Source organism: Excalfactoria chinensis, chromosome 3, assembly GCF_039878825.1.
Source record: "Excalfactoria chinensis isolate bCotChi1 chromosome 3, bCotChi1.hap2, whole genome shotgun sequence".
NCBI classification, from domain to species: Eukaryota; Metazoa; Chordata; class Aves; order Galliformes; family Phasianidae; genus Excalfactoria; species Excalfactoria chinensis.
This window is the reverse complement of record NC_092827.1, coordinates 104,355,095-104,499,273: the sequence shown is the minus strand read 5'-3', so window position 1 is coordinate 104,499,273 and position 144,179 is coordinate 104,355,095. Positions and strand designations below refer to the sequence as shown.

General features: G+C 40.6%; 2 protein-coding genes across 8 annotated transcripts; one reads left to right on the top strand and one right to left on the bottom strand.

The window, feature by feature from the left end:
* Window positions 1–49,988: 49,988 nt before the first annotated feature.
* Window positions 49,989–91,983, top strand: VRK2 (VRK serine/threonine kinase 2). Of its 7 annotated transcripts, none has more exons than XM_072332558.1 (14): window positions 49,989–50,126; window positions 50,363–50,503; window positions 59,512–59,567; window positions 60,083–60,152; window positions 60,971–61,058; window positions 61,182–61,290; window positions 62,495–62,587; window positions 71,275–71,407; window positions 80,818–80,938; window positions 83,619–83,677; window positions 85,877–86,019; window positions 89,051–89,215; window positions 89,530–89,700; window positions 91,756–91,983. In XM_072332558.1, exons 2-14 carry the CDS (start codon window positions 50,368–50,370, stop codon window positions 91,981–91,983), a joined length of 1,572 nt encoding a protein of 523 aa, XP_072188659.1. In that variant the 5' UTR covers window positions 49,989–50,126; window positions 50,363–50,367. The 7 variants fall into 7 exon arrangements, with proteins under 7 accessions (XP_072188659.1, XP_072188658.1, XP_072188657.1 ...); XM_072332557.1 differs by having other exon boundaries at window positions 89,048–89,215; XM_072332556.1 differs by having other exon boundaries at window positions 85,838–86,019.
* On the bottom strand, window positions 91,943–115,928 carry FANCL (FA complementation group L). The gene is made up of 14 exons (XM_072332561.1): window positions 115,645–115,928; window positions 113,465–113,523; window positions 112,527–112,587; window positions 111,356–111,412; window positions 110,271–110,368; window positions 104,945–105,041; window positions 101,199–101,267; window positions 95,789–95,939; window positions 94,859–94,942; window positions 94,212–94,257; window positions 94,042–94,123; window positions 92,908–93,024; window positions 92,523–92,594; window positions 91,943–92,078 (listed from the first exon to the last, which is right to left on the bottom strand). Exons 1-14 carry the CDS (start codon window positions 115,894–115,896, stop codon window positions 92,043–92,045), a joined length of 1,281 nt encoding a protein of 426 aa, XP_072188662.1. The 5' UTR covers window positions 115,897–115,928; the 3' UTR covers window positions 91,943–92,042.
* Between the last annotated feature and the right edge of the window lie 28,251 nt (window positions 115,929–144,179).

Here is a 144,179-nt window from a genome sequence, read left to right as displayed (position 1 = left end):
CTTGGCTTTCTGCTGATTTATTAAAAAATAAATAACAAAAAATCTTATATTTTACTGCTCAAATGTTCTCTCCAGAGCACGGTCACATGACCAGTATAATGACAATCTGTCTCTCTGCTAACATTTCTCTACTTTGGTTATTTGTTTGATAAAGTGAGGAGCTTCCCTTTTGTTGCCCTTCATCAGAGCTTAATGTCTTTACTTTGGGATCAATATACTTTATGAATAATTTTATTTCCTTCTATTTTTATGGTCTTTTCTCCTCATTATCATACTGAGTTTATTAGCTGGTGCTGTCAGTATCTTTACCCCGTCATATGTTCCTGAGGTACAGTAAATATCACTTGTGTTGTAATTAATATGCACACCCTCTGCAGTAATTAAAGCACAGACCCCTTCAACCAGCTGAGCTTCCTACACTAATTCCACCTTATCTTCATAATGAACTTATTGTAATCTGAAACTACTGCTGAATATTGTTCGGTAAGGATAGAAGAATGAAATCTAACGAGATGCAATAATATTTGTGAACATGTTAATATGAAAAAAATGAATTTAATTAGCCTTAAATCTAATTAAATTTCCAGTACAATCAAAATTCCCCCCCATTTATCCCACAAAAATACTGATGGTGCAACACTAGTGCCCCTGTGGAGATAGACTGACACAGAGATGGAGAGCAGACACCTCATCCTCAACCCACGGCATCCTCACAGGTAGCTTACCCAGAGGGTGTTCTGCCCACGGGTAATTACAGAAAGGGCTCAGACTCTGCTCAGGGATGCGGTTTGCAAGCAAGAACAGGAAGGTGAAGATGGAGAGGCAACTTCAAGCCCCCTGAAATGAAATAGTTGAGCGAATGTTTCCACGAGGGGATGGGGAAGGGACACTGAGTATATAAGTGTGATAGTAAAGCACATGGTGGTTAGAGGGAGACTGGGTACAAGAAGTTCAGCTCTTATTTGCTGAAAACATTTCCATATGGAAGACTAGCACCTAAGGTGCAGACTCACACAATAGGAAGAAAACTGGCAGGCTACACAGACTGAAAATTGGCTGAAGGGCAAGAAACAAACAGTGGAAGTAAATGGGATTATTTCAAGGTGGAAAGAGGTTACCAGTAGGGTACGGCCCAGCTTTCTAATTATTCACAGTAATGACTTGGATGGTAGCATAGAAAGGATCATTTCCAAGATTCTAGTGACTGGGAAGTGCAGAGGTAATAAATAAATACAGAAATGATCCAATAGCCTTTTTGTTAACAGTTAATTTCAGAGCTGGAGAAGTTGCATAAGGAAGTGTCTGCAGGTTATCATAAGGCAGGATTGAGACATCCAGTGGCACAAAAATTGAATGACCTTCCCTTGTAAATGGTCATTCTAGAAAAGGCTTAAGCAACAGCCGTTGAGCAGCTCCTTGTGCTTTATTGATTGATGTCAATCTGTCCAGTTCCAGAGCGTTAACTTCACTTTAAAAAGTGCCCTTTTCTGTCATTCTTTTCCTGTAACCCCTTAAGCATGCCTCATTGCCTTCACCAAAAAAATTATGTGGTCAGATATTGATTTGTGACTTGCTGGTTGACATCTGAATAATAAGAAAATGAACTGACTTAAAGACATATCTGGATAAATAAGGAAGGAAAAACACAGAAAAACCCACATCTAAATTTCTGCTAAATTAGCCTGACAGAATCTAGTGATTGAGGAGGGCAGTTTGGTTGCTCTCTGACACGAAACTATGGAGAACTGTCCTAAAAGGACGAGATAGTTCTTAGATTCCCCAGAAGAGGAGAGGAAGTCCTGTTCTGTAAGACGTGGTTCTGAAAAAAACTGGCATCATCTTTGTGATTTTCTTTCCTACTCAGGAAAGAATTCACACACAGCTGATTTCACTGACCTTTCAGAACCGTACGGTACCTTTCAGAACCTGTAAGGTACACTCAGGCAAGTAAAGGAGAAGGAAAAAAAATGCAACAGTGCCTCGTTTGTTCTGGGTAACCACCAGAGCTCAAAACACACCACCACAGAGAACAAAAACTACCTTGTCTGTGATCAAGAAACCAGCATTCTATGCCCGAGTACAGAAATTTATCCCAAATCTCCCTGCCCAACAAACTGAGCATTACAAATACCCACTTCAAGCCCCTCTCACTGCCTTCTTTCCGAGCCTCTCTTCCGAGGGTAGCAGCAAAGACCGTCTCTGCATCTTTGCTGAAGTTTATGGACTCGGCAGCAAGCAAATCAGAGCATTTTTAATTCTTCTCTCCAACTCTACTCAGGAACTGGTGGCCTAGCTTTAACCTTTCACTAATATGAAGTATTTCTGTTATTACTACTCAAAGCCTTCAGAATTTTAAGCTTGGCAGTTCAAAAGAGTGCCAAGATTTTAAGCTACAGTGTATCATATCCTGCCAGGGAAAGAGCTGGAGAGGAGAAAGATACAGAAGGGGCAAGAAAAAAGAATGTGCAAAACTAGGAGTGGTAAGACAGCAGAAATAAAGATAGAAGGGCAGAAAATATGACGGTGTTTTTTCTTCTATGTCTCCTTCGTGAACCCCGACGTCCTTACATTACTTTCTACATTTTTACATGCTTTCTTTTCTCCTCTGGCTGCCTCTTTATTTCTAGACATGATCATAGAATTCTTCGGTTTAGAAGAGTAGACTCTTACCCTCTTAAACTGTATGCCTGGGGACGCCTTCCAGGAGTCTGTGTCCCACAGACTGGAGTGGAGGCAGGCTTGTGCTTTTTAGTCTTCAACACAAGTGCCTCCTGCTCTACCTGCTGCAGATGAGTTGCTCTTCTGATTCAGCAAGGCATATTCGTGGGAACTTATTAGTACATAGCTCTTCTACTGCAGCAGGTGGTTGTAAAAGAGACCTGTTACCACAGGTAAGGATTCCTGGCTCCAAAGGTTTTAAGTGCCAAGGAGCAGCGGCAGTGGGATGCTCCTCCCAGGAGATGAGCCAGGAGCTGAGGGAAAGCAGGAAAGGAAGAGACCTGCCAGGAGCGAGCACAGTCTGAGTGCTCAGAAAAGATTCAATGATGGCAGCCAGCACCAGCCAAGAGTGCACTGACCGCAGGACAAGCTGGAGGCAGAAAGGCAGGGTGAAGCCAAAAGCTAAGTCAGCAGGCCAGCAGGAAATGTGGCCAAGCACAGGCTCACCTGCAGATCCCAAGGAGCCAGGGCAAGCATCTGAGTTTAAAAGCAGCTCTTGAGCAAAGCGGAGGAAGCCCCCAACACTTTTGCATAGCTCTTCTCACAGCATCCTGGTCCAAGGTTGCAGCTATGCCACACTGGCGCCAGCACTGAGCACAGAGAGCTATATTTTGACAAGGCTCCCGACACTAAAAGGAAGCATAAGCTTGATTAAAAAGATTACTAAAGCCTTAACAACATTGTTGCCTTCCATTCAAATATCTCTTATAATCCAGTCACAGGCCAGTCCTGGCAATAGCAAACAGCAAAACACCTGGCCTTGTGGTCCTTTTGCCCTTTCATTCCTTCACCTTCTTTCTCCCCTTGTAATTCAGTAAGTGCTGTTGTTTTTTTCTGAGTTATCTTTCATCAGTGTTTTTAAGCAAAGAATACTATATTGATGTATTTATATTTGATCATGTAAGGATGTGACTCCTTCTAGCTTACAAGAAATCTTTATCATAAATCTGTGTTCTGCAAGCAACACTTGGAGTCTATATCCTAAAGCAGCAGATTGTTTAAAATAAAATTAGGAGAAAAGATCTCTCTCAAACTTCCTGTGATATTTTAATAGCAAGGAGAGGAGGGAGCAGGGGCTGGCCCCTTTTGTCATGCGTGGCTTTCTGACAGTTCAAGAGAGGTATCTAGGCCAGCACTGTGTCCCTGGACTGGCAGAAACGCTGGGCAGACATCGGCTAATGAGGATCTTCTGCCACAGTAGACAGCTTGCCGGAGAGAACCATCATTGTGAGCCACCTGGGAGCCGCTCCGGACATCTCCTTTTCTGGGGAATCTGGGCTGTGTGATGTGTGCCCTGTTAGCTTGCAGCCACACAGAGCTTTCAGCACGCAGCTTGCAGAGCAGTATTGGTTGGACAGTCCTGGAGTAAAGTCACTACTGGTAGGATTCAGTAAAAACCCTGCAGACTTGTGAGGGGACCTGGGTTTTAAAGGCTCTGTTTTCCTTGCATGTATAGATTTTCCTCAGGATTAACTGCAGACACAATGAGCTGTTTGGGTGTAGACTAAACACAGAGGCCAGAACTGAAAGTCTGACCTTTCAGCTTGGAAAGGCTGAGACCAAAGCTTAGGCAGGATGACTTACATTCTGTAAGTGCGTGCTTTCACCAGTGCTTTCAGAGCAACTGCATGCAAAGTTAGTAAAATTCTTCCTAATCTATCTATCTGATCCTTGTCTAACACAAACACAGATGATCATCGTTTGAGTAAAGCACTCCAGTTCTACTCCCAGTAGCAGGAAAAAAAATATATCCATAATGAAAGCAAAAGGCATTTAGTACTCAGCCCACTCAGCTACCTGCTACGCTTGCTTTTCTGCAGCCAGACACAGGGAGACTGTCTGCATCCTCTACCTGTCCAAGTCCAGGTCCCTCTTCACTGCCCTACAACTGCTGCTTCATTCCTCCAACTGAGAGTCATCACCATATTGCCTTCACATGCTTTGAGCCCCTCTTGCCAGTGTTGTTGCTCTACTCAAAGCAGGACGTGTTTTTCTAATGGCTAGGTGAAATTATTCTGAAGTCCAGAGGTGGATCAACCTTACAGGCTTTGCACTGTCTAATTTAACTAACGAACAACAGAGAAGTCCAGCAGATTTACTTAAAATCTGTCCCATGTCTCTCAAGTTGCTCTTTTTCAATGCTGGGATTTTTCATTGTTTTGCAGCACATTTTACATTCACGCTGTATGTGACTGTGTGCGTAAGGTGGACGGGAACAGGCAATCAGGATGCCTAGCCCACAACAAAAAGCTGGTCACTTTTAGCATCCTACATGTAGTCTTGTTCTACTTCCAGGAGAAATCTGGCACACTGTGCTAAGGATAAGGAAGGTCTCTCGCTAAAGCTCCTGGGGACAAATGAAATTCTTTCACTGAGCAAACCTCTCTGAAATCAGTGCAAGTTTTGCTTTGTTGAAGAACTTGTTCCTGGGCAAATGTTACTTGAAAATAAAATCCACCAAATGAAACACAGTTGAATTAAAGATGGCTAACTGGCGTCAGCATTCTGAGCACAAAGGGAGGCAGCCAGTTCCATCAACAACAGGCAAGTGCTCTTTCTGTTCTGTCTGCTCATCCGGTGGGCTTGGGGGTGCTGACAAACCGAACTGAATTCACACACATAGAGAAATAAATGGAGGTAGGTGACAACAAATCGAATTAAAAAAAAAAGATATTTACTTTCTGCACGCCAGCTCTCAGACTACACAACAGGACAACCATGGTAACTTCGCACTGTAAAAAGGCAGGAATTCCCCATTTGCTTTTCTTCACGTGAGTTTCTGCAGGTGCTACTTTGTCAGCTACTTCACTAGCTGAGAGACTTTGTTCAGCTTGCCTAATCAACAGCGAGCAGCTGTGGATAACTTAGGCAGTTGTCATTTACACTGGTATCCTATGGAACCCCGAAGGAGAGGTGTAATGGGCCGTTACAGGTTACTGGGTTGATGCTGAAGCCTGAAAGAGGACCCTGCCTGGAAGACAATCCCTTGCCAGGCTCCCTGGCTACAATCTTTCCTCTTGCCACTAGTCCATGCTGTTGTATAAAGTTGAGAGCAGGCCTGCCGAAGCTCAGCACAAACGTTTGAGATGATCGTTTTTGTCTTGGGATCGCCTGAATTCAATTGAAGGATGGTATGCTCTATTGTTCTGTTCTGTAAAGTGTATTTAGCTTGCATAATTAACCTATATTTCAGACAAGTCATGCAGGCCTTCACCTACCTCTCTGTATGCCTTTGTGATTAAAGTTTAATGAAAGGGAGTCTAAAGTAAATTCCTCAATGCTATGGCTCAGAAAGTGACAAGAAAATAACAATAAAAAATATAGTAATAAAAACAATCAAAATATAATATTTCTATCTGCTGAATTATTACTATCAGGAAGTTTATCCGAGAAAGGGAAAAGTACAGATCGGAATGAACGCAGGGTTGAGAGAAGAGGGTGCTTCTGATTGCTCTTAATAAAGGCTGCTTGAATTGGAGGTGGGTACAGGGATATAAAACAGTTCGATGTGAAATCTGGATGGGGCACAGGGCAAAGGAGATGGTAAATAGCTGCCGCAAGGAAGTTTTCACTTCTTTGTAATGCGTGTGAAAAATCACACAATTCTTTGTGTACGTATTTTCTCCAAAACAAAAACACAGTGGTGCTACTCCTAAATAAGAAACAAAAAAGAATCAATGCGAGGCAGACTAGCACTGATAAGCAACCTTACAATAGCGAAGCAGTATGTGTCCACGAAGGAAGAAAAAGAGATTAGATACAAAACCAGATTTCACTTTCAGGAGCCTAGTGGATTCATAAAAGGAACAGAGCAAAACTTGATTTTATCCAGTAGTGGGAGAAAAATGCCTTGCCCGGTGTCCTTTAACCTTTCAATTAGAGCAGCCTGAGAACCACAGAAATATACATTTGTTTGCTCCTCTGCTTTATATCAAAAGAAGATTTGTGAAAGATATTCATTACTGGATCGAGATGAAGGTTGGTCTGATGAAACACTGGCTTTATTATAATCTTAGTACATATTAATGAACTTCTAAAATGCAAATCATTGACCCACTAGGTGGTCTCATGGTCTCATAAATAGCAATCTTTTGCATTCCAGCATCCAAATACCTAGTTAGGAGCTGTACAGAATGCACATTATAGGTGATACAGACCATAACAAGTACTTTGGCAAGGGGAAAAAAAGCCATTCCAGCCTATTGCGTCAATTAAAACGAAGGGATTTTTATGTTATGAACCATATGTTCAAAGAACATTACATGTAGAATTACATACAATGATTCTGACTATGGAGAACACAATAATCCTGGTGCATTAGTGTATGGCTGTGATACTGGTGTTGGTTTTTTTTTTCACTTAGCTCGTGTCAAATAACAATTTGGATTGCAGCCATTCCCTGCTTTGTGCTGTCACTCCACCAAAAGTCAACGAGAAAAAGATTATGGCGATGAGGTGGGAAAGTAAAGCACCAGTGAGATCTTTCAGAAGAGATGCTGGTGACGGTGTCACTGCTCCCTCCTAGCCAGTGAAAATCCAATTACTCACACTGGTGGTTCAGAGGAGATGTGGTATAATGACAGTAAAGGGACTCTGATGTGTTGTTGGCACACGCACGCATCCCTCTCTCTCCACTCCTAAATTTTGCCATCTAAATAGATAAACAACTACAGGCGTCAAGACCTAGAGCGATGGGACCAGTACATTAGTATCAAAATGCCTTTACCTGCTACCACATTAAGAATGTGTCTTGAGAGATACCATCTTCTGTATGCTTTAAAGCCAGAACAAAACACATAGGTAGAAACAAATCCTGATGAGCAGCTCGTACGAAGTGCAGCGGCCTGCAAAAGAATACTGTAGCATCCCAGCTGCTGATCACAAACACACACACACACACACTCACATGGTGCCTTTGGTGGCTCATGGCCAGTGGTGATCCCAACCCATCACCAAGGTCTGAAGCAGGTGCCTGGCTTTGCAGCTAACAGAGGGTGCTCAGGAAACCCACTCCGGTGTAGCTGCTACTATGAGAGCAGCCCATGGTTTTAAAGAAACATTCAGGTACAATTAATATTCAACCACGGAAAATGTTTACCAGTTTGTGAAGCTGTTAATTCTATTTTTTACTGACCTGTCTATTTACTAAATTAAGCCAATATATCAAAAGTAATGTCTTCCTTCTCTAATTATTATTAATAAATGCTGCTTATTTTCCCTTAACAGGAATTCGTTTTCTCTTTTCAAATTAATAACAGTGTAAAGGAACTCAGACACCACAGGTCCTGATTCAGGCTATTCCACAGTGAAGCTAACCTGGAGTGGCTCCAGAGCTTTCACACAGTGAGATGTACAGAAGTGCATGTGGAAATATTAGCTGTCCCCCGACCTGTAGGATCTCTCTGCAAAGATTTCCAGGTATAAACTCCAAATCAAATTCTCCCACAGCACTGAGGCAATGAAAAACGGCGGCACTATTGTAACAAATGGTTCTGCAGCTACTGGAGCTACCTATAATAATCTTCACCGTGTACACCTCTGGTTTATCCACAGCCATTAGAAAAGTCATTCTGCACAGTTAAAAGGAGGTGAAGAAATACTCAAAGAGAAAAACTCTTACTGAAACGATATGGAAATAGGGCCACCTCGGGAACCTTGGTTACATCTCTGTGTCTCTTGGGATATTCATCCAGGAGTTCTACTCCCATGCACATGCCTGGACCATCCTTCCAGGGCCATCGGGCTGAGGAGGAAACAGCACGGCCCCTGTGGGCTTGCACTGAAAGGAGCAGTCACAAACCTCAGGGGAGTGAGGAGGGGAGCGTGTGTTGGGTTTGTTTGTTTGTTTGCTTTCCTTTCCAAAGCTCTCATCGTTTTATAAGTGCCCTCCTGACACATATCCATGTTTGAAGAGGTTAAGGAACTTTTGTCTCCTGAAACAATGGCTGCAGTTTATCCCCAACTCTGTACTGCAAAGGCAACTGCAATCAAACACCCTCATGTTACCTAGTGTTTAGCACAGCCCTGACCTGGCAGTGCCATCCTCTCTGGGGAGGAGAGGTAATTTAAACTCCCCTACAGCTTTCTTGGGTTCGACTCTATCATGCTGGATTTTGCTTAATTGTATGTGGGCTGCATCTTGCTTTGTGCCTTTTTCCTAAATTAAATCTTCCTTTGTCACTTTAGCGCGGCTTTTTTACTCCTTGCCTTAGCTTCAGAAAGCTGCATTTGTACAGCATCTTCACCCGAGCATCATAAAAAATGCTAAATGCCTTACGTAGGTCTTCTCACTTAAGGTCATTTCAATTATGGCAACATCAACAGATGTATATGTTCATTAATAAAAGTGTGATATGTGTTTGTGTCCCTCTGAAAGTTCAGTCAGAAAATTATAGATTATACCGAGACACCGCAGGAATTGCTACTCTGTAAGTCAAATGCTCTATTATTAAAAATGTCATCCCATATGAATTTCATAAATAGCAAAGCCAAGAACAGAGTAACCATTTTAAAAAGTCTAGAGGGGATTCCATAACAACATTTAAATGCATTGCTACTCAAACAATTTGATTGGATTATAAAATATTTAAAACTGCAGCTGTACTTGTGTTTAATGTTGACTATTTTGATTTCTGGAACATCTTACCTAAGAAGTAGAAGTCAACTAAACTAGTTATGTAATTAGTACATAAATATATATTTAAAAAAGCCATAACCCAGCAAAAATCCATAGCTTATAAGGCGTTGTATAAAACCAGCTTATTGCACATACACACATATATTGAAACTGCAAACAAGTGCTGGGCATTAGGGTTTGTTTAAGACTTGTCTCCAACGTGAAACAGGGCCTTACTAATCCAAAGCTGTTCTAAAGTCTGAAAACGAATTTCACGAGAGATGCAGGACGATGTGTGCTAAATAGATATTACTGGCCATATTCTCAGGTGGTGTAAGCTGGCATCGTTCCATTGTCGTTAATTGTTAGACAAATTTTGGCTTTATTTTCATTCTGTGTCCTCTAATTTTATTTATTTATTTATTTGTTTATGTTCCAGGATCTCTCTTACATATGCATTAGGTATGTTAAGGTTTATAATTAAACCTTCATCGACTGTTTAAGCAGAAAGGACAATTTTAAAACCCATTTTTCAGAAGAATAGCTATGTATTAATCCACAGTTTACTGACGTCCATATGTTATAGATACCCTTTCATATGCTAACTGCACTACTTCTGCCAAACTATCCGTCATCTCTGCTGCTTTACCTGGACGGGTGTCAAGCCATAATGCATCCGACGAGCTCGCGTTACTGGTCACTGCACTTCCACAGAAAGTGACCTCATTTCAGAAGCACACTGAATATCACAAGTGCCTTCTGTAATAACTGACGTGTCGGCTGAGACTTTATGCCTTAGACTGAGGCTGAAAGCGTAAAGCTTTGCGGCAGCTTCACTTACTGGATCAGTGCTGTAGGCAAATGTTTTTTCACATCCTTTGTGCACAGTGCGAGTTTCCTTATTCATGAGACCACGGTTCCGGGAATGCTTAAGGTCAGTGTTGTCACTGGGACCCAGAGCTGGTGTCTACCTGCCTCCTGTAGATAGTCTGACCTGATAATGAACTCAGGCAGCATGCAGCTCCTGTCCGTCCTTGCAGCAGGGGACAATATGCAAGGTCTTCTCTGCTTGACATTGCTCCTGCAAAGCCAGACAGAACAGCTGGACAGGAAAGCATGTCCACAACACGTTTGAGAGTGTGCTACAGGGGAATTCAAAGCCTTGGATACAGGTGAAGAATCAGCCAGCAGTGTTGTCCCAAAACACATTTCTACCAGCACAGCTTAAATAACAGCCCATTTTTGGCCCTAAAAGCACATCTATGATATTTCACTTCAACTTGAAGAAATACAAGGACATCCACACTTCTTTTCTATGACTCTTCAACATCTTTTGTTTGGGGCTATCTGATCTGCACATTTGCAAATATAAAACATCTTTCTAAAACATCTCCAGTCCTGCCCAACATTTAGTGCCTAAAACAACATCCACAAGTCTTAGCAAGCCAAGTCGCCTTTCAGACCCTGTTTTCCCGAGGGAGAGTCACCTGTATTTATTTCTATTAAACAGAAATTAACTTGGACCTCCATATGCCACCTCATTTGGCAAAGTTAATTTTAGATTCCAGAGTCATTATTAAAACAAAAAGCACGGCTCACACATTGAAATCAGTGGGAATTAGACTTCAGCAAGGCACGCAAGGCAGTAACAAAGATAATCAAACAGCATAAGGATAATCCACTAATTGTTGAAATGAGGCGGAACACTGCCATTGCTTGTCTCCACAGCTAGCCCTAGGCTGAGTTGTGTTTGGAGTTCAGGAAGTTTTTATCATTTTAAAGTATGTCAAGCCTGTGCACTTCAGGGCACAGCAGGAAGCAAAAGGAATGTTATGCTTGCCCTGAGGTGGGCAGTTCAAGTCATCGAAACGAAGATCTCCCAGTTCCAGTTGAGCAAGTGAGCTCTCCCAGTTCCAGCTGAGAGCACACGTGTCTACCAGGCCTTCAAAACTAGGCCAGTGCCTATCTGGTACACATTCTGCTTCCTCAGACAGTCTTTGAAAAATCATCACACAAAACTGAAGATTCTGTAATTTCCTGGGTTTCTGTATGATGAAGAGTCTGCTAAAGCAAACTGGGATCATGCTCTCAGTATATCTTTAGAATTATTTTGTTCTCAGCCTGCGAGCAGAATTTGACATTCAATAACCTTTGTAAGTCCAAAGAAGTGCTATTGACTTCACTGCAACTACTATAAATTTACACTCCATGTAAATGACAATAGAACTATGCCTCAGTTTGGTCATTATTCTATGAGTTTATGTGATACGGAACAAGTCCAGCAATTATTTGTGGTATTTTTTTAAATGCCCAGCTTACTGGCACAGTGTAAATTTCACGAGTGGTCCCTGCCTTTGATCATTTCAAGCAGTGTTTGAAGTGTTTGGATCTTAAAAATCTCATTGTCTTCAAGGAATAGAGTCTTTCCTATGACTGGGTACGAACTTAGGGCTGTGCCATTTAAGGGGGAATTTCAGAAGGAATTCTGGAAATAGGAGTACAAGCCTATGTACATAGTGGAGAGGTGAAAACATCACAAAATTAAGGGAACTAGAATGCCAGCAGAGCTCTTAACATTTGGCTGCCTTTACTCTTCTTATTCTACCTATGTGTGGTCTCCTTGAAAAAATAACCAGGTCTATAGAAAATAAATGAAGGTATATAGAAAATAAATGAATAAAAAAAGCATCTGTATTCAAGTGTGGCACGGAGACAATTGTATTAAATTTCCCTTTCACCACAACTTGTTGGCAAGACATTTGCCAGCTTGTGGTTACATGGACTGCAGCTCACACCTTGAAAAAAAACAGTGCCCTGATGCAGCCATGTAATATCTTGGATATACTGCACGTTCAGCTCATATCGTTATATTCCTAAAGGCAAACTATGCTCTGCAGGTGATTGTAGAGGTCTAAATAGTCCAAAGAAAATTCAAGAGGCAAAGCACTTCCGAGAGAGGGCCAAACATGAATGGACATTTAGCTTCAAGCATCCCCATTAAAGCAGAGTTTAGGACTTTACAATGGAGTTTTGCAGTGAAGGGGTTCTATTTGCCTCAGTGGAGTTATTCTTGAGTTACACTAGATTAAAATTAGTCCTCACAACAGGAGAAATGTATTCTACCAGGATGGTGATGGAAGCATTGATCCTAAACAAATAAAATGACCTTCTCCTTCAATTACTTTGGGCTTCACTAATTAAAATAATTTTGCTAATGAAAGCTGCAAAAATATTCACACAATTCTCATGCAGTCAGTCTGACCTTCTGCTGACGTTTCCGATGATGGCAAATTCTTTACTCACCAGAAAGTGAGGAGCTGTTCACACTGCGGAGCCTTTTCTACAATGCAGGAAACCAGAAACCCTGAAAATAATAGTTCATTAGAGTACCTTCAGTATCAGTGGCAGGCACCGAGTTCTGTGCAAACATGCACGGCGACTAAAGGGTGCTAACACATCTCCTGATCTTATGGCTTCATTATTTTTACTGACCTATTGACCAAATCCATTGGTATCATTTACAAACCACCCCTGTGTACCCTCTTCAAGCAGAGGTTGTTTTTGTTGAAACTATGTTCCTAAGGATGAAATTTCTGACCTGGGCAGTCAAAACTTGGGCAGAACTCCTTTTGAAAGCAATCAGAGTCTTGAAGAAAGACTTTTGGAGCTGGGCCAGATCGTTTTTGAGAGATATGTTAATATAAACACCAGAAAAAGCATTGCTTAATGTTAGAAAAAGAGTAGTTGTGAGTCATTTCCCTGACTCTTTCATCAGGGATAGCAGAGATTGCAGTGATGTTATAAACAACAGGAAACAATTTAGGGGTTGACTTGGATGCACAGGTGCTCAGCTAGTAGGCGAAGTATATTGATCATTACTGAATTCTCCTATTGTAAATTTCAAAACTGATTTTACACAGATATTTCACCCCAAGCCCTAAAACAATACTGTCATACAAAAGAAGATAAGTTATTTAACCAGCTTCTTCTGATACTCAGTTCCCGACTTTTCTTTTTTTTCTTCTTAGACGTGCCAACATGCCACTTTCAATTGTGGTACAGTCAGAATTCCCAGGTTATCCCTGTAGTTCTCCCAGAACAAAAACAACCAGTGCTTAGCAATGCACATGGTAGTTGTTCCTAGAAGTAAAAATAAGGAAGTGGACAATGCAGAGGAATGGAAATGAGCAAGTCTTTGTCAATACAAAAATGGATTCTGATATCTGAAACATTTTATGTGCTTGAGATAACATTTGAAGTGCTTCAAAAATACAGGAGAAGGTGGGGAAAGGATTGTAGGAAGGATCAGAAATGAATTCAAACCTTTCACATTAATCTGTATGTTCCAAACCTTTAGGTAGACTTAGCTGTATGCTTATCATTACCAAGAATGAGAAATGCATGCTAAATACCATGATCCATTTTGAAAGTCTCTTATTTTGTGCAGACTCAGTGGTCACAACATCATATTTTCAGGAACTGCATCTCGAGAAGTTCAGATTCTTTATCAGGAGTTAGGATCATAAAACACAACAAACAAACAAACAAACAAAGCCCTGAACAGTGTTAGGATTTTTTAAAGGATGTGTATAAATGTTCCATTTACCAAAATGAAGAAAAAATTTCCAAAACTATCTGTGAGTTACTGGCCAAACTGCAGGACTGGCCAGCTTAGTATCCATTAAACTGTTATAGCCATAGTCCATTACCAGTTGCTGCAGGAAGACACTTCACTGTGAGCAGTCAAATGTCTTCTATAATGTGCATTCCTAGTTACTTCCCAGATCATATTAGATGATGTCTGGCATATGCTTAGAAACAGACAGTTTATTTCCCTGCAATGATTTTCACTCCTGTCTTTAAATACTCGCCATCAGAAAATCTGGATAGTCTTGTTAAATTTAAGATATGTCACTCTTTAAGCTTCACTGATATCTTCTGGCAATTAATTATTTATTCTAAGAGTGCGCTGTATGCTCATTCTTAATGTACAACCTTTCAATTTCATTGTAAGTTCTTTTTGCTCATATTATAAGCATTGTACATTGCAAGTCGGAAGGGGGGAATCCTTGAAGCTGAAGGGTTGCAATATTGACTCTTCATTCCTGAACAAGCGTTTGCTTTGTGCAGTGCTGTGTGCATTTTAGCCTTATTTGCTACTTGTATGGCTGCAGAACGTGGACAGCCATGCAACTGTGTATGAGGACTGCAGTGTTTGAGGCACTCTGCAGAGGCTGATTCCTCCATAAAGGCACTGGACCATTAAGGGAGTTTAGATCTACCGTCACTTACTGTTTCCAACTGGTGATGATCTTGTCCTCTCACTGCTGTATGAATTTATGTTTTGAGACTCATATCTCCCACTGCAGATGCAGAGCTGCCTTGAGCCAGTGAAGCAGTGGTAACTCGGTTAATGTTCCTGTAGGCTGGTGTATGAGGACCAGGGTACAAGGAAGCCTGAGGGCAAAGCACTGTGGGATCAGTGAAGAAAAAGGCTCTTTTTGTCCTTCCCCTTTCACAGGAGCCCACCGAAAGCACAAAGGCTGGTATCCCTGCTAGGGTGCAACTGCCAGGCAAAGCAGTGCTGTTGCCTTTTCCTTCATCCTGCATCTCCCACAGGCAGGGCTCTCCTCTCCTGCAGTTAGGTGTGAGTGCTGAGCAGAAAAAGGGGGTTGTACCAGTGTAACCTACCCGTGTTCCATCCAGTGAAGCCTGCACATTGCTACCCACTTGGAAGCAGCTCTGGATAACTGCACATTTCTGGCTTTCTGGCAGTTACAAAGCATTGTGCCAGGCTGTATACTCCCTAAGCAAAGCCTTAATCTGTTTTCAGTCAGTTACTTCTTTCCTGGCAGCAGATATAAGGCCGCACAGTCAAATAATGAACTTGTCTTTCATTTGGATATAGTTTATTAATGACAAAAACACTAATCCATTAATCAATTTAAAACAAGTTGGTAAATGAAAAAAATTCTCAGTCTCCTTTAGTAGCGGGACCACATGCATCTTAAAAGGGGGCCATTATCTCCATGGGTTTCTCAGCTGAAGTTAAAAATCTAAAAATGATTTTCATTCATTTCTCATTAATATGCAAAAATATTCAAATTAGATAGTAATTAACCATCTACTCAGTAGAAAACCTTTTCATGATAATTTATGATAAACTCAGAAGCAGCTTTGATTGAGATTGATTTTCGGTGTTGAGAAGCTATCATGAATACAAAAAAGCACCTGAAAAAATATTTTTCAACACCTAACTTACCGCTCAGCTAATTATATGGCAACCATGTTCTCAGATTATTTCAAAGGAAGGCCTATAGGCAAGACACTAATGCTGAATGAAACAGGCACAACATCCTTTTGAGTTTGTCCTACATTTCATCTTAAAGCTCGGCTTCCTTTACATCTTGCAGCCTAATTCATTTAGAATGTTAAATGTTTAGCACTGCTTAATTCAGCAAACGGGTATATTGGAGCTGAGGCTTTGCTTGATAAGGCTTGTGGGATCGCTTTCAAGATAAAGCTGTTTTGAAAAATCAAAACGCATTCAAGACAAACTGTTGTTCTACAATGCGATGTTCCTGGGAAAATCGCTCTGATTTGTAAACAAACTCCAGACTTATTTTTGTAGATGTCGAAGGGGGCTCAGAGGGTTGCAGGGTTAATATCATGGGCACGCTGTACTATGGAGAATCCGGTTTTGTTCTTAGCAGTGAAGGCGAGCTTCAGGATTGGGGGAGATTGCAGCCCTAGCCACTTGGGACTGATGTTCAGAAACACTACTCTCTGGAGGTGGGAAAACCAGAGGGAAAGAAGCATCGACCTTGTGCTGCCAAAATAGCTTTAAGGGGAGAAAAAACCCTGCTTGGTACCTCTTGCTGCTAGTGGGAATTGCTGCAAGCACCCATGCCAAGGAGGCAGGACCATGGAGGAAAGAAAAAAAAACTAATATTCTTAAGGGCTTTTTCTCTGAACTGAACACAGGACTAATGCAATCAACAGCTGATGATCTGGCAAGAAATAAGGTATATGGTGCTCATTCTGGGGATTTTGTGTTACATAAACTATTACCAGCAGTAAGCGGGAGAATAGGAATTTGGAAGCTGAACCTCTCAAACTATGTCATCAGTGGGACTGCGTGAAAAAGAATTGGGGGGAGAGCAGCTGTGGCATTGAACTCTGTGACTGCCCCTAGGGTACAGCTCCAGCTCCAGTCCAGAGCTGAAAGGCCAGTTCACCAGGGTGCAGTCAGGGCTGGGCTTAGGCTGTACCTCACTGCAGGTAAAACTCTTTCAGTCCTTAAGCCAAGAATTAAAACAGGCATGCCAACCCGTGGGTCACATACAGCCCAGCACAGCGTGCACGGCAGCCATTCCCTGCCCTGGCCTCTCAGTGCCAACAGAACATCAGTGCATTATAAACCCCATCCGGGCTGCAACCAGAGCATGGGCACAATCTGCCTCAATCAGACATTGCTTTTTGGCAGTAGGTACATCTGTGAACAACAGTTTTCAAGGAGGAAGAACAGGAAGAGTAAAATGTCATCGAAAATCCCTGACAAACACCTTGAGGACTTACTAAGAATTGCAGCCACTTCCATTGAAACAGATTGATGTGTTTGTTTCTCAAAAGCAAGGTCACATATCCCCCTAGTTTTGTGTCCTTTTTTTTCTCTCTTTTGTGTATGTTTTAAAGAGAAAAACAAAAGGATTAAAAACCAAAGTAAGGTTTGTTTCTTTATATACATTAACTATTTTATATACTTAATGAGAGCTGCTCCAAAAGGAATGCATGCTGTTCTATTACGTTGACCCACAGAATCAGAGGCTGATGTTGACCATATGGTTAAACCTTCCCACAAATGTTTCATTACATTTTGTTGCCCTGTGATAGGTGGCAGCAGGACTGCGTGACAAACTGGCATCTGACATGAAAGTGCATGTGAAACAAAGGTGTGTCACTGAATTCCTCCATACAGAAAAAAGATGGCACCCGCTGACATTCACTGATGTTTGCTACATGTCTGTAGAGACCAAACAGTGGATGGGAGCACAGTGAGGTGATGAGTGGTGCATTTCAGCAGTGCAACAACAGAAACAGTGGGTCACCTCTGCTGGTACAGATTTTTACAAGCACAGCATGCAGGCTCTTGTTCATATCTGGCTAAAGTGCATAGTTGGTGATGGTGACTATATTGAAAAACAGCATTCTGCAGCTGAAAATTTGCTCAATCAAACAGTTCCATCGTGCTCTTTGTATCTGCTGTCATTTCCTTGGAAATAAATAGTATGCCTTACTTTTGGAGCTATGTATGTGCAGCCCAAGACAATTCCTCTTCCCTCAGTGTGGCCCAAGCAAACAAAACATTGGACACCCATGACTGCTGTGATCTCCACAGAAAAATCTGGTTTCCTCAGAAATTTTGCAGCAGAACTATTAATGACTCAGGCAAAGCTAGGATCATTCTACCAGATTTTAGCCTAGAAATCAATAGAAGCCCCATGCACATAGCACATATTATTAATGCCTGGTATTAGAATTCATTTATCATTAAGTCATCCTCAAAAAAGGAACGCAGTTCAGTCATAAACACGTACTTGGTGGCATAAGGGAAGAGTGTGACAGCTTTGAACAAATCCCCATTCATACTAACACAATGGCATCAACATTCACATACATTAACTCTTGGCTGAGCTTTATTTACTGCCCCTCTGCAACTCACAATTTTTTTTTTCTTCATCACTGTGCTAAATAAATGTTTCAGTTAGTAAACAGTCTCCAACTGTACTCCTTGGCTCTGTGTTAGGTTTTACACTGAAATGTAATTACCATCTATTGCCCTAGTACCTATACAAACCAAGGCCTATTGAATCCGGTTTCATTGTTCCTCATTATTTACCCTGCTCCAATTGCTTCCAGATGATATAGCAATACAACGACTCTATTCATTCTTCCCTGGAAGTCCCAGAGGGTGGCAGTGGACAACCTTCCTCAGGAGTGCTCCCTTCTGCAGTCCAAGAAGGGACCTCATTCATCCTGACAACATTCATCCACAGCCATGACATGAAAACGTTCTCAAAGGGCAATAAAAAACTTCACCAAGACATTTCTGATGATACCCAAGTTTGTGTTTCTTCATCAAGGAACATGTTGAAAAACATCTCAGATGTGATACAGTGCATTCAGGATGGCCAAAGTGAGTTCAGTCCGCCCAGGTGTCATGTCATGGTTGCTTCAGAAAGAAAGGCCATTTTAGGGAAGAAAACATCATATATTGGGTGACACAGTTAACTATTGCATCAAAGAGAGGGGAGTCACACAGAAGACAGAGAAGGATTTCAAATGGACTGATGCAATTAACAGTGTTCTCTGAGACTGCAGAGAATAAAACAAACAAGAAGTTCGTTCCAAACTTCCACAGCCATTGCTTTTCAGTCTATTCCTTTTTTGAGATTCAAATACACTGAAGCTAGTCTTGTCTTTGACAAAAGCAGAAACAACAACGATGCCCTACATACTTAAACATCCTCTATTTTATTCCTTCCATTGGAATATCTCAGAGGAGTTCATAAGTAAAGCTCCTCGAGCAGCAAAGTACCATTCTACTTATTGCACCCGTGGGAAAATTACAGAGAAGGACAGGTCTGGTTGTGTGGCCAACACACAAGTAGGAAGGTTTTGTCAGAATTAGAAGCAGTTACTTACTGTTAACCCGGAGCCCTAAGCATTAGCCACTGGGTTTTCTTCGTGGTTGGGAAGAATAGACTCCAGTGAGAAGTTCGGGTGAGCGAGTCGAGAATTCAGCAGGCTGTGCTAAGCATGTGCTGTTCAGGCAGCTGGTAGGTTACCGTGAACTGCAAGAGCAAATAACATCATGCTTTAATGTAGCGCACTTTTTAATCTGACAGACAAAAGCGTAACAATATCCAATGGCTGGCAGTCGACTCCTGAAGAAGTCCAGCTGGAAATCAAGTGTCATCTCTCTGACCACTTTGCACCACTTGAATGAGAACAAAGCAGCTGGAAAGCTACCTAAGCCATCAAGTTAAAGCCATCACAGCTCTTTTGTTGCAAAAAAGAATCCAGCTCAGAAAGGTTTTGCCTCCTCAGGAGTGCCAGAGCAACCCTTTTCAACAAAATGCTACACAGATTCCCGTGCTAAGTTTGCAGCTTCAAAGAGGATTCAAAACGAGGTGGGATAACGCATGGCCCAGCTGTGAAATTGGACAGCAGGGACACCACACTAGCTATGCTGGGCACAATTCACCGGTTGTCAGCCTATTTACTTGTTTTCAGTGGGGGGAAAACCATTGCTTTTCTCTTGAGTTTTGTAGCATAATTTCTTCGTGCTGTTTGTGGAAATGTGAAACTGTTAGCGACCTTGCCTCGATAAATATATAATTCTGAGGAAGGAAAAACTGGGGACGTAAGGAACCTGGCTTTTTTTTTCTTCTTCTTCTTTTTTTCCCTCCCTTATTATAAAGTCATTTTTCAAATCACCTTTCTGACACATTTGTCCATATTGATTAGCTGCTTTTAGAATGACATTGTCTGACCTGTCTAAATCCATCAATTGCTCTCCTGCTGATGTTTAATTCCCAGTCTACTTTAGCTTCTAATGGTACGGTATGAATATTATTCATAAAGCCTTTTTGCTGAAAAGATCAATAATCATGTGCATCAGAAGTTTGCATTCTGCATGTCGTTCAAGTAGCCCCTTAACTGGCCACAGACTCTTCCATTTTCCCTTTATCACTGTGGACTGTAAATGTTTCATTAGTAGCATTTAGAGAGTACATACTTGATACTATATCCCCAGGAGTTTCAAGTGAGTTATTAGGAACTTGTTCAGCAGAAGGATTAATGCATATTCCCAGTAGTTTTCATTGCATTTCCATTCTGTGCGCCACAAACTCTACTGTTAAATATGTTTTGTCCACTTAAAAACTGTTTGGTAGGGAAGGCATGCCTTAATTGTTCCCAAGACATTGGGTAATGCTCTACTGATGGGCCTAAGGTTGAACTAATAGGCAAGTAAGATGCAGTTTAGCTTCAGCAGGTTTTAAAGTACTAATGAGGCACAATATACTGAAGTTAAGAACTTGTCAAGATGGGCACTTCAGATAAAAAGTTGAAAGAACCCTTTTTTTTTCCATTAAGAAAAAAAACAAATCACCACACATACGCCCTAAAACAAGCAATGAATTACCCCAGTGCTGAGAGGGCGATATATTAGTTAAATATTTTCTCAATTAATAGACATTTCCCTCCCCAAACCTGAAGAATTCAAATGCAATTTCAGTGAAAGAATTCACTGCATTTTAGATAAGGATGATGTTACTAAAAGAAATGCTAAGAAACGCTTTTCAGAACCAGAGCCCTGAACAAAGCACAAATGTATGTCTGAACACCTGTAGACGACTGTGGTTGTACAACTCAGCTTTCAGCCTGTAGATTGGGTGAGTTGGATAACCTGTATTCCAAGCTGCTCTTCATACAGCTGCTTGCCTAAATTTAGTGGGCATTGCAAGATGGGAAATGTTAGAGCCTTAAAAGTACTGATACTGACTAGTCGCCATTTTAATTTCACAAACAGTTTCCTGGAAACCCTCTCAAGAGCAAGAAATGCAAGACTCCAGGTATTTAGTAACTGCAGGATTGATTGGAACTTCATTGAATTTTAACTACTGCATGCCAGGCTGCTGTGCTCAGTGACATAAAGTACTTCATTTTCACTTTATGACATAAAAGTCTAAGTGCCCTGCTGCTGAGATGTATCAATCAAATCAGAGGTTCAAGTATAATATTATTTTGATGCTGGTATGAGAGTGAAAACGATGCTCTAATTCACAGGCATTTGGTACCGAATGTCTTTGCAGTCAGTAACAGACTTCAGCATATACTTTTGCAGAGCCATTACTTCAGGGTTCACAAAGTATAAGACAGCATGTCAGACAATGCTGTAGGATTTACTTATTTTGCATCATTTGAGACCATAGAAATGTTTCTTGCATTGAAAAGTCAAACTCGTTTTTAGAAAGATCATCTCAAGACAGATGTTTCAAACAATTAAAACTCAAGAGTTCTGTAGATAGTGCTATTTCACAGGTGTGTGAAGAATGGTTATAAACTGCCCAAAGCCTTTTTTTATGAAGACCACCGGAGAGCTGCTGCATTAGGTAGGGCTGCTGTAGGCTACACAGTGAGACTCTGTCTTAACGTGACTGCCTCTCAGGCCATGGAGCACATGATAACTGTGGACAAATGGAGTGAAATCCTCTGTGTTTGAAAAAGCTCAAACTATTCTGATGCCGAGGGATGAACAAAATTAAACTGATTAATAAGCACCTTGGCTTATCTCATGTTTACGTCTTAAGTGGACTTTTTCTTACACAGCTAACTTAGCTCACCACACATCCTCAGGTCATGGGGTTTTTTTAGCTGAATGCTTTCCAGACTTTACACAAGCCTCTACCAAGTGGATCGTATGTGCCAGAAGAACCACTTCTCTTGATTCAGAGGAACTGTGGAGTACGGCTACTTTTCTTCCATGAGAGTTGCTCAGTACTGTGTTAAATTACCTCAGCCAGGCACTACACGGATATATTCATGAAGAAATTCTGTAATTGTAGAAAACAGAAGCATATGTACTTCTGGTCTTTTTTTATTTTTTCAGTAAAAGAATTAAAATATGACTGAGCTGCTTGAATGTTAAAGAGAGAATAACTCAAGTAAATGCTCAATTTCAGAGGAATGCAGGATCCTTCTGAATCTGCTGCTCTCCCATCACAAGAAAGATGGACTCAGCCTCAGAAGGAAAATGTTGACTTCTTTACTCACTGTACAGGGGCACTAAAGGGGACAGTTAGTCTTTTGCAACTGAAAACCACAGAAAGCATTTCTGCACATGTTTTTGATGCCTTTCCTGGCACTCTGTCACTCTTCCCTTGGACCATGTGAGAGTGGCTGGGTTTTTGTGAGTGAGGTAGCTGAGACTGGTGGAGAGGCATCAGGAGACAAAACCTAACAAGGGAAAAATTGCAGAATGTTGGGGTTATGAACTGGTTTTTGCCTTCCTCAAAGGAAAACCTGAATCAGAAGCCTGAAGAAGCACAAATGAAGTTCCAGGATTGGATGCTGAATGTTATGTCTAGAAAGACTTCACTTGGTCTCTTATACGTACCACCAACACATCAAACATTTCCCTTCCAAACACAGATACACCTTGTTATTTTGCTTTTGTTGCCCCTTCACAAGATGACCTCTTCTACGGCTTCTCATACTCTTAAGGCAGTTTGAAAGCACTGCTGTACTGTGCTTAACCCTGACCCAAAGGACAAAAATCACTACACTGCAAGGAATGCTGCAGCATTTGTCATGGTAAATGCTTACACCTTACTTCTAACTTTCTGTTTTCTGCCTATCACATCATGGAGTTTTCTTGGATTCAGTATGAAGTAGCAAGGAGAAGGGGCAAGGGTGGAAGAAAAAACAAACAAAAATTGTTATGAGGGCTTGCTACAATATAATTCATGATGCTTCCTTACCAATTGACCAAGTAAGGATTCACTTAATATTGAGATTTATTTATTTATTTATTCATTTCCCTAAACTAAGAAAGGTACATCATGTTGCCAAGTAATTACATCAGCAAAGCAAATGTATGGCATTGTGCCCCTACAGTTTCTCTTCTGGCTGCCCAGCATGCAGCTCAGCATGCAAGGATACAGGCCACTGACTGCAGAAGATGTGGTTTTATTTATTAATTGCAAAGCCCCGGGTTATAGAAATGCCACTCAGACTTGCTATGCTTCCCATATAAATAATTGATCATTTTATAGCTCAGCACAGCTACTGTGAGAACATGTAACACACGGAAGATCAGCCATTTGTTGATACTTAGTGTAGTATGTAGCAAGCCCAGTAGAAGCCTGAAAAACTCTTCCAATTATTCCTTTCTTCACCCCGATTGGTTAGATCATAGGCTGAATGGGAACTACAGATCGTGATGAACGATGCCTATGGAGCATATCATCTCCCATCTCACCCCTTGCAGGATTATCTGCTATTATTTGCTGCACTTTGCTCTATCACTGCCAGCAGATTTCTTGGAAATCTTTGAAAATCACTGAGTCCCCTTGAACGTGAAGCATTTCTTTGTCCTGAAGGCTAATCAGGCACATTTGCAAATTGTAATGCTCCAGGTTTTATGTGATGTCATTTGGTCAACACAACCCAGGAATTTCCAATATATGGTCCAGGCTTTGTATCTTCACTACAGAATCTTGGAGTCAGGGAACCTGGCAGAGGAGTCACTGCAACACCCCTTGCTGTGATGGATGGCTCTGTTGCTACAAATATGTCCAATTGAGCCTTAGTCAGAGTGAGATGTGATCTCTTCATGAGAATGCTCCATCTAAACCAAGCAGACTGCTGTCAAACATGCCAAAAATCCTTCTCGCACCTACAAAGCAAGCAGATGCTATGGAAGAGAATGACAATGTAATGACCCTGAGCATGCTAAACAGAGCTTCAAAGACTGCAAGCATCATCAGCATCATAGATGTTTGCCCTGTGTTATATGGGGAATTTCAGCAGCTCCTGCAGTGAATTTCTCTCTTATTATCTCTTCAATGTTCTACTGCATCTGAACACATCCAGTCCAAGAGATAAGGCAAGATCCCAAAGCTGAAGAGAAGGTGCTAACAAAAGCACTTAAAAAGCATAAAAAACATATTATGTTTTCTTCTACGCTGATGTCTGTGATTTAATAGCACGGAATAACAAAAGTTGACTCTGGAAGTGTGAGCCATTTACTGCTCATCTTCATGCTTTAGGGAAAGGCACAGAAACTTTCACAAAGCCTTCACCAGTACATTGGATGCGTAAGCTTTGTTTTGCGCATACAGGCAGTTGGGGGATTTTTTTCCAACTATGGCTGTATGTATTCCCAGTTTTCCCACAAAGACTGCACGAGTAGAATGAAACTCTGGGAAAAATAAATGAATGTGACTCTTATCTGCACAGTGGATCAAATTTTAGTTTTTTCTCTTACATGCAAAAACTACTAGCTTGACAACACTAAACTTCGCACCCGCCTTTGGATCCCTGCAAGACACACCTGTACAGTACACAGAACAATGTATTATGTCTCCCCACTGCTCCACTGTAGCATTTCAAGCCTCCTTTGGAAAAACAGCTTTGAAGCATTAGAATACTAATCTATTCTTATGCCCACTCCATACCTGGTCTGTTTGTTCACACTACTAACCAATGTGCCAATTAGTGGCAGTTGCAGTGGTGGATTCTGTACTACAAGCATTCTTTAGCTGGGGATTGGGCTAAAAGACAGTTGTCTCATTTCACACTGGAAATCAAAACAGTCATCATGCAGTAATAACTTTTGGTCACTGCTAACCCAGACCTCATCAAACCACTGACCTTGAAACAAAAAAGTCTGCATACTACTTCCCTTCCTCCCATTTCTCTAGACCAGCAGTGCCAAGAGTTTTTAGGACTGGAAGGAATCCAAATGTAATGGCTTTGTCATTGACCCCCGAGCCCTAAACTGGAAGCCAATGAGATCTATTATAAAAAAAAAAAAAAAAAAATCATAAAAAAAAAGAAAAAAAAATTAAAAGCATTCAATTATCAGCAACAGGCTATGAGCAGTGCAATACCTACAGAACCCAGAATCGCTGACCCTGGGACATCTCTTGCCACTGGCTGAAAGCCATCCAAAGTTTTCTTATGGCAGCAGTCTTCGATGCAGTTCAATTTATATGCAGAGCACTGCATATTTGGACTCGGTCCACCCTAACTGACCACTTAAGTTATTGGGTCCTTATTTATTTGAATTATTAGTTCAGATTAATTGAAGAGGTTTTATTAGCAAGCCTGTGCTGCTCTACTACTCCCTTCATGATCTGAATCAAGTAGTGAGATTATTTGGAATAACAGAGATCAAATTTAGTTATGCTGTCTTTTGTTCCTATTTTTAAATAGTTACACATACTACATTAAGTGGGTGATAATTTACCTGCTGATCTCTAGTTTCCACTCTTATGTGATTTTTTTTTTTTTTGGAACAGCAGTTGTTCTCTCTTCATTTTCAGGAAACAAAGACTCAGAATTTAAAGTGAGATCTGTGTATGACTATATATACATATAAGTATGTGCTATAAAAACTACAGCACAAATATCTGCATATGCTGTCAGTTTTAAACAAATGAATCCAAGGCTCTGAAGATGCCTAACACGTGAGCATTCTACATTTGGCCTGAGATATTTAAAATTACTAAGGCTGGCTTTTGCGTTACGCAGGGAATGTTTCTCTGCTAAAAAATAATAGCTGTAAATCTCTTTTCTCATGCCCAAGAAGTCCTTTATGAGACTTTAAGGAAATGCAGTGTGGATTACCATGAACAGAGTAATAATCATAAAATCAGAAACAAAAGAAGGAGACAAAACAAAGCCTCTTTTTTTTTCTTTCTTCCTTTTTTTTTTTTTTTTTTTTTTTTTTTTAAGATTCTAAATCACACACAAAACATTTGTTCTGCTCCAGCTCTTTGTGAACTAATTGGCTCTCCTGGAGGGACAGGTAATTGTACTTGACTACACAAGCTGTCCTGAAGCTCCCTTGGAAAGCTCCAGTAAGCTTCCAGTGTTAGCAGCCATCAAGGATTTCACAGGTCAGGCATCGGATCGATACAGCTAAAAGCAGCAGGGACTGTAATGTCGACAGCAGGTTTCAGAAAACGCTGCAAGTGCCAGTTTGTTCCCCTTCATGCAGAAGCTCAAGACAGCTTAATTAACCCTTGGAAAATACAATTTATCCAGAGGCTCTGCGGGTCTGTGCTAGGCCTTATTGGTGAACTGATAGCAGAGATACCGTAGCTGGCAGCTCTGAATTCCCATTTCCCCCCTTAATGCCGTTTCACTTAGGATGCAAACAAAACATGGTTTTAGGTGGATGTGTTCTCCTTGTCCTAAAGAGCATGCTACGGGAGGCCAGGGAGCGGCTGTTCTGTTAGAACTCACTTGCTATTTCAGCAGGAGCCGGGCCCAGCAGGTGCATTGATCACTCACGTCTCTGGCTGTGAGTGTGTGCGTGCCCGAGAGTGTGCGACGGAAAGAAAGAAACAGAGAGAGGGAGAGTCAGCTCCCACAGGTCTAAATGCTTCTTTGCCCTCTTGTAAAGATGTTCCCTTGTTAGTTGTCTATTTTTACTATCTTTTAATACCGCGTGGCCATGAAAAGTACAGACAAGGTAATTTTCCACCTCCCAAAACATCCACATCTTAGAAGACAAAGAACTTGCCAGGGGTGACAGACCAGGAAGAAGTTGGCTTGTCTGACGTGATATTCAAATGTGCGTCTCTGGTGTCAGGCCAACGGGCTGAAGGGTTTTTCCTTCCACAGCTCTTTTCAAGCTCAGGAAATCTTCCAAGTAGACACACATCAAGCAACCAAGGAAAAAATATATCTAAGTTACTGAGGCTTTACAACTCTACCACACAAATACGCCTGGCAATTCAGTATTTTAAATGTTAACTCCACTTATACTTCCATTAGTTATGTTTTTAATTTGTGTAATTCCAATTAATTCACGTAAAGTTGTGTTCTTCACTTTATATTTACTTTCTTTAGTGAATGAAAACACATAGCGTTTGTTCCAAAACAGTGAGCCTCACTGGAGTAAGCAAGATAAGCACTGCTTTCTTTCTACATGTTTACTACTTCTTCTGATGGTGAAAGGCCATAGAGCAACCAGTGGAATGAAGTAGAGGAAATCAGATTAGAAGGACTTCTATACACACGCACACACAAACCATAACAAACACTTACTTCCACACATGTACAAAGATCTATGACATTTACACAACTTTGAATCCACTTTTTTAACTCCAGTAACTGTTAAAGGCTTAGGAACTTAGGATGGAATAGAAAGAAAATGCTGAACAAAATGCAACCAGTAACCCAAATAAAAAGAAACAAACAAAAGAGACAAACCCACAGAATAGGCAGGACGATAGGTGTGATTCTGGATTTAACCAGCTCATAAAAACAGCGCACAAAAAGTTCTTGATAGAATTATTTAGTACATCTGTGTCGTAAACCTCCTACCCAAGCAGCTAGATATTAATTTGTCAAAAGAGCTTGCAGGAGACAGTCTGCCAGTGGTAGAGAAAGGATGCTGTGAAAGGCGTGCAAGCAAAGGATAATGCTAGATACTTGACACGTTTCAACCTGGTATATTGGTACCTAGTGGGGAGCCTGTGCTCATTTGACATTTGTATTAATGATGGGCAAGAAAAAATAAAACACTGCTTGAATGGCAAATGCAGAAGTGTGAAAGGGCTGGATTGTGCTCAACACACCTGTGCAAATACAGAAGAGACATAGCAAGGAGGAAACTGTACTTACTGTACATGAACAGGCTAGTTTTATGCCAGCAAAACCACCAGTAGTATTGGATACACTGCTGCACTCTGCCAGGAGAAGACTTTGATGATGAATGAAGACTCAGTAAGGCAATAACAACAAGTTAAGTTTTATGACTGCTTATACCGGCTCTAAGTCAGCCTCCCGAATGTGAGAAAGGGATAAGAAAAGAACTGCTTCTTTCATGGTTTGTGAGCAGTTAGAAGGTAGGAATGCTACACACAGCACCACTGTACATCAGATTTATATTATTAAATACCTTCCTACCTTACATAAACTTTTGCTTAACAGTTCAGACTACAACCAAAACGTGCTTAAGAAGATGATAGAACTCCATTAGTCATCCAGGATTTGTGCGATCGAGAGCAAGAAAAAAAGCACTGCTAAGCACATTGTCCCTGTTCTTAGGAAAGGCCAGTGCAGAACTGAAGAATGGGCACGATACCAGATGATGCCAAGGGCAAGATTTATTATTAGTGCTAGAATATCAATTACGTAAATGAGCATTTTTGACATGAGAGTGTACGTGCATGTCCACAGACAGGCAATGAGGTATGCAGGTATGAAAAAAGAGCTGAATTTTCCTCATATCTGCCACGGGACTCATTGCTCTCTTTTCCCTGTTACTGTCTTTTTCTGTACCTTTTGTTGCATTTATTCCGTACTTTTCCCCCTCTCTCCATTATTTAGCCCCATAAGGACCCAAATTCTGTCAGAACCAACCATAACACACAACACATGACCAGCTGGTGCGCGTGTGGGAGCAACTGTAAAATTTGTAGCTAAAGCCAGAACACGCTCTTGTGCTTAACAAATTAAGTATTGCAACACACCATGCTCCAGAGATGTTGGGCGGCATGGCAGCATCCATGTGGCTGGATTGCCTCCTTTCCTCTGGCACCATTTGCAATGAACATTAGAAAAAACATACACACTGAGACCGTTTTCTTCAGGAAAAGCAAATGGTTTTGGAGGACATGCAGTGAAGTGCAGTTTATAACAGGTTCAGAATATAATGGGTAAAGATCCTTTAGGAGAGCTTGCTCTGACACATTCTAAGTAACATTATACCACTGTAAGAGAAAAATGTAATTCTGATGTAGCTTGATAATTCCATTTTAATAATATCAGCAAAGAGCATTTACATGTCTCCAATACAGTTCAAGTATCAGACCATCCGCTTAATTATCAGGTAGTGCAGGCTCACCATTTGTGTACCTATTTCTGTTTAAAGGTTGACACTTTAAGTGCTTTAAAATCCACATGCTGGCTAAAATGGCCTCCCTATTTGGTGTGCCCTGTGAGGATCAGAGGTAAGGTTACTGTCATAAGCTTAGGTTTATTTCTGCCTGTGCTTTTCAAGATATGGCGTGGAAAAAACAAACTTTTTCTAAGTGAACAAATTCTGATAAATGGTTTGTTTTTCTATTCTTGCATACCCACAGCAGAAGAAACTATAGATTTTACAGCGCACAAGGTTGTTAGCATTCAACATTTGGCACACCAAATAGGTAAATGCTTCAGTTTCTGATCCTAAGAGACATACTAGGAATCTGAAAGAAAAAATGTCTTCCCACTTACTAGCCAACTTTGCTATGAGCTTGGCAGTTCCAGAGGATGCATAATAATAACTTCCTCTACCTTATGCCCAGTGGAGTTTTCATTTGACCCTCAAAAAAATAAACAAAAAAAAAACCACCCCATGATCTGAATACCAAATAGCTTTCGTTAAATCTCCCCTAGAAGTGCTGCAGTAGAGTTTGCTGGCCACCCCTCCTGGCACTGTACCTAACTGTTAGACTCAAAGGCAGCACACTAAGGTTTTCTGGGGGTCTTGAGCCAGAACCTTTTCAGCCAAGATGCAAGCCTTGAGAAGCAGAAGGCAGAAACATAGTTATAGCAATGGAAGTTTCCAATAAAGGACTCCAAGCTCTTACCTCTGTTCAGAATGTGCCTAATATATTCTGAAGTGTGTATTACCCCCTTTTGATCACATTGCAAGGAAAGTGGCTGTTATTTTCCCTAGAGTCCTCGATGTAGTTTAGCATACATATGCTTGCTACAGTGTCCAGGATTTGAGTTTGCGGATCTCTACAACTCACTATATGCAAGAGCAACGCAAAAGTCTATGGAAACTTAAGACGCTACACTGCAGATACCTGTCTTGCAAACACAAGCAGAAGTCATGCCCCTGTAACAGCAGACAGCTGAAACTGCAGATGTCCAGACGATGCTGCTGAGAGTAAGCTGGAGGTCACAACTGTTGCTCTGGGCTGATGCAGAGGGAGAGAGAAGGGGAAGCAGGTGGTGTAAAGGCAGTCACTACAAACCCAAGGAAGTGACAGAGGCAGAAATATACTTGACACTAAAGAATTAACCATGCTTCCTGGCACTAAGAAATCCTTAGTTTCCTGCACTTGTATATGCTTAATGCAGCATTTACTTTACTATCAGAACCAATAGATACGTTTTCTCCAAGCCCAAACAGATCAAGATAGAATCAGATTCAACAAGCTTGCCCAATGACCAGGGTAAAAATTGGAATAGCAGGTGTTGTTGCTCAGCCACATTCCTGAAAGTGAAATGGCTATTGGTTTTTAAAGATAGCAAAGTGATTTTCACACAGTAAACATAGCAGAATGCAGTAACACAGTGGAAGAGGGCTGGATGCAGGGACTTTAAAAACTACACTGCTTAAATGCACAAGATTGGTACAGTAAAACAAAAGAACTCTGCCTTTCTCCTAGCAACGATGCTCATAAAAGCAAGATGTAAATGGTGAGAATGCAGAAAAGGCGTGTTACTGGTGTTCCACCGTACTGATATTCCGCACCTTTCTATCACCATGGATGTGACAGATAAACATTACTTAAATATTAAAAAGTACTGAACGCTACCTTCTGTTAAGGTAAAGAAGCTCTCAGCAAGCACCACTTCAATGCAACTGAGTGGCTCAGGGAATCTCTATCAGAAGGGTGAAGGAATGAAGAATGATGACAATGGGATGATTGATGGTCAACACCTACGTGATGACTAGAGAATCAAGGGACACAGAGACATTACTAGATAGATACAATAGCTCACAAAGGCAGTAGCTACCTTTAGAATCATGCTGTTCTGTGTAGCTGTAGGTGAAGTTAGTCCCAGTGGTACAGTTACTCCATTTTCTGAGATTTTTGTGGGCCACCCCTCAGAAAGCAGTGCTGGGAAACAAGCACATATATATCCAAGAGGCTTTTGCTTTGATAGGAAGAACATAAGCACCATAGAGTTAAAAGTGGACAGGCTTCAGTTTCTCCATCAGCATGAGGACTGTGCTCACTACAGTACTGAATAAAACTTCTTAGAACTGTGGGAGAAAAGGTTTAATGTGAGCTATTCACTGTGACTTTCTACATGTGCTGGGTGAGTATCCTGTGAAATAGCACGATTCCCCCTGCAGTTACAAAAACCATAAAGCAACCCTCAACAACTGTTTAGATGAACCTGCTTTACATCCTGAAAGCCTGGAATCACTTTATTTAGTCAGCAGTGGGGCAAAAGATGAATTAGAAATCACTTCCTGGTGTGTCTGGAAATACATCTGTATTTCATCACATAATGGAATAAACATGGCATAGTTCAAATTCAGGGATCTGCTATATAGATGATGTGTTCATTATAGGTACAAATTAGGAAGCTCTTTAGGGAAGACCAGCCTACTCTGAAGGTCACTGTCAGGTTAGATTTTACTCCAAAGCAGTTTCTTTTTACAGAGCCTGTAACTAACACACCTCTACTTCATGCTCAGTTTTTCTTCAGCTGAGTTTTTATTAATGTTTTGCCTTTCAATTCCAGAGAAGCCCCAAACTTAGGCATACTCGTTGCTGTCCTTAGTCTTTACAGCACTTAAAGCCTTCACGTTGTAACGTCATACCCAGCGAGAGCTGACACTTGCCCAAGCTGTCACTGCTTCTGCTGCAGAGGTGAGGCTCCTGTGTTGTGCACGGTGAGTCCCACTTCCCCTGCTGCTCTGCTTCGGCAACAGGCAGCTGCACTTTGCATTTCTGAGCAGAGAAACACCACAGCTGTCTTTAGTTGGATCTCACATCGCAATAAATCGGCATTGCGGCTGCACAGAACTAACGCTCAGCATGAGAAGGATCTGAGAACTTGTTCTGTTAAGAAGTGGAAGAGAAAGGAGTGTGGAGTGGACTAGAAAGGAAGAACTGAGGGGTAAGGTGCAGCTTTTTCCAAGAAGAGGGGAGCGCAATGGGAAAGGAAAAGCAAGGGAAAAGCAAAGGGATCAGTAGAAAGACCAGTAAAAATGCCAGCAGAAAGACTGAGATGAGCAGAAGAAAATGAGATAGTGCTGAACAGATAAAATGGATTAATGAAAATGTTGAGAAAGGTGATTTGGTTTGGTACACTGTGACACCTCACACTTCTGCCAAGTATATCTTTATTATTACATGAGACCAATTGCTGCACTCCACCAAAGCAGACTGGAGATGTGTTTGGATTCCAGTTAAACCCTAGAAGTAACTTTGGTGCTGTGATCACATCAGTAAAAGCATCTGCTTGTACCCTCCTTTTAACTGCTTCCATTTTCAAAGCAGTAGAAGTTCTTAAACAGTTTTTTTTTGTTTCTTTGCTTTTTATGATATTCCATAGTCTTAAGCTTGATACACACAAAAGACTTGCTCCTGTAAGTTAGCATTTGATGAATAAACTACAAAGAACTTGCTCTCTTTAGAAAACAGCAAAATCCTCAAATGACCTCATATGTGAGCACTGTGATGTCACTTGGGACAGTCCACCACACGCTAACTCATCGTGTATGATAAGATGGTATGGTTTTGTTGTTGCTGTTATTGCCTTTTTGTTTGTTTTTAGAAAAAAACTTGAAAGCACATTGCACGCCAAAATGGTAACAACTGGTAGAACAGAAGAACAGAGCACTGAACACTGGGACTTTTCAACACTGTGTTTCTTTTATCTGTTTGTGTTTCATGGCTCATTCAAATGTCAGCAGGAAAATCACACATATAAACAAACCCCTCTAAGCATTTACGTTTTTTAATGCGCATTTTGAACAAGGTTTTTGATATTTTCACTTTACAACCAATTAATGAAAAACCACTCTGAGCCATAAAGAGAAGATAATGTCAGGTTGTGACAGATGTTTTGTATGCATGGTGCATTTATTGCAGTGCTTTCACTGGAAACCTGGAAAGAGAAACTGCAAATAATATTATTCTGTTTGTCCACCGTGCCTTAAAAATACACCTGAGAGAAAAAAAACCCTTAGGAAAACCAAAGAAAAGTCATTTCAGTGGTTACAAATCAAAGTTCTCTGAAGTAACACACACCTCCAACTTTCTTGTCCAGAAGAATAAAAAGCTAGGCTCTTTTCTTATTTCTCTTCTAGTTCTCTTTTACGTTCTCCCCAAATCTGGAATGCAAAATACCCATTGCCATCTTTTCCACTTACTATACTTGGACCTTTTTGTCACCTGCTTCTGGATTTCATGGCACATATAGGCTTTGCTGCAGTAAAAATGTCATCATCTCAAACCCGGCAAAAGGCCTCATCTTTTTCACCATCTGATCTGCTTTCTGGTGAGAGGATATGTAGGTGGTTGTGTTTGGATGCATCTGCTTCTGTATCATAGCTTGGATGTTTAAAGGCATTATTTACTTGGATACAGAAGAACATAAGATGCTTGTAGTGAACTGAACCCAAGGTGACAACAGAGTCAGGAAAAGTAAATTCTAAAAATGATGTCTTTATTAATGGGCACTGTGACAGCGGTCAGGCCAGCTAGGTGACAGGCTGCATGACTATTTGCATCAGAACATCTTCTGCATGTGATGGAACTAGAAAAGGGATTGAAACTTGATACTAGGCATTGTTGCTAAACAGGTGTAGTTATACTTGGATGTATGTGGGAACACCGAATCAGCTTCTGGGTCCATATAAAATGAAGAAACTCAACTTGGAACTAGTTGCATTCTCCAGCGACCACTTCAACTCCAACATCAGGCTTAAATATGAGAAGTCCCATAAAACTGTTTTATCCTTGACTACAGGGTTTAATAGGGAGATGGATTTTGTACTTCTTCTTGTTAGAAATGACATCTGCCTAGTCCATAATGTTCCTTCTTCCTTCCTTAAATAGATTTTTAAAAGCTGAATTATGCCAGCAAGTTTTTCTAACAGGATACTCATGCTTCTCTTGCTATGAGAAGAAAAAATTCAAAATCAGGTTACCCTTGAACTTTACCAAATGGCCCTATACGAAGCATCTCAGACCAGCTGATGAAAAGAATGTAAATCTTTTAACATTTAGACACCTGCTTGAGTTCTGCCTTTTCTAACTGAAAATTATAATGACTTTTTCATCAGCCTGCCTCACACTTGCATTACAGCAACATTCAGTGTCAGCAACACAGCGTCACCTAGGGCAGCATGGCTCTGAGAAGCAGAGAGATCAACTGAAAAATCGAATTCCTCATGAAACCCATCAGGAATCACAAACACAGCTGCATGAAGGCTCTCTGCACTAAGCAGTAGGCTCTTCCTGACAGCAAGTGCTCACTAAGAAAGAAGAGTTGTTTTCACTCAGGTGAAAACAGGGAGCAGGAGAGTTTCAACAGGGCAAGGTAACTCTTCAGCCATGGACTCAAACTGAAACTGAGCTTATGCAGTCTTCCTTAGGCGTTCTACAGAGGCCATTATCAAAGCACATTAAAGGTGATCTGGGCAGTTACCAACCGTGCACTCCTGTTTCGATCGGCAAACTTGCATAAGAACATAAATGAAATAAAAGGCTTGCAAAAGATAAATACGAAAGTATCAGAGTGCCAGGGAATACTGCCCTGAGAGTGTGTCTGGAATTGTCTTAGCCTTCCTTGTGCCATAATATAGGCCTGTAATAATGCAGAACCGGAGATGAGAAGTGGCTCCCAATAAGCAAAACTGAACTTCACTCCCTTCTTCATTTAGCTAACAAAAAAGAAAAAAATAGAAAAAAAAGGAAAAAAAAAAAAAAAGAAAAAAAAAGTCTATACTCACAGTCTATACTCCAGGTAAGCCAAAAATATTTACAGACATTTTCAAGTAAACCTTGTTTTGGAAAGCTGAGATACAAGTTTTGCCTCTCTATCAGTCCTGTGACTTGACCATTCACTTTACAGTTATTGGCTGGGAGCTGTTGGGTTTGTGTTATTAAGACTCTTTAAAACAGTCTTGCTGATTTCCATGGATAAAAATAGATTTGTAACATCAACGTGTATTGTGCATAACTGTATGCCTGAAAACATCCTCGCTTGGTGTCTAGCCATCCTTCTCTCCTGAACAAGGAAGGATAGCCTGTGGCATGTAGGCATTATATGACTGATTCAGTGGGAAGCCATTTGTCTCATTTTGCCTTAAAATCAATGGTTCCAGAGTTTGAAGGAGGCTTAGAAGCACTGCAAAGATTCTGACACCCAGACATGCGTTGGATTTAAGCTGGTAGCAAAAACTGCCTGAAGGCCATCATCTTTGGGTTGTGGTGCCCCTTACATACGTTCTGTGTTGCTCATTACATTCAGCCCTTCTATACCTTTATTACAGGGTAGACTCATCTTCTGTATGGGTAACATTCACCTTGAATGCATTACTGCTTTTTCACACATCTTGTGACAAATTTACAAAGAGCTTCTTTATAGATTTTCTGCCACATATTAGAATAGGGAATGTAACTCTATTTTCTTTATGCATATTGTCTCTCATTTGGATTCAGATGCCCTTCACTCCCTAAGTGGAGGGTCAACTCTTTCACAGTGAAGAAGTGTAAGACTGTTCTTCTCAATCTGAATGGGATGTTATTTATATGGTGATACTGCTGCCAGTTGGCTCTTCTAGCATTTACAGTGCTTTCATAAAAGTACAAATATAGTTCACTATGACTTTATAAAGCCATGTTGCATACAATTGTCACATAGTGAAAGATATTACCTTTTCCCTATAATGCTCCATGCCCACTCATTCCTAGGATGTCAGCTTCAGTTTCTAGCACCCTTCCTCTAAGTGTTAACTCCATGACGTGCTGAACTGATCCACACTGATGAAAAGGATAAATAGAATATTTACTGATTCACCATGTGTGCACACCAGAAGTGGTGAAATGGGGAGGAAGGGAAAATATTTTTTCCCTGCTCCAGCCCCATGGAGGAAGCATGAGGAAAGACTGAGACAGACCACTAGAGCTTAACGACCTCTTGATTAACTTATTTGTTGTCATTTAGTCATAGGTGCCCTTCAATGGTCATGTGAAACAGTTGTTTCATTATTTTTGTCAAAAGAGTAGCATATGAAGACTAGCATCCTTTGAAATAATTCTTCTTTTGCTTTTCTTTTCCTGAAGACATGTCTGAATTTCTCCAAGTGATTGCCTGATCAGAATAGTGGCCTTCTATTGATGGAGTGGCAGCATCAGTGGACAAACAGAAGGCAACTGATCCACCCATTACTCTGCACGGTTTTCCCTGAGAGGGCAGTGAGGTGACGAAACAAGCTGCTCAAAGTGGCTGTGGATGTCCCATCCCTGGAGGTGTTCAAGGCCAGGTTGAAAGGGCTCTGGGCAACCTAATACAGGGCTTGATCTAGCAGTTGGCAGGCAGCAGGGGGGTTGGAACTTGTTGATCCTCGAGTCACTTCCTACCCAAGCCATTCTATTATTCTATGATCTCTTAAGGGAGTCAAATCAAATGCTCTCCCATTTCAATTTCATTTTCAGAAGACCTAAATCTGATAAATCTCTCAATGAGAGTAGGCCACTATAGTAACACAGACACTTCTACATGGCAGTATGGAAGTTTTATCTCAAAGAAACAGAAAAACTGTAGTGATCTCAACAAATTTCTAGCTATTTCAGTTCCAGTACTTTGTTCTGGTGTTGTTTTGATCCTCTCGGTACAATTTTCCTAGTCAAGTTGGACACAGCAAACACTACAGACAAAGGATGCAATCTGCACCACTGGTAGTTCTGCTGGAAAGCTCTCTACATAACTAAAGAATCAAAAAATGGTTTGAACTACCACTGCTTCCCAAACCTGCCCCAGATTTCAGCAGCAGTCTCTATACTTCCTAAGCTACATCAACCACAGGCTGCTTCTAAATGTTGGCTGTGAACTGGGCAAAAAAGCCTTGATTATTTGCTCTCCTGATCTCATGCCTCAGCCAGTAAGAGATTTGTGTATTCTATATACTACTTAATCTCTTGTGATTAGCAATTGTACTTCTCACAGTATTATGTCTTTCCTTTCTGCCAGCCTTTCCTCCATTCTCAAGCCAGTCCTGCCTTCAGGTTTTTGCCACTTGGACTTTAGTTCAGCAGTATCCTCACTTTTGAATACTCGTTGCTCTAGTCCCCTTGGACATCTGTAGCCTCACATATGCAACAATTCTGTTCTGTTTCAGCATTGCAGAAGATACAGGAAACAAAGGACTGTCCAGAGCTTCTATAATTGTGGCCAGAGAGCATATGAACAGTTACTGAATGGTTGCTTACTGCAAAATGATATTGATTCTTTAAATATGTGACAAAATCTAAGGAAACATTCAGCTAAGCTTTCCACTACTAAGCATTTCAGTGACAAAGTGGCTTCAGAGTTAAGAACTACTTTACCTTTCTATGTGAGCAAAATTCATAAGCTCACACACACACACACAAAGAAAAGGTTGTCAGATAAACAGACCCTCACACACTTATTGCCTCTGGCATAGAATTCTGTAGTCCATTTATCAGCTGTCTCTGGGTCACTGTAACTGCAAAGAGCTTTTAATGCCCTGGGCCCATCTTCTTCAATAATGCTAAAATGCAGACGTTGTAGATGTAGGTTAAAAGATATTTTTAGAAGCTGTATGTATCTCAGTATCAAGTTATATGAACTACTACTGAAATGTAAATAATTTTCACATTAATTAAATCTTAACATACATCAAATTGATGCATACCAAATATACAGTAATGTATGCAATGTTAGGCTACCATGTACAGATAGAATAAGTTTTTGCACAAATTTTTTTGAATGTAGCTAGCAAGAGTCTGTTGGTTTTGAAGGGGTGATACGCCAAGTGTTCCAGTGTAGAGATTTGGTTAGGACTGGGGATGTTTATCCCATATATTCTTATTATACATATAACTCACAGGTGAGCCCAAGACACAAATCCAGATCAATGTGCTGTACAGAAAGCAAAAAAAACCCTTGTTTCTACCACCAGAAAATGTCTTTATCTTGTTATCAGAAGCTACATTTCAGAATAGCCAGTTCTCTATTTTTAACCATGTTCAGTATGGGAAAGTTCCAGTCCTAACACAGGCCTGTGGGTGTCACAGTAATGTATGCCTATTATCACTGTAGATGAAAGCCATCAGAAAAAAATGTAAACTGTTAATAAAATTGCCAGATATTAAAAAACCAACTGCTACAGCTTCAAATGACTTGGAAGTTCTGGACCAGAGCAATTTGATGTAGCTTCATTGTTGGTCTTGATCTGCGTACTAGCATTGAAACAGATGACCTCGAGAAGTCCATTTTGACCTCAATTTTATTATTTCAAAAAATAATAATTACAAAAATGAAATATAAACCGTCTTGAAAGTTTATGGAATATTAATTTATACCTTCAAATTTCAACATATATACACGAGGAGGCAGGTTCTTTAAACTAGAAGTGAGAACTTCAAAGAGCTGGGCAATCACAAACCACATGAAGTCTAACAAGAGCAAGTGCCAGATTCTGTACCTAGGAAGGGGCGATCCTGACTATACATACTGGAGGTTGAAATGATGGAGAGCAGCCCTGCTGAAAGGAATTGGAGGGTCTTGGTTTACAGCATGCCCCAGGCAGCTACAAAGGGTAACCACATCCTTGGGCACATCAATCACAGCTCTGTTAGCTGGTCAAGGAAAGGGACTGTCCCATTCTACACTGCTCTGGTGCAGCCTCACCTCAAATTCTGTGTGCGGTGTAAAAAAAGGACATAAAACTATTAGAGAGTTTCCAAAGGAGGGACAATGAGGATGGTGAAAGATGTAGGGGAGAAGACATATGGCTGATGTCCTTAGGTGTGTTCAACCCATAGAAGAGAAGACTGAGGGGAGATCTCATCTTGGCCTATGGCTTCCTCACAAGGGGGAGCAAAGGGGAAGGCACTGGTCTAATCTCACTGATGACAGCAACAGGATTTGAGGGAATAGTATGAAGATGCAACAGAAGAGGGTTCTGGTGGATATCTGGAAAAGGCTCTTAACCAAGAAGGTGCTTGGGGCAGGCTCCCCTAGTGGTCATGGCACCGAGCTTGCCACAGTTCAAGAAACATCTGGGCGATGCTCTAATTTTTGGGTGGACTTAGGTGGAGCTGGGAGTTGGACTTGATAGTCTTTATGGGTCCCTTCAACTCTTTGATTCTAGAATGGAAGTAAATTGCAAAGTTTCCATTCAGAGGAAACACACTGTCATTCTGAGAGGTCTTCCACCACATGAATATATGGTGGTAAAAATACTGCATGTGAATATATCTAGAAAGACGTGTCTGAGCAACCTCTAGGCTACTGATGCTGCTCAAACGAAGTTGTCTTTTTCAACCCTGAACAATGAGCATTAATAAAAACTAACCCCTTGATATACCTAATGGGTGGGTAAATACAATCTATCTATTACTGATGATAGGAAGAGAAGCTGGACGTAATGATTTACCCAGTTAAAAACACAGCACTAGTGGAATTACTGAAAGACGGCAGTCCTGATACACATTCCCTTCCCTTCTTCAGCACTGGGATGAAGGTGGTCAGTAAATGAGAACTACTGCAAGCTACTGCTCAGCAGGCCAGCCACTGCTCAGCAGGCCAGAAGTCCTCTTAATGCCCCAGCATGGAAAGAAAGTTTATGGCTTTCATACAACCTTTGACGCCCTATTTGCAACTTTGAGAGATGGCTGCTGTAATTTGTCCTAATGCCTGTTCCCTGGCTTGCTCACGAATTCACAGTTTCACTGCAGTGTCTATATAATACCTTAAATGTTGGCAATATAGTCTCCATTCAGCAGTTAAAGCAAGTATGGAGTGTACTGTAGTAAAACAAACAGCTGTACCCTACACAGAATAGTTCAAACCTCCAAATGAAATACTGAAATGAATCTCTACAGTGCATCTAGCTTTACTGCACAGGGAGATGAGCCAATGAAGACCATATACACAGAAGCATTATTTTTTGATGGAAGTATAGTACTTTGCTGTTAGAAAAGCAGTTTTGACTGGTTTTCCTGTGCTCTTCTTGTAAGCACCATGTACCCAGCTGTCCCTTTTATACAGCTTTATGTATCATTCTATGTATTATTTATACTTCGATAAGACAGAGGCACACAGGAGTCAGAACTCGTTTACATATCAGTTATGGAGTAAGTTACTGCTGCTATAGTGTGAAAGGTACTTGTGTTTACTCAGCAGTCCTATAACCCACTGATGATTAAAAAAAAAAAGCCTCAATTAGGAGACAGTTGTAATATTTTCCCCCAACTATATTATAGCACCATATTGATTTAATGGCCTGATAATTTTAAAGGGATGGTTTTGAAAACAGTTGCATGTAGTTGCCTTTATTATGAGAAAAAGTGCAGGAGTATGGAATTGGAGTATTTATGTTGAAGGAAATTAAGGCAGAATGTCCATCTTCTTAACTCTAATAGACACTCATTCTTCATCTTTTTCTTTTCAAATGTAGGAAGGCTCAAAATTCTTTAACCAGGTTTAGCCAAATAAGAGAAAATAAGAGGATTGCCACACGGAAAATGACTAATTTATGCTCAGTTTAGGGGTTCCACTTTTCTCTTTTGCCTCAGGCTTTTGGGACATTAAGACCACGTTATAAATCCTGGTCAGTGCTTTCTTCTAAAGAGCAGAAATGAGAGTTTATTAGCATCACAGCAGTTGCCTCAATAATGACAAAACAGTTGCTCATTACTGCTCATTAGATTCATATTAGATTCATTTGCAATAGCAATACATCTTCTATTCATACTCAATTGCAAAACAACAGATATGATTTGACACCTGCTGTAGTACAGAATTCATTAGGAAGTAATAATACAAATAGGAATTCAACGGATGGACTGATGGGTCTAAAATTTGTCATTTAATGTAGAATTTATATAGGATAAATACCACAGCAGGCAACCAGCTTTTTCAAATCATATGTGCTGCAATAAAATAATTACACACACAGAAGTATATATGCAAAGAGCAGACATGCATACAGACATACATACAGGAAGAAAATTAGCAGTACCATATGCAATATGTTATGTACACGATAAAGTAAATGAACTGTTTCTAGTGAAATCCCTAAGATACAGATTAATGTAGTTATTAATTTCCAGAACTAGGGAAATGTTAGAAGTTACAATTTCCTCAAAGCATTAAGTAAATAAGTAAACAGGCCATACGTTCCCTTGAAAATATCTGGGACAAACTGAGCACAGGAACTTACTGAAACGGTGCTTAAATGCCTGAATTTACTTGACTCCTGCCTAGTGCACAACCATCACTGTATCAATGTACATAATAGTGCTTAACTCCTTTCTCTAGCAAATCTTGTCAGACAAAACAAAATTATCTCAGAACTCAGACGTTCTTGCCTTCTTTCCTGTGCATGGGATGGGAGCATGCCCAAGTAACAGGCCTTCACGTCATGGACAAGTAGAAGGATATGTTGATTTTAAAACCTAACCTGCCTCCCCTAAAATAACTCATATTACCCTGGGCCTGATAACCACCTTTCATGATATTTTTGATGTTATTATAATATTGTATATATTTGTATATACAAAACAAGCATCTCCTTGCTATTCTCTTCTCAGTTCCTAACGAATTAATTAATCCCCTATAGCCTATTGCTCAAGCAAAGGATTCTCTGCTTGTTCTTACCCTACAACACTCCTATTGTCTGAAAAAAACCCAACACCTTTCTCTGGATCATTTTAGAGATACTGATCACAATTAAGCACTCAAATGTAGAAGACAACAAGGATGAATTCTCAATGAAGACTGCCAAATACACGCTCTAATTTTCACAGTGAAACTACAGCTAACGGTAGAGAGACCTGCAGAGATTCTAAACTGGTAAACTGTGCTGTATGGGAACAGCTGAGTCACAGCCTGAACCACTGATTGCACACCAGGAGAAAAGCCCCAGCCAGCCCTGGAAGCACAGGCAAAGATAACTCACTGGTGCTACTGAAGGGGGTGGAGCCAGGCTCTACTCCACTTAGACCTCATTTAAGGGCTGACTGCCACTGAGAAAGGATCTCTTGCTGGAGATTCTCCCTTTGCGGTGTTTTTTCCTGTGAGCCTAGATCTTTGGAGATGGGTGCATATTCTTTTGTAACATCTTCTCCTTGCACTGGTCCTGATGCTATTATGCATGCTACAATGCTATCAGCCTTAGTAAAGCTACTGCCCTTTAGACTAACTGAAAGGCAGTGCATCACATTATTGACTTTCTTTCCTCTTGCCAGAAGAACACTTACTGTAAAGACCAAATACTGCAGGATAGCCTCCAGTCTGGGGACTGCTATATGCGATTCAGTTCAGTTTCAGTCCTCCACATTAGATCTAAATGCCAGCAGCCCAAGATGTGAAGCCAGATTTGGTCTTAAACACTGTGGCAGCTTTTCAGTCAAAATACTTTTTTCATCATAGTCTGCCTTGAAGCCCTTCTGCTTTACTTCCCCCTGAGGAAAGACACCTTCTGGAAGACTGTGCAGATCTACATTTGTCTGGTATCAGAAACCTTACACAAACATGGCCAGCATGCATTCATTCGGTGAAAGTCAGATAAGGTGGGAGGGCAATAATTATTTATCTTCCTGATGAACTTTCGTATCTTTCTCTCTATGTGAAGTTTCTATATATTCCCTAGAGGGCAATCATACTTGCTGATAGTCTAGCTTATTTAGCCTCATCAACTTCAGTTTCTGTGCAACATACAGTGTTTTGAATTGTTCTGTAGAACAGCTTTGCACTTAGGCAAAAGTCAGGAAATGTTGTTCACGTTGTCATATCGAGACTCTAATGCCTCCCAACTCCACACTCACTCGTAAATGGTAGAAGGGGATTTCTGCTTTGTTGCTGCTGCTTGGGAAATTAGGATCAAGAAGGACCACGAGTAGACAGCTTTCCACCAGTAGGAAACGTTAGGGGTTAGAAACTAAAAACAGTATATTTTTCATAATCCCCACAGTCTCCCTTTTCCTGCCCATTTCTCCACCCTTTTACTCTTCCTGTGCTTATCTGCACATTCTCCAGGTTAATTAATCATTTTCCAGGTGGTTCTCTGCTAAATGCCTTGCTGAAGTCCTGTGGAATCAGAAATCCATATGAATTGGATCTACCGTACTTGTCTAGCACATTTGTCGTCTTAGCAAAGAAAGATATCAAGGTAGCTGCAATTTTTCCTGTTCTCCATTTATCCTCACAAACCTTTGTTATCCTTTCTTACAAAGTTTTCCTCAAAGCTGCAAGCTGTTTAAGTCAAGCTGCCAAATTTTCAGTTGCTCAAACCGCTTTCTCTCCTTTCTTAACTTATTTTCTGTATAGCAATATGTCATTCTAGACGTTTATTTTCTTTGCTGCCTGTGAACTGTGGAATGGAAGTTGTAATCTTCCCTCTTGACTTATATCACCTGACACAAAATATTCAAAACACGCATTAAGCAGAAAGACTGCTCATAAAAGTAGTGTTTATAGAAGACGTACAAGTATTCCTTCTCTATCTAAGTGGGCGCCATTTTCTCAGGACCTCTGGAAACCATGCAGCGTTATTTAAAGGCTGTTTCAACCTATGATCTCCTATTCCTCCTTGTCATAAAATCATATACACTTACTCTGCGGGAAACCTTTAAAAACAACAGGTCTTTTCTGGTTCAGCCAACCATTAGAACAGCATTTCCGGCCCTCTGCCTACAAGAGTTGCTGTAAGCACAAATAAACAGATAAATGTAGCACACACTCTCTAAGACTAAATAGAATAAGCTAACTGCTTTCAAAATCAGCTGCGAAGGAAATCATTGCAGAAAGCAGGGGACAATACTGCGTCTATTAACCAAAACTGCCAAATTAACCTGTATCCTTTCCCAGCTATGATTCTCTGCATGGAACTGACTGCGTGGCAGTGGATGATGGAGCGTTATCAGGTAAAGACTGACCATTCCAGCATCCTGGGCATGCTGGAAAAGTGATGCATCACCGTGTTATTAGATTTATTATCCAGTCTGTTTGCCACTTCACCACCACTGATTTTTTACATTTTTTATTTTTTTAACCAAATTGAAAGCAGTCAGAACAGTCATTAAAATGCAACAGCTTCCTAATTTCTCCTGGGAAAGAAGGTATTGGCACCCTGCCTTTTTCGTTCAGGATGTGCTCTGAGAAATAACAATGCAAATATATTAATATTGCATGGTCAGGGCTATTTTCTATTAATATGCCATTAATATAATGACCTTTGCACTACATTTACAGATTATGGGGATCAATATTTATTCTTAGGTCAGGAAAAAATAATAAAAAAAATAAAAATCAATTCTGCAGTAAAATGAGTCATATTTAATGTATCACATCATAATAATTAAGTTTATATATATAAAGTAGCACTGATAGGTGAATAATGGGTGCTGTGATAGATGAGTTTCCTTTCCCAAACAGCTTTATGTAGATAAAGCTCAGAAACTGAAAGACTAAATGAGTGCATGCAGCTTTCTTCCCGAGTGCATTGCCAAGCTCCTAGGATGGCAGTGGATAAGAACACACTTATTTTCTTTGAAAGGCTGTGATCACCGGATTCATGCGATTTTTTGTGTGTTCCATCTTCACTTGTTTTTGGAGGGGAAACAAGGAGAGAAAGAAGCACATATATTTGAGCTGCCCATACAGGAAAACTGGTTCTAATACATCATGCATTTCATGATAACGTAGGGAAATGTTTCCCATCATAACAGCAATAGCAATAATCTGTACACGGTAACTCTTAAAACGAGTCAACCGGACTGCTTCATGTGGGTAAAGTGAGGCAGGTATGAAATTATTCCTTTAAGATCATTTAGCAGCAGAGCCAGGATTAGGATTACTAGAATTACCCCAAAAAGAAGATCATTCCTGATCTCCTGTACTATAATCACTTGACATTTTGCTCTCTCTGAAAATACGATCCACCCCCACAACAATAATAAGCAATAATAAACATTAACTCCAAGCATATTTTTGAATTAAGTAAGTGTGGGTAAAAACCATTTCTTTTCAGTGCTTGTAAATGATTTCCTTCTAAAGGCATGAGGTATGAGAAGTAAAATCCCTGACAAAAAGAGACATGTAGAACATGGGTGATATCTTATCTTTTTAGTTAAAGCAGTAGGAATTGGTAGATAAGTTACAGAGGCCAAAACAACCCCTCTAGGACTATCTTTGCTGGCCTGGCAAAGGGCAGTGTGGGAATCATTCATTCATTCATTTAGGCTACTTGGCATTAAAGCAAATGTCACATATTGCTATTGCCGTTGACATCTCCTGTATTTTAATAGAGCATTTCAAATAATTTGTTTGTAGATTTATGTTTAAGATGAGTGTTTTAAGATCTCCTTTTTTTTTTTTTTTTTTTTTTTTTTTTTTTTTTTTTTTTTGGATTTTCTTTAGAGAGAAACCTAATTTCTTGCCTGTCTCCTAAAGGTCTCAGCTGTTTCTTCTGCTCTGTTTAACACACAAAAGCTTTAATACTTTGAACTTATCGCAAGACACAAAATGCAAGAATTGTCTACATAGAAAACCTTAATCAGTCAGGAAGTTGGTAAATTATGTCTTCATGCCATCCACACTGAGTGTCCATTACCCCTGGACATAGCACATTAACTGACTCATTAGCTATTTCAAACCATATGGACTTAGGTTTTGGGTGGGCTGCTCTGATAATATCCTGAGGTGAGCTTCCTAATTATTGTAATTATGTGATCTCAATCATGGGGCCAGTCACACAAAATAGTGTCAAGAGTCTTTAAAATGGGAGTCAGTGCACCTAGACAGTGACTGAGTTGAGCAACATGCCCCCTAGATGTTGGAGATCCCTTGATACCGCAGAAAGTAATTACTTTAAAAGTTCTAAGAAACAGGAAGCGAGGACAATAACAACTGAATTAGTGCAGGTGCACAGAACTCTGTACTGATGCACAAACATATGGATTTCTCTGTAGAAACTGGGAAAAGTGATTTCTATGGTTTTAATACAATGATACCTTAAACTGTAGACATCTGGACTGGGGGTACGCACACACACACACACAATTAACAGTGGAAATACTAAAATGATAGTGTTAAGTATTACAGAAGTGTCACAATGCAACAGTGAGAACATGTGAGGCTGCAAGATCCTGTACAACTGAAGTTTTGAATATTGAGGTTTAGATATGAGAAAATAGAAGAAAAAATAAAACAGAATGTATTGGATGCTAAAACACAGGTATACTTCAAAACGAAGATATAAACAGCCTCCAAACATGGCTAAAACGTTTGTTATACTGTTAAATACCTGAAGAAAGGTCTTGCTCTCTGATAATTTCACTGCTTTATTAAAACTTAACCCATATCAACACCACAGTTCTGTTTGTCAACCTCCAAAACTTATTCTGTCAATAGGATTAGGAGTAGAGCAACACTTCTGAGACAAAGACCAGGATAAAACATTTTGTGGCTTAACCAGGCATGTGCTTGAGCACCACACAACTGTTTGCTCATTCCCCTCTTCCCAGAGGGATGGGGGAGATAACAGAGGAAAATAAATAAATAAAATAAATAAATAAAATAGTAGAACTTCTGGATGGGTTGAGATAAAAACATGTCCTAAGATAGTGAAAAGGATAATAATTATAACAAATATACATAAATGAATGCATGTAACAAGTGGAATAGCTCACCACCCTCTGACCGATGCTCAGCTAGCCCCCCCAAGCAGCCAAAGAGATCCAGATCAACTTTCACCCCCTTCAAAGCTCCCTCCACTTGGTGTCACATTAAATGGAATATCAATTTGTCCAGGTTGAATCAGCTGTTCTAATTCTGTTCCCTCCCAGCTCTTTGGGCTCTTCACTCCAAATGGCCTTGGCTCTGTACAGTGCTGCTTAGGAGAAACTATAAACATAGCTGTGTTATCAACTTCATTTTTCTCCTAGAACCAAAACGTAGCATCCTACCAGACACTTTGAAGAAAACAATTCAATTCCAGCTGAAACTAAGACAAAACTCAAGTTTGTACCTTCCATTTTTCAGAGTACCTCAGGCACCTACGAATTCAAGAAGTCAGATACTTAACAGCACAGTGCATCTGAATATACAGCTAGATAGTGAAATCAGGTATTCAAGAGTTACTTAGGAAACTATCTTTGTTTCACAGACTGAAAGGACTTTTCTGCTAACTAGATAGCCGCAGTCCCCTTATGGAAGAGCCATCTTGGGCAACATAGCACCACTATCTTCTTTTTCAGGAGAGCAACGATAATCATAACTGCACTGATTCTGCAGGGAAGCTAGGATTTGCTCATACTTCACATAGCAACATACATATTGTAAGGAATATGAAATAAAAGAAAGGCCTGTCAATTTTGGAGCCATTAATACCAACATGCAAATAGCCTGTTGCACCCCTTGCAAAATATTGCTTGGAGTTTGCACACCCGATCTGCATGAAGGATTGATTCCTCATGAGGAGGGGCTGTGGCTCTCAGCTGTTTGAGCCATGTGCCATTAATAAGTAAAATAACAGTGATTTGATTTTCAGTGCCTATGTCTTGAGCCTCTGAGGCTGACATCTTTAGGGAGCGTGTGTTTATTAGAACAATAGTATAATAAACACTATTTGCAGTAGTAAAATACACACTAATAGAAGAAAAGGAATGATCCCTTATCCCTTACCTTTAATGCAGACTAGATACATTACTATAACTTGATCAGTAGGCATTATAATTCTCCTTTCACCCAGCTAAAAAAAAAATGGAACAAATAAAAACCCCAAACTACTCGGTGGAAAAAAACCTGTTTCTACCTAGGCATAAGGTATGTGACTGAGGTCAGACTCAGTTGTGTGCTGGCAGGATTTGTATATTTTTATTCTTATTAGTGTACATATTTTTATTCTTATTAGTGTACATATTTTTCTCCTGTAAGGATTCTTGAACTGAGCAATAATGCTGTCTGTCTTACCTTGAAGGGAAACAGCTTCCTTCATAATTGGTGTTTCTGCAACAAACAAACAAAAATGAACAATTGACAGCAAAAAAAACAAAACCAAACCAAACCAAACGAAAAACCCCACACCAGAGAGAACACATGCATTGTTTTAGGCATTCATACTCCCCTCCATCACAGTCTCAAGCAGCTAATTTGAAGCTACCGTGAAAGGGAAACTGAGGCTTTAACCTGACTAATGAAGCTCATGTTTCTTGGGAGGTTGTTTTCTCAGTCCTTCCCACAAAACGCACCAATGCTCTGCTTATAGGGTGAAGATGATCTACTGTTGCTTCCTAATCTGTTCTTTTTTTTTTTTTCCCGTAAGGTAAATCTAGTGAAGCTTGTTGCTTTCTAATTGGTTATATACATGCATGCTTATTTCTGGAGCAGGAAATTTGCTGGCAAATTTGGTGTTGGCTTATTGTATTTTCTATTTGCTGTGTTTTTTTTATTAATGAGCACTTTGATTTAGATGGCAAACATTCTTCAGCAGTAGTTTGGTATGCTCAAGGACTTAGTTTTTGCAGTAAATCTTTGTGATAACCCTAATTTCTATTGTATTTCTGTGCATTTATTTCTGAAGGCTTTTAACTCTCCAAATAATGATGAAAGCTTAAATGTTTAAGTCTTGGGTGTTTTTTGTTTTGTTTTGTTGTTGTCTCTATAGCCTTGTCTAGGATGAATAAGCCCATCTCCTTCAACCTTTCCTTATCTCCACCCTCTGATCTCCAGCCTCCAGCCCTCTGATCATCCACGTCCTTCCTGTGTTGGGAGCCTCGGGCGTGGACACAGTACAGCAGGTGGAGCCTTACAAGAGCAAAGTTGATGAAAAAACAAACGCTTTTTGTTTCTGGGACCTCTCTTCTCTGACTTTCAGAGTACATAATTTATACATACCATGTTAAATTTCACAACTTAGTAAAGGTGGGAAAGATTTTAGACAGTCTGGATGGAAACCTAGATGGTTGTGTACCTAGAATTTCTTTTAAGTAATAAAAAAGTTGTCTTGCACGGCTGTGTGGGACCCAAGTCTACCATCTGTGCTGTATTTCTGATGTATGAGTTGCTTGGAAGTTACATATGTAGCCTGACTAAGTTTTAAAAAACAATTATGTGGTATATACTACCAGCAATGGAAAAAGCCTACTACAAGGTCCTTACTACATTTTATTACAGAAGGCCTTACTTTTTCCTTCTTCTCTACTGATGCTGATATGTGCTTTGCAGTCATAATCTGTTACTTGCAAATTGTGGACACTGAGGATGTTCTGGATTTTGCTTATTCTCTTGGAATCACCCCTCAGCAGGGCCTTGATCTGTTGGTGAAACGTTTCCAGTATTTGCCTGGGAGATGTGAAGGTCCAGCCAGAAATACGAGCGGCAGAACAGTACCTAGTGCCCCTTTTGCTTCTAAAACAGTCTGAAGGTGAGACCCGAGGTATGCCTGGTCGTGGAGCTTGGTGATAAAATGCAAAGACCTTCACAGATGAAGCCACGGGGAAGGTTGGTGCCTTAGCCATAAAGGTGTATGTTCCCGCCTACTGCGGTCACGAATCCAGAAAGCTTGTCCCGGATTGTTGCCACGGGTCTGTTTTCAGACAAATACTCTGAACGTTTTTAGCAGTGGCACAAACGAGAGCATCGAATGCACCCTCACCGAGTCTGCTGATGGCACTGTGGCCGGATGGCACCAGATCACCTCCGAGGTCCCTTCCAACCTCAGCCGTCCTGTGAAAGCCGAACAGCGACAGCCCTGTGCGGGTAACGGGAGTTTGGAAAGTAAGCGTGGCGCTCCAAACTTCGGTCAGATGAAAGCTTCCTTCCTCGGGCAGGGCTCGGTCCGAACAACTTTCATACGGGCGGGCACTGAGAGGAGAACCCAGAGCGGGAACCGCGCGCACAGGGCGGGCGGCAGGAACGGAAGGAGCGGGCGGGCAGTTGGCGCGGCCCGGCCGGGGTTGTCCCGCCCCGATCCCCGCCCCGGGGTTTCCCTCTGGAAGGCGGCGGGCCGCCTGAGCGCGGCCTGGGGGCGTTCATTGACGGGAAGTTGGTGAGCAGAGGCGGGGGATGATGTGGGCGCTCAGGGGACGGGAGGTTCGGCGGCGAGAACGTTAGCGGCCCGGCTGAGGGTGGGATCGCGGCTGAGGGTGGGATCGCGGCTGACGGGGTTCGGCGCCTCCCCAGCGGGCCGCGGAATGCTGGGCCCCTTCCTCGGGCCCCGCCGGCAGCGGATCTCGCTTTTTCGGAGGAAAGTCAACTTTTTTTCTTTCCTTTCGTTCCTTCAAGGTGCGATGCCGCCCAAGGAGCGCGGCAGGGCCAAGCTGCCTGCCCCTCTCCCGAGGGACATGATCCTGAAGGACACCGAGGGAAAAACGTGGAGGCTGGGCAGCCAGATCGGCCAGGGCGGGTTTGGCCTGATCTACTTAGGTAAAACGCGATGTATTTGGGTAAAACCCACAGGAATTGTAAGGGCGATGTGTGAGGTTCCTCTGGACTTTCACACGTGAATCAGAGGTATAAACCACTGGAGGTATAATTGCCATTCTTTATTTGTTTCTGTATTTATTGTGTGTATGTTTCTGTACTTTATTCAGAAGAAACTTTCGCTTGGTGTGGGTGTGACAAGGGATGAGTCATCAGGCGTTTTGTAAAGCATTCTGGGTCACTGGGAAATACACTGCGTATGCAGGCAGCTATTGCTGATCTTTAGGAAAGAACAAATCCTGTTTTCAAGGCAGCATTATAAGTTCGGGGTTTTTTCTTCTTTCCACGGCATGTGTGCAGTTCCTCTTCTGAATTCCGTTGTCTTTAGTAAGGCAGATATTCTGCGCTGAGGCTCTTCTTCACCTCTGTGAAACCACGCTCAGTGGAGCAGTGCCCTGCAAACCTGAAAGGAGTTGTCCGTCAGTGTCAGACTGCAGGACCAGGCACCTTCTGTGTAAAGAGATGCAGTTTCGTTATAAGGATTAGTGTGTTGTCTCTTGTGTGTGTTAGCTCTTGTCATATTTGCAGTCTTAAATGAGGAACTTGCATACCACCACTCTTTCAGTAGCAGACTTATTATGATCTTTGTTATGACTGGTTAGCTCATCGTTCTCTGTTTTCAGCTGTCTGGAACACTTTATGTCACACCATACTGTTCTTCCTTTCCTTTTTATTCCTCCTCTTGTCTGTTATGGCTAATCACAACTGAATGTCAACTAAAGACCCATCTTTTGTTCCATGATATGATGATCCCATGCGTGGTCAGGTGTTGTTTGCCTAAAGAGTTGTACTTCCAGCTAGTAAAGTGGCTGTAAGTTGAAGGGGAGTGGACAGTTTTACTTGCACATCTGGACTTCAGATTAGAGTGGAACATTTGTTTTTTCTCCATGTATTTATTTGTTTATTGGAGAGGGGGTGGGACTGGAGACATGTACAGGCACTGAGATTTCGGTGAAAAAAGGAAAAAAGCCAGTGCTTCTGCTGTCCTACGAAGTAAACACAGTCCATGAAAAACTTGGATAAAATTAGAGAATTAAGGCTGAGTTTGTTAGTTGGTAGTTCGTTGTAACAACTGTATGAGTAACTGGCAGTAGCTGGTGCCCTATGTTTAAGTTGGGGTTTTTTTGTTCTTTTTTTTCCACTCTGGACTAGATTTGGTGTGCCCTGCTGTGCAGAATTTCCTGAGTGTGTGATTTCAGGCTTCTGGAAGAAACTGCTTTGAATCCTTATGTTTGTGTTAAGAGTTGGAGTGTATCTGGTGGGCTCCAATAGTTTCATTTCTGCTGGAATTGATGTAGTTCACACATACCTAATGGCTCTGCAGACTGAACCAGTGGGGATGATAAGAATTTCAGCTAACTGTGGTTACAGGAGTCAAAGGCTAGCTTGCTAAGAATATTTACATTCCTTTTCTTTTGATGTGTATGATAGCTTTTTATGACCTTCTTTATAATGTTGGTTGTTCACATTTGAGAGATGTTGTGCCTAGAGAAAATATGAAAAATGTTACCATAAGAAAGCAGAACTTGGCAGGAGCTAAGAAGTGAAATTAAGTTACTTCTGGATATTGCCATTCAAGGATGAATCGTGGGAGAGGGTACAGGGGTGTCAAGTGGGGGTCGGGATCCAAAGGAATGGCAGACAGAAGCTTTTAGAAGTCTCTCACAGAGGCGGGTCTGCAGATGCAGTGCAGAAAGTAAGGCTGTAGCTGGGGGCATAATTCAGGTCAGACAGAAAACGTTCCTGAGTTGAAATGTAGCTCTGCCATTTACAGTCAAATTGCAGTGGACCTTGTAGGTGGTATAGCACATGGAGTTCACCTGCATAGTATACATGAATACAAGGTATCTTGTAGATGTTATTAGTTATTTGCCTGATTGTACAGACTGCTGAGATGATTTCATGTGTTGTGGTGTTCCTGGTGCAGGAAGCTGTCAGTAGATTTGCTGAGAATGAGAATACAGCCTGGAAGCTTTGGTATTGCAATTAGATGTTTTGTCAGAAGTGACACCATAGCTGAAGAATTACAGCTGCCATTTATAATGATGTCTGTGTTCATTTAATTTTTTCTTTTAGATTGGCAGTGAATGTTACATGTAGGACTGAACTGAAGGCTTTGTCCGCCTCATGCCTTATCTTACAGTTAAAAGAGGTAATGGGCAAAACTTATCCTTATATTGACACTGAGTGAAAATGTATTGTTTTGTCCACATCCTTATCTTAGACACGTGTTCATATTAAGTAACATATACTGCATCCCTACAAAGGAGAGTCTGAGTGGCAAGGAGAGTGGAGTAGATGATACACAGGCGCTTGCTGCTGAGCCAGATTCTTTCTCTGTGCTTTTCATCCTGGTATTTAATATGTATGCAGCAAAAATGTGAGAGTGGCCACTAACATTTAAGTGAGAAGCTACTGCAGAAAGAGCTGTAGAGAGGTGGGTAAGACAGGAAAGTGGAGGCAGATTCGATCCCCTGCCAGATATGAGCAGCACAGCCCTGTTATAAAAGCAACGGGTAACTTTTCTGCCTGTGTCTTTTAACAACTTTTTTTTTTTTTTTTTTTTTTTTTTACTCTAATGGTGCAAGATTGTGATGTGTGCTGTTATAGCTCAATTTGCCATTAAGGATACTCCATACTCCATTAATCTATAACAATGTACTTGAGATATTTTACATGATCTCTGCAAAATATGTTTACTAGAGATGCATTCCTTGGAAGGTTCACTGAATCAGAGCTGCTGAAAGCCATTTACTACCCCGTAGCCCTAAAACACCGGTTGTCTCTAGGTGCAGGGTTTCTAATTAAGTAGGTGACAGTTACTGGTAGCTCCAAGTTTTGTTCTGCAATGTGAACATTTCCCCTGTTTTTTTCTAGTTGCTCTTTCCTGTCTGTGTGCCATCTTGTCTGTTTCTCTGTTGGCTTGTTCCTTCCCTTCGATTTCTTTTGCATTTATATTTTAACCGGGGTAAATAGGAGAAGGCTGACAAATACTGATTCCTCCTAATAATCCCAAAGAGCAGAGTTTCCTCTGCTGCCAGAAGCACTAGGAGCTGCCTAGTGCTGCCTAGTTCTTTCAGATGTTGCTTTTGTCCCAGCTAAAGCAATATGGATCATACTTTGGGCCTATCTATGTTCTGACCTGCTGGGTTTTGTTACTTGTGCTGATTTGCCATCAGATTCCTCAGATGGAACCGTTACCCCTTTGATAAGGCAGGAACAGAATGGAGAGCAACCAGGGGAGGACATGACATATTGTTGGTCTCACAAATAGGTTGTAGCCCTGTGGAGAATAGTGGCAGTACATACGAAAATTAAGCTAGAGTTGAGGAGGGTGCTACTGAGAGCCTTATATTCTCCCATTTATCTTACTGATTGCAGTCAGTAATTAACAGCCATCTTTATATAAATCATTCCGTAGTCCTGCTGCAAGGACTCTATTAATGCACAATTTGGACGGAAAATTTAAATTCAAAAAGGTCACACAGTGTTTTGCTTAGATTCCATTGTTGCAGTACAGCCTGGTGTACACAGTATTACCTGCTTTCAGTCTTCTTGCTAACAAAAGCAGATAGTTCTTCCTATTAATTAATTAATTAATGCTTGCATTTATATTTTGTTAGATTGTGTATTTTACTATTTTGCAGATGTGATCTAACAATATTGTACCTGTATATTGCAATAGAACTTTTAAAGTGATAGATGAAAAGAGTTTTGAAACCATTTTTCATAGCTTGGCTTTGCAGCAGGTGTTTGTATCTTGCTGTTTGACTGCTATATTTGCAGGTGTAACAATGTAGTGACAATAATATCTAACTGTATATGTTCAGGGTTATTTTTATGAGTTCAATGGAAAGAATATTGATAGCAAAAAAAGCTGGAATTAAAAGCACTAGCAGGTGACCGGTTAGGGGTGGAGCTTTATCAAAGTTCAGATGTACTTTTCAGCAAAGCTCTCATTGTACCTGTAGGTGTGAACTGAACCTTAGTGTGGAAAAGTCATTGCCAGACTAATGCCACCTCAGGAAAGTATTTCTATCTAGTCACAAATATTAAACTTTATGCAGTGTACTTGCAGTATCTGTATTTATAGTTTTTCACCCTATAGGCAATCTAGAACATCCGTTTGCCCTCTTTTTGTTACTCAGCAGTTACCTAGGGCTGGTATTTGTTACAAGCACAGATGGCTCCATCTGTTAGAGGAAAATGTCCTGCTTCTCCAAGCTCTTGCTGGTGCCCCGAGATCTCATTACTGCTACGCTTTAATGTTCTGATGCTTTTGTTTCCTTGTTTTTTCCATATGTATGGACTTGTGGCTTGGGAGCTGTTGTTTTCCTCTGTATTTGTCCAGTATGCAGGAATTCTGGTCAGAGACCGGGACCCTGACATGCTAAGTGAAACTGAAAGAGAAGAGGACAGGTTTGTTTCTCTATTATTTTCCAGTGAAGAAGGTATTTCAGAATAGTGTTACATGTAAAGAAGAAAAACCATGGTTGAAACATGTGGCACTTGTTGCCTTATGGAGGGCACTCTCTGCAGCTGTTGTTGGCACCTATAACCTACTGAAACTGGCATCATACCTTCTTAGTGGGCTCTGCGTCAAAATGGCAGATGGACCAGAGCAGAATCTTGCCAGAAAACAGTCTGTGCACCACGTTTTAAATATTAGAGGCCTGAGCTCCTGTTTGAGAGTGCTGTAAGAGCAGACCATGTATAGCTTTTCTGCCTACGGTTAAAGGATGTATCATACCCCTTCCAGCTTAGAGTAATTAACTTTGAAAGACAAACAGTGGCTTCTGTTGCTGTGGACTGCAAAACTTTAGCTTCAGTGAATCACAAAGGTTTCACAGAGAGATGTGTAAGCAATACAGTGATATTTCCTACCAGTACTATCCGTCTTTAAGCTGGAGGCATCTACAGGTATCAGCAAAACACTTGGGCAGTTAAGCACCATTTTCTTCCAAAAGCAGTTTACTTGTGTCTTGTGGAAGATGGTTTCACAGGCAAGGTAGATGGACATGTATGATAAAAATGTGATAAAACTACATTTGTAAGTGTACTTAGGAGAAGAATGTAGGAAAAAATATTCACAAACACTGCTCAGAAAAGAGTCTGTTTAGGAAATGATGATGCATCATCAGACACTTAAAGCACCAAACGTTTCATTTCTTGGGGAAACACTGAATATAGGGGAGTGCAGGGGAGGGAAGCTGAGAAGCCCAGTTCTTCGCTTGCCCTTAAATATTTGCATTAGTATTCTCCATATGTAGGATATATGTGTAACTGTGTACTAAATAGCAGATGCTACCTCTTATTTATTTGTTTACATTCTGTTTTTAGTAACTATAAAGCTGCAACTTGGATTATTTGTTGTTGTTAGATGCTCTGAGCAATGCTTTCACCAGCCATTGGATTTAACAGCTCTTGGCTGACCTCAGTGGGGTCAGAGTTTTTTCAGCTTTTTTTTTATTGGTAGCCCGTAACATCGGATTGTGATATTTTGAGGTTAGGCCTTAGGTTTTTCAGAAATAGGCTGACAGTATCGTGCTTCAGGATTAGTCACCCAGTGAAACAAAGCAAAAGCGTAATGCTAGCAAGCCAAGAACTTCTGAGATACTTTTTTTCACGTTTCCAAAACAAATACAGCCTCATAATATGCAGCAGTGGCAAAGACACCAGCTGTGGACAAGAGCAGGGATATTTTTTCTAACTGCCAAATCAGTGCTGTTTTCTTTTCCACTGTGTAAACTTTGTCAACAAAACTGGTTCTGTGAGAGCTATTGAAAACATTTCACTGTATTCCATATGTGACTGCCACAAATTAACTGCTAAGTCTGTAACGAGCACATTTGAACTGGCAAATAGAATCGATGTGTTTCTTTGTCAGACTGCATACAATAGTGCTGAGTGGTTGTAGGAAATCGCAGTTCATCCAGAAACACTCTTTCTGTTACCATGTCGTATTAGCATTTATAAAGCTACGTTAATTAAGGTTGTGGCACTCAGCAACAAAGTGGATGAAATTTACGATTGAGGTGGATGATAAGACTGTAAGTGCTGTGCCTAGATGAAACTAGGAAATTCCGGACAACGTGAGGTAAGTTATTTGTGGTGTTCTGTAGGCACTACAGTAGGAAGTAATGGCAAAGAATGTGTATCCTACCATGCTGCTTTGTTTCAGTGGCACAAGAGCTGTGATTGTAAAATGAAGGAGAAGAAAGAAAAATAGAGCTGTGCCCTTTGCAGATGTTTTGTGAAACTCTTCTTGGCTTGAGATGGAAATAGCCATAGGCCCCTGCACAGATTCATCTTGTGCCAGTGTTCCCAATTAGGCAGACAATGGTTTTGATTGTGTGTGTACACGGACACTCTTTCCTCCCAAACGTAAGGAAACTGTGCATCTCTACTTCATATGAGCAACACAGACAGTAAAGTGGGAGCTCTCACATTTGTTATGCTATTTTAAGATACCCTTTGCAAACATAATCTCACCGTATAGTGCTTCTGGTACTCTGTGCCTGCTTATACGCCATCAGAGACCTCCTGCATATCAGCATTGCTCTCCTGCAGGGTCTCTGCTTACTGTCCTGCAGTCTAGTATTTAACTGATTGTAATATTATAAATAGCCATGTGCTGCCACACAGAACGAGGCTAGCACATGGCTAATTACGAGTATACAGTAATTAACTATGAGCTAAACTCGCAGGAGAGTATGTGGTGGTGGTCTATGAGGTATGTAATCAGACTGTTTGTTAAACCTTGGGAGCCTTTCCAGTCTGTTAAGTAACTATACATAGTAATGAGACCATTTTTTAAAAACCATTTATGTATATTTATGGACAAAAAAATAGTCGGTTTTATTTCTAAGCCGTGGGTAAATGCTGCTGCCTGATATTTGAATGGTTAATTAAAACATATGACAGAAGGTACATATGCAACTTGTACCTATCTGTAAGTATGCGATTATCTGAGCTTTGTGTGCATAAGAAGTGTAGAATATCATGCATTCTGTATGTTCTGCCTTGTTTCATGTAGATGAGGCAAGGATGATCGTTCCATTTTTCCTTTTGTCTATTTTAAAGTCATGTTTCTAATTTTCCCGAGCATCTCTTCCTCTGTCTTCTTGAGCTTTGTCTAAATTTCTCTTCCTTTTCACATTGTGATAGATTGCAGGTAGGTTTGGTTTTATTTTTCTTCAGGATATTCTTTTAGTATTACTCCAATAGGCATCTGCACAGTTACAGTGTGAGAACCGCGAGGGTTAGGCCCTTTTGCTGGGCTATCTCCTGTTAATTGCTCTTCTTCGTTACCCTGACAGCTGCTACTGTCTGTTCCAGATTACATGAATGAGGCCTCTCTTTATAAAATGTCAAGATGTCTACAGGGAAGTTAGATCAGACTCTTTGAAATACATTTGATACTCCTCTGTACCTATCAAGCCTCAGTTAAGTAATTTGGTATTAAAATAATTTTTTTTATACACGAGTTATTTTCTGATCTATGTCAGTAAGAGAGCACATCTAATTCTGTTTGAGTAATGTGACATTATTGAGTACAGTGAAGACACATGGGATGTGTTCCTCTAAACTAGAATCTTCAGCTGTTCACACCTAGCCTACATGTGGCAAAGAAGGATAAAGACCTCAGCACCTGTCCCTTAATTCCTAGTTTAGCACAAGAAAATGGTAAGAATAGAGTTTACCAAAATTTCCTTCCTGTTCGTAAGAATAGTTTTGAATTGTGTATTGAATAGGACTGTTGCCCACCTGAGTCTGTAGATAGTTCATGCATTCCAGAGATACTATTTTGGAATACGTTCATTTTGTCTTAATGTGCTGTTAACAGAAACATTCATGTCTGGGTGGTCAAGCAGACAACAGCGTGAAGGACAGCCTGTGGGGGTTTGGGGTGGAATGCTGCCGAACTGAACCCAGAGGCTGAGTAAAGTTGAAGGAAGATGACATCTGAAGAAATCTGTTTGCGTTCTCTGACCATAACAAAGTATAAGCGTGGCTGGTTTGGTCAAGTTTACTTATTTTTATTATGTGGATAAAAGTGGTTATTTTTTGCGTGTGCTGACAGTTGAAGTGTTTCACACCTGGACTGTTGTTGGTATTTGATCATTGCAAGAAGTTTGAAAGGAGCACTTATTTCCTAGGAACTGTATTCTTTTTATTTTATTTTTTTTCAATGATGATTCTAAAAGATGATTTAGTCTCATTAAATTTTAATCCCAGTATAGCTCTCTTTAGCTTCAGCTCTATCAGAGAGAGCTGATAGTTCTCGCAGGGTCAAAATTAAATAGAATCACATTGTCTGCGCAGAGAGGTTTTGTCTCCTGGGCTGTAATTGGCACATGTGGTCAATTATTGTTTTGAAATTTCTGATTGTACTGAAGCACAATCCCTCATCTCCGCTTTCAGACAGGTGATGGCTGTGCTATCCCTAACTTAGGCCAGTGTCTAAATAATGTCAGAATAGAAATCAAGGTTCTGAGGCCAGAGTAATTTGTAATAGAGGAAAACTGACAATCTTGTCTAGAGGCATAATGTAGGTCATAACTTTTAAGTGGTGTCTTTGTCACGACAGTGGATTGACAGGAGCCAAATACAGAGGTTATCCAATTGACTGGTAGTCTATTATAATGGAATACCTCATTGTGGTGAAAACGTGCAATGGGGACATCCTTCTTACTCCTTAGTTAGCACTGAAGGAGAGCGTTCTGAAAATGTGGGTTAAAATTGCTTCCATACTTGTTGATTAAACTTTTACAGGACTTTGTGGATTTGATGTTTTTAAAATTTGCAAGTCTTTGACCTTTAGAAGTAGGAATTCACATAGAATATCAGATCTCTCTGTCATGTATTTTTCTGATCACCTTAGTTAATATTAGCTTGCTCTTTGCCACTGTATTTCTCACAGCTTGATCCATCTCCTTCTTGTTTTGCAGCTTCCCCTCATACTCACGTTCCAGTAGAAGATGATGCAGTGCATGTAATCAAAGTGGTAATGTATAGATCTCTTTTCTAAGTTTTTAGCTTGTATGCGGTGCTTTCTCTTAATTATCTCTCCTTATTGTCAGCATTGAGTATGTGTCGCATGCTTATGGTGATTTCTTTTTATTTTATATTTAAAATTTGCTATCTATTTTTTTAACATCTCGGTATACTTTCCCTGTGAAAGGACGAACTTGGTGTTTCCTCAACACAGAGTATTTCCTTGACTTGATTCTTTCCTTAATTACTGCCCTGAATAGCTAGGCAAGGAAAATCAAGCTGTGAATTTAAACATGTTCGATCTGTAGAATTTCTTAAAATATATCTTAATTCCTGAAAGAATCTGTGTTATATGAAAGGACATGGCTAAACAACTATTTATTAAAAAACTGCATTTCAGGTGGCGTAGTGTGTGGGAGGTGGAAAAAGTGATACTAAATCTCTTTGAATTTCTCTAGTATCTTTGATTAAAAACGGTTGTCTTTCTGAGGTATTTTATTATCCTGTTTGTTTATTTCTAAATAGGAGTATCTTGAAAACGGCCCCTTATTTTCTGAACTGAAATTTTACCAACGGGCTGCAAAACAAGAGCAAAGTAAGTAATATATCAACAAATTAAGAAAGCAAAACACATTGAATTCTGATTCAGTTAGGTTTAAGGACTAATTTTGTTTTCATTTCTCTGCTAAGAACTGATGCTTTAGAGCATGACAGTCAGTTCACATACGTTCAATTGATTCTTCCTGGTGCTTTGATAATTTTATTTTACTGTAAGTTTCTTTATTTGAATGTTATCTTAGTTCTTTCTGATTGGAAGAGAAAACAGAAGTATGACAAACGTGTTAGAAAGTGCACAGCAATGTGTGGACCCCAGGGAGCTGTCAGCCTTAGAACTGAAATGCGCTGACCGATTTGCAACTGTAATTCTGCTAGTTACTGTTCTCATGTACGAAGTTGGAAATGTGTGTAATTGCCACCGGATTTAGTAGTCATCAAGGCATTTGATTCCGCAGACACTTTGGCATGGATTTGATTTATTTGTGGGAGCTGTCCTAAAGACTTCAAATGACTGAAACCATTGATAGGCATAAGCACTTGTGATAACTTGAAGCGCTCTGTATGAAATGGAGTAGAGCTTCCGAAAGACTTATTTTGACAGTGCTGATAATTGTTTGTCTGCCTTTGAAGGGAACAAATTGCCATGTTGCTAGAAAAACAAGTACTTCCTATTTGGGAGAACATAGAGAATTTCAGGGTAAAGCTACGACGTCTTGTTTGCTACACTAAAATAAGTCACGCTTGTTTCATTGTTTTGTTCTTGGTTTTGGCTCAATAGCTAAAAAAGAAATGAAACCCTGAAAATTCTCTAGTTGCCTTTAACCCAATATCATATTTTCCTTATTACTATTTCAGTAAGAAAATGGATGAATCTCAAAAAAATAAGATGCTTAGGAATCCCAGTGTTTTGGGGATCAGGCTTGGCTGAGCACAAGGGAAAAAGGTAATACGATGACTTGTAATTGAGCTTGAAATTGACCGAAGATCCCTTTTCAACAAAATGGTGCTGCCACAAACATGCAGCCTTGTCTCTGAGGTGTTCTCACTTTTGTGTATATCTGCATAGCTATAGATTCATGGTCATGGAGAGACTGGGGGAAGACCTTCAAAGAATCTTTCAAGACTGTGGAAGCAGATTTAAGAAGGAGACTGTTCTGCAACTTGGGGCACGAATGGTACGTATACAGAGAAGGGAAATTGCTGTGCCTGGAAATCGCTGAATCCAGCTAATAAAATCATCTTCCTGAAGTGATGAAGTTCAATTGGGTAGCTGTTGAGTTTAGAAATTAAATGTATGTAACTGGTGTGCATTTCCTCTTTTATTTTTTTCATTTAAAAATACAGTTAGCATGGAGTGTAAAATCTGTGGACTGAATGTTTGGGAGGCTCAAACCGAACTTCTGTTAGGTGGAAACATAGAGCATAAGCTTCAAAAAGTGCGTCCAGACTGAGCTGTGTAAGCCCATTCTCATGCTTTAGCATGTATTGATTTTTTTTTTCTTTCAGTCTTTGAAGGGTATTGTATTAGACATCCATATTTGTCAGTGTTCACAATTGCATGCTTGAATGCAAAAATGTGTGTGTTTGCTGAGCTGTGCTACTCCACTGGTAGTACAGACAGGGTGAGGCTGCTCCAGTTCAACTGGCTCTAGAACGTGTATCCCAGAGGTCAGAGAATGTCCATCATAAGTGACTTCTAATTCATGAGAGTTCAGTACAACCTGGTGTAACTTATGTTACCCCTGCTTGAAGCAGGGTTTTAGACTGGAGGCCTGCAAAAGTTTACTCTTAACCTAAAGAAATAGTAACATAAGGTGAAAGGCTTTTGTGGTCATATCATTGATAAACTTTGAACACCCTTTGAATGTTTTTATTTATACTCTTCAACAGCCAAGAGTGCCTTTTTTGTAAGTTGTTAAGTGTACACATTTGTTTTTTAAGTATCAGAGCTGTTGTACCTCAGCAAAGAGCTGAAGAAAGATGATAATGAGGAGGGGATAGTGATAAGAGATGCAGGCCATGTAATAATTGGCAGGATCAAACATGTTACAAACCTTCAGGGCTGATTGTGCCCTTCTGAAGTTCCTCCAGAGTTTTTTAAGTGCTTGTTTTGCTTTTTGACCTTAGAAGCTGATACTCTTATGGCAGTTAGACAGGGATACTCATGGCAAAGTGAAGCTTATTCATGATTTGTCACCAACTGTATGCATGGCAACAGCAGACCCTGTGGAGAGCGAGCAGTCCTTGTGCTCTAACTCAAAACAGTCACCTCAGTCTGTGTAGCCCTTGGCTTCACTGTGTACATGTGAAATGCTTGCTGGTAGAATTAAGGGTGGAGTGGAGATGATGCTTTCTTTTTTGTTTTAAATCCCTTTTTAGCTGGATACTCTGGAATATATACATGAAAACGAATATGTTCATGGTGACATTAAAGCAGCAAATCTGCTTTTGGGTTACGCCAATTCACATGAGGTAAGAATGTTTACTTATCTACACTGGTATTCTGAAGTTAAAGTGTTCAATAGCTTGCTGTGTTTATTCTTTGTTAACAGCCCACATATTAAGAGAAGTTGGGGAGTGAATATTCACATCCTCTCATGACAAATCCAATAATGACTCTAGAGCTTTAGGACTGAGAACAGTAAGCTTTGTTCAGATTCTTAGTGTTCTGCTGACTGGGGTAGTGGTAAGGGGCAGGCAGACTAATCAACAAAGTATGCTAGAGGAGCTAATTGTGGTTCTAGGTTATGCTGGTTTAAGTACAGTAGTCGGATATAGGAGTGTGACTCGTATTTTCACTCTTGGGATGTCCTTGCTTCCTAATATTGTTCTGAATTGTGATTCTGTGCTTCTGAGTTTTGCTCCTCTTGTTGTAGTAGATATGGCAGGTGAGCAGGATTAAGGTTACAGCTCTTTAATGCCCTGGTGTTAGCCTTGAAACTGAAGTGCTTTGATAAAACGTTGTGAAACAAAACTCTGGATCCTGTCACACTCTTTATGATTGTACCATGTCTTTTTTCAATTTGACTATTTATTTTTTATTGAAGGGCGTGGGGGGACGGGGAAATCTCTAACTTCACTTAAGTATACTTAACTGTAAGCAGTAGTTCTCCTTTTTTTTTTGTCCTTTCCCTAACACACTGATGAAGAAACAGATATTATGAAACAGCTCATTGCCATTAAAGGTTGAACCATTAAGCTGTATCAGCTTTCTTAAAAGTTTCAAGTTAAATGGTTGATTCAAAATTATCTGTTAGCTTTCCAAAATACATAGTTTAAGAAGTATCATGACTTATAAAGCTGCCACGTTTTTAGACACTGGTAGCAGCCAGTGCATAATCTCTGTTTATGATGTTTACCAGCCTGCTAAATCTGGGAAGAAGGCTATTTAGAAGCAGAACGATCTGCTACCCAATTCCATTAACATAACTCAAATGACTTTTTTTTTGTCTTGACTATTGTGTATTTTTATGGCAACAAAATACGCTGCTGTTTTTCACATTGAAATCATTTTGGAAGTGTCCATTGACAGTAATCATAAAATTTTAAGGCGTGTGGCTGACTGTGATCAGGTGCTGTTGACTTAGGAGATCACCCCTCAGTAAAGCTTTATTTTTCATGTTGTCTGCATGAAGATTACGTTACTAGTATTGAATTTTTCTGAGTGGTGTAGTCACTGACATTGAAAATACAACTTATTAAAAGCAGAAAATAGATGTTTCAGCTGAAACATAATAGACAAAAAAAAAACAACACAAAAACAAAATAGATGTTTCCTAGCTCAAACTGTACAAAATGTAAACCACTGCAGAGATTTTGTTTCAAATTGTATGTTGGTAAAATGTGTTTGCCACTGAAATGGTTCTGTTAAACAAATGAAATCACAAAGTCGGGGGAAAGGATTTCTAATACTCGTTTGCCTTGGTAAGATGTGAATTAAACCTGCATTTCTGTTTGATTAAGGAAACAGAGCTGTTCAGGTTTTGCTAAATAAGAGTGTACTGTTGACAGGTAAACAGAGGTTAAACCAGATATTTCATACAAAAGATCATCTTGATAGAAATATAAAGGGAAAATGCTCACTGATGTTGAAGGTTCACAGCAAACTTCACCAAGAAGCAATCTCCAGAAAGAGATCCTGCCTTAGTGGTGGTCAGCCCTTACATGAGATCTTGGAGAGGTGGAGCCAAGCTCCACTCCTTCTGGGAGCACAACTGAATTACCTTCATCTGTGCTCCTGCAGCTGACTCATTGCTTGCCTCAGATGGTTAATCAGAGGTTCAGGCTGTGATCAGCAGTTTCCCATGCAAAGAATGAGGCTGAACTTAAACTCCCCATGGCTTGCCTGAATCTTAAAACATGTAAAGTCTGTGGCTTTTGGAATAATCTTAGCAACATTGCAGCTAAACTTTTAAAATTGGAAGGTGTCATGGAATTCCGTAAACCTTCCCCTGAAATTGATGATTTTGGTGTGCTGTCTGCCTTCTATACTTCATTATTTATTCTTGTCACCTTACACTGTAGATACGCTCAGTACTGTGCAGTATCGTGCATGTATACTTGCACACGTGATATTGCATTTAATACCTCTTGGCTATGTTCACATGCCTGTAATTCAGATTTAATTTCAATACAAAAGTTGCTTCTTCCTGTGTTCAAATGTCCTGTTCCTATTGTACGACTTCATGGACAATCTTTACAGCGTGCTGGTGAGCTGATGAATATCTTATGGTTTTATTGCAGAAGTATTTTGGAAGCTCTGTGAGGCCCACCACTGACTCACTCAGTGTGATAGCAATGTGGAATCACCTGTCCCATGTCCTCCAAATGGTTGTCAGAGATGCTGTATTTTAATTTGGCAATCTTTTATCAACCTTACACACTTCAGTTAAAACCTCAAACACTATTATTGCCACAAAATGTCTATGGAACATGTTTTGCTCAATCTGCTTTTGCTGTTAAAATGGTGGGTAGCTAGATTGCCTTGTCGTGTTCTTAAAAGCAAGGGAATGGAGACATAAAGTGATCAAGATAGTTTCACACTTAGGAAGCAGGTGCATCTAGCCAGTGGCAGAATCAAACTCAGGAACAGATAAGCTGGGAGGACTCTAGCTCCATGGAGTCAAATAATAAAACTGACTGGCTTAACAGTTTATGCAGTGAGTTTTTGCTGTGTATTTTATGTTAGTTATTACTCTCCAGGATTTAGGATTTTAATAGAAAATAAAATGGAAGCGTAATTTTAATTATAGAAGTTCTGGTTTCTAAATGGAATCCATAAATAATCTCTTCATAGAAATACTTTTCAGATTTTTGTTGTATTGTTTTGGTGAAGAGACGGATCTCTTTGTAAAAGAATGTGTGTATGTTTATACTGAGCTTTGCATTTGTTTGCTGTTTAGTGGCTGTTGATGTGTGCTGTTGTGTCCAAATTTGCCACTGATGTCCTGCAGTTCCAGAAAAGATCATTTCTCTGTGTTCAACTTTGTGTTGTCTCATCTATAAATTAACCTAGTACGTTCACACCGCTGCCAATAAATATCAGTTCCCTTCTTGAAATAACATGTGAAATCCATACTGCTATCCTTTACCTTCTGTGGCAAGAGAGAGAAACAAATAAAGTAAAGGTCCTGTCACTCTGTGACCTCCAAATGATGTTTAGATATGGTTAGAAGATCAGAAATCAACTGACCTCAAAGAGCAGCTAGCTGCAGATCTATTCAATAAAAGGGAGCGAGGCCATTCAGTGAGTTACAGGTCAAAAGATCAATTCTCTAGTCAATATGTTTCTGAACATGGACCCAGCACAGTGACTGACAGAACAGCAGTGATGTACTGAGGGAAGTACACAGCCCATGAATCCGGGAGAAGTCTGAAAGCAAACTTGAAGTGATCAGACCTGTAAATTACAGAAGTGAAGCGCTGTCTCAGTGTTGTGGGGAGTGTCACGATTGTCCTGAATGGTAGTAACTGTCTGTATGATAAACCAGTGTTACTGATGGAGACTCTAAAAGAGGAATCCACTAAGCTCATTTAAATGGTAATACTGTTAAAACAGACAAATGGGCTCTAGAGGAAAGCTTAACGTTGGAGTTTGTAATAAATGATATGAGGTTTGGTAGACTGTCTCCTGTAAAGGTTTCCTGTAGCATTTTTTTTCCATGCAGTGTATGGGCAGACATGCTGCAGTGTTGCAGACTCTCAAGACTGTACCAGAGGCCATGTGTTTGGATTTGTAAGCTGCAGGCTTTAAAATTGGATTTGCATCTGTTTTGGCTTAGGTTTTAAGTTTTTCGTAGGCATCATAGTTAAAGAACAAAATTTGGACATAAATCATAAATGGTCTGAATTGGAAATGAAAAAGGAGAATGAGGAAACATTTGAGAATATTAACTTTCAGACCAGCTTTCAGTGGAAAAGTGCAAAGATATAAAGTACATGCATCGGTCATACGGGAAAACATGCATGAAAATAATTCCAGCTTTAAGCTATTTTTCATTGTGCCGTGAATCGCTGTAACTTCTGCTCTTTAGACCTGCGTGACAGATTTGCTTAGGAGCAGGTGAAGTGAGAAAAATGAAATTCTTCTCTGTTCTCCTTCATGTGTTTTAGGAAGGATGCGGTATACAGAGATATACAGTCTTTAACACGTGGATGCTGGCTGAGATGTGTGCTCACATTGGTTCAATTTATTTTTGTAGTTATGGCCCAAATGTCTTGGACTTCAATTGATTCCAGCACTGGGATTTGTTCCTGTTCTTCCTCTTGGCTATAAAACAAACAAACACCAAAGAAGGATAAACAAACAAGCCAACAAAGGACAAAAGCACACTGTTAAATAAAGAAAGGAGAGCAAAGAAGCTAGAGTAGGATCCCAGAAATGGCTGGAGATTTGGCCTGCAAAGGATGTCATTGATTCTTTCTGTAGCTGAATGTGTTTCTTCAGTAGGGTTTGAGAAGTGAAGTAAGGGTTGGTTTTAGCACAATTTTAGCTTTGTGGTGAGCCTGATGTTGTCTTTATGTGAGATATATTTCAAAAGTTGAGAAAGACAGAGGTACTGACAGGTACTGACACTTGTTCTCTCTGTTCAGATGGGGTACAGTCAAGTAGCATTTTGTCTTAGAGTTGTTTGTGCTTTAGCTTCTACAAATCTTCTGATATAACTGTTCTTTTATATGGGCTTTCTACTCTGGTCTTAGTCCAGCCTGTGAGACGGGAGCCACTGCATGTATTTCCCTCTAACTAGGCTCAGTCCTCTTAGTCTACTTGATGCTTGCTTTTTTCTTTCTTGTGTATAAAGCTTGTAGTAAATACAGTTCCAATCAAAATGTTCTTCCATCTTTACCTGCTGCAGCTTGGCAAAATTCACACATTTTCACACATTAAAACTGCGCAATGCAGCACTCCATTTGTGTTGTAGCAGTAGTGTTCTTACTTTGCCAATATTGTTACTCCTCATTTCTGAAGTGTACATTTCTCTAGCATCCCATCTCTTCCTTTATTTTTTTTTCTGGAGCCTCATTCCATACTGTATATGTGAGCAAATGAGGCTGTCTCTCACTGCAAACTGTCCTCTTCAAGTGGATGAGCCTTCCAGACCCTGAATGTAGAAATTCAATGCTGAAAAGTGTTGTGAGTGGCCTGAAATCCCTCCTGCAGATGATTTCTTTCCTTTTTTTATTCTGTTTGCCTTTATTGGCTTTTGTTTTGTAAAATATGCTGTTTCTGTACTAATCACTATACTTAAAACTTTTCATTCCAAGATGGGCTCTGATCCCAAGATCTATTTTAGTCTGTCTTTTGTAGTATGATGTCCGAAGGAAGCTGACAGCTCTATCACTATTGGCAACCTGCCTCATATTAGTAGATGTTTGCTTAATTATTTACAGTACCTTACATAAACTTAGTGGAACCACTGAAAATGAATTGGAAAGGGAGAATCTCTGTGTTGTGATCTGTTCAATGATGAAGCTCCTGTACTTCAAAAGAAAGAATGTACCCCAAGAATCCAAAGTGTCAGCTTCCCCAGCCAGTGCAGCTGTATGATATAACATGCACGAGTTGTAAGAATGTTATGTTTAGTAGATATTTAGCACTTTACATGTAAAAGCCGTTGTGAAGGAGTCATGAGCAGAAAGGGAAAGAGGAGCAATGAATCTACAGCTGGTTGCTTGTGCATGTAAATAATTATTTGTGGGAATGCTTGCTTGGATGAGACAGCATATGCGTGTTTGCATGAAATTAAGTGCAAAGACTTTAAAAATCTGGCTTCTAATCTGTAACAAAATCTATTAGTAGCAGACCGTGCTAAGCACTCCCGAGTCTAGTGCAGACTGGGATGCATTTCAAAAACAAACAAGAACCCTGAGATGAATCAACAGAGTTGATTTGTGCGGGGGAAGGAGGAATATGTAGCATAACACAGCTCAAAGCTGCTGGTCTAGGCTTACATCACTTGCATCTTCATCATCCTTGATACTTCTTGTTTGCAGCGTCTTACGCATCTTATTCTGTGCATTTTCTTTCTGTTCTTTTGCTTTGCAGTCCGTATAGTTTGCAGTTGAAAAGATATTGGATTTTGGAATACATGCTAACACTGACTTCATACTTCTCAATATTCTCTAATAATCATCTTCCTTTCCCCCTTCCTATATTCTTTTTAAAATAATAAAACAAAGCAAAACAAAACCAAAACCAAAAAGCACCCTACAAATTACGTAGCTATCCTTACCCACCATGTTCTGAGCAAATTGAGAAGGGCGTGCTGTGGTACATTATCAAAAAGTGAAAAGCAGCTATAAAGAGCTATATATCTTTTTAATGATGAAGGGGCTATAATGAGAATTGATGAAATGAAATTAATGGTAATTTAAAATAATGTAGACATTCTAATAATAGTTGTGACAAGGTTGTAACGGTGCATTGCTGGTTTTGTACAAGCTGAAGGGGACTCATTCTGCAGGTGGCCGAAAGGCTTTCTGTTGAGAGGCTGCCATCAGCTCTGTGATTATGGAAAAGATGTGGTGTGAGAGTTGCAGGTGTGGTAAATGGCTGGGCCAGAAGAAATGGGCTGAGCAGTGACAGATGCGGCCAACTTTGGGAACTAAGTGGTGTGCTCAGAAACGTTGCATGTGAGTGGCTTTAAGGAGTCATTGCTTCTGGGTTTATGTATGCTGCCTCCTTCAGTCAGGATAGGGCAACCTAAAGCTGCTCCTAGGGCGTTGTGGTTTTTTTTTGCTATAACTTTAAAATTCCTTTACTGATAGTAATACTGACGATATTTTAAGCAACTTAAAATGTTGGGAGCAGTACATAAAACTAGATTAAAGAATATGTGGTTGTCGTGGATGAGAGGCAGTAACAAAGTAAAAGTTTGACCGGCAGGTATTGGTGGCTGCCCTTATAGATGGCCTGCTGTTAAGATACTCTAAAAGTCCAAGGCTGGGCTGCCATCTGGAAAAGGTCTGGTGTGCTGTCTAGCAGTACCAGCTCAGATAGAAGCAGAGAGCCGTTGGCGATGCTTTTCCTTGATTGTTTTCTTCCATTTGAATTTAAGATACAGTCTGATTTGTTTTTAAAGGTTCAAGTCCCCTTTGGATTTCTTCTTTCTGTTCCTGATCCAGCTGTATAGGCAGTCTGTAATCAAACCAAATCCAAACCCTACCACTTAGCTGGGGAAGCGTACACCTTCTAGCCTACTTTCCTTCCCAGCCCACCAAGGATGCAGAAGACTCTCAAAGCGTGGTATTACAGAACTTTGAATTAGTTCTCTCATATGGACTGTGAGCTCAATTAGGACAAGTACCAGAGCATCAGGAATACGCTGGAGAACGAATGTAGGAGAAAATCAAATCAGTGAACCCAACAAACTTTATGCCCTGTCCCAGATTTTCTGGACGTGCCTACAGTCTTTAATCTTGTATCACAGTTTGTATAGTCTGTCAGGTGAAAAACATAGTTGGTAATCTTGAAAGCCATCACCCCGCAGGAAGCGAGTGCTGCATCCCAGCTTACACGCTCCAAATAAGCACAGATCCTGCAGCAGAAACACTAAAACCAAGAGACCAGCCATCCCAGGATTTGAAGCTGCCTGGAGCACAAACAGGAATCAGTAATTCAACAGCATGCGCTGCAAAATGATGCACTAAGTTTTCTTGAGGGTTTTTTTGTTTGTTTTTCCTTTTCCAGAAGTGATATAATTAAATTAAAAGAGAGTTCTGGAAGAGTTTATTTTAGGCTGCTACAGGGTAAACATTTTTTTTTAGCTGAAGAGGAAACAAAAACTAAGGTTAGAGTAAGAAGGTTTCTTTGTAATGGAGTTCAGCGAGAATGCTTTCAGATGATTGAGCTTCGGCACCGTGGATTAGTTCCACTGGCAGTATAATAGCAACCTGTAGCTTTATTTGATTTTATTTTTTGTGAAAGGACTGTCCTTAGACATTCATGTATTAAATTCTCCCCTGTATTAAATTCTCCCCATGTATTAAATTCTCCCCTGTTGAAGGGTAGAATGTGTTAATCTGAACTTCATGCACTGAACTTGTCCTCAGTGTACGTGGCAAAACTGACATGGATGCAGTTCTTCATGCACTGTGCTTAGAGAAATGGGTACCAGGTGGTGTGTTGGGGGCCGTCTCGACAGGCAGCACAGGAGCACTGATTTAACTCCATGGATTTACTTCAGAGTAACTTAGAATGAAGTTTATCTCTGTGTCTTTTCAAAGGTTAGTTTGAACTCGGGGATGATTTACAAAGTTTGCTTTCTGGGTTGTGGGGGATACTGGTTTGTTTTGCTACGTGTTCTAAGTGAGGGAAAGAAGGGGTCTCACAAGCAACATGAGAATGCATAAAAGATGTATTGCCATTTATGATGTCCGGATGCCCAGCTGGAGAGGAGAGAGCTTAGAAACAGGATAAAATGACTGAAATTCTGCTCGACTCTGGTATAAGATAAAGATTGTAGTAGTAGAAGGATTTAAATGGGGAGGGCAGCTGTTATAGCCCCCAGTTGTACATATTTTATCCTGAGGCACCATTTGGTTTAATAAAATTTAGATCTAAGGCTGTCCTTAATCTATCAGTTTCTTAAGACTTAATTATAAAGGTTATACTTTCAAAGGACAAAAGCATTATTCATTTGTCTGTTCATGTCTTCCAGGTTTATCTTGCAGATTATGGACTTTCCTACAGATATTGTCCCAATGGGAACCACAAACAGTATCAGGAAAATCCTAGGAAGGGCCATAATGGGACAATAGAGTTTACCAGCATAGATGCCCACAAGGGAGTAGGTAGGTTTCTTTTTTGCGTTTCGGAGAAGTGATTACAGAATGAGTAATCAGGCTGTGAGAGCCAATGTATACAATAGAAGTAGTCATGGGGATTGCTTGGGGTTGATCAGACCCATGTGTGGTGACCTCTTCTTGTACCTGCAGGCACTTCTTCTGTGCTGGTGAGGAGGGGGGCCGCACAGTTTAAACTGAAAGGCTGCTGCATGTGTGGTACAGGAAGGGGGACTGAGATGCCCTAAGAAAAGCTCGCTGTTACGTGTAATTAATTCACGTTGGGAGTGCTGGTTTGTATTGCTGTACTCTGTAGAGACAGAGGCAGTGTTTGTTAATGTTGCGTTGTCAAGGAAAAATGTTTCAGGTTTGCACTGTCCTTTAGGGAGGGCTGTGTCTGAGTGCCACCATCTGTGTTGTACGAAGATATTTCAAGACATTTCTCCTTCTGCAAGGAGAAAAACCTTTTCTGAAGCCATAAAGTGTTAACTTTCTGAAATCTTTTTCCAGTAGCCTTTCATATATCTTACTTATTTAAACTCACTTTGATGGTATTGGAAACACATTTGCAGGTAAATTACATACATAGTCCTTTTATTGGATATTGATTGTACTGCCTTGCATTCCAAGGCAGACTTAATTCAACAATTCCCTAATTAGTTAAAGTCATAACCTATGTCTTGTATTCATTTACCATTAATTAAACCTTAGCTGTTTATTACACCGCAGTCCAAATCCAATAGCAGACCCATAGAGCCATGGAAAAGGGAATGGGAGGTCAATATTGAAAATATATGGTGCAGAGTCCCACTGATGGCTGCATTGTTCACAATCAATATGGTCAATGCAACACAACTTTCTTAGTTGCTATGTCAGCAAGACAAAAAGTCAATTCTAATGTTATGCTAGTGAAAAAATGGTGATTATTGAAAAACTTTGACTCTTGCTACACAACAGTGTTTTTGTTAACTTTTCTTCCCTTTACTCCCCCCCTCCCTCCCCAGGATCTTCTGAAACAAAAGGAATGGTTTTCTGTTGTCAGTTTTGCTAGAATCGGAGTGTGGCAAATGATAACTGTTGAAATCTGTGCTTGTTAATAGCTGCTGGAGTGTTACCTTAAACTAATACTTTCTAACGAGTCTTAGTTGGCACAAACAACTGTGTATTATTGCTTTTTCTATTAAAAGGGCCATTGACCATGTAATGTAGAGGGTCTTGATAATTTGCCGGCACTGTTAAAACCTGCAATCGTTTAACTCTGGTCATTAGGAAAAATGAAATCAGACTGTCAAGTATTTGCTGCTTAAAGAATTGCACAACTTCACCATCTAAAAAATGTTTGGTGATGAAAAGGGCATCAGTTTCAGCCTCTTCTAACCTGCCCAGTGTGTTTCCTGGAGGTTTGACTCTGACTTGTGTTCCTGATACTGAGAGGTGTGTCAGTGCGCTCGTATTTTATGTGGGCACTGTGAGTGTGTGTGGCTCAGCAGCTGGGTGGTTATAGCAGCTACCTGGTCTAGGAGACTGCTATCTGTTGTTGAATGCTTGATTAGGTGACTGGTAATTGCTTTTATTTGAAAGGAAAAGGAAATTTTAATGGAAATGTGTGGCAAAGCATGTGTGTATTCAACCATACATTCTTGTATTTAGCCAGCTTGTGTGTTAGATTGCTTTCTCAAGTAGCTAAAGCCATGCTGGAGCTGGTGGGAGCTGGCAGACTCTAGAATAAACAAAATATTCCGAAGGGTGGATTGAAGGGGTGTTTCCCCTATCCTACACTTGAAAAATTTATACTTCATAATAGATTATATTAATATTAATTAATATTAATTAATATTATAATAATTATAATATATTCTGTGAACAGAAAGTCTTTTTAGGTGCTTCCATCAAAAAAGCCTGCAGAAAGTGGTATCTGGTACGTTGCAAAGAATTCAAACTGTTTGCACTGAATGTCCCAGCTCTGACTTTGTAACAGCCTGAATCCATTAAGGTCAAGTTACCAGTTTCTTGTATGCAGCAGCTCTCTCAGCATCCCAGGGAAAATAGGCATCTGCAGTGACTTCTGCCAGAGAGACCACAGATCCAGACGGCAGAACACAATGGCTGGTATTGCTCATCTCATATCTTGTTGTGAGCTTCAGATCTGCAGAGATCTTTTGAGAAGCTAAAGGCCTCCAACAGCTTTGCAAAGGGCTTTTCTCAGCAATCTCCTTTTTTACTCCTGACATACGATCGAGTCTCTCAAGCACCAAGTGAGAGGGGGTGCTCTTCTGGATAGTGTTTAAAGACTGCATTAGTGTGGCCAAATTGCAGCTGCTCAGGCAGCCTTAGTGCTGGTGTTACCCAAGTTTTCAGCGTGGAATGCTTTTTACTTGAATGCTCTTGGAACGTAGTTCATTTTTAAAACGTTGTTTTATAAATGAGATCCTTTCCAGAGGGTGTTTTCTGAGTGCGTGTAGCAACATAAATGTATTTCAAACCCTAAATCCTCTAAGTCAGTACCAGTAGTGCTGTATTGAGGTACACAGATGAGAACATTTTGACTTGCTCTGGTTTTATTCATAAAGTAGCTACCTGAATATATGCAATGATTTGAGATGCAGGCTGAAACTTAAAACAAAACTGTGAATTTGTTGCTTTCAAAAGTGCCTCTTGGCAATGCTTGAAGCTGATAACCTTCTTGCATAAAGTCAATCAAATGCATCCACTTCCTACTCATATAAATCAAAACTGGTGTTTCCCTGGCTGGATTGAGAGATTAACCCAGCTGCATGCCTATTTATTCCCCGAGCTTGTTGAGGAGCTCATCGCTTGTAGAAGTTATGCAGTCCATCAAGATCCAGAAAGTTTCCCTTTTGAGCTGCACAATTAGTCCATGTTTGTCTGATATCCTTTGGTAAGGATTGAGTTGGATGTGCCATTCAAAGAGCAGGTGTGAATTGCATCTTCAAGCAAGCTGACTCAGTGTGTGCCAGTGTGACCTGTTGGTGGCTCTGTGAACACAAGGGGAATTCCCATGAACTGGGAATGGCAGGCAGAAGCTGCCCTGCTTGTTTCTTGTCTCTTCATGCTGGTTTTGCTTTTTGCAAGAACTGCACAGTTCACATGCTCGCTATCCATCGTGTGGGTGCCTGCCTGTGCAGCCTGGTCTAGGGAGCCTCCTTTGGTTGGGCTAGAGGATGTCTAGAGGTCCCCTCCAGCCCCTACAACTCTATGACTCTGTGTGCAGGCCCTGCAGACTGGCTCCCCTGTTCTCTCTGGGGTTTCTGAACTTGTTGGAAGTTTGCAGGGATTCACCAAAACTGCAGCTGCGTCCTTCCCATACCTGGAGTTCATCCTCAGCCAAACCAAGGCCACCGCTGGGGCTTTCTGCCACAGAGTCCTACCCACGAGACTGGCTCTGCAGTTGGTGGCTGGATCTCTTTGCAAATGGTGTATGGCCAAAAAGCGATGCTGAATGTGGCCCTGTTCTACCGGGTTCATTAAATCAACCTCCTTTTTATTGTGATGCAGATTCCACATTGCACAACTGCGCTGTTAATTTTAGCACAGCACTTGAGTATGCATTGTATTCACTTTTAATGACCATTCTATATAAACTGTGTTACGTTGGCTGTTGATTGATAATTAGAGAGAATTGTATCTGTGCCCAACATACGTTTAAAAAATGGTTATATAGTGTTAAAATGTAATATTTGGATCAATGCCTCCTATGGATTTTTGTAGATTTTCTACTCACTGAGGCATGCAGTCAATACCTAATTTCTCTGGAGATATACTGCGCTTAACATATTGAGTTTTTTTAAATACTCCAGTCCTGTGCATTGAGTGCCTAACACCAGTTTTAATTTGCTGTCGTTGATGAGCGTAAGACCATCTATGCTGAATTCCCTCCAGCATGTGTTTTTTGCCATAGGTTTCCAGGTAACTCACCTCTTCCTTGTAACAAACGTTGCACAGTAAGGCAGTGGTTTTGCCATCTCTTGCATTGAGCAGGGTGACTATCAGAATCCTTGCAGGACTGATATCTGCACCTGGAAGGCAGCAGTGTGACTTGGGACAGGCGTACGGCTAAGCGGAGCATCTGATGAAGTTTGCCTCAGTAAGGGCTGCTTTATCATTCCCGTGCTGGGGGAAGATGCCACATTGTAGCCAGATCTTTCCACCCTTCCCACTGGGTTACTGCAGCCTGCGCTCCTCGCAGCCCACCCTGATGTTTGTGTTGGGCTGATTGTAGAGACAGATCTGCAGTTCTTGTTTGTGTTTTCCCCGCGGATCTGACAGAGCTGTTGCTGTTTGATATTAAAAACATAGCTTGGTGCTTGTCCATTTTCCCTTTCCTGTTACATACAGGGGTTGGCTTGAATATCTGCAGGGTTCATTTTGTGAGGAGGGATGTTCAGGAATATAAACACCTGTGCCTGGAAAAAAATTCTTTCTGGGCCTGCATGGCTTCTTAAGAACTTCAGCTCTAAATGGCTCTGGATCAAGAGGTTTGTTTGGCGTCTGTCTGTGTGTAGTAAGGAGTCAGAGGGAGCCCGCTGCACTTTTTGTCGCTCACATGAATTATTGATTAGCTGCACTCTGTGCCTCCCAGCGACCTTGTTCAGGACAGACTGTAAATCTAAAAATGAAAGGAAAATATAACTGATAAAAAACGGGTGGAACTTTGCAGTGTGAGATAAATAAAATGATGTTTTGGTTTCTGAATATTGGATTGGAAATGTGTCCGCAGTAGAAGGAGGGAGCAGAAGGTCATGGTAAGCAAAGGCAGAGTCAGGCTTTGGAAAGAAAAGAAGGAAGATTGAATAGGTTCTTAAAACCTCCTCCGTAAGCTTATCCTGCCCTGCCAGAACAGTCAGAAGTAGCGAAAACAAGATGTTGAGCATCACCATTTTCGAGCACAGCTGATGAGCGTGGCTTGGAATTAGCTGTTTTCTTTCATTTTGGTTTCTCGTGCTTTACACCAGGAATTTAAACAGATAGTGACCTTCACAGCTGCTTGTCAGCCCCTTATCTACGTGGTTTTTACATTTACTTTGAAAGAGGAGTAAAACTTGTTGTTTCCATGTGTTCTGCTAACTGCAGCTCCAGGACCTTTCGCTTCCAACCCAGTACCTGTATCTCTTGCCACCACCATTTTACCTCCCACTCAGATCTCATTGTGAACTTCCCTTGCTTTATCTCCTACTCCCTCTTCTGCTGCAGACATGTTTCCAATCCAGTCTCCCTACCTTCCCATTACTTAAACTTCTCCCCACCTTATCAGGACATTTCAGCACATCCCATCTCACCAATCCTGGCTTTTATTCCCTCCCTGTCTATGAGGACCGCAGTTTGGGAATATCTGGCCTGCAGGGCCTGCTAGCTCTCAGGCACGGCAGGACAGAATAGCAGTATCACTACTTTTGTGGCTCTCGAGGTGAGTGATGTGGCTGCTGTGCAGAGACTGCATCTGGTGGCTGATGTTGCGGTGGGGGCAGCTGGCCAGCTGTGGCCTTGCTCTGGGAGGATGTGAGCCCTCAGCACTGAGGCTGATGTTGCCACTTTACCCAGCAGTGGTAAGCTGAGTGCTGGAGAGTCCCCGCTGCATCTCTGCCAGCTCCTCCTGTGTTCTGTGCCTCTCAGCCCTACAACTGCTTTGCTGAGGGATTCGAGTTTGGGACGCAGACCGGAGCTGGCATGAGTTGCTCACTGGCATAACCCCAGGTTGAGCTATCTAGAAGAGGTGTAGTCAGCACAGCGTTTGCACTGGATTTGTTTTTCTTTGTGGTTATTATCAGTGACTGTTTCTGCAAAGTGCCCAGTAAACCGTGCAGAGCCACACATGGGGGAAGGAGAGACTGCCTGCCCCAGCCCCTGCTGGCAGCTGACCTGCCCGAGGCTGGGTAACTGTGTAGATGGCCTGCAAGCACCGCAGTTCATTTCACTTTTTGCTTAGCTGCATTTACCTCACCTGCTTCCTGTAGCCATCCATTTCATTTTTTGCTCAACTTTGAGGTAAATAAATAAATAAATATATACATACATATATATATAAAAGCGAGCCTCTTTGATTTCATTTATTAAAATACAGTAATGATATATTTTTACCATGCTAATATTTCTCCGTAGCCATGTTAACACCCCTTTTCTTTATGGGCTTTTGGATTAATGGCTGTGGTATAAGTTATATTTGTTTGTGATTTAATATGGATTTGTGTGCTGTAATGCCAAGGAGAATCGGAGGTTCCAGTTCGTGCAGATACACGATGAGCAGCTAAAATGATCTTTTTTTATGAAAAACTTCCAATTTAAAGAAATGCTAGTGGCAAAATCGTAATGCAACAGTGCTAATTAAAAATAATAGAAAAACATTTCATGTATTGCTCATTAGCCTCCCAGCTCCTTACAGATGGCCTGAGAAAGTTAGCTGAATGAGGGCCGTAGAGGAAAACCCCCATTTTGACGTGGTTTTCAGATGAGTTTCTCGGGAGCAGTGTAGCATCGAGGGCGTAGTGTGGTATCATTTCTGTTCTGTTTTGAAACAGTAATCTGAATTTATATTAGGGCTCAGATAGCTGCCAAATCCAGTATACAAAGATGCATAGTATATTTTCTTCTCAGGGTGAATTGCTTCAGTTACTTTACTCTGAGTTATTGTTCAACCCTATGGCTGCAAGTTGAGTATATGTTTGTAGTGCATATAAAACTTCTTGTGGCCTGACTCTGATTTCACTGACACTGCTGTTAATTCACTAACTTCAGTGGAGTTAAGCCTGATTTATTAGGCAGAAGTGAGGACAGAATCGGGCCTTAAATCTTCCAGTAAAAAAGCTAAACGATAAAAATACAGTGAAATAAAATATTGCAGAAAAATAAGAGAATTCAGTGTAAGCGCTGCTTTGGATACATACATTTATAACAGTGACGACTTAGCAAGCAGAATTGTTGTGTCTCTGCCTGGCCATCACATTGGAAATGAAGCCGGGTTGACTTCTGTGTTGATGCTCACCAAGAATTCATGTACTCCCCTGTTCTGTTCTTTTGCAAGTGAACTTATAGTTGATATTTATTTATTAGTGCTTTATTTGGGTGAAAATCTAATTTTCCCATTGATCTTAGGTCATATTAACTCATTTAAGATTAGTTATTATGTTTTTTTACTAGGATCGAAATGATACAGAATTTGAGGAAATTGGCATCTGTGGTACTGAGCTGAGAAGGGAGCAGAGAGAAGGAATAAGTGAGAGCAGTCATGGAATTGCACGTTGACATTTTCACGTGGATCTATGCAAAACACATGCAGAAATCTTTTAGCAGTAATGCTTGCAGTGACCTGGGAGATAAAGTGATGTGGGAATTTACCATCTCTCCGTAAAACATTTCCCCTTTTAGTGATGTATGGCTTACTTACATGGGCCTCTTTTCCTTACTGTGGCTGTAGGAACGCATTGAGGTCTTCCTTGCACCCGTCTGCTGTCTGTGGTAGCTTTGCTGTAGTGCCAGTCTGGGAAGGGCTGAATGATCCAAATATGAGCAGGCCGGTAACTGACAGCGGCCAAACCATAACTGTGGTGCCAAACCACGTTCTGCAGGGACTGTTTTGTCAGCAGACCACTAATCTTAGGTTAGCTCCTGGAATCTCATTGCCTTGGCGTTACTTACGGATCAGTATCCAGTAGTTCTGCGTCACATGGTAATTTTGACAGTTTTTCCTCTAAAGGCCACTTCATGTCGCCCGTCTTGCACAAGCAGGTGCCAGAGAAGCGTTGTGTGAAGAGCAGAGGATCTGCAGTCGGAGCGCTGGTTTATATGGTTATAATCTGGAATTGCCATAATGGCAAAAGGAGTTGTGAACACGTGTATGAATGGAATCGTTCCACTGTTAACAGGAGATTTATGGCAGAAGAAATCACTACAGAACAGCAAGTGGTAGAGATTGTGTTTTTATTTTAATACGAGAGCCAAGTCTTGCATTAGGACATTGTTGAATTTAGTGTAGAAAATAAACGACCCCCGGGGGACAGTGTAGTGTTGTGTTAGATTGAAGAGCCTTTAATAGCCCCATAGTCTAATAGCAGTTAAGATAGAGAACGCATAAGAAGTTATCTTCTGCTTTTACAATAATGTGAGCACGGTAACAAGAAACAGTGATGATGTGTTGGCATCGTAGCTTTTAGCAGATGACTTTTTTAAATTAAAAGATAAGTTTGCTGAGCGACTTTCTGGAATTTAACGAAGGCCCATAAAATATGACATCTGTTTACAACAGGATTAGCAGCACTGTGCTCAACTACCAGGCTTCAGACAAGATGCATCGAACAAAGCTGAAGTCTTCTTTCGCTCACGCTAAGTTCAAACTCGTTTTGGAAAAGCATAAATTTAACTTCTACATCTGCCTTCATCTTGATTAGCAGTTTCTGGTTTTGCAGGTTCCACGCCGTCTTGGCAAACTATAGGCTGTAAACGTGCACAGATACATACTGCAACCATTCCTGCTTGTTCTGGTTTTTTGCACTTAGTTCTCTTTGACTAGCAGTAAGCAACAGCAAATGGGTTAGCACTGCAGTTTCCCCTTGGAAAAGTCAATCTATTGACTAACTGCAGGTACCTGTTTTTCTTTGTGGGAAGTACCTGGGGATGGGTTTAGTTTTGGACTGAATTACATCTAGGTGTTTACATTCTGTCGTTAATACATCTGTTCAGGTTGTGCAGGATGAGAGTGAAGTTCTTCCTGAAATAATTTCCTTAGTGGAAACAGTAGTGGTAAATTTACACAGGGCTTGGTAAGCAGCAAGTGCGTTTTATCCCGTGCCGTGTCCCTCCTCTACACAAACCATTCATGGTTCTTGCAGGCAGGCAACTTGGGCGTGCGAATGTACACTAGATGGCAGTTTTGTCATATCCAAGCTCCCATAGCTCTGTAGTAGAACAGGAAAGGCCATCAGTGTTTAGTCTGCACTCGCAGGGTCCCCGCATGACCACTGTGGACCCCATGGACTTCCTGCAACATGTGTTAGCAATTTAGCAGCAGACATTTATTTCTTTGTTTTACTGCTTGGCTCTTTGAGAAAGTGTTGGTACTCAGTTATGGGCTGTCTGGATCATGTCAGAGGCCATGGGGATCAAGTCCATGTGACAGGCCAGACTGAGGAAGGATGAAGTTGAAGGAGGTGAGGAAAGTGACCCTTACTTCAACAGTAACAAGTCACTGCCTGTCTGTGGACTGTGGCCAAAAGCCCGGGTGTTTTAGGTCTAATGCAGCTGAACAAACAAAACACTTTGCCCATTTGGCTTTTTCATATTTCATCTACAGTAGTTCAGTCAAAGTCTTTTCTATTTCCTAAGAAGAGCTTCTTATTCTTCATCTTTTTTTTTTCTCCTTCATCTTTTTTCTCTCTCTCTCCACCCCCCACCCCCCCATTCTGTTTTAGCTCCGTCCAGACGAGGTGACCTTGAAATCCTTGGCTACTGCATGCTGCAATGGTTATGTGGGAAACTTCCGTGGGAGCACAACCTGAAGGACCCCGTAGCTGTCCAGACTGCAAAAACAAAGTAAAACCAAAACAATACACACATACACACGTACATGTCAACATCCTCGTCACTTAACAAAGTGAGCCTGGGAAGGACAGCCTGTAGGGTGTCACCTTACGAGAAAGCAAGAACGATTTTCCTTAATTGAGAGGTGCTAGAAGCTGTTAATGACGGGAACTTTCCCCAGTTTCTGTATGGCCGTGGCGATGTGATGAACTCAGCTGCACAGTCTGGTCTTCTTGTCTGCTATGTATTTTTTTAGTACCCCTTTCAGAGCAAACACTTGTGAACGAGCACGTGCCTTACTGCACACATAGAAGGATGCTATAGATTTCCACTGCATTTTGTAGGGGGGGCTTTGTAGAGACAATGGTACTAAAGTCTCTTGGAAGTCTTCTTTCACATTTGCATCCAAGGTGTTTAACTTTCCATTTGGTACCTGTTTTCTTTTTAGCTGTGAGATGTAGGTTTTTAAATTTACCCACGCCCACTGCTGTTACATTTAAACACCAGCATACTAAATAACTTGTGTAAAATCTTTTTCCCGGCATGACTCATTAGAGCTTACTAAAGCAACAGAGTCTATTAGTGTTTTCTTTCACTGTTTTCACAGTTGGGACTTTAGAGAGTTAATTGCATGTGGTACGGAAGAGCGTTTATCCATAAATGTAACATCACAATTGGAGGAGGCAGCAAACTTTTAAGTAGGGCAAGTCACAACAGAGGTACACAATGGGGATAGCTGATCCACAGAAATCAATCTGCAAATTCAGTGTGGCATCGGCTCTCAACAGAGAAGAAGGTTAGCCTGCAGACTGTGGATAATACAGATTGCATCTGTAAATGTTGACATCGTACGTTATGTTTAATATTTCTCCTTTAGAACCTCTGATCATTACACAGCCCCCTGCAAGCTAACACTTACACAATTCAATGTTAAATCAATTTAATCAATCGCCTTGCTTCACTAATTCTTCCCTTGCGATTAACCCTTAATTCTTCCCTTGCAATTGCTGGGATTTTTAGGATGCCAAGCAAACAGATGCTTAGGAGGAAATGCACAGAAAATGATAGATTAGATTAGCAGTGATATCCTCCTAGTCTAATTAATTAAGTACCTTGGTTTCAAGTAATGTTCCCCTTTAACGCACCTTGTTTTTCAGTGCCTGAACTATTTGCAAGGGTCGGAAATAGTCATCAGGATACATGTGGGCACCCAGTTGCTTATCTGTCACTAAGTACATCACCAGCCCAGGCAGATGGCTTCTGGGCACACCAGTCTCTTGCTGTGAGAGCATGACTGTGAGGAAGAAGGGCCAGGCCTGGAAGGTGGGGTGCAGCTGAGAAGCGGGAGTCAGAGCAGGACTCAAATTCTGTTCTTCATGGATGGGATCAGACTTCCCTTACAGGTTCTTAAGCCTCTTCTATCAGTAACGCTGGGATAGTGAGGTCACTGTGCCAAACCCATGGGCTTCGTTAAGGGCTGCTGGTATCCGCGGGTTCAGAAATTTTCATGCTATAATTGGAGCGGGGTCCCTGTCTGAACTGGAATTTAAGCTAAACTAAAACAAAATAGACACATTCATTTCTCCAAAACAGACAGTCCAACTTTTTGATATTAGAGAACAGCTCCTGGTGGGACCAAGGGTCCTTCTGGCCTTGTGACCTCTTTAGGAGGATGGTCAGGAGAAAGAAGTATTAAGAAGAATGAAAAAGGGACTAAATTACTCTTTCAGCGGACTGCATTTTTTGAACATTACCCATTACTTTTATTTATTAAATAGGGAAATGAGGCGACCGTAGCATGGAGATGTGCATTGCAGGTAGCTAGATGTTAAATAATCCTCCTCCACTTTCTGTTACAGAATTCAAGGCCTGCATAGACAGCTTTGCAGGGCAAGATTCCCAGGCCTGAACTTGGAGGTGCCTGTATTACCACAGAAGTGGGGGCTTAAAGCAGGGCATGCCTGGACATCACATTTGTCTTGCTGGCAGCACGTGGCTGAAGTTAGGGTCTCAGTGAAGCCGTTGCATACCAAACAAACTAATTTTAAGTGACTGGGTAACTGGATCATGGCATTGAAATACATTATTTTCTATGGACCCCAGTTCTGCGCATTTGGGAACATATCTTGTTCCCGGTCAGCGGACCTTTGTGACTCCTTTAAACAAAACAAAGGATCCTTTGACAGCGTTAACAACGCAACTAAAGGAACAGATTTCACTCAGGAAAAGGGGGCTGGTGCATTTGCAGACTCCTGCAGGTGCTAAGAAATGCTCAGAGATGAGAGCTGGTGATGCTTCGCCCAGTTCTAAGGTATGATTTATTCTGAGCTCCGTTTTCTTTCTTTCCTTCTCATTTTTCAGACCACAAATACGAATCACTATGCTGAAATCAGAACAAGTTCAAAGGATTTTTTCTTTTTTCTCTGTCTAGAAAGCTTAAAATATCTGCAGAGAAGACCGTGGAGGTGCAGTCTTAGCTGTAAACCCGGTCCTGCTGAAATCAGCAGCCCCCAAAGAGTTAAAAACACAGCTGGAGAGGGGAGTCTTGTTTTAAAAGCAATGCTGTGAATCATAAGCTATCCTGGAGGTCCACTCCCTTTGGAACTGAGACTTGCTGTCTACCTAAAATCCCAAATGAAGAATCACCTGCTCCAAAACCGCATTAAATTGTTGTATTCTCCTGTTGTTTCAGACTTATGGATGAGCTCCCAAATTCGGTGATGGAATGGAATTCTTCTGGAAGCAGCTGCAGTAAGTGTGCTGACAGTGTGGACCACGTAGCTCTTCAGTCTGCTACTAAAAGTACTGGGATGTCTTACTTTATTTGGGGAAGCAATGATACAGATGTAACCAACTCTTCAATTTAAAATATTAAGTTTAATTGCCAAACTTTGACACCTGAAAGGCGTTTGTGAGACCTGAGTCCATGCAGTCTTATTGATCATAGGACAAACCAAGAATATCCAAGTCCTGAACTTTCCTGACGTGCCTCACAACTGCATCAGATCTAGAAATCAAACCTGGCTCTCAGCTTCTTTTTCTGTCTTCATACTTCTTTGATATCCTGTCCATGTCCTTATTGTCCTCCCTAAACTCCCCTTGCTTTTCTGCCCGCCTGTTTACTTAGTGAGTCAAATTCTGAGAAGATGACTGTGACTTCTTTACTGCACGTGGAACGATTGGGGGTGAGGAGGTGTTTGCATTGTCGGCAGCTTTTTATAAGGTTTGGCTCTTTCTCTTGCCAGATCCAGGAGTACAGGTTTGATGATGGTAATGTGCAGTAAAATCGGAGGGACGAGGGAATTAGTAAAGAAATCTCCACAGTGCTCAGAGATATGCTGTGTACTAAATAGGGTATTAAGATAGCAAGTAGTACGAAATATGTGTAATTCAGGAATGGATGCATTCAGGGCAGTTTTCCTTTATCCCATTTGTGTAAAATTTGGCACTAGTGGAACCGCTCTGAATGCGTATCTGTCCGGCATAATAATTCACCCTGCAATATCTGCGTTTAGCTGATAACAGGGTGGTTACATAATACTCATTGCGAGATTACATGTCAGACTCATTAGTTTTAGGGTGTAATTTAATTTAACTAATATTTCTGACTTCAGTGGAGTTGGATCATGCCCCTCATGTACAAGCTTAAGCTTAAAGCGTTTTTATCTTGAAGGCTTGTTTACTGCAAGGGCAGAAACTAATTTTGGGATGCTGTTGGATGCTGGTCACTCTGCAGTGCACGATTCTCAATGCTTAATGGTACTTGGTAATGAAGGACACTTAGTGCTTTCATTGCAGGAACTTCTAGTGCTGCTTTTCTGCCTTATCCCATAAGCAAGCACTAAGTAGGCAACGCAGGCAAGGAGGGCTACATTTTCAACCCCCAGGAGTGGCAGCACAAAAATCTTAATCTCATCTGTGATGCCTGAGGTAGTGATGTAAGGGACTTCAGCCATAGGTAACCCAGGCTGGTTAGGAAGGAGTGACTATTATAGGAATAGAACAACTGCCCACAAAAGGTCCGTAGTCTGAAAAAGCAGCTGAGCGCATAATTCATCTTGTCATCTACCTTCACTGAAATGCAGAAGTAGAGTGCGGGGAAAACATCGCACGTCCCACAAAAGCCAGCATCTATTCTTTATTTATTCCCTTATTTTCATAATTTCTGCATCTGAGCGATTGGAATGCAGGACGTGTTACATAAAATGTATTCACAATCTACATCCATATTTAGTAAGCCTTTGCTTCTGGGATTTCACTGGGAGCTGATGTCTGGTATGGCACTGCAGTTTGAGGATACGCTTGGGTTGTCAGCTGAAAGAGAAGTTTGATCCCCCCCTGTATGTTTTCCCCGGGAGCATTATTTTTGCTTTTCTTGTTTTTAGAACCATTGAAAAGCAAACTAATGCTGCTGTTGGGCTGTATTAGTATGTAACCTCAAACTGATGCTGTCATTAGGCTGTATTAGTATGTAACCTTAGAACCAGTGTTTGTCCAGCTGTTAGAAGACAGAATTTTGTCATTCACCAAAGCATTCTGAGGATATCTGTGCAGATCACAACGGAGTCGTTGAGAATAGTTAATACTTAAAGTCGTGTTATGATTCTGCAAATATGAAATACTTCAACGTTTGTCAGTAGAGTTTTGATTAATGGCTGTATTTGGGTAACTCCCGTTGCCACACAAATTACTGCATGTGCAGAACAAGACGCAGTGCTTAAGGGTTAGCTTGTGTATCCAAGTCGGTCTTTTCCTTTCTCATCTCCAAAGGACAAGATGTTGTCAGCTCCATTTTCAGCGTTGTCTTCATCTGGGGTTGGTTTGGCGGGGTAGGGTTGGCACCCATTTTGGAGTTAAAGGAAGATCTCGGTCTACACCAAGTGAAACTTACATTTGAAATGTGTTCCACAGGTGAACTGTCCAGGTTTTTGAAGCGTGTTTCTGTCTTAGCTTATGATGAAAAGCCAAAGTACCAAGAGCTTAAGAAAATCTTGCTGGATGGACTAGAGATGAGCGGAATTCCCTATGATGGCCCTCTGGAATTTTCCACTGCAGGATGCACACAGAACCACCGTGCTGCTAAAGCTTCAAAAGTAAGTAAGGGAGCTTTGGAATTATTTCTCAGATCTCCCTCTTCGTTGTTGCCTTTGATTTTGTAAAAGAGGAAATAGTTTAAGATGGCAAAACGGGACTGACACAGCAGTTCTTTTTGCCTTAAATGCACCACGTTTGTTAATTCCTGTTTCCCCCGGCTTTGCTAAAAAGTGGGATGTCAGCCCTTAAGGAGGAAGAACTGTCGTGAGTCCTTTTGACCTGCAGCCCTTCGCTTCAAAGCAGCAGGTCTGTAGAGAACGATTTACTTGCAGGATAATGGGAAGTCGAGGACTTTGTTCGCCAGCATCTCGAAGGCAAGCCTGGATGCCAGCTTTTTCCTCCCTTCCAGATTAAAAGCAAAGCTACCTTTATTAGCGAAAGCATTTAATTCATTTTCTTGCTTTCAGACTGTTCTTTGTCATTTGCCTTTATGCTCCTGCAGCCACTAATGTGGAGGAGGTATTATTCTGGGATTTAACTCCGTTCTTGGTATGCAGTGATGCACTAACGCGGGATTTAAAGACTGACAGCTAATAGCGTTACGTTTTCCTTTTGTACTTCTAAGCCCGAAACGATACGGTTAATAAAACCTTATTTTAATGAGTGGAAATTGAGGTAATTAGCGGTCTGACTGGACTTGCTGTGAAATGTCAGTCCCGGCATAGCTCTGCCTTGAAACTGCCCGTATGCAAAAGCCGTGTTTCTGCCTGTGATGTGTGCGCAATAAGGACGGGGTCAGGGTACCATTCATTTTTAATATTTCTGGTGAACTTTGGACCAGCACAAGTGTATGTGAGCCAAGAATGCAGGATGCAAACTAATGTGACTGATAGGCTGCTGGATGAACGGTGATTCAAGTATCAGCGCACAGATGGTTCTGATTTGCTGAGTTTTGTAGCTGCTGCAACTGAAGACATAAAATATCCTTCTAGTCATAAATTAGCTCTTTGGAAGCAAAACCTTGGCACCAGAGCTTTACAACCTTCAATTAGTAGGGAAAGAAGTATTTGAATGACTGTGGTATTGACATCTGTAGGCCTGCATAGTAATCATTCCTAATAGAAGAGAATATCTGTTTGAGGGGGTTTTGCATGGCTAATTAACCACCAGTGAGAATATGTAATTTTTTCATGATCTCCTGATTGTCACCTTTCTCTCATGATACAATTAGGTTTTATTGTAGCCAGTGCCTCACAAACCAATTGTCAGCACTATTTACGTGTTGCGGAAGGCAGGACCAAGGTTCACATTTAATAAAAAGGCACTGAGTTTTGATCCTTGTAATTGCAGATACTTAGTTTAGCAGTTTTATTGACTTTTCTGGTTTTAGCTAATTTGAGACCATTTGTTTTTTCCCCTCTCCAGTTTGTGCCATTTTCTGAACTTAACCTGGTAGTGCAATTAATGTGTCTCCATCTGATCCAGTTGGGTCTCTGGGTCGCACGTCTGAGATTCCTTGGAGCGGGATTCCAGACAGCTCCTCTGTTCTTCTCACTGCCTGGCCTGGGACTTGTGCATACAGTGTCTGAGTACTGCAGTACGAGTAAAACTTCTGGACTGTAAAAGTCACTGCAGCACTTTGCTGTTGGCGAGTGCGTGACCCTCCTACAACTGACTCTAGCTGCCCTGTCTGCAGCTACCTGTAGTAGTTTTGTACAGGAAGGAGGTGAACTTGGGCTAATTCCCATCTGAAGGCCAGTAAACACCCAGTGCTGCCCCTGAGGAGATCTTGTAACAAGAGCTGTCCTCAAAGGTGATGTGAAAAGGAATCTCTATAGGGTTTGAACGTTAAGGTCCAGCTCCCTGTATTGCACGTTAACTTAATCTTCAGATGACATTAAAAGTGAAACAGTAGTTACATCTGTGTTCCTTGTTTCAATTGTGCATTGAACAGATGATATAACATTAATTAGGTTAATTCTCCAATTTGTTTACAACAGTTTTTGGCACTGGATAAATATTCTCAGCTTTCTCACCTTCGCTGAAAATGCTGGAATTAGGGCCAAACGAAGTATGCAAGGCCAGCTGACTGCTTGTTAGATGTTGTGAGTTTCATATTGGAAACTGAGTACATTAATACCCACTTGCCATGTTAGCAGCATGGAATACTGTCATTTTTAGGCATATGACAAATATTTTCCCGAGTGCTGTAAGCCCTGCACCGAAAGCCATTTAGTCATTTAAGGCACGCGTGCCTTGTGAGGATAGCAGGCGTGGCTGTCAGCAGGATCAGCAGCTCCTGTATGATGCACCACGGTGCTGCGATGCAGGGAAAACAGCTCGGACCTCCAAACTGTCAGGGTGGCACCGAGCCTTGCTTGTGTCTTGGGGTTTCTCGAGGCTACTGACAGCGTTATGTCCTGAGGTAGGGCATTCAGAACAAATACGCCTTTATGTTATGTTTCTAAGCAATAATGTTCACAGATCCACAGATGTGTTCTTAAAAGGTGCTTAGGGTTAAACTGTAGGAAGTGCTCTTACTGGCACTTTCAACAGTATTTAGCTTGTGCAGTTTCTCTCTCCTATATGTATTTAGTTTGCAGTATGCATAAGAAGCATATTACTTCTTTTCTAGCTTCTATATTGAGACACAGCTGCTGCACATAGGGCCATATGCAAACATTGCAGTTACAGAGTTATTAGGGTGCCAGAAGTACCAAAGGCATGTGGCATACAGCCTGTGTTTTGGCTACGTTTGTCTTCCAAGTTAAAAAAGCCAAAAGCAGACATCATAGGATACGTAGTGCTTAGAGCAGCACTAGGAGGAACTTGTATTACCTCAGTGATCGATGAAGATTCCGAGGGGTGTAACTCAGGTTTAGTCTGTAGTCTACCTCCCTAACACAGCACAGCTCTACTTCGTACTGCTTGAAGATGGCATCTATTGGCAATTGAAATGCTGAAAAGAATTCTTTAGAAAGACTAAAGCTGACTCTCATTCTGTGCTCTCAACAGTGAAGCCAAAAAGCTTTTCTTTTTAAAGTACTGCGGCCTTATTTTTGCTGTACAAAACTGACTGTTCATCAGCAGGTTCGCCTACCAAAGCCTGTGCCAAAACCAGCTCAACGGAACCAAAAAAAGATGGAAAGTGAGGAAAACATCTGTCAAAACAAGGCCTGGACTGGAGCAACGGGCAGGCAGCTTCAGGATGAAGAACAGCCGAGTAACTCAAACTGGACACTTCCCCAAACAGAGGTGAGGGCTTTGGCACTGCAGTAGTGCATGGTTATCTCCTGGGTTATCTCACTCTCTTACCTTGCTGGCCGCCTTTTGGGAAGGGCCAGGAGGAGAGAAGTGCTTGAAAAAAGTCAAGCACCGAGTCACCAACACCAGAAGCACACATACGCTTTATTGGCTTCTATTGTTGGAAACCTGCAACTGCGTGTGTTGTACCCAGGTAAGAAGAGCGAAATAGGCACACTACCAGGTCAAATACTGGAATAGTACCTGTAATAATTGTGACGCCTGCTGGTTTTCCTTCAGCATACAGAATTACTGTGCACCAACAGGTTCACTTTCCAAAGCCTTCACCAAACCCAGTGAAACAGAAGCAAAAGATGCAAGAGGACGCCTTGAAGTACCCAAGCTGGCCCCAAGCTCAGATAACGCACAGAAAATCCCACGCTGAAGAGAAGCCAATGAAACTGAACGGCATCATTCAGAAGACTGACCCACAAAAGGTGAGGGCTGTGAGTTAAACATTAATGCAAACTTAATGTTTAACACAAACACTGAAAGGTTCGCGTGCGGTTTCTTCTCGGTAATGCAGCTCCAAAGTAACATCTGTTGTATACAGTTGGGTAGTAAAGCACTGCCCACTGTGTTCCCAAATAGATAAAACTTGAGGGCTGGAGAAATTAACCTGCCTTAGTCTTCAGCCATCCATTTCTATGGAAAGAAAAAAGCAGATCAAGGTCATACTAACATTCCAACTTAACTTAGTAAACATCCTCCGTCCTTTAGCAAATTCGGCCCTGTTTATCTCCTTCACATAGAAAAACAAGAGGAAGACAATTGCTAACAAGCACAGAAATGCAGCTTTAAAGATAGCTTTATTATTAATCCAAAATCATATGCTTCAGGCAGGCTGCCGATCGCTGCCTGGAGACTCCAGTGCAAGCTAGGAGAACGAAGCAGAAAACGCAGAGCTGTACCTGAGAGCATCAGGCAGTAGAGTGGTGAGCAAATGGCCGGAGGTGTCTTGGCTGAGAACAAGATAGTCAGACTCTGAAAGGTCTCTTTTTTCTCTGAAGACATCAAGTGCTGCTTCATAATCCTCACATGTACCATTGTAAAAACACTGGCAAATAAAAACAAGGTAGTGCCCACCCCACCTCTGTTCCTCTCCTGTATTTTTGTGTGAAGGCGACTTCCTAAAAAAAGAAGCAGGAATGGAAAGAGACGCGTTTGGTTTTCCAGAGTGACACAGTCAGACAGCTGCTGGAGGAGCTGACTGCAGGCACCTTGCTCCAACTTCAGTGCTTACAGAGGACGGTCGTGCTGCTGCTGCTCATAGTAACTGATGATGCAGTTAAAGGTCTGAATGCAGAGCTTGGAGGAGAAGTTCTGTCTCCATGGTTTATCTTCTAAGGGAAGTACATTCAGAAAAACATCACATGGCTGGGACAGTGGCAAAAAGAGAAGAAAGAGAAGTGGGGCTGCTTTGTGTGATACTGCCAGGAAGCCCTTAGATATAAACAAAAAGGAGGAACGGTTCTGTGTCACAAGGGGAACACCGGAGTGAGAGAAGTAGGACAAAAAAGAGCAGGATGGTTGTAAGAGACGGGACATTTGGCAAGCTGGGGAACTGAGGGTGGGAGGCAGAAACAATGTCTAGAAAAGAATATGGAAGTGATAACATACGAAAAAAGAACTAGCTTTGTGTTGGACATCAGTTATCTTCCTGTCAGACGGGGCCCAGCTTTTCATTAAAGGTAAAAACAGGCACTTCTGTCACTAATAAGGCAGCTGATAATGATGAAATCTCTACTAGAAAAACAGAATTTACATCGTGAGTATTTCTTGAGCAAACTGTAGTGCTAAGGGTTAAAAGAACCCAACGTATCCACAAAAAAAACAACCAACATATTGTGAATGTGTATAAATCTTTCTAAGGGATGGTGAAAAATACAGCGTGTCTGAATTCTGGAGTCTTGTTTGTTTGAGAAAAACAATGGCAGTGGTTGGGAATTCATTTCAGAGATGAAGATCTCAAGAGTACGCTAAGATCCCATTGCTGCTGGACACCTAAAGAGCCAGCTGTCCTGTCCAGCTAGAAAGAGGAACATGGTAGCATAATACGGGTGCTGTACGTGATAAGCCAGAAGCCAGCCTCTCTCTAAAACGCAAGAAGTTACACAAGGTAAAACAGCTCATCAGACTTCAGATTATCTTCCAGGTTCCCAGGCTTTATTCACAATATATTCACATCTGGGGAAAATAGTTGCAGATAAACAAGAATTTCAGCTGTTCACTTCAGGAACAGACAAAAGTCTTTAAAGGGTGCTTAGTCAAAGCTGTAGTTATGTGCTTAATGAACATCTGCAAATCCAGGAGTTAAGATTTGGTCAGAACGGCGTTGCTTTCTCTTGGATCACTTCCATTCCTTAGGTACCTTTCTTTGCCTGTCAGCTGCTTGTTGATTTTATGTAACACTTCAAATCTCACTCGCACATCTAAACACTAAGATGGTTATAACCGTTTTGTTTTGCTGTTGTTGTTTTTCTCCCCTGCAGAAAGACGCAGGAAGAGAATTGCCACCATTCAGCCCCCAAGCATCCTTCTCAGAGTCCAAAAAGAAAACAGATCAGCTTTTAACTGCAGGTCATCCGCTGTCTGTGCAAGAACCCAGTCTTTCCATATCTACTATATTTAGGCTTGCATTTACTGAAGAAAGATACCACTACAGCATAGCTGTACTCGTGCTTTTGTTTCTGATAGCACTTTCCTTGTATTTTCTTTGATGTCGTTGTTTCGTTGTCTTCAGTATCAGCGCGTCGGCGTTGCCATCGTGGTGCTTTCCTCAAGGTTTCTTCACGGAGGATTTCAGTGTCAGTGGCTTAGAAAGTGTAATGTTGTAAGACACAACTGTAAATACGAACCCTTTGAAAGCCAGGTCGCGGTCTGCACCAAAGAGTTACGTCTGGACTGTGCTACTCGGGGGGCTGTTCTGTACTTTGAATCTGGGGGGTTTCAGAATTGAGTTCTTTCTTATAGAGAAATTAAAACAAAAACAATCATGACAGATTGCAGTGTGGTATTTAGTTACGCCATCAACATACTGCTGTTAAAAGTAAGGATGTTATAACAACTCATAAAGATTTCCTGAGACAGCAGAGTTAAAAACACATGCATTAAATGCACGGAGTCTAAACTTTCTTTATCCTGCTGGGCAAAGGGGAGATAAAAGCTGCGGGGGTTCAACAGAAGACTGCGATAAAAGCAAAGACCTGTAACAAAGTAACCACAGTGCTTCATTCCAGTTCTCACCCTGCTTCCTTACCTTGTTACAATATGGACATTCACCAAAGATAACGTTAAAGCTCTGTCTGCTGGAAGGAAGACCTTGTAGCCACTGCAACACAAATAAGCAAATTAACATCTGCCTTTGTTTCGTTAAATTTAAAACACATTTAAAACACTCAGTTCATCTGAGATGCATCTGACACAGTGCGTGTCAGGGCAGCCTGCATACCCACCCAGGGAGGAAGGTTCACCTCCACATGGAGCTCGTGTTATGGGTTTCGGATTAGAGCACAAGAGGGAGAACAGTGGCTTTTATGGCAAATCTCACGGGGATTTTGCTTCATCTGCAGCTTTAGGTGTGCAATGCCTATTCTTTATGACCTGTCAGTTAACAAGCAAGTCTGTCCCGTTAATTACTGTACCTCATACAGGCAAGCCTGATGAAAAGGCTGTCCGCATCGGGGCTCGTCGCACACTTGGTCTGGCGTGGCGCCATTGAGGCGATAGGCATAGCAGATCCCACAGTCCTTAGCAAAATCCTGAAAACACACTTTATTTCAGGTTCAAAAGGAAGAAAGAGGGCTGAGACGGAGAAACATCGTCATCTCCTTGGTTTGTTTTGCTCCTTTAGAATGACTAGACATAAGGAAAAGCTTTTTTTCCTCAGAGAGTGGTCAGGCACTGGAACGGCCGCACAGGGAGGTGGTGTTGTCGCCGTCCCTGGCAGTGTTCAAGAGGTGTTTGGGTGAGGAGCTACGAGATCTGGTTTAGTGCCTGTGGTAGCAACAGTAATGGGAGGACGGTTGGACTGGATGGTCTTGTGGGTCCTTCCCAACTTGGTGATTCTGTGATTGTCTGACTAAACATTTCTGCCTTCAGCACGTAGTTTTTACATCATGGTATTAACCGTGAGAGCAGCTGCCAGCTGTACAAGACTGCTAGGTTATACTTTATCCTCTCGCTGCATTACATCCAGTTTGACAAGCATTTTCATACTCGGGCCCCACCGCTTCTTTTTCATCAAAGGCGATGATGTGTCATTACGTTTAGATATCAGACACGAGACCTTGCAGTCAGATATTAATTTAAAGATTCCACGAGCGGAAGCCAAGCTGGTAATCCAGTGTTACAGCATTGTCAGAAATTAATTCCGAGTTTGTTTGAAATGCACCAGTATTTGGATGGCCTCTTGTCCCCCTGTAAGCAGCTCTACCTAATTAGAACGTAAGTCATCAACATCCATAACAGAATGTTTGGATTTCCCACATCTCATTAGCTACTCTGGAACTTCCTCTTTCCCTTTTAATAGTGAAGCCTGTTATTAATCGTCCTACTGCTATGAAGGCCGCAGGAAAGCGTGCACCTCTAATCAAAGGTTAACAAGTACCGACAATTGTTGCTTGAAGTTCAGAAGTCCTTTTGACAATATATTAATCCAATTACCACCCTCCCGAGTCTCTTACTTTTCCTGGCAGTTAGTTATGAAATGACCGCTGAGGTTTTGCTTATTCAGAAATAACGACTGATGGGTAACAACAAAAAAAAACACAACTTACACTTTTTTCTAACGCGGCACGAGATGGAAAATCAATTTCTAAGAGGTCTCTCAAGTTTTGTAACAAACTAATTTCTGGGTCCCTGCAGGGGGAGAAAGGGAGAAAAAAGTGAATGCCAAGAACAGCAAATAGCATTCCAGTTTCAAACCGGTATCGTTATAGAAGCTTACCACAAGTGCATGTTGTTGTTCAGCTTAGTTCTCAAAGGGTTAACCACTGCAAGCAATACACACACATGGTTATTATATCCTTACGATCCCCTTCTGTCCCGCCCCCAACTCCATCCTTTCTATTTCAGCACTGAAGGGCGGATCATATTTGATGGTGGTCACTTTTTTGGTGGTGTTTTCCCAAATTAACGAAGGCAGCTGCCCTCACTTTTGGAAACTGATTATACTAACATTTAAAACACCATTCTAATAAATATCTGATGTATTTCCCTTAACAAGTTGGCAGAAAGCCGTAGGAAGCAGAGCGAAAGGCTTAAGTACTTCCAAACGCCACTAGGACATATAGGACATACGCAGTAGATTATTAACTTATTTATAGAAAGAGAATCGCAATACAAACTAAATAGAACTGCGTAATCATCCGTAGGACATAAACTGTGTGAGGGAAGCTCTAGGAAAAAAACAGCACTGCCAAACAGCACACTGCAGAGTTATGCTGTTAGAAAACAACGTGCGTGTGAAACCCTCCTGCACACACAGCCTCGTTCCTGGCTCTACTTCATGCTCACCCAGCCTTGGCTCACTGTGGAACCTGCTCACCGGAGAGCAGACTCCAGGAGAGAAACTAACGCTGCCTGCTGCCTTACCGTGATCTGCTCCAAGGAAGTAACACTCGGGGAGCATCTTTGGATGCCTGGGATCTACCTCTATGTTCACAGAGACGTTGTTCCCTACAGGAGAAAGTCATAAGCAAAGCTTTTCTTTGCAGTCAACTACTTGAAAGCGGAAACATTAACAGTTATAAGTTAATGAATTCAGACTGCTTTTAATTGCTCCAGAGAATCGAAAACTTGGTACAAAACATTCATATTCAATGGCTGTAATTAAAAAGCAGCAGCTTACTAAAAAGGTTCCATCTTGCATTTCTCTGAGAATAGTCTTAACCTTAATGTTCAGCCTTATGAGTAATTGAATTAAAGCTAACGGTATTTGAAATTTTAAAGGCAGAAGAGATTCAAATAACTTCCATCTTTTAAAGTCAGAAAGGACAAAAACAATGTGTCAGCAGTGTACAGCCCCTCAGCTGCGTTCTCCTGGACTGAGCAAACCACAGCATGTTTCTCCTTCCCCACTCTGCAGGCTAACAGTCTTCTGCAGCTTTCAGGGACAACTTGGGTCTCCTTTGGTCCATCGTATGTTCTCAGATTTCCATAATGTGCCATTGGCATTTTGGATTTAAGTTGAAAGTCAGAAATCTTTTCAAAGATAACATTTTCACCTGCATTCCTAACCTACGACTTGGTTTGTCCTTTGCAGGTACCGGGCTCCTTACGCTGTATACAGTAATGCCACACATCAGAGTATGAATTAAGGCACTTTCTCACATTGTTAACGCTGTATACTTCTAATTTCCTCTCTTCCTTTCTTTGTCTTTCCACCTGCTTCTTTAACCCCTTGTTCCCCTTTGGACTACACTAATTCTCCTTCCGTTCTTCCAGGAGTGAAAGGAACAATCTAAACCAATAGTCTACCGAACACCAGAATAAACTCATGCGTTCCTTCCAATCTTTACGCACCTATGGCAATCCTTCTTGAAGTAGCACACCGTGCAGGATTTTCTGGCTCCAGTACCCACGTCTTCCCATCAATTTCATCCATGGTGTCCCAGAACTCTTTCAGCGATTCTAATGCCGCCAGGAACTGCTTATGGATGTCTACTAAGGAGTCCTAGGAAAGAGAGATTGAAAGATTTTAGGTGGTTTCCACCTATAGCTATATAGAATATTAAAAACAACCCCACACACTTGCTGTAATGCAAGAAACATTAAAATCTAGTGTGCATGCAATGAGAGTACGGTAGCAAAAAATGCTGAACCTTATACAACAATGCTTTGTGATTTCAATTGTAGCAAACAACTTCCCCAATGTTGGTACTCCTAGCACGTGGTGACAAATAAACATCAGAACTGGATTTGGGCTTGTTTCATACTCAGAAACTACTCTGCAAACTGCTGACAGCTATGAGGAAGATTTTAGAACGCTGTGATACGTGGCCAGACAGTGTCATAACGGTCTCAAAATTAAGCAGCATGAAAGCAGGGACATAACATTATATTTCAAACCATGTAAATATTGTAAGAGAAGGAGAAACCGTGCAATAATCAGAGGATTACACTCAAAGGATTTCAATATTTGAGAGCGGATTAGGCTGAATCAAAAAAACAGTCATTATACAGGACAATATAGAGAGCAGCAACGCAAAAGAAATCTTTTCAGTATCACTGAGCAAAAAAAGACATCAGGCTTTCTAGAATGTTCAGAAGTAGGGAAAATACTTGGGAGCCAAGCTTTCAAAATGCAGATGCCAGAGGGTACAAAATACAAAGATGAGTTCAGGAACCAAAAAAGAGGTGAGGAATGCCGTGGAAAGCCAGAGTAATACTCCATATGTGCTTTGATCCAAAGTGAACTTGAGTCTGATATCAGATGGAATGAGCAGAAAAGCTTGGAGTGTCACAAACTGAGCCCAGAAGGAGAACAACAAGCACTCCCAGCGTGGCTTCACGTGGACATATGAGGCTTGGACTGGGGAGCACCCAAGGACTACCTTGAAATGATTCACACAGAACACAACTGAAAAATCAAACGCATGAGTAAAAACAAGGAATGACAGGAGAACGCTGACAAAGACTTCTCCAACCACGAGAAGGAGATGGAAAACTAAACAGATGTGACAAGGGTCACATTTCAGATATACTTTGGCCCAGGAGCCAAACAAGTTCTGGGAGCAAAAAAGCAAGTTAAATACTACATTCTATAGAGGTGTTTTTTGACGAATAACACAAGGTATGCATGCAGTCTCCTTTAATCCTCGGTAACTGCGCTCTTCCCTTTTCACCTGAACAAAAAGTAGTAATTATACACATTATTCCGAGATGAAGGAATGTTTCTTTATATAACAAGTTCCCATGTCTTATGCTCATGCATTCCAGAAAGAAACGGTGCGGAGCTTAGAAATAAAATGCTACGTTTTTTTCCTGCTGTTATTAAATTAAAGTAGGAAAGCACTTAAGCAGAAAAGTGTGAATACTGCCAGTCTCAAAACGTAATGCTTATTATCTTTGAAAGCATTTTGTTACTTTTGTAATACCTGAAGTGATATAATAGTGTCAGTCACTTAACCACATCTTAGAGTATAATATCTTCATCTTAAGTACTATTATTTCCAGTATTTTAATAATTTCCACACAGTCCTGAAATGTGATCTTTTGTGCTCTGATGACACTTAAATTAATAGCATAATTTTCTGGTCCTTGCAACAGTTGCTTTCCATTTTGACTTTTTATTCTTTCTTTTTTTACATTTTTCTGTATCACATACAGATAAATCCTCTAATAATCATTTTTATCTTTATCTTCCGGGAATTCAAAGGGTTTCACTAGAAAAAAAGAAACATCAAGGGATTATAACCCACAGATAAGTTTTAAAATCCAATTAATTTTAATACTAATTGTAATTTCTCAATGATGTTCCTCCTTTAAAGGTAGTTAAACCTTTTCTTAAACGCACCGTTCGTTTGATCTTATTTGCATGCTTCATTGATGTTGCCAGCTGCCTCCTGCTATCCACATAAACGCATCTATAGGTATTTAAATACATCACATGCTTGTCATGCAGACCATGAGAACTAACACTCCTCCTTAGTTGATGAACCGACTAATTTCAGAGAAGTGCTGGGCAATAACCAGAAAGATTGTGGTGCTTGTTTTGTGTCCATACAACTCCAAGACAGCTGTTAGCAGCACCACAAAGCACAAACTCTGTTTCTCGGTAACCACTGAGGCCACTGAGTCTGTGGCTTGTATGGGAAACTAATTAATAGCGATCAGGAGTTTGGAAATCCTAGTGTGAAACCTCGATGCAGTTTGTTGTAAAGCGGATGTTACAGTCTTTTCTATCTGGACCACGTGCTGTTTCTTTTTCTACATGGTCAGCATCTTCCCAGTTCTGGTTGTGAGCAGAGAACACAGTTTGTGACGACGCATGAAAAGGCAGCGTGACTCAGCACAGTCAGTTCTGTCTCCACGAAGCACACATCCAGCCTCACTGCACTACAGTTCTTCTAGGCTCTGCCAGATGGAAGTCTGACATACGCTCATATAACACGAACCTACAGCCCTTTGGGCTGAACAGTTCCTGATTTGGAAGGACGTGATTCTGTGATCTGAACTTCTGAAAGCAGGTATTTATCGAGACTGGGTTACAGTCATTGTTTTACAACAGGCACGCAGACAAATCACTTCACGTGACTTCCACATAACTCCCAATCAGTTTTAGTAAACTGACCCCTTTTACCTTCTGTGATATCAGACTGTGTGCGTGCCCCCTTCACTTCAGCCTCTGACAGGAGAGGAATTGCTTATTCTGGTCAGTGAAAATCTGGACCTATCAGATCGACCAATCCTGGATGGATTGAATACTGACCCAACGGCAGTGAGAACACTCAGATTAAACACAGCACGCTTCATTCAGAGATACATCATCAAAGATAAAGTATGATTTATCTTTGCAGTGAAGTGTGGCCGGGTTGTTTTGTTCTGTTGAGTTCTCTTGTTGATGTTGGTGTTTTCCTAACTCTTCCTAATGTAATATTTGCTGCGCCTAAGAAATCCAGTACAATTAGAAGAGCCACAAAGCCTTCTTGAAGGAAGGAACAGGTAAAGTAGACTAAGCTATGGATGTTCCCACCTGCCTGTCTTTTATGTACTCCCAGATAAAGCACCATTCAGTGAAGCGAGCAGCTGCTGGCTGGCAATGGATCACCTGTATTATCTAAGTAATTTACGATTCTTTAGATTTCTTTGGACCACTGTTTTATTCCACACAACCCCAACTTCAGCAGTTTTCTTCCTCTTTAGCACAAACCAAAGTCAGACACGATTCTCTGACATCTTTGTGAAGTGTCCTGCCAACTGTACTGATAAATGCACAGAATGCTGATCTGTGAAGGTCCTTTGCTTAAAAAAAAAAAAAAAGAAAAGAAAAAACCCACATTTTTGCCATATTTTACTGTGTTTCCATTAAAATAACCCAATAATCTCATTCATATCACTGTACCTTCTGAATTTTGTATTACTGTTTCATTGTTGGCTGGCTGCGTGACCTCATTAGCCATTAATTTCCACTCTCCTGACCTTCATGTAGCAAACCAGGTGGGCAGTGGTCAGTACTGAACCAACATCCTGCAGTGAGGGCAGCAGAATACAGGTGCACTGAAACTGCAGAACCACGCTGGCAGTTTGTACTAAAAAATCTGTAGACAGCACATTTATTGGGTAATTTAGAAAAAGAATATAACTGAAATAAGTAGATGTTCTTGCACTTGTCATTGAGAAGCACTCTGCATTTATTTGGCACTTGTAACAGGAGCGGCAGCAGCAGCATTGCCCTTGGTGCTGATTTCTTACTACTCTAAAATGCCTCCTCTGAGCCAGAATACACTGGCTGTTGCTGATCATGCTGTGAGACACCTGCACTGGCTACTAGGCTTGTCATGACGCACAAAACCCTACCATCTTCAGCTTGACATTGTGCAAGTTATAATTATTCATCCAAATGAATATGTCAGAGCAGCAGCGGCAGACCTCTCATCAGAGCAAAAGAAAAATACATCAAAACATTATCAACCCAGCAGGAAGACAGGGACCATAAGGAAAATTACCCATTTTTAATATGGATGCCATAAAGCCATGTCTATTATTATACCAAAAGGAAAAAAAAAACACCCCAAAAAAAAGCAGCCAACAAACCAGCCACCCAACAACCCCTCGAGTTTAAAGTCCACGAGCGCTGAAAGGAACCTGAAATAGGCAACAGCAGGGGGAAAAAATGAAGCAAAAATCAATTCCCTGAAATGCATTTATATTTTCTTTCACAAGAGTTTACGTTATGATTGCATATTTTTCAGTTAAGCCTTGCAAATTTTTACATCAAGGCTGACCACGAAATATTAAAATTAAAGATCCATTAAAGCTTCGTAGCATTTACTGGTGGGTAAGTACAGCGTGCTCCCCTTCCCTTTTGGGTACCAAAACCACTTGAGAACCTGCTAAATTCTGCTGCTGTTGGTGATACAGCCTTATCTATCTTATGATTTCAAAACAGTCCCCAGTCACATACGTACATCCATTGTCTGTGTTCGCAAACAGGTAATTCTAACTGTAAGATCTTTAAGATTCCAAGCACTGGTGTGTCGTATTTTTTAAGGTTATTTTTCTTACTTTCTTGTGGAGTCATATTAATATATTTGCTCACATCTCTTAACTTGTCAAAGCAGGCTGCTTTACGTTATGTTTTTCAGGAGCGTTATATTAAAACAAGTCCAGCTGGTAGCTTTAAAATCACTAACAGTAAACTCAGAGCAGCAACACCTGTCAAGGATATTGGTAATGCTTTTAATTTCAGGCAACATACACCGCAATGACATAAAAATTAAGAAAAAAATATATATTAGAACTATAAATAACAGCAGAGGTAAGAAAGAGCATTTGAAATCCTGCCTATAATATGAGGAAATATGAGAAAAACAGTAAAACTTAAGGAAAAAAAACAAAACAGTACCTATTCAGACTGTTTAAAACCACCTTTCAAGGGTGGTGCTTCTCTACATGAAAAGCTTATAGTGCACATCATTTCCTAGTATTTCTAAAGGCACGAAGGTCCGGCTGTACATACGGCTTAAGAGAAAAGCAGTACGAGTGCAAAGCAGCCAACACACAAAGTACACACACACAAAAACATGAAAAACAACCTCACAAGGAATACAGATTTCAATTGTACATTCACAGAAGCAGGCCTAGAAGTAAAAAAAAAGACACAGTTTTAACACTGCGTTAAAAACGAAGCCCAGCACGTCGTTACCACCTACCTTCAGACACGTGCCTGGATGACAGAAAGAACAACAAAATAAGTGGTGCGAAGGGTTACCTGTGGCATCCAAGAAATGGCAAACTGAACAGGAAAATCCACAGTGCAGTCTGGTGGTTCCGAAGGATACTGAGGGAGGGAAAGAACACATTTCCTGAGGCAAGGATTAACTTCCAATGGAACTAGAACATTTTCAGGGCTTGGATTAAAAGGTATCGATTCAGAAGGAAAAGATAATTTTAAAAACTGACTTTTTTTAAATAAAAAAGGTTTGTGAACTCCGACCATTGACCATTCATTTACACTTCCCACTCTGAGGTCTGACAAATAAAGCTGTGAAAGAAAAAAACAACACCCCTCTTAATTCAAATTAACACCTTCCCAGAAGTTTATTCAGCGGAGTTGCCTCCTTTAGTCCTATGCAACATTCCCAGTTCAGCCAAGGACATACCGAGCGCTATTACAGAAGCTGAATTAGTGCTGCACGAACTGCTAATACCAGAAAGCATTTCAGAGCATCCACTCTGCCCTGCCTTGATTTTAATAAGGAAACGGATTTATGCATTGCACCGAGATTTGTTTAAACCTGCACTTTTTGGTATGCCTTCATTTGTGGATCCTGCCAGATATCCACCTTCCGAGGACAGCTTCCACAACGGGAGTGTCCCGTGATTTACTGTCTAATCAAAGTGGTGGCAGAGAAGCCTAAAAGCAAGGGAACTAACAACTGATTTGGACAGGAGGTGGTTACAGTTTAGGAAAGGATACCCACAAGAGCTGTCACGGTTTGTTTTACTGCAGCGTTAGCTTTATTTGTCATGAAATGCTTTAATGCTTGCATAAAAATCAACTTGTTTTCAACGTATAAAACCTTGCCTAAAACTAACAGATTGGTTTCTGTGTGGGATCAGTTTTAGGACTACCCTAGTTAAGATATCAGCAGCATTAGCCAATGGGGTGCTCATTTTCTTGGTAAGTCAATTCACTTTACACACGCTTTTGTATGTTGCCTTTGAACAAGTGGCTGCAAACAGATTCCACCAACATTTTGTTATTTTAAAACAAAAATTACCTTATCTCTTTCATGCTTTTGCACCTCACAGGGTGAAATCTTGTATAACATAACACGAGTGATTCTGCAGGAGATAGTACTTTACAACACTGCAGCACACTGTATCGGCAGCATCACATACAATCAGATCTGCACGGTAGAAATCCTCCTACTTTTCAGAGGAATTTAAGCAATTACGAGAGCAAAGATTTATATACTGTATTTTGAGCATGCAGCTGATGTTATCGAGAAAAAGCATTTTCAATAACCCTCGCCAAATCATTCACTTAATTACTGTCAAAGCATCTTGTTTACTACATGGCATGCAAATTATTGCAGTAGCTATTAAGAGTTCTTGGGATCTGAAATGGCAGGCACCCAACCCACTTCCAAGAATTAAAATATATGAGTTTCTCGTGTAACACAACATGATATTTGAAAAATAAAGCCTGATGCGTTCGGTTTGATACCTGGCAAAGACGCACTTTTGGCTTTCAGAAACCTTCTAGCCCATTTATTAAAGTGTGAGTGGGGAAAAAAATCTCCACATCAAACACTTTCAGTCAAACTACACGGAAAACTATCTCACAAAACGTAACCTGGCTATTAAACTGTATGTCCTCCTGTGAGGACAGACCTAATAATTCACTCCAGTCGGCACCGTGCAGCACTGCGTTTCACAAAGATACCAGTGACCATCTGATACTCTCAGTTCTTCCAGAACTAATTTGATTGCTCCAAGTTTCCTGTGTACTTTTAAACAGATTGTAGAGAGCAAGCGTTTTGAAAAGAGCAGTTTCTAACACCAAGAACATTAAGGCAAGACTAGGCGAAAACATTTGACACACCATCACAGAAAAGTCCTCAAAATGCACCCAAACCATCACGGATGGTAGAGAAGGAATATTTGGAGGATTATGTGAACACACATTATAGCTTTATGAGGAACAATTTTCTAAGCCACTGGTAGAAGCGTTCCATCCTGAAATCATTGCTGCCGTGCCTATTAACTCATCTCAGTGCACGGCATCTGCAAGGACAAGGCTGAACCAACCGCTCTGCCAGGACACAGACAAGAGCCAGCAACGTGTGCTCAGGGGAGAGGTTTAACTCTCAAACTAACTACAGCCAAATAAATAGCATAACAAAAATAAGCATAATTGTATTAAAGCATGTTACCAAAAGAAATCTCTTAAAAACACAGTCTTCTCAAATACATGAGATACGTATATAAAGGGAAAAAAAAATAAACCAACCCCCCGTGTTAACAGTGTTTCACACATAAATTTTCTCTTGTGGCAAGTTTAAGTGGCAGACAGTTTCAAAAGGACAAAGAATTGATCCTTTCATCACAAAACTCATTTGAAAAGAAAAAAAACCTGATGATCACTTTTTACAGCAGACAATTTAGATAATCTGGTCCTTTTATTACAATGCATCGTTAGTTGATAGAAGGTGCTGTCTTCTGCTATTAGCAGCCTCAACCTCACAAATTTCATTACTATAAAGAAAAGTGCAAGTTTTTAGAAGGACAGAAAACGGGTCATCTTGATTCAACGATAAGTTAAACAGAACCAGCCAATGCAGAGGAGTAACATTGACTAGTTTTATCAGGTGCTTGAGCTTCACAAACAGTTAAAAGTGCTTTCCTTCAATCTCCATAAGCTGAAAAAAAAGCTCAGGGGCAACAGGCTGCATGCATTTCATTTCTAATGCCATACTAAGTACACGAGTGGCAGCTCCCTTATAAACAGCAACAGTACAGTCAGGTTATTATTCTTGCACACTAAATAGCCCACAGTTCTGCCTCTCGGCATTATTTCCCCCCCATCAGCGTATTTAACAACCAAACGACTGGCAAAGTAATGATTTGCTCATTTCTCTGTGTAACATGCATATATATTTCAAGTACTTTAATTATTTTTTGAAAATCTATCTTGGTAACCACTGACAATTCTTTTTTTTCTTGTCCTTTAAGGCAATACTAATTCGTTTTACATAAAACTAACAAACTCTGTTTTTTGAAGAATGTAGGAAGTTTCTGAGGATGAAATTTAGTTCCACAGTACAGTACCCGGTTCTCATTCCATCAAGATTATTATTCCAGGCGATGGACCATTGATAGTTTTCAGATCCACTTTTACCCATAAGCTGATTTTCTGAAGGTAACAGCTAGGACCATACGATTGCCATCACACGGCCTGGCTATTCATAGCTTCTGGTAGGAGATTCATGTCTTAAAACAAGAAATTCTACAGAGAAGTGTTACAGTTTGAGTTCAGTTCTGTGTATTAGGAAGAATTAAAACTTCGCTGCTTCCATACATGCCACAGCTGCGGTTGGTCTGTCATAAATCTTTACATCTTAAACAGTAAGACCTGCCACAGAAGCTACCTAACGTCCTCTGATTCCTGTTTTATGCTTCGTCTCTGCACTAAGCGGTAACGTATAAAAGTCTCTAAAATAGCTTTATCTGTGGTGGGGTAAAAGAATTGCAGCATTACAAAGTGTTTCTCACGTGGTGCACAGCCTCATATAAGACCCTTACAGATAGCAACAACGTATTGGGAATTTTCAAGCCTGAAAATTCTGCATTTTACAAAACAATTTCTAAAATAAATGAATACATAAAACCACCAAACCCCATTATTTTGGGCAGCAGACACACTAACACACCAACTCTCTAAAATCCTTGAATCAGAAAATCTACCTTTTTCATGGAAACCTTACAGTACTTTCCCCCATATAAATTCACCTTCGCACTCAGCTTCAGAGTGATCAGATGTTGCCGATCACAGGAGTCCTCGGCTTTTAGCTTGATTGTGGTGAGAGCAGTATCCACGTACGCAACTCTAGAAGAGAAAAGGAAAGCTCTGATGGAATTTTAGGAACTACAGCTTGAAAGATCTGCAAAACTCTTATCAGTCTTACAAATATTAATCAGGGGAAGCCTGATATGCCAAGCATTTCGGCTGTTCTGGATTTACTGCTGTTAATACACCAGACTACTGCTTAATGCAGTCATACATCTTTGGGTTATTTACAGTGTGTGTCAAGGCTCATGCTGTGGTCAGTGAGCGCTGTGTTTCAGTTTTCCATCACTGGAACCTTTGACACACACAGCATGTTCCTGTCAGCCTCTACTTATGTACACATTAAACTTCCTGTCAAATCTTTGATCCATTTCTGCAGTTTCTTACACCATGAGACTTCTATGCTCTTGATTTGCTTTTGTCTTCAATGAAGTTCCCTTTTGTTACCAGTGATATTATTGTTGGAAATTTGGTGGCTATTGGTGCATTTTCTGAAACTGATTTTTCACAAAAAGCAGTTCTAGAACAGGCACAAAATGAGTTGTTTGCAATGGTTGGCCTTTGTTTCATGACAGTATAAATGCGCCCAAGCAAGTAGTAAGTATATACTGAACATAAATAAGTTTTAATACTTATGACAAAATCTCTTACTGATACATACTTCCCTAAACAATGAAGATGAATGAAATTATGACATACATTGCTCCACCAAAGTATGTTCTACTGAGGGGCTTCAACAACTGCCAATAAGGTTGAGACTTATCCATATATTCGCCAGGGAACTGAGTATGTGGGTGTGTTAACACTATTACCATGCCGTTCTCGCGTAATGATTAAAAAGCAGTCTAGAACTGTACAAACCTATTGCCTAGACTGATGGAAAACTCCACCAGAGTTCAAAGCAGGTATCTGCTCGCTAACCGAAGTACCATTTCTCTAAATTAATACATACTAGCCCAGCCACTTCAGCCCGCAGGCTGGAAAAAAAAAATGCTTCTCTTTCAAGAGAAAATAGATACACAGTTGTAGAAGTCTACATAGGAAAAAGTAGAGCTCGGCATTCCTAGCAGGAGGTGAGAAGACTAAAGTGATCTCCATAGCCACACATGAAAAATACGGTAGGAAAAAAGCAGTAGTGCTAGCGAGTGCTGAAAATGACATTATCTCACATTTAATGCTGAATAATTTAAAGCAATATTACACTGGCCTACAAGTTCCTGGGAGTATTTTGCCACTCCTCTAGAGCAGATTAAAGAAACAGAAGTCTTGATAAAAATGTTGTCAATTAAATTCAGTTGACTAAGAGAACATTGCAGCATTTCTCCTCCAACAGGAACAATCCCTGCTCGCACCTCATTCTAACTTTACCTCAAAACTATATTGCACACTTATCAAGATAAGAGACTACACACCACCCAGGCCTCCATCCACTGCTGCAGATGGGGTTGAAGAATGCCCAGAATGAAAACTCATTGGTGGTCTTCAGCAATGTTAAAAGCAATAAGCTGCCTCTAGGGGATGAAGGAGGATTCAACTGTCCATTTAAGACAGAAGAACTCAGTAGCTTTACTGGCTACTACATTCTATAACAACATCCTACCAGTTACTGGATTAAAACAAACAAACAAACAAACATGAAGAAGTGAGTTCTGTAGAACTGGGGAAAGTTGGACAACTCCATAAAAGCCATATGAACTTCATACAGCTCCACAATAAAAGAAGGAAGTTTAGGTAGGTGATATTGCAGTTATATGAACCTTTATTCCTCAGTGGGCTCCATCATTTCTCCAGCAAGCCATCCCTTAACCTGTGCTGATGCATGTGGTTATTCCTCCACAGGTGCAGGACTCTGCACTTGTTTGTGTTTTTGAACGTTACCAGATTCTTTTCCGACCAACTCTCCAGCCCGTTCAGGTTGCACTGAACTGCAGCACAGCCTTCTGGCATATCAATCACTTCTCCCAGCTTCATTCATCAGCAAACTTGCTGAGGGCGGGCTCTATCCAATCACTCAGGTCACCAACAAAGGCACTGAATAAGACCAGACCTGGCACCGATCCCTGGGGAACACAGGCCTCTTAGCCTCCACCTAGACTCTATGCCACTGATTGCAACTTCTGAGCTCTCCAGTCATCCAGTGCTCAATCCACCTTACTGTCCACTCATCTATCTCACACTTTATAAGCTTCATTACAAGGACACCATGGGAGACAGCGTCAAATAACGTGCTGTAGTCAAGGTACACAACATGCACTGCTCTTCCCCCATCTACCCAGTGATGACAACATAGAAAGCTACCGTTCTGGTCAAGCACAATTTGGAGATGTGACATGCACACAAGGGTGACGGGTCTTACAGAGGTTTAATAGTCAATAAACTACCTACCTGAAACATTGTCACTAACTCAACTAGTCAGATTATGAGATAACACTAAAAGAACCTTTCATTTATTTTACTGTTAGTTCATATGCACCCTTTCCCACCTCAGCTAACTAAGTTGGTGCCAGTTTCTTTGTCCTCTTCAAGTTATATGAGCAACTTTCTTTGAACTCCCGAGCTTCAAGGAGGACAGCAGTTGCCATAGGAAATTCAGTGAAACTTTAGAAACTATCGAAATGTGATTGTTGTGAACAAGTATTTGAATATGAAAAAAATGTGTACTCCGCGCTAAAATTAGGTCAAAAAATAAAGCTCCCATTATAACAGAGAAAGCAATTATATCTAATAATGGCAGCCTGCCCATTTACAATATTCATTACTGGTTTTACTCAGTGGCTGAAGAGGAAAGAGGCATAAGATCATTTCAAGTAACGTCTACAATTTGTTCTTGAGAAACTTCACATATTCCTTAGATAAGTTATTTGAATACACTGAAATTCTGCCATCCCTAAAAGCTTCTTAACTCACTTTAGAGATAAGGGACTATACCCTATTGTTTAGATTCTCTTTCCAATAAGAAAATATTTCAGTTGGATTTGGATACATTCAGATATGGATAGGCTCAAGCAGGGCCCCAAAATCTTACTGAGAAAAAGTCCTCAACAAGCTTGGTTTCATCTTTCCCCTCCCCTCGAAGACTAATACTGATAAATAAAGCCAGCTGTGTCACAAGGTGTGAGCATTTAACTGAAGTTTTCTGGCACTAAGAGAGCTTAGTTTTCTGCTAGAATTCCATACCAACATGTTTTTAATATGCAAGTACACATCTCTTACAGCCCCAAACCAGTTCAGGTCAAGTGGCCTTTTCAGAAGTTTGTTATATTTTTAATTAGAGGAGCAACTTGCTAATACACTTCAAATTATCAACTCACTGTAAAGCAGATACGATTCATTATGTACAGCCCAGCCCTTTTAATAACTGACTCCCACCTCCCAGACTGAATAGCGACCGGAACACATTAATCAAGAGATCCACGTCTACTGAACTAATTGACTACGCTGGACAAAAGCACAGTATAAGCTGTTTGTCCACACAAAAGTCAATTTTACCTAGAAAATTAGGCAGATTCTGCCTTAGATGTATGCTCTGATAAAACAGCAATGTGTTTTTTAACAGTAAATCAATGAATATTTTATATTCGTAGCAAGAGAGAAGAAATATTCTCTTACAATACAAATTTTTAGGGGGGATGGAGGCAGTGGGTGGGGGCAGGCAGGGGAAGAAGGAAGGGTGCTGAGCAGGAAGCTGGCACGGCTCAGCATTTAGTCCCCACGTGTTTAGGAATTCTTAATGAATATTCTCAGACCTGCTTGAAGAGTTTGGCATCAGCTGTACCCAGCAGCTACATACTTAATAGTGGAAATCGCTGTAGCTGATTTAAGACGGATGTTTTAAAGAAGAGGTCTTCAAAGCAAATACCCACTTAATGTTAATTACATGGCACTTATTCATACACAAAGGTGAGAAAACTCAAGACTATTCTTCAACATGTCTTAAAAAAACCACGTTACTTCACGTGGTGAAATAAACATGTTAAATTACCAGCCAAGACTAAGAAAAAAAAATAAAATGCTATTTTGAAAGTTCTAAATACAGATTTTGTTCCAAACTTTTGTCTTAGAGAAACTACAATATTTCTTCTCATTCAGAACTCTTCAATATTTTACACATTCTTTCATCTTTGCCCCTTAAAAGAAGGCACTCAAATTAATTGCATGCTATCAGTAAAATTAAACACAAGTCTACACATTTATTTTCTCTATGCCTGCACAGAAATAACAGCCTTCAACTTCACAAAGATTACCTAGATATAAATCATTCCGAACTCTCTGCTGAAGGATTAAGTTATTTGATGTCGGAGAACTTGCTTGTAGTGGCATGTGATGTCAGGTAAAGCCTTCTGACACATCTGAGAATCAGGGAGCATTGCAGATTTCTGAAAAACTTCCACACAGACCTTCAGTATTTGATCGCAGCCCCATGATCCTTTGTGTTTATAAGAGGAGACCCATGTCTTCCTTTAAACAACTTCGACACTCCTTCAATCAGCTCATCTGAGGGCATACTGGATTGTGATTAAACCTGTTTGAATACATCCAGTATCCTAATAAGTTCCCAGATGCATCTACGTGTAGTTTACTTTCCTCAACAAGATAAGTATTCTTTGTAAGTTTCATGTTCTTCCCAAAATGGTGTTACTGTGGGTTAAGAGATTCACTACTATTTTACTTCTCTGAGACGACCTGAACTTTCATTCCCTATCTGACAGATACTCATTTCATACAACAGCACATACCCCTGTGAAATCACATACTCAGGTGCACTAAAAGCCAACCTGACCAGATAACACAGCTTATCCTCTCCTTGTGCAGTAACCAATCCCTTCAAAAGCAGCACCCCGAACATGGTCACCCTGCATAGCTGAGCCAATAAAACATACCAGATGCCTTTCATTAGCCCTCATCTATCATGAAGTCACATATAATTATATAACTCACTACACAACTGAAATAGTAAAAAAAAAAACAACACTATAAATATAGCATTGTTTACTACGTCAATAGTTTATAGGTCAAAGGAGTGATTGCTTAGTAGTACTATCTCAACCCTCAGCACTGTTACCCGATACTGAAAATATGTCTTCAGTTGAAGCAGAGTTTTTGTTTCTCCCTTTTTTGCTTTCTTAAATAATAATAATAATAAAAAAGCTGCACACTATTTTAAAACCAAAGGTTTCTGGACAGAATAAATTAACAAGTTATACGTGAATCCAACACCTAATACATATGTATGAGAGGGTATTCTACTAGGTAACAAAATAAACATACTTATTCCAACCCAATATTTCTAGATCTCTGACAAGGCAGGAGTAGTATTCTGGTGGCCATGGCACATGCAGCTCTTGCGTATTCTTCAAAGCAATTTCCTATTTAAAAGAACATTAAAAACATCATTAAGGAAGATTTCAATATTTTTGCATCTGCTTAGTTATGTGATTCTTGCAATTCATTCAAAATATTAAACTTATGTAAAATTAACTGTACACTGCATTTGTTTTGTTATAGCCTCCAGCTAAAGCAGACAAAGGCTGTTTGGCAAATTACTCCAGATACTGCTAATGAAAACATCTGCAATTTAAAAAAAAACACACAGATGTTGACAACAGTCTTCAGATGCAAATATCAAATGTGCCTCTTTTTCATCTAATAAATTTGAAGCCAAGCATCTGAAAGAACATTTCAAAAGAAAGTTCTGTGAAGCCCACAGCTGCTTCCTGAGCATCACAGCCACAGAAGAAAACATGAAATTCCTCACATACAACTACATGCTATCAATCAAAAAGTAATCAGTGTCACAGTTTTGATACAACAGTTTGTGTACAGGTAGTCATTAGGCAGGTCATGGTGCATCAAAAGTTGTATGAAAAACTTAATACCAGATAACAGAGGAAAAACGAAACACCACAAAACGATGTGTTGCACACCTTAGTGTTGCACTACTTGCTCTTCAAAAGCACACACAAAATTTTACTTACAGGTCATATTAAGTGAGATCTGTTTCCAAAACTACAGTAATGATGAGTGATTACTTTCAAGAGCTACTATCGATGCCATTCAGCCTCAGAACTTTGTATTTGAGGGATGTGGAAGACACGACTGAAGCTGCATCGGGAGCCAGGATTTTTTCATTATTACTACACTTAATTCTGTACTGAGATGCACAATGAAAGCAGATAGTAAAACTGAAAGTGTTCTAATAGGATACAATGAAAAGGTGAAAACACCTTGAGCAATCCACCAATACTACCTAACACTCCTCCTTTTATGTTTATCCTCCTTTAAAAGAAACAACAGCAACAACAACAGAAGATAAACAGCACAACCATGGATAGTCTGGATATTCTGCTACTTACCAAAATAGTTTTCAGCTCCACCACAAAACTGACAAGATCTGGACAACTGTGCAACCTCTGGAAGGAATAGAGTATCGTTTTCATATCATAACGTTTAGTGGTAAATAATTCCAGCCTAAATATCTACTCTTCTGGTAATATCAAGCCACTAGCAAGGAAAAAAATCTATACCACATAATGTTTTAAACACCACAATGAAAAAACAAGTCTCCAGCCCAGGGAACCTTAGTGGAAATTAACTACCACCTCGGTCAAATAACATCACAGACCACATTTACGCAGTTTGTGAAGTTCTTATACTTCGTGCATTTACCTGTATTAAGGAAGACATTCATGGACACTTCAGTTTCCACCAGAGAAGAGACGCTTTTGAATTACTCAAAACGTTTTCAGTTAAAGTTTCTTTAAGAACTCTCAAGAACCATCTACTTCCTGATACTGTACAATTTAAATGATCCTTGTTTGTCATCAGGTGCAGCATGTATTTACACTCCTGTTTCTTTAGCTCTGTAACGTAGGAGACTCCAAAGCTGCAAACCTTGTTCTGCAAAGCAGTGCAAAGTCTGAGAGATGCAACGTTTGGCAGATGTCTCTTAAAATATCCTTCACGATTGGAAGGCAGTTATATCCTTGCTCTAAAAGTTCCTTCAGGACAGAGAGGTTTAACTTGGAATCCCTGACTGCCTACAATGCAGAACGAGCTACATAAATCAATAACTTAGGTGATTTTTTTCCATTATGCATTATGAACAATTTATTATATATACAGAGAGAGAAATTAAGGAAAATGTCAGATGTCAGCTGTAATTCATCACAAGTTGTTCTACATCAACCTTCAAAAACAAGCAAAAGGAAAACAAACCAAAAATCCCTCACCCCAAATCTTGAATCAAGTGACTATTTTCTAAATCCTGTCCATCTCACCTCACAGTAACCTGCAAATATTCAAGCATTTCAAAATAGCACATCCTGCTTGAATTCTTTAACACTGTCAGAATATTCATAAGTTTCACAAATCATATATATATCAACACAAACATAACATGCATGTATGTGTGTGTATATGTATATATACACACACATACATACATGTATGTATGTACATACACACACACTTAACAGAATCATTATCCATAGACACTGAATAGAAATGGTTTCAAAAGTAGCGTACCTGTTTCACAATATGCCGATATCCATGCAGTATCTTCTTTAGGCGCCAGCTACACTCTATCCTGGACAAACAGTACTTTGAATTCATTTTAAATTCATACTACACGATCTTGAGAAAAAATCACAAAGTTTGGTGCCAACAACACAGAAGTTTCTCTTCAAAAACAATGAAGGAATTAAGCAATACTTAAATTTTCTTTGAGATTTGATATTCAAATACAATTCAAATCTCACTACCCACAGCCCACTAGAAATTAGGCAGACATAGAAGCATCTTTTTTGAAGAAAGCAACGTAATTCTTTCAATCTAATACGACTTCATAAAAATACCAACATTTTAAAACTCAAGCCCAAAAATGTCAGTTACTTATAATACAGTTTTAAGCATCTGACCTAGCATGTAAAAGCTACCTAATACCATCTGTTCACAGTTTACAGCAGGTAGAAGCACAGAATAGAACGGTAAGAGCTAATGCATGCATGCAGACAATACATGCATACAGCAGAATACCTCTGTGATAAACATCTGCACCAATAAGAACAGGGCTTCTAAAGAGAAGTTCAGTAACAGTTAGTGTAGCATTCCTAACTTCAAGTATATCTTTCCTTTAATTTATAACTTCGCACTGGATTGTCTGTTTTCCAAATGGTGATATACAAATAGTTTGATCTAAATGAACATTTTTTCCACGTACACCGACTTACTAATAACCATTTAACTAAAGACAAAATATTTTGATTCAGACACTGTTTATTATCACTGTTTATTGGCACAGATGCTGTATCACTTTGTTTCAAGGTTAAGCAGAAACCAGTAAAAACTAATTCCCAACTCCCATATTGGAAAAAGGTACCAATTAATGCATATATTCACCACTGCTTTTATCAGGTGTGCTTGGTTACATACACTTGTACATTTTTTCCATATAACTGTCTTACCTTGCATTTTTCAGTTGAGAATCTGCTGGTAACAGTATCCGGATGTGGAAGTCTCTACCCTTGAAAATAAGCATTTAGTTAATAAGAAGGTAAAAGCAAAGAAAAATTGCTTAATATTATGGGCAATACCTCCAGAACGCATTGATTGCTAAGCAAGAAAATTTCTCTTTTGTGACTGTCAGGAATATTATATGGAATTTCTTCATATAGAAAAGAAGCTGTATGAGTAACAGGTAGGAATAATCCTGGTTTCAATACTCAAGCTGAAATACTCTTGTTCTCTGTAACTCTCAGTATTCAGTAAGAATGTTTTCAGTAGGTCATATTTTATAAAGAAAAATGATACAATGTAAAAGAATATTACCCAGAGCTGGACATGCCATAGTCCAAGTTGTGAAGTCTATAAGAATGTCTCTTCAACTGGAGTAAAAGAATAGACTTGTTATCAAAGCACTATGCCAAAAAGGAACTTGGGCACTGATGCACAGATCTTCAGCAATCTAGAAACCACGAACACAAATAGTCTCAACTACGCTAATACAGTTCTTACCCCCCTGGGTGCAGGCTTTATGAAGCAGCTCCTAAACACCGTTCGCTCTGTGATCCTTCCCTGACAGTCTTAAAGGATTATCAATACAGATCTGAAATAGGGGTTTGTAGGACACCTCCCAGAAGTGGACAATAAACCTATCTCAGAACTTACTTCAGATTCTGATCCATCTCAGCATACCTTGAACTACAACCACAGTCAGACATTTCTTCAGAAGAAAAGTAAGAACAACAGCAAAAATCTTCTGATGACAAAACGACCAACTTTGTGATGTTTTACCTTGACTCCAGCAAGGCTTTCAATACTGTTTCTCTAACAGCCTCTTAGTGAGATGGACTGAAAGCTGTTAGAGGTGCCAAGCTCTAAGTGTTGTGCTCAGCATGCCAGTGTCCATCTGGAAGCCAGTGACTAAAGGCACACACCAGGGGTCAACACTACTAAGGCCTCATTATTGATCCAGATGAGGGGACAGTCTGCAGAGGACAAAAGACTGGAGGAAGCAGCTGATACAACACTACTGGTAATACCATTCGCCAATGCACTAAGCAACTGGAGAGCAATTCTGCAGAAAAGGCCCTGTCTGATCCCAGTGGGCACCACGCTGACCTTGAGCCAAAGGTATTTCCTCGCAGCAAGGGAGGTGAAGTGCCTCTAATGCTGCGTTAGGTAGAGCTGCCAGCAGGCCCAGGGGCAATGATTCCCCATGTGGGGAGGTGGTGAGGCACTCCTGGGATGCCAGGTCCCTAATGCCAGTGGGACAGAGACTTACTGAAGTAAGCCACGGAGAGCCACAAGGGGGATTTAAGGGTCCAAAGCACCTTGCCAACATGCACAAATACCTGACGAAGAAAGGACACATGGCCAGGCTCTATGGAGTGACACACACCCAAAGGACGAGAAACACTTATTGATAATGTAGGTGGTCACAGACTGGATCTGGTTGCTTGAGAGGTCACAGGCCTGGAGTTACTCAAAATCCTGACATACACAGTCCTGAGCAGCCTGCTCCAAGTCACTCTGCCAAGGGCGTCCAGAGAGTCCTACCAGATCTCTGTGATCCCCATGAGCAAAACGTGGCGTCTACCCCAGAGCAAAATACAGCCCATCGACTGCTTCTAAAGTCCTCCAAAGGTAGACGCCTCTCAGTAAGGTCGTAACTTCAGACCTCGCTACACTGCATCCATCCAACAGCTGCATCAGGGAGTGGATGCTCACACCGGTACCTTATCCTTCACCGCAGTGCCGGGACGCAGCTGCGGGAGCAGCGCCGATAAACAGCGGTGGCAAAGCACACCGTGCGGGTTCGGCATCACATTAGCTGGAAATCTCCCGGACTTCTCACCGTAAAACTGCACTTTAAAAACGCAGGCACGTGACGGCGGGGCGCTGTGACAGGACGGAGCTCCCAGGCGAGGACGCAGCACAGGACGTGAAAGCCTGAGGGGAGCCCGCTGTCTCTCCCCCCCCGACGAGAGCAGTCGCACGGACACTCCGACACCGGAGTCAAGCGGCAGCGAACAGCCGCCCCCGTTGGCTCGCCCCCAGGCAGCGCAGCGGCCCCGCTGGGCCGGGTTCCTCTCAGGGCCGCTCACGCACCCGCCGGGCCGCGCGACGCAAGCGGAGCCGGTACCTGCGCGCTGACGAAGCCCTCGTAGGCCGTCCCCTCGAGGTTCTGGGGCAGCAGCAGCGGGCAGTGTCGGAGCAGAGCACCCCGACCCGCCATAGCGCAGCTCCGCGGCCCGCCACCGTTCGAACGGCGGCCCAGGCCCCGCCCGTCAGGCGGCGCAGGCGCACCAGGCGGAGGGGCGTTCCTCGCTCCGGGCCGCGCTGCCGCTCCGGGCCGGCTGTGCGAGGCGAGCCGCTTCCCGCCTCGGGGCGGCATGAGGACGCGGGGCTGAAGGGAGGCCTGCAGCGCGGTTCTTCATCTGCTGCCAGCCATACCGCCATCAGTCTGCCGTCACCGTGCTTGGGAACGCACGGAAAGGAGTTTTAAACAAGCCTCAGAGGTTTGTTGTACGTGGGTTGCTCTGAAAGTAGTGCCTCCTGCTTATTGAGATGGAAACTGCAACAAACTGCACAGACTGCGGTGGAGGAGTTCAGGCACACTATTTTGTAAGCACTTCCCCATCAGATTGCGTTCTGTCACAGAGCCCCTCTGCAGCCACATGGCGACAAAACCTAATGGAATATCGACAGGAAGGTTCAGCCCCTACAGCCACACAGACAGCATCTGCCTCTGGTGCCGTGGGCCTACGTAACAAGTAAGGCATTACTTTTGGAGCAGTCCCTATATGTGTTTCAAGAGGCCCTAGGGCCTTCCCTACAACTAATGCTGTAGCATGCCTTTAAAACACTTGCAAACTACTTTCTGAATATCTGGTAGGCTAAATTTGGTTAGTAAATTTATCCCATGGAGTCAGAGATGGCAAGGCCATTCACAAAAACAGCAATTGCTATGAAACCACTTAGTAACTTCAGAAAGTGACCTTGTTTCCATGAGTTGTCTCTAAGCTTGATTTTTTATATATGAAGCTATTGTGAAATGCACCCTTAGAAAGTCTGCAGATGACACCCAGTTGGCAGGAGGTGTCAGTATGCCTGAGGGTAGGAAGGCATTGCCGGGCTGAGGCCAGTAGGATGAAACTATCTGAAGGGAGGTTGTGGTGAGATGGGGGCTGGTCTTTTCTCCCAGGTAGCTAGAGGTAAGACTAGAAGGAGTGGCCTCAAGTTGCTCTAGGGGAGATTCAGGTAGAATGTTAGGAAATACTTCTCTGAGAGAGTGGTCTGGTGCTGGAATGGGCTGCCCAGGGCAGGGGTGGAGTCACTGACCCTGGAGGTGTTCAAGAAATGTTTAGATGTTGTACTGAGGGATGTGGGTTAGTGGGAAATAATGGTGATAGGTGAACGGTTGGACTGAATGATCTTGGAGGCCTGTTCCAACCTTGGTGATTCTAAGAAAATAACGGTGCACTATTCTTCACATTAGTCTCTCCAGCATAAAACAATCAGTTTAGAAAGATGTAAAATTGCTGGTACTGTTATTGCTGTCCTTCATCGTAGCTCAGTGTCATTTTATTCATCTTGCCCCTAAGAAATGACCTTTTCTGTGCATATTCCCACCTTTTTCCACAAGTCTCCTGAGTGACAGAATCTCATCCTAATCCCATTTCCATTTAGATGTTACAGAAAAGCGTTGTAGACCTCAGATGGAATAAGTAACCATAATGGAAAGATAATAATATGTTTATGAAATCTGGATTTTATAATAGCAAATTGAAAAATTACAATAGTATTTCAAGCTGCTGAAGGTCAATGTGTCAATGTTACTGAGTGTGCAGGGCTGCCAATCAAGTGTTTTCAAACTTGCTATGTTTTAATACGTAAAGTAACTATTTCACAGAGCACCTCTTTTCTGAAACACTTCCTCTTCTGCAGAGTAATCCTAAATCTGGTGGCAAAGGCAGGAGTTGTTTGTAAGGGAAAGCCCCAGTGGTAAAAATGTTTGGTGTATTTTATATGTCTTTTAAGCAGAATTAAAACCACAGAACTTCACAGGCCTCCACAAACTGCACAACAGACCACAGTGTAAGAATTCCAGTCCTAACAAATGCATAAAAATGATATGGGGAGACACTTAAATGAACAAAAGAATGCTTTGAATAGTACAAAATGGTTCCTATTTCCACTGAAGTCAAATCAACTTGCTTATTATTAAAAGCTACACCAGAAGTGTCTTTATCTGATCAGAACACCGTGATAAACAGTGAAACTGTTTGCCCTAGACAAAAACTAATGTTTAAACCCTGTTCTCAGCTAATTAAGGAGATGCCCCCCATGCCTGGAGCTTCAGTCTTCCACTGCTTGAAAGCACAGCTCAGATGCACCAACAGCCCTTGGGAGTAGGTGGACCTTTCTGTGATTAAACCATTGGGCTGTGGTTGTAGTCTGAAAGCAGTTTTCAGGTACAGCTGCAAAATGTCTGGCTCACTGTTGCAAAAGACAGCTATGTTCTTCCCTTCACCTTGCTCCCAGCCACGCAGCCTCTCCTCACTTCTGCCCACCTTGCTTCCAGATTGATCTCCTTTTAAACAAGATCCATTTGTTTGTTGATCAAAAACTGATTGCATTTTAATGAATTCGTTCTAAGCAAACATGTCTTGCTGAAGCTGTGATGCAAGCACTAGAGCTGACATGACCATAACACAAGCCTGGTTATGAACTTTGGAAACAGTGAGGTGTTAGATCAGCCACTAAGAAAAGGACAGTTGAGAACCATCATGCTCCCATTCTACCACAGTCCTCCCAGTCCACAGCCTATGCATATCCCTTTGTCTTACCCATGCAATTTTAGATAGAATATATTTCTAATTATTATGAAGTTGACTTACACTGCAATTTATTTCTGGCTATTTAAAACCATTTTGCACGGTTAAGTAAACTTTGGGTATTTTAAAAAGTCTTAGGTCTAGAGGGCCATCAAAGCTCACATTCGTGTTTGTACATACACACAAAATCTCGGCACTCTATTTGATAAATGACCTTGTGAAATGACTGATGTATCACCATTAATGCATGCACATAAATTAACTTCCATGCATAGAGTACAGATACTTTCAGACCAATTGCATCTTCCCAAATTTTGCAAATACTTCCTCTGCAGTCAGTGGTAACAATGGAAGATGAAACCAATCCATATGTTATATAAATTCTAAAGACACAAAAACATGAGCTTTATCTCTTTCAAACCTTGCAGGGCTCAAACTCTTGGAGATCTTCCAAGCAGCCAAGTGAAAGCTGCCTTTCAGAACCAGGGAATGTATATTGTTGGAAGTTCCAAAAGATGCTGGGCCAAAATCTGGCCACTGTCAAATGAGGATGTTTCGATGGAGATGTGTATATACATACATGTCCATGTCAGTGTAATAATGATCATTGTGTTGCAAGACAGGGTATAACGTTGACATTCTCTTTCCTTTAAACATAATTCCTAAGAAAACCAAGTTGAAGGTAAACAAGAGCACTGCCTTGTTCCAGCAAGAAGTTTAATAACCCCACAGACATTTAGCAGACTCCTCAAGACAGCTTTGATCCAGATCAGAATCCTCAGATTTCACTGTAGCTGAATCAAAGCAAAACTGAGGCTGAAATGAACAATGTTGTTAAATATCATTGTATTCCTGTTGTGTTAAAACACATTCTTATGACTGGCTATGTCTTAGCCCTAGTACCCATTTAAATCAGTGTTTTCTAGTGAAATGAGATATTATGTGAAATGAGGGAAGTAGTGAAGACAGAGCCAAACCACAGACATTAATTTGTCCTGTATTTTCAAGGCTTCCTCACACTCAGTGTAGAAAGCTTCAAAATGATTTTTTGTCTTGAAAGTAATATTGTTCATACATTTCATGGACGCAGAAACAAAGGCTCTAAATTTATATCCATTTGTTTGATAGTTACTTGTATTCCCATATTGTTGGAAATGCAGAATGCACGGACAGTGAACACTGATTCTTAGGATGCTGAGGTCAGAAAGATGAGTCAGTGTTGCTTAGTATGTAACAAACATCTTTCGTTCCTTTTAATTCTTGAACCTTTTGAAAGAGTTCCCTGAAAACTCACAGAAAATCGAGACATTTTCTGTAGATAGGAGCCCATAAATCCAGGCAAATCCATTCTTTTCCATAGAAAGAAAGTTGCATAGTTACTGTTCCGTCTAACCTTAAAAGCTGTATGTGATCAGTGGCTTAGAAATTCATTGTCTCTTCATACGTACCTCACAAAGAAAGGTAATGTTTGTCTAGATTACTTTTCAAGTCAGCAGATGCAACTCTGGTGATTTTATGCTAAGCAAAAAGTTTTCATTATCCACTTTATTACATCCAACTTTATAATAGTTTAAGCAAATGCATAAGAAGAGCACAGACTATAAAAGTGGAGAGAATACTGTGCAGAAATTAAAAGGAAAAAAGAAAAATACATAATGTATGATGTAAAGAGCAACAGATAAAGAAAATGAAAAGGATTTTACTAGAGGAAAACAATTTCATTTTATTGTAAAGCTCTAAATGAATAAAATAAAGTCTTTGAATGTGAAGATGATTAAAAAGACAAAATCATTAGCTAAAGATATTTACAAGTTTAGACTTTCATTTTGATTGTAATTTTAATTAGCTGGACACTGAGGGGGGATGAAAATGAAAGCCTACATCATCTACTTACTCTTTAAATTGCATTCCACCTTAATTTTCTGCTCTTCAGTTCTTAATTTTCTCTATTTTTGTTCTAAGTAATCCAGTTATCAGAATAAAGTGATTTTCTCTCAGCCAGGTTTAACATTCAGTGTTTGAATCTGTGAACCAGAAGTTCACCCCGCTGCTTCAATTTTTATTCTTTCAATAGCAGAAAACTCTACAGGAAACTTTTCCACTCTTTTGTCTGTACAGCAGGGTTCTTTATGTACACACGACGGCTACGTAGCTAATAACAAAGGATTCTATTCTAAAAATAATTACGTTCCACTTACAGTTTCCCATGGAATTTACTCATAAAATGCAGGATGCACCAGAAGATTAAATGCCATTTTCCCGTTCATTAAAGCCATTTTTCTAAATGTAACTGAGTTATTTGCCTTTTTGTCTTGAAAGAACCACATACCCAAGAAGTGGTTAGAGTCAGTTTATTCTTAAACAAAAGAGCTAATTACATTTAAGCTGTGTCTGCAGTGTACACTTAACTTGCACATTTGTTCCCTGGTTTCAGGGCATGGCTAGATATTTCTTTTCGAAACAGCTGTATTGGATGCTGAGAAAAATGTTGACCTCTGACTTTCTCTTCCGTGCCAAAAAATGCTTCCCCAGCTGATTTGTGTAGGTGAAGATACACGGTGCATCCTTCTGCTTCAGGCAAAACCGCTCTGGTTGATTTAAATATCTGATGCAGGTGCTCAAAGAAAAAAAATCAACACCTTCAGAAAGAAATACAGTAGAGGTCCAAGCCTCCCAAGCCCTTTGACTCCAATACCACCACTATCACTGAGTTTTTCAAAGGTCTCCTGTTTCTTGACATCTTTTGTGTCTATACTTCATGTGCTGTTCACTTCTGAAAGAGGTTGAAATAATCCTGGAGCTTGTAATCACTGGCGTACTGTCATACTGAGGTCCAGCAAACTTTCCTTATCAGTACATACGCCTGACCCCAAACCACTGAGGGCATAAGCAGAAAGTATCATGACCAGATAGCTAATCTCAGCTGCCTCCAAAGCATCTTCAAGTGATCCCACTGCAAAGCTTATCTACATGAAGGAATCCTCACCATTTCTGCCTTCCCCTTAACAAGTCCTGTTGAGATTCTTCTGCAGAGTTGACTTGTAGGACAACTTGTTGCTACAGAAATGCCATAAGGGGACTTTCAACTCATTAGGTCTTTCTTTGGCACTGAAAATAGTTTTCATATCAGAAGGAGCAAACCTGTATTTCTGCCAGATTTGGGCTATCTGCACTGCAAATGATGTGTTCTCTCAAAGCTCAGCTGAAGAGTTAAGATTTTTTTTCAGTACCTACTTTCTCCCTTGCAAATAATTTCTCTTAGAAACAATTTAGTCCTGAAAGATGTTATCTACCCTTGTCATAAGACATTATTATTTTTAGCTGGCTAAAAACCAGCAAGCTTAGTTTGATCTTGACAAGATCATTGTGGAAAATTCTGTGATGCACCCTAGCTGCAAATGGGCAGTCATTTGAACATGGCTAAGCTAGTCTAATGCTTAAAAAGAAAGGAGAGACAGATATCTCACCCTCATTACCACCTGTTTTGTTTTAAATTACCACACACTAAGCACTGCAAATACAAATATAAGTTAAAGAAACATCTACTTCAAAGTCAGCACTGCATCTCTAGTTTTACTCATCATCATTTTACCAAATTGGATATTCATCAAATAGTTGTCCTCTCCCAGCTTGTTCTAATAGGCTCAGAATTCTGTCAAGATGCAGTTGTCTGTTCCCTTGACAGAACGATCAATTGCAGATATTGTATTTAAAACGAAAGGTCCAATTACAGGATCAATTTATGATCGCAGTTGAGGTAATATAATTCTGATATAGTTCATTGACTTTAACATGAGCGCAGTAGCTGTACTCCAGATTTGCTCACGTGTAATAACACTGAGTTCAGTCAGTGGCTTTTATCGTTACTTTACAAAAAATTAACTACTAGTCTAAGTTGCAGTACTGGGTCCTTCCACCTCTGATACAACACTTCATAACTTGTGGGTCAAAAGATAGTGTTTAGTCCAATGGTGCTTCAAGGAGTGATATGCACTAAGGGTTTTGCTAAGGAAGTGAGAGATGAACACATGAAGATGGCAACATTAAAGATGTAGCAGAAACTTGTTTAACTGGTTCTTTCATTAAAACGCACTGAAAGAAAATCCAGTCTCATTACTGTGCAGTCTTCAGAATTTGGCTCAAAAACCCAGGTAGATGTGTGTGAATTCCACGGTATGCACAGTCAGTGCATAAGCAAGCATCAGTGCTATATAGTCATTCTTCAAAAAGAAGGGAGTATTTTTTTTCAAGTTTTAAGGAAAGAGTTCTCATAAAGTATTTAGCTTTCCCAATGATCCTAGTCCCCTGCTTCCTCTGGTATACATTAGTGAGCTGATGGAAGAGAAAGGACATGAGTAACTTGCTTATGTATAAAGGCATATTGGCCTTTTATGGTGTAACTGCATCAGTGGAAAAAGAAAGAGCCACTGCTGTCATCTGTCTGGACTTCAGTAAGGCTTTTGATGTGGTCCTCCATAATATCCTTTTCTCCATATTGGAAAGAGAAGGAATCTGAAGGATGGACTGTTCAGTACATGAGGATCTGACTGAGAGATCATACCCAGAGGGTGGTGACCTTTATGTGTCCCTTCCAACTCAAGGGATTCTATCATTCTAACAGTCTAGCTGTAGTAAGTTTAGCTATCACCCTGACTCAAGTTTAAGTAAATGTTTAGTTCAGGCATTTATTTCAGAGCTCTCCTGTTCATGTATGGTTTTAAGAGGGTGAGATCCTCAGGGCAGTTCTGATCTAGAATTCCTTAATGTTCATAAAGAATACACTTTACTGTGTGAAGTTCTACTTCTGTCATATTAAGTAGAAAGAAGTAGTTGAATAAACACTACTGAACTTGCTGCAGAATTGCTACAGGTAACTGAAATTCAGAGTCTGTGACTAACTTACATTGGAACAAATGACTGACTTCAGACAGAAAGTTCTACATCGAATAAAGCATGTGAGGATTGAAAATGTGATTTGAACAGAATTCAGGCTCCTGGACTCAAACTAATCTAACACAGACTACATTGTAAAGTACAGAGCACATAAATATGCTTCATCTGAAGGTGGAATTCTTGTTATATTTCAATTAAAAGTAGAATTCTTAATACTGACAGATTTTCTTTCCTTGGAATCAGACTCTTCTACAGTTCAATCTCATATAGTACTACCAGCTTTTGAATTTATGCTAGCCCTGGGTTTATCTTTGCATGTTTGAATGCTTGGAATTAGTTTCAGGTATTAGTAATTACCGTAAGAAAACACATGCAGAGTAGCAACTTTCTAGAGAAACAACAGAACTAAAGCAGGTTTGGAGAATTATCCATCAAACTACATTTTTAGGACTGGCTATAAAAATATTGATGGAAGAATATAAGATGATGAGTCAAGGGTGCTTAAAGACTGAATGTATGGGTTCCTCGAGATTTACACTGAGTACTAAGAATTTCGCTTTATAATCTAATGTGATTAAATGGAATACTGCTGAAAATGCAGATGCTATACTAGTATCATTTAAAAAATAATAATAAAAAAGACATTTAAAGTTGTTTCCAATTAAGTGATGAAAGACTGCAAAGAAAAAGGGGAGAGGCTTTGCTAAGAGTGCAGGTCCAGATTTTGAGGCTGATCTTCGAAGTATCAGACTCCATGGCCTCAAAGAGCTTGAAATACATTACAGTGGAACTAGGTACAGCTACAGCACTGCTGTACACACATACTCAGTAGTATGTGTGAGCTGCCTAAAAGAAATTATTATTATTAAAGAAAATGTGTTTTTAGAATGACCTTGGACTCATATTTCCAAGGTAGCTAAAGATAAAGCTTTTATAGAAGTGAAAATTCTTGCCAGCCATATGACATCTCAGCTAAGCGTGTTTCAAAATGGTAGTGATGGTGATTGATAGGAAAAGTCAAATATTCCACCCTCCTTCTCAAAACAGAGGTTTTAATATAAAATAAAGCATCACCAAGGACAGCAGGGTTTATGAAGGCAATCATATTTTAATAATAATTCTGGCTTCTTAGGCACTGAAGAAGAAACTGTATCTGAGCTGAAGTTAAGCTTGAGCTTTCTGTTATTGTTTCATTTTGTTTTATGTGGTCTATTAGAAGCTCATGCTAGTAAATATTAAAATAGACTGTAACACAGAATCACCAAGGTTGGAAAAGACCTACAAGATCACCATCACACATCAGTAAAGATACCCGTGTAATAGAATCTTCTGTATTCCAAAGGCTTTTCTTTTGCCAGTCAACCCACAGACATTTTTTGTCTGAAGAATGCACTTGACCATAACAAATTATGACAGATATCTTCAAGTATGGGAACAAGCTCATGAATCTTCCAGGTCTCCTTGTTTTGGGGTATTCCACTTATATATGTAAATCCATTCTTAAAGGCTCAAGTCTCAGTCTTTATCATGATTTTCTTCTACACAACTAGACTGCAGAATCACAGAACCACAGAATTGGTTGGAAGGGACCTCTAGAGATCATTGAGTCCAATCCTCTACTAAACCATGTTCCTTCCCTACAGTAAGTTCCCTACAGCAGGTGATCTCATCCAGGCTAAACAAGAAGTACGTTCTGTTCAGTCTTATGTTTTTTCTCCTTTATAGAAATCAAACCTTGTTTTGGAGCTGATCACTACTTGACTACTACCTGATGGCACAGATAGATGTAATACATCCCAATCCATTAAAAATCTCACAAGTTTCATTAACTGTAGCTTTTATGGCCATTTCAGTGGACTAATTTGTTTGATCATATGCATTTGTAGTTAGTGACATATCTAAACACATTTCCTCTTCTATTCCTTATAACTAGCCAGTGGCATCCCCTCTGTAAACAGAACATTTCAGCTTCATCTCCTGAATATTTTATTTGCTGACTAATGTATCATACTCCGTACTTTGGGCACTGTCTGGATATCGAATGGCACACATATGATTACCATTACTACATGCCAGACACCACTCAGAACTACTGCATATTCCCATTATTTCACTGACTGTTACTATTAAAGAGCAAGCTCTGAACGTTTAAATATATGTTTATATGTCTCAATTATGCTCTCTTGAGTGTACACTCAGGCATGTCATTCTGTTTCGTGAAGTTTAAGTTTTTGATGGGCAAAAACCCATTTTGCAGAATTTGCACCTTCATGGTTTGCCCAGTGCACAGCCAAAGCGGTGAATCAGGTCTTCTTCGTGTTTTACAAGATTTTTATTTATTTACTTTAAATCTAGATAGCCCTTAGTTATCTGAAATGTTGTTGTAAGAGTTTTTTCTCTACTATAGTTTCTTATTAAGTGAAAAATATCAGCAATCATTCTCAGAAACCTCTAGATTTTTTGATGAAGAATGATGAAGAGAGAATGATGCTCTTACTGGAAAATAAAAGATAGGAGAAAGATGTATTTGTTTCTCGTAACACTTTTAAATGTCAATTTAAAAGAAAAACTACATTAAATTGCTGTGGTCCAGTCCTTTGAAAGGTCCATGTGTTGACTGTTCACACATGAAATATTCTACGCTATCATGTGCACCTGCAAAATAACCACCTAGTGTTCTTCCCACCTTTGAAAAGGAAGCATTTCTGTACCAGTATATTTCCTGGGTAGATAGATATTTATTTGATCATTTTTAATTATTCATTCAAAATTATCATGCTGTTTCTTTTCGCGTATAAATATAGAACAGGTCTTGAAAACTCTGGTGTTACGACTTGCAACATTATGGGTCATTTCTCTCATTTCTATCCTGGTTCTACAGCACTTCTTCCAGGAAAAGGAGTGCTTCACTTGCTTCTGGGGTTGCAAAGTTTCTTCTATTATGAAGAACAGTAGTAAATGCACTTAGTCTACCTTTTCAACATTGCATTTATTTCTTACACTGCATAATTAGAACAAGGGTTGGTTAGAAACTGTCCCCAAAACTCTCCCACTCTCATTCAAAAATACAGACTGGGGTCATGGCAGGCAATGCTACTCTTGGATCTCAGTGTGTACAGAGTATGACAGATCCTGAATAAAATTATAGAGGTGATAAGCTAGAATAGGCTGTTCTAGAACAGTGTGAGAGTTCCTCTTTTAAAATACAAAGTAAAACAGAAATTCAGTGAAAAAAAGTTATATATATTCATCGTATGGCATCTTTAAACATTTGATAGTTTGAGTCTGTGGTATTTGTCAAGAGCCTTTTTAATGTCTTTTGTATATTACCTTAGTTGGACCATTTGCCTTTCAAAGTCTTAGTGAACCTTAATTTGCCTTAACAGCTTTGAATGGATTTTTATTCTTTCTTACCACAATCTTTTAACTCTCGCAATCTGAAAACTAAACATGATCTGCAAAACTCAATCAGTCCTGTAGTCTTCCTCTAATACCAATTTGTATATAATTAACCCCCAAAATGTTTTTAATTACTGACAGTTATTCTCATGCACTTCGGGAAAACACTAATTTCACACTTAGGAGTGTTTTAAAAGAAAGGTGATTCCACCAGCATAGAACAGAAGTTCATCTCTCCAGAGATTCGCAGCGTTATTGCAGACCATACAAGAGAAATACAGTTCTAGTACAGTGCCAGAATTCAGATTTTACAGATTTTGCAGATTTGATGCTGATTTATGGGAGAAAAATCCTGTGAGCGTTTTTGCAGTGCTGGCTAGATCTGTTATAAGCTTGGTTGTGTGCTTTATACACCAAGAAAACTGTGGGAAATTCACAGAATTGATGGGCCAGATGATGTCTAATGATTAAAGGGGTAGAATCAGAATATCTTATTTCCAGACTCCTTGCTTTCACATTGCCTCCAAGGTACCAGATGCATCCATTTCTGCATTTCAGGAAGTTAAACCAAAATCGTTTGCTGTATGACGTGAACTCTTTTCTCATAGGTGAAAAGACCCAACAGTCTGATTTACAGCACAGACATCTTCCTTTTATTGGAATTGTCAACAGCAGTGAAAAAAAAAGTACAAGCAAGAGGGTAAATGCCCTATCCGTATTTCCCCACAGGTAGGTATATAACACACTGAATAGGATTTTGATTTTTGTTAGGGACGTCTAATAGAAGACTTCGCAGAAGTAACAGATTCCAAACTGTAAGATAATCAAGATGATCCCGTGTTGCTGACAACCCTGTGCCGCTTATGGGTACAATCTGCTCGGGAGTCCTTATGAGCTGTGTTTTGAAAACACTGGAAAAAATAAATAAATGCAGAAAACACAAGGCTGCAATAATCCCGTGACCAGGCCATTTACATTTCCTGCAGTTTGTTTTGTGCTGTTTCTAAAGGAGAATTAAAGCTGTGCTGAAGAGAAAATGTGTGTGGTGGTAACTCGTGTCTGTAAGAGTGTAACAGCATCTGCAAAGAGGAGCCAGTGGGCCACACATCCCTCCACTTCTTCCAATTTTACCATATTTGCAGGCTGAATGAATGGGCTCTGTTCTCCTGAAATTTTCCTACCTATCTGGCCTCCAGCTAAATGGAGTGTAAGGCAGGTTCCACACAAGCAGCTATTAACAAAATCTGCCTCAGCAGTCACAAGCATATATATTTTTTTCTAATATACTTTCATATCAAACCCTGGTAGTTCTGAGCTGTCCCAAGATGTTTTCCCTTACTTTATAAAATCATAGTTTTTCATCTTCAGCTTGTTCTTTCTCTCTGTCCCATAAGAAAGTCCCATAAGAAAACGAGTGGAAAGGATTGGTGATGTCATTATGAAGGAAGGCAATGATCCACAGCTTCTGTTTCAGACAGATCACTGCACCCATCACTTGCTTTGTAGGGGCAAATTATTTTTGTTATAACTATGTTGTTGGGCTCTTTGATGGATCTTATGACAACTGGACATTCATATGCGTATTTTTCAAAGGTTGTCAGTAGAGCTCCAAGCATTGACTGCGTACTCTTATTATAGAGCAGTGAAAATCCAAACAAAGGAATAAATCAAAGGACACCTTCTTCAAATGAGAAATACAGAATGGAGCTAACAGATATTGACGAGTAGCAGTCTTCCAACTATCTGTTAAATTATCTAGTGTGTACTGTGCTGTTTAAGCACAGAAGATGTGGAAACAGGAGAGTTATTTTCAAAGCAGCATGTGGAACTCTAGTAACTACTCAGGCAACAGGAGTGAACGTGAGAATGCAATAGAAAGAAGCTCGAAGTCATGCTCAATCAGCAGCTCTGTAAAAAAACAACACCTAGCCTGAGGATAAGAGGTGCACCTTGAGGACGTAAGTAAATTATGACGCAGAAGCTAGATTAGATCTGTCTCTGGGGAAAAGGAAGAGCCGTGCATGTATATAAACTCTTTGATAAGTGTATTAAGATGCAGCCTAATGAAATAATCATTGATAGGTTTGGGTTGGAAGGGACCTTTACGATCACCTAGACCCAGTTTCCCCACTATAGGCAGGGACACCTCCTTTAGATAAGGTTGATTACAGTCCATCCAGCTGGGACTTGAATGCTTCCAGGGAGGGGGCATTCACAGCCTCACTAGGCAGCCTGGTCATCACCCTCACAGTAAAGAATTTCTTCCTACCATCTAGTCTAAATCTACCCTCTTCAAGTTTAAAATGATTTCCCCTTGTCTTCTTGCTACCTGCCCTTATAAAAAGCACCTTCGCAGCTTTCTTGTAGGCCCCCTTCAGGTACTGGAAGGCTGCTATAAGGTCTCCTTGGAGCCTTCTCCAGGCTGAAAAGCCCCAACTCTCAGCCTGTCCTTACAGGGCAGGTGCTCCAGCCCTCTGGTCATCTTTGCGGCCCTCCTTTGGACCTGCTCCAACAGTTTGATGTCCTTCTTGTGTTGGGGGCCCCAGAAATAGACACAGTACTCCAGGTGGAGTCTCATGAAAGCAGAGTAGAGGGGCAGAACCATCTCCTTGACCCTGCTGATTACAATGCTCTTGATACATTTAGTCATAGATACATTTAGTATCCAATGCTCAGGATACATTTAGTCTTCTGGACTGCAAGTGCACTCTATCAGCTCATGTTAAATCTTTGATCAACCAACACCCCCAAATCCTCCCTGGGGCTGTTCTCAAGCCATTCTCTACCTAATCTGTGTCTGTGTCTGTGCTTGGGACTGCAAAGCCCACTGAAGACAGTAACTTTTTTTTGTACTGATCCACGTGTCCTTGGATAATTTTCCTGCAGGTGACACAGTTGACATCAGAAGGTTTTGCAGAGTATGGAAGGAAATGATTTCTACAGTATTCCACCATTCTTATATATACAATATTGAAAACAATCTCAATGCTGTTAGTAACAGCTTCCCAGCTGTAGTCATCCTCTCCAAAGTCAATAATGTCTATAAGAATTAGGGGAAAGAGTTTAACACACACTGAAATGATTTTAACAAGAGATTTTACAGTTTAGCTAGTATGTAATAAGCAATTTAACATTATGTCTCTCTATTCTAGCTAATTACAGTACTTTTCAGCATGGCAGATCAATCCAAACTATAATACGAACAACATGTATATTTTTAAAGTTAGCAAAACATTGAGTGTACTTGCACAAAGATATCTCTGGGTATTTTTTACTGGTTCGCATATCTCCAGCTTTATTCTGAAGTTGAAAGACTGAAATAGCAAAAGATAAAACTCAGGGAACATGAAAAGGTCTGGATAAAATTGCCAGAGCATGATATCTCATAGTGAAGACTCATGGAGTGTTGTGAACTCACCTGCTCCTGTTTACCTATTGCAGTGGTCTTGGTATATATCAATATGTACAGCATAGTGAGTAAATAATGGAGCGTCAGCCTTAACTGTGAGTTCCCTTGCATTAGTTGGTATATCGCTGATATAGATGATGCTTTTGGTTTAAAACATAGCAGCACATAGAGTGTCAGCTGGAAATCCATTTCACAGTTGTGGAACAATATACAGAATACAATAAACCCATTCCCACCTTCCCATTCCTTTCTTACGGTAGGAAGCCAACATTTAAAAACCCATAGCAAACAAACACCTGCTAAGCATAAATCACAGGCATGAACACTGCACTGGACAAGTTCAGAGAGATGTGATGGGAGAAAAATCTGTAAAAATCCTTAATATTCATTGGAAAAACCTAACATTTATTTCACAGACTGACAGGTGGCCAGTGAATCGACTTCAGAACAGCCATAAAGACAGTGTTAGCTATTATGCTAGAACTTAAACAGCAGAGATTTTTAATAAGCTTCTCTCTGTTAGGAGTATGCTGAGGGAGCCCAAGCAGGAAGAGGCAATGATCACATCTAGCAATAACAAGATCAACTAATATCCATCACATTTTTCCCCTGTTTTGCTGCTCTCTATTAGTATGACAAATAGTAGAAGCAGAAGCAGCCTAACAAGATACTGAGCGAAACAGGTGCAGAAACAAAGCCATCTTCCACTGGAAGAGTCAACGTTTTTCTTCAAAAAAAAAGTATTTGTACTCTGCAGGTTGGAACCTTGGTTGCCCATTGTTGTTACCCGTTGTGTGATGTGTGCATTGTTTTATCTCTTCCTGCAGAGTTTGGTTACGACATACATAACACATGTGCCCATAAAGTTACCCAGAAAGGCACTGAAAAGATTCAATATATGTCATTGCAAGCATATTTCTTTGTTAATTCCGTGAAGAAGGTCTGTAGAAGCCAAGTCTCCTACAATTTTTGTGTCCACGGTGGGAGAAAGCAGCACATTGCATGCCACCATTATCACAGAATTACGGTGTACTGTGTAATGCTGTGACTCTTGCCAGAGAGTGACAGTGGAAATGGCAATGCTGCATTACTAATATGTAATAAATGACCAATCAGAAGCTGAAAATCTTATGGCCAGTGGCAGCTTATGCTATCACATCAGTTAGTAAATTGGATGCACTTTGTCAGATGGACACAATATCCCTCCACTGTAGGTGGTCTCTGTTTCATTAGGTTTCAGATTGATGGGAGTGAACAATAATCCAAAAATGTGCAATAGGTGCATCAAACTCATTTTTCATTAACAGTGCTTCCCAAACATATTGGAAGCAGGTACAAAACATAGATTTTGTTTGGCTTACTCTGATCCGTGAAGAGACTATTGGGTATCTGACTTCGCTGCAGGAGGCTTATGGTTTCAGTTAGCAGAACCCAGTACAGCGACTGGATGAGGTGTGTTTTTAATATAATCTTGTCATTTGGGTGTGATGCAGAAATAGTGGGTGGCAAAGCTGCTAATTCTTTTCTTATGAAGTAACAAGTAACCAGCATTCTGTTTACATTCAAAGCGTTGGGATTGCTAGAATGTCTCTCTAAATTACGTGGTGGATACAGGAATGGTAGTGAATTTTTTGGCATTTCCCAAGAGATTAAGAGATATGTTGCTGCTTTTTGCTGATCCTAAAAGAAAGTGAAGAACTGTGAGTCTTCACCAAGTATGCTGAAATGATACATTTAACAGCTACTGGAGTATCTTACACATACTTGGCATACAGGAGTATGTCTTTGTTCAGGGTAAAACAAATTAAAGCAATACATTATATGCTCTAATTCTGGCAAATTGGAATAAAGGCATTTTTAAGGAAGGAACTCTGGATCGGTGAAAAAAATGTAATAATTACAAGCATGACAGAAAACAGATTTCAGACACTGCATGAGACTAGTGGGAACTACTATCATATAATCCTTTGAGTTGGAAGGGACACGTAAAGGTCACATAGCCCAACTCCCCTGCAATGCACAGGAGCACCTACATCTTGATCACAGCCTAGTCCAGCCTGATCTTAAATGTTTCCGAGCACAGAGCACCCACCACCTCTCTGAGCAACCTGTTCCAGTGCCTCATCAACCTCATTGTAAAGAACTCCTCCCTTATGTGCAATCTAAATCTCCAGTCTTCTCATGTGAAATCATTTCCCCTTGTCCTGTCACAAGCTACAGAGTCGTCCCTTTCTTTGTTACAACTCCCCTTCAGGTACAGAAGGGCTGCCATCGGGTCTTCCCAGAGCTTTCTCTTCTCCAGGCTGCACAGCCCCAGCTCTCAGCCTGTGCTCATAGGAGAGGTGTTCCATCCCTGGGATCATTTGTGCGGCCCTTCTCTGGACACGAGCTAACTAGTCCATATCTCTGCCGTACCAAGGACAACACATCTGGACGCAGTGCTCCAGGTGAGGTCTCACAGCACAAAGCAGAGGGGCAGGATCACTGCCTTTGCCCTGCTGTCCCTGTTTCTTCTGAGGCAGCCCAGGACATGGTTGGCTCTCTGGGCTGTGAAGGCACACTGTTGTCTCATGTCCAGTTTGCCATCTACCAGTAACCCCAAGTCCTTTTTGGCAGGTTTGTGCTCCATCCTTGCACCCTCAGTTTGTACTGAGAGGGGGGTTGCTGTCACGCAGGTGCACTTGGACTTAATGAACCTCATGAGGTTTGCCTGGGAGCACTGCTGGAGTTGGCCTCTGTCCATCTAGATGACACGCTGTCCTTCAGGCACGTCGGCTGCTCCACACAGCTTGGTGTCACCCACAGGCTTGCTAAAGGTGTGCTCGATCCCACTGTAGATGTCACTGATATTGCAGAGCACCAGTCCCGGTACTGATTTCTGAGGGACTCCGATCATTACTGATCTCCATCTGGACATTGAGCTATTGACCACCACCCTCTGGGTACGATCTCTCAGTCAGATCCTCATGTACTGAACAGTCCATCCATCAGATCCCCTCTCTTTGCAATATGGAGAAAAGGATATTATGGAGGACCATGTCAAAAGCCTTACTGAAGTCCAGACAGATGACAGCAGTGGCTTTTTCCTTTTCCACTGATGCAGTTACACCATCATAAAAATCAACAAGGTTGTCAGTAAGGACCTTCCCTTGGTCATGCTACATTGATCATACCATATCATCTCCTACTCTTCCCTGTGCCTTAGCATGCTTTCCAGGAGGATCTGCTCCATGATCTTCCTTGGCACTGAGGTCACAGGCTAATGGGTTGGTAGTTCCCTGGGTCACTCCTTCTACCTTTTTTTTAAAATGGGTGCTATATTGCCTTCTTTGTGGTCATCAGGGACTTTGGGGTCATCAGACACTGCCACATCTTTTCAAATATCAGCCTTTTGAATACGGTACCATCCACTTTCACTGTCTTTGGTTGATACAGTTTTCCTTCTGATTTTCATATTGGAAAAGTATATACATACTCTAGTTGAAAAACTTGGCCTTGAAAAAAAATCAGAGCCTTGAATACAATCCTATGAAAGCAAATATCCATTGATTTTATGTTGTTTTGATTAGTTTTTAATGTTACCATGAACTAGTCCTATTTTGAACGAGAATATATACTGTTAGTCATGCAACAATGCTATATATACAGTCAAGATAGGCAGTACTGCTTGCCCTTTAGATGCATCTTATCTCAATTTTATGACTAATTTCATTCATAATATTTCATTGTCTCACTGAGAAATGTACAAGGTCCTGTAGATTTAAAGATTGCTTTCCATTTGAACAGCATGAACATGAGCACTATTCTGCATAGGGCTGAGGGAGGGAGACGTCTGCATGTGCATGTATTTGGCATGAATTTATATGAAATACATTGACGCAGAGTCTCACATCACATGATTTTATTCAACTGCATTCCTCACCATTGTTTAAGAATATCTCTTTGCTTTTATGCTTTTCTGTAGTTATCTAACATAACTGGGCAACTTTTCTTCTGAAGTTCTAAAACATATGTCCGTTGCCCTGGTTTTCAGCCTTGAGCGTCTCTCTTTAACAGATCACTTTCAAGACGATGATACATTGATATTCTGCTTTAATTAGTGTTATGAAAGAGAAAAAGCCCTTCAAATGTCAATGGTTTGCAAAAGTTGTTGGAGCATCTTCTTAAAGCAAATCTGAAGGACTGGCCCTCCATTTTCTTTTTTTTTTTTTACTTTCACATGATCCTATTACTGGAGTTTTTCTGTAAACTCGTGTTATAAACGATTATTTTTAGTTAAGAGAAGCACCGGGAAAGATTAAAAAATGGATATAAAGACATTTTGGTTCTTGATCTTCTTTCTTCTCATCTCAACCTTTAGAAAGTCTTGCTGGAAGAACACAAGGAACAGCAGGAAGGTTTCTAACAGATCTTTGAGACCTCCTTGCAGTCAGATCCCAGGGGAGCTAGAACAGTATACCTCTGTGGTTCAAAAACTCTTTGGGCCAGAAAAAGAGGCCTTTATCTGCTGACATTTCAAACATATTCAATCAAATATTGATCTAGAAAATCAGCCACTTTTTCTCTAGCAAAGAAATTAAATTAGTGCTACCTACTGAAGATCTACAAATGGTTCTCCTGAAGATAATGATAGTACCCTAGGCTATTTGTAGGATCAAAAGTTTTTATGGACACCAGGCTGATTTAATATTTTCTGTAATGCATGGAGAAAAAAGGGTGAAAGATCTGCTTGCCAATAGTAATGTGCTGGAGATTATCTCATGTGGCGAATCCTTGCATCAAGGAGCCAGGTAGGTTTTTCAAATCTATCTCATCTTTGGATTAAAAGGAACAGAATGTAGCCCATTTCACCTTACAGAAAGATTTTCATCACCAGAAACATGCGTATCTGTCATTTGACTCTGGTGGCACATGCTCCTCTCAACTCATAAACACTCTGTCTCTTTGTGTTCTGCTTTTGAGATGTCCCTTATGTTGCTTTGAAAGAAGTGAGAAGTCTCTTCTTCGTACTCTGAACACTAATATGTCATAAAACATGTCTTGAGCAAAAATGGGAGCAGTATTTCTTCAAAAACAACTTTAAATACTATTCTTAAAACATTTTCATCATTTGCACTATGAAAAAGGTAATCTTTACCAAAGCTCTTAAGGTTTTAATAATTCAATTAGGAATTTATTCTATGAATTTACTTGAAAAAATAATAAGGCATTAATTTTCATTAAAGTGTTTCTCACTCATAAAATCGCGCCTTGGGGATTTAACTACAGTGACACAAGTAACTGAATTTTGTCTGGCTAATTCAGAAGAGGACAGATTTACCACTTCTCTCACTTCTTCACAAAAGCAAGACGTGTAGAGTTGATTATTTAAAATTATAGTAGGCTTAAATTCATCACCAGATCTGTGTAACTGGACTAAATCTATGCACCGAGAAGAGGCACTAGGTGTGCTTTTCATAAATGTATGGAAACATCTCAGAAATGTTGAAGGACTGACCAAAAGAGTTATTTAAGCAGACTGGAAGGTCCAGACTTCATCAGACTGAACTACTTTCATACGCCGTTGGGTCTGGCTGGCTTTGTTTTCTGTTTAACGTGCTAACTAGTTCCTGTCCCATTAGCTATCATGAAGTCATTCTAAATAACAATCATTAAATATTCTGCACACATTTGCAGAGAATCAGAAAATCGTTTGGGTAGGAACAGGCCTCTTGATATCATCAGGTGTTATCCCCAGCTCAGGCAGGCTGCCTTTGGACATTTGGGTTTTGAGTACCACTGTAGATGGCCTCCATAATCTCTCTAGGCAGCCCACAATAGTGTTTGAGCACCCTCACCTTACAAAATATTTTCTTCTGTTCAGATTAAATTTCACTCTTTTCAGTGTGTGCACATTGCCTTCTGTCCTGTCAGTGGGCACTACTGAGAAGAGGCTGGCTCCTCTTTCTTCACTTCCTCCCATCAGGCACATGGATGAGATCCCTCATGAGCCCTCTTCTATTTATAAAACTTGGAGGGTGAGTTTCCAGTTTTAGGGACTCAGTTAAACATTTTTAGCTTCCAGTTGCCTCCCTTCACTAAATTTTTTGCCAACTCAATAAACTTTCCCAGGATATTTTAAGTACTGAAATACAGTCAGCAAGTACATTAAGTAATTCCTTCCATTCTCTGTTATTCATTTCCTGTTCCGCCTTCCAAAATATCTTCGGGCTTCGGAAAACTCACCTAGTTTCAGACAGTGGAAGGCTCCAATATTGCTATTAATTTCACTTTCATCTTCAGGCAGAGAAGGACACCAGGAGAGCAGGGTCTCATCTTTCAGAGGGAAGACAGGTAGCTCTTACATACCTGCCTACAGCCTGGTTACATTCTGAGTAGTATATGGCCCATTCTTTGGCCTTCATTGAACTGATAACTTGCTCTCAAGGGGCAGAGAACCCAGGAAATCTGCTAGTTAGAAATACAGAGAATTTTTATGTTTGAACTAACAACTACAAATCCTTCTTTATAGGAACGAGAAACTTAGCCTCTCAGTACTGGTAATGATTTTGCTTGCCAGGCTATCCTGGGGAGCAATTACATGTCAGGTGGGGAAATAGGTTGCTTGTTTTCTTCTAAAAATGAAACCTTGCAGGGCTAAACGATGCTCCAAGTGTACTGAGTGTCCCCCTGAACAAATGACAAATACCAGACCAAAACAGATGGAGAGAATTCAATTAACCCTTTTATATAAACATTCTAAGTCAGGACGCACAGTAACATGCTCAAAGTTCTCAGTCTAATACACACTGGAATCATTATAAGACCTACTTTTAAATGAACCCGATTTGGTAAGCAGAGTTTTTCTAATTTTCTGTGTACGACAGGACACTCCCACACCACTTTACCTGTGAGAACTCATTGACTATGCCATAAAAATATGGATAAACTAAGCTCCTTAATCACTTGAGACTAGAGGGAAAAAGAGAAGAAAATAACCAAAACTGAGTGGCTGCAAAACTAAAGGCACAAATAGAAATTCCTATGACTTGCAGTCAGAAGAGATCTCAGTTTTTTATCATGGATCAACCTGAGCAGGAGACAGAAAAAGGAAGAAGAACCAAATTCTCTGTTTATACAGTGGTAGAATTTGACATCCAAGTGCCATGATATTCTGCGGTAGGAGTGGCATAATTTAATATATTTATTAATGAAGTGGAAAAAGGGATGAGCATTGAAGTGATAAAATTTGCAGGTGACACAAAATTATTCAGGTTAATCAAGTCCAGAGAGGGTAATAAGAAGCTTCTGAAGAAAATAAACAAGCTAGGTGAATGATCGACTTGATGGCAGATTAAATTCAGTGTTGATTTATGCAAATTAATGTACTTTGCAAGGGTTGTTTTTTTTTTAAATCTATTTTTACACCTTACTGAGTTCTAAATTAATTGTATCAAAGGAAAAGGACCTAAATAGCATTGTCAAGAGTGCAATGAAGTCTTCCTCTTGGCACATAGCTGTAGCAGAGAACTTTGATACAGGAAAGAAGGATAGCAAACGACACCGTTCTCAAACAGTGTGGAGCTTGTTGCTACAAGACAAGTCAGAGAGGGATTGGACATTTACATGAACACAATGATCTCAAGTTAAAACTTGAGAGGAGTGGTTTTATTCATTCGTTTTTGTTGCAGCAAAGATAGTGCTACAGAAATTATTTATATCTATTATCTATAGACTGTTTAATCATACCTGTCCTTGAATTGTTCCTTCAGGATGATAAACCCCCTCTAAAAACATCTGTAGTAAGAGAAATGAGAAAAGAATGAGAAAAAAAATGAGAAAGAGGATGAGAACAGGTAAATAGAAACTGAATACAGGTAATGTAGGTTTACTATGGGTCAGCTGTGCTTCAGTTGTCAGCTACATTTAGTTGAAGTAGTAGACTGCAAACAGGACATGCAGAGTGCCACAGAGCTGACCCTGAGTTAGCATGGCAGCACTCTGGACAAATGTGCACAGTATTTTTTAAGGAGAGTTTTCACTAGTGTGTTTAAGGTTGATTGCTGTTAACACTAAGGAGTGCTTTACGATAGCCAGTGAGGGAACCATATATTGTACACGGCGCTGAACATGAAATTTAATACATAGAAATTCGAAGGGATTTTCACAGGTTTAGTAGAGTGGTGACATATGTTATCGTCTTGCTCACCACAGACTGGGAAATGATTTTGCACTGTCACATCACATCGGCCCACGATAACCAGAAGTCATTTATTTCCTAAGAAAACGAGTAACCAGATATGACAACTTGCACTGCCTCATGGTGAGGTTGTGGTGGTATTTACTAATAATGTGCAGCATAACTTTTCTTTTTCCCTTCAGAAGAAATTCAGATCATTAATAAGGTAAAAAGAACAGTACAGCTATTTTCTTCCTTCCTGTTCAGTTAGTGCGATAATAAGAACTTCTGTCACTTGCATACGTCTTAGATTAAAATGATGTAGAAATTCTAAAATTAATAATTAATCTATCTACAGGAGACAATAAATAATTAGACTGCTTTGTAATTATAATATTCCTCATTATTTAGCCCCATTTTTTGGGGGGGGAGAGGCATGGAGAGAAGCACCTGTTTGTCTGACTATCTGTCTGCCTATCTTCTGGGTCTCTTCTGTTTTTATTTTTCTGTCCAATAAATATTTGCTATACATTTACACTGTGGAATCTAAAATGAGACCTCCATTAAACAAAGCACGCATACTTATCATGTTTTTATTTTCCTTAGAAAACATAAATAATTAAACCTGACTTCAAATAAAATGATGAAATTAGCCTTTCTCCCCCTGTACTACCATCTCTTTTCTTTATGATATTCCAGCAGAATGGCAATCCTGTACTCTTGCTAAGGAACAATGCTAGGAATTATCACATAAGAGCTCTCTTCATTTTAGTCCTCTTGCAAGATGGATGCCGTGGAAGTATACAATGGAATTTAAAAGGCTTTTCATCAGGTTTCATCCTCTATTTCTACTGTAAATTCAACAAGCTACAGTAGTTTAATGCAGAGGCGTAGATGTACATAAAAAGCTGGAGGGAACGGTGTATGTTATAATGCTGTTATAAAACTGTCTGCGATATTAACACACACTGTATATTAAATACACAAAACTGTTACAATAACTTGAAGGTTGAGACAAACTCGTGAAAACAAATAAATTCTTTGGGACACCAGGCAAAAGGTTGTTCTTGGCAGAAAGATTTAAACACAGTTATTCAGCAGTCCACATTAACTCCCCCAAATGAAAAGCATTCTCCCAGTAGTCATGTTGAGTAAATCCATGCACAAAATTCCCCAGGGAGTTGTTTTTTTTTTACCTTATATAAGTTTAGGACCAAAATTTATGCTTTGGGGAGGGCGTTCTCCCTGCATAAAGGGAGAGTGAACGAATGTTCGACAGAGCAGTTCAGAACTAAAGCCTAATCCAAATACTCTCTGAGGCTCTGTGGGGGAGCTATTCGTTCTCTTACTGATTATATAGAGATTAATAGCCTCAGGTTGTGTCAGGGGAGGTTCTGGCTGGAAGTTAGGAAATACTTCTCTGAAAGAGTGGTCAGGCTGCCCAGGGCTGCCCAGGGAGGTGGTGGAGTCACCAACCCTGCAGGTGTTCAAGGAACATTTGGATGCTGTGTTGAAGGACATGGTTTAGTGAGAACTATTGGTGATGGGTGGATGGTTAGACTGGATGATCTTGTAGGTCTTTTCCAACCTTGGTGATTCCATGATTCTATGATTAACCTGTAAGAACTGTCATGAGTGAACTGTCTCGAGACTAACAGAAGAGTTGTTCTGCTAAGCTGGCAAGAGTTTACAACACTTGCAAATGTTGGGCTTTATTTGGCTTTATTTGGCTTTTATTAAGCACAAAATATCTCGTTAGTGGGTGATTCTGTTTTGTTTTGTTATGTATCACAAAGAGCCCAAGAAGGAAAGAAATTCCAGTTAGATCTGCAAGAAACATAAACATTACCTTTAACTGTATTCATAGAATGCATTAAAAACACCACCATTCACTAGATGATATATTTGGGGATCCAGAATTTCAGAAGTTTTAGCAATTCATGATTAAAAAAATAATAATAACAATCTCATTTTTGACTGAAATTTCTGATCAGCAGTAATGAGAGGGAACATGAAATTCAAAAACTAAATCCAGTGAAGGTATTTGTCTCAGAAGCATTATACATCTGCAGTGAAATGCCCACCACACAGAAGGCTGCTTTTTACACCAACAGAGCAAAATAGCCACTGAATTAGTTTAGAATCTAAGGGGAAATATACCACCCTAGGCTCCTTTGCCTAGACCTGGACTAACTATACTAAGTGACTATAGATGACATCAGAGCTTCTCTTTGTCACACCAGGCCCACCCACAGGTCTACTAAATGAGTGTCAAAAGAAATAAGCAGCTGGGAAATGTAACCCTTCCAAACATTCTCAATTTCCAGAAGTCTTTTAAAATGACACCTAAACACACTCAACACTTCTCTTTTTCTTCTTCTTTTCTTTTCCCCTTTCCCTTCCTTTTCCCCTTTCCCCTTTCTCTTTTCCCCTTTCCCCCTTCCCTTCCCTTCCCTTCCCTTCCCTTCCCTTCCCTTCCCTTCCCTTCCCTTCCCTTCCCTTCCCTTCCCTTCCCTTCCCTTCCCTTCCCTTCCCTTCCCTTCCCTTCCCTTCCCTTCCCTTCCCTTCCCTTCCCTTCCCTTTTTTGTTTTTTCTTTTTGTCTCTTGCAGTGTCAATAGAGTAAAACTACCAATGTGCTTAGGCACAATTACATTGAATTAAAGGTGGCTGCCATTTCAGATATCCCAAAGAAAATCTGATGTCTTTACAGTTGCTCAGAACTTCACTACGTTCTGTGACCCTACACTACACTCAACCTATAAAATGAGAGAAGCCTAATAAATCTCCCTGTTATAGGCAATACGCATTGTGACAAGGAAAACTTAGATCAAGCTAAATTAAACTTTGAAATTGAATGGACACTCCAATTTAATGACAGCAACTCACCTATGTTTGTAATAAGTTTGCAAAGCCTGAAGCAGCTCCAGTCACCCTAGACTAGATCTTCGGATGACAATAAACTCAGGCAACTGCTAGCTTCAAAGGGCTTATTCAGATATTCCAGCTCTATTCTTACCGGGCATTGCAGGCAAACTTTTGAATGCGTTTCTCCGTATCAAAGAGTATTTCTAGCTTGAGCTGTTCATAATAATTTTGTTCATAAGAAAATTGCAAAGCCTTCCAGACTGAAAAGGAATAATCAGACGTGCCCCTCTGCTCCACCCTTGTGCAAACAAAAAGAGGGAAAGAAAGAGCATAGCAGGGTAAAGAGAAAGGAAACCTGCCTCTTGGATCTGTATGCTTCTCACTGCTCTGTGTAACTACTTCAGGTCCCACCTGGGAAGTCCACCAGACCAAAGGTAAAAAGAATATAGTCATAGAGCATGACAGCAACAAATAGGAGAAGAGTTGCTGTAAGCAACACATTCCCTTCTGTGCACTTACTGTGTCTGTTAGTGCCTAATGTTTCAACTAATCCTGCATGTTCTGTGACAAGGGAGAAAGCATTTGGCTGCCAGATGCTAGCAATGAGACAGAGAGCTGACATTTCAGACTGATGCAGAAGGGCATCGGGACAATGTGTAGAAGGAGAATGTTTACCTGTTTCTTTTAGGGGGAAAGGAAAGGGATTTAACGCATCTGCGGCTCTAATGTAATGCTAATGCAGCTCCAAATAATGGAGAATTAGGAGAGATATAAACATGTACTCAGGCAAAGACTGTATGGAATGTTTTCTTCTGTTGAGAAAATTATTGTAATCAAACAAGATTTTCTGTTTTAAGAAAAATTAAATGTTAGTCTCCTCGTTGCCTTTAGCAAGGCTTTGGGTAGTAACAGGACATCTCCATATGAAGAGGCATGGTTGGGAACTTAACTGGCTGCTACACTGCAACCACCTCTCTGAGCAGGCTCACCTGCTGCCCTTCCCAAGGCACGCTGGAGCCCCCTCAAATTTCTCCTACTATCTGGACTGCAAAGTAGACATTATCCGATGTTCGTGCTTTGGACAGATTGAAGTGGAAAAAATAATAACAGTCAGGAAGTAAAGCTAATTAAAATAACTGGTAGCCTTAAAAACCACAGTCTTTTATAAAGTATAATAAATGTTACTGCAAAGACTTTCTAAAACACAACTCTATGTTTAAATATGCTGTCACTCTGAGATGAGGGCAAATGAGGAAACACTGAAGTGAACGTGTGGAAACAGAGCCCGTTTGTTATTATGACCCAAATCTTGCAAAGCTTTGTGCATGCATTTGACTTGCTGTATAGCAATTCTTTCTATTCCAGCAAGACTGCCAACCTCATATGCAGATAATCATTTGTGTAAATCCAAATCTGGTAGTGAACACCTAAAGGATAAGAACTGAATTCCATCCATCTTTACATAGGAAGGATTAAGCAGAAGTAATGCCGTGTTTGTCCAGGTGCTGTGTGCTCCAACCACAGCGTTACGTACCCTTCAGGCATGTGTCTCCAGTGATTACAATTGCTTTAAAAAGCCTTGTATGTTTTGAACAATCAGTTATGTAATAAAGATGAGGTTCACCAACAGAAAACACAAGGCAATCATTTCCGAAGGGCTTTTCTTCCTGTGAAAACCCAGGAACCTGTCACCATGTAGGCATGGGTCTCCTCTTCTTCATGCAAGAGTCAAAGATAACTTTGATTTCCTCATGAGTCTTCCCTCTGGGTTACTGTGGCACCACATTATCTTGGCTTGTATTTTTCACTCCCTGCTTAACAGTTATAAACACCTTCCAACACCAAAAAAGAACAGCGAGGTAATCCAGATAAAAGAAAATCCTTCAGCCCTAACAGGCGGACTAAGATTTATATGCCTGTTTCAAATTTCTGTTCCTCGTTGCAGGAGTTGCAACATTTCACAAGTACCATATAATGTGCTGCCTGATTGGCCTTTCCAAGGATACGAGGTGCTCCAGCACATTGTTTGGGAGTTTTATAGATATACATCCCTACCACTTCTGCTCTTCATCAAAAATATATATCATGGCTTCTCTTTCTGTGCTCTACAGTCCTGACATTTCTTAATATAAGGTTGTCTTCCAAGATGTCAAACTGGCTTTGAATTATTTTACAGTGTTCTCAGTTAAAACGGTGTCATGTAAATCAATCACATCCTCTGGTTTCCTGTCAGGGACCTGCAATCTTAAGGCACAGCTTTCAGATGGAACCAGTGCTGTTGCTCGATGTCTTTGCAGGAAAGCAATGATCAGCCTGGGTTTTCCATGATACTGTTCCTGGTACAACTTTTACAAATAAAGGACATGGACACTGGGATTGAGTTTTTACTACTTAACCTTGATCCAAATATTGCCAGTTATCAGTGTAAACCAGGCAAATTCTTGTTGTACTGATGCACCTTTGGAACTGGAGGAAAGGCCAAGTGAGATGGCCAGATTAAATGCAGCTCTCAGTGCAACTGGCGGAGCCCCCCATGTGGTTGGGAATATGAAGGGTATGATGTTTTCCTGAACAAGGTGCTTGTAGCTCACCTGAGGTCACAGAAGCTGTATGTGGCGGACATGAGACTTGATCCCTGGTCTTCTCAAGTACTGAGCAGCACTGCTCTAGGAATCATTCATTTTTTTATTTCCCTCCATTGAATAAATCCTTTTTATTTTCTTTATTATCTCATTAACTGCAACTGCTGACCTGGAATTTCACCAATGCTACCGTGTCCGCGACATTCCCAGTTCGTGACAGATCCTGTGAGATCTCATCACATCGCATGCCTTGTCTTGCTTTCCCAGGCTTTAGCTTTATGCTTTACGTAGGTGTAAATCACCAGCACTAATTATTTTCTTACTGCTGCAAAGTTTCTTTAAAGATGTGATAGATGTGAATGATTTCCTAAGTCCCAAAGTATTAATGTTTATAGCTGGTAGTTAGAACATCATTTGTTAAACATCTTTTGGAAAACTATCCATATGGTTTCACCCATGTGAAACGGTACCTATAATAACTTAGTTTTTTAAAGTAATTTCTATTAATCACATTAGTGAAATATTCATAAATG

Bases quoted from the DNA above. Each gene is read 5' to 3' on its own strand.
- FANCL (XM_072332561.1), bottom strand. From the start codon at position 115,896: ATGCCGCCCCGAGGCGGGAAGCGGCTCGCCTCGCACAGCCGGCCCGGA. The intron at 113,524-115,644 runs GTACCGGCTCCG...CTTATTTTCAAG, and splicing joins AGGGCTTCGTCAGCGCGCAG to GGTAGAGACTTCCACATCCG. The intron at 92,079-92,522 runs GTAAGGAAGCAG...ACACTTTCTAAG, and splicing joins AATGTCCATATTGTAACAAG to CCACTGACACTGAAATCCTC.
- VRK2 (XM_072332553.1), top strand. From the start codon at position 50,368: ATGCCGCCCAAGGAGCGCGGCAGGGCCAAGCTGCCTGCCCCTCTCCCG. The intron at 80,939-83,618 runs GTAAAACCAAAA...CTGTTGTTTCAG, and splicing joins GTCCAGACTGCAAAAACAAA to ACTTATGGATGAGCTCCCAA. The intron at 86,020-89,047 runs GTAAGTAAGGGA...ACTGTTCATCAG, and splicing joins GTGCTGCTAAAGCTTCAAAA to CAGGTTCGCCTACCAAAGCC.